Source organism: Labeo rohita, chromosome 23 (assembly GCF_022985175.1).
Source record: "Labeo rohita strain BAU-BD-2019 chromosome 23, IGBB_LRoh.1.0, whole genome shotgun sequence".
Taxonomy (NCBI): Eukaryota; Metazoa; Chordata; class Actinopteri; order Cypriniformes; family Cyprinidae; genus Labeo; species Labeo rohita.
Genome location: NC_066891.1, coordinates 30,574,623 through 30,718,801, shown reverse-complemented (window position 1 = coordinate 30,718,801; position 144,179 = coordinate 30,574,623). Strand labels below are relative to the sequence as shown.

At 37.4% G+C, this 144,179-nt stretch overlaps 6 protein-coding genes and 1 long non-coding RNA gene across 11 annotated transcripts; 4 read left to right on the top strand and 3 right to left on the bottom strand.

Annotated features, from left to right (window-relative positions):
- Window positions 1-22,899: 22,899 nt before the first annotated feature.
- LOC127154411 (alpha-2,8-sialyltransferase 8E) lies at window positions 22,900-38,246 on the bottom strand. The gene is made up of 6 exons (XM_051095903.1): window positions 38,065-38,246; window positions 37,468-38,010; window positions 26,224-26,365; window positions 25,806-25,921; window positions 24,201-24,284; window positions 22,900-23,535 (listed from the first exon to the last, which is right to left on the bottom strand). Exons 1-6 carry the CDS (start codon window positions 38,244-38,246, stop codon window positions 23,073-23,075), a joined length of 1,530 nt encoding a protein of 509 aa, XP_050951860.1. The 3' UTR covers window positions 22,900-23,072.
- Window positions 38,247-42,493: 4,247 nt separating this feature from the next.
- Window positions 42,494-43,640, top strand: LOC127154357 (uncharacterized). Its single transcript, XR_007825477.1, has 2 exons — window positions 42,494-42,531; window positions 42,927-43,640. It is a non-coding gene; the product is annotated as an uncharacterized LOC127154357 (long non-coding RNA).
- Window positions 43,641-46,020: 2,380 nt separating this feature from the next.
- hmga1a (high mobility group AT-hook 1a) lies at window positions 46,021-53,553 on the top strand. 2 transcript variants are annotated; one of them, XM_051097218.1, is made up of 5 exons: window positions 46,021-46,157; window positions 47,062-47,168; window positions 48,601-48,693; window positions 49,580-49,639; window positions 51,166-53,552. In XM_051097218.1, the coding sequence occupies exons 2-5, from the start codon at window positions 47,079-47,081 to the stop codon at window positions 51,226-51,228; spliced, it is 306 nt and encodes a 101-aa protein (XP_050953175.1). In that variant the 5' UTR covers window positions 46,021-46,157; window positions 47,062-47,078; the 3' UTR covers window positions 51,229-53,552. The 2 variants fall into 2 exon arrangements, with proteins under 2 accessions (XP_050953175.1, XP_050953176.1); XM_051097219.1 differs by lacking the exon at window positions 46,021-46,157 and adding an exon at window positions 46,648-46,774 and having other exon boundaries at window positions 51,166-53,553.
- Window positions 53,554-63,002: 9,449 nt separating this feature from the next.
- On the bottom strand, window positions 63,003-67,455 carry smim29 (small integral membrane protein 29). Its single transcript, XM_051097217.1, has 6 exons — window positions 67,285-67,455; window positions 66,104-66,296; window positions 65,757-65,782; window positions 64,724-64,829; window positions 63,376-63,452; window positions 63,003-63,276 (listed from the first exon to the last, which is right to left on the bottom strand). Exons 2-5 carry the CDS (start codon window positions 66,209-66,211, stop codon window positions 63,384-63,386), a joined length of 309 nt encoding a protein of 102 aa, XP_050953174.1. The 5' UTR covers window positions 66,212-66,296; window positions 67,285-67,455; the 3' UTR covers window positions 63,003-63,276; window positions 63,376-63,383.
- A 1,324-nt stretch (window positions 67,456-68,779) lies between these two features.
- On the top strand, window positions 68,780-76,079 carry nudt3a (nudix (nucleoside diphosphate linked moiety X)-type motif 3a). The gene is made up of 5 exons (XM_051097216.1): window positions 68,780-69,070; window positions 70,765-70,875; window positions 71,864-71,908; window positions 73,421-73,505; window positions 73,865-76,079. Exons 1-5 carry the CDS (start codon window positions 68,972-68,974, stop codon window positions 74,035-74,037), a joined length of 513 nt encoding a protein of 170 aa, XP_050953173.1. The 5' UTR covers window positions 68,780-68,971; the 3' UTR covers window positions 74,038-76,079.
- A 4,303-nt stretch (window positions 76,080-80,382) lies between these two features.
- Window positions 80,383-120,511, top strand: pacsin1a (protein kinase C and casein kinase substrate in neurons 1a). 4 transcript variants are annotated; one of them, XM_051097211.1, is made up of 10 exons: window positions 80,383-80,562; window positions 105,513-105,633; window positions 111,557-111,713; window positions 111,872-112,107; window positions 113,151-113,294; window positions 113,791-113,966; window positions 114,366-114,486; window positions 114,920-115,035; window positions 115,354-115,550; window positions 115,951-120,511. In XM_051097211.1, the coding sequence occupies exons 2-10, from the start codon at window positions 105,574-105,576 to the stop codon at window positions 116,058-116,060; spliced, it is 1,317 nt and encodes a 438-aa protein (XP_050953168.1). In that variant the 5' UTR covers window positions 80,383-80,562; window positions 105,513-105,573; the 3' UTR covers window positions 116,061-120,511. The 4 variants fall into 4 exon arrangements, with proteins under 4 accessions (XP_050953168.1, XP_050953170.1, XP_050953169.1 ...); XM_051097213.1 differs by lacking the exon at window positions 80,383-80,562 and adding an exon at window positions 84,236-84,278; XM_051097212.1 differs by lacking the exon at window positions 80,383-80,562 and adding an exon at window positions 99,453-99,634.
- Window positions 120,512-125,675: 5,164 nt separating this feature from the next.
- LOC127154409 (serine/threonine-protein kinase pim-2-like) lies at window positions 125,676-127,829 on the bottom strand. Its single transcript, XM_051095902.1, has 6 exons — window positions 127,616-127,829; window positions 127,066-127,160; window positions 126,829-126,879; window positions 126,342-126,726; window positions 126,030-126,200; window positions 125,676-125,812 (listed from the first exon to the last, which is right to left on the bottom strand). Exons 1-6 carry the CDS (start codon window positions 127,827-127,829, stop codon window positions 125,676-125,678), a joined length of 1,053 nt encoding a protein of 350 aa, XP_050951859.1.
- Window positions 127,830-144,179: the final 16,350 nt, after the last annotated feature.

The window sequence follows — 144,179 nt, the reverse complement described above, 5'->3', positions numbered from 1 at the left end:
TAATCTGCAACATTTGACAAGAAAAAATGCCAGTAAAAATGACTGTCACAAATATTACTGCTTAGGTCAATAGAAATATTGAGAAGCTCTTTTCATAGCTGTTAGGCTTCAGAATTGGTGCCCCTTTTCATTATACCTTCACTGGGGACCTGATATTGCTTAGCATCACACGCCAGTGGTATTAATATGCAGATCTCATTGACAAAATGTAGTTGGTCCATTTGTAGTCAGTGATTGCAGGGTTTACTCATTTTACTTGGTTTGGCCACCTACTGCTATCTCATTAGAGAAATCCTTTTGTCATAGGCATACCACTTTATGAGATGGGTGATAAGTCAGTGACTGATGGTCTCAGAGGATGTGCTTCTCTCATTCATGAGCCTCAGTAATGTCAGAAATGTGCGCTAACACCAGACTAGTCATAATTTACTAGCCATAATAAATATGTGGCTCCGCCTTGATCAGTCGTCAACTTTCTTCCACTACAGGATTCCACTTCTCTGGCTTTGCCAATTACATAATCAATCAATTCCAACATTCTTTACATTCTCCAAATGGAGAATGGACTAACAATCAAAATTTGCATTAAACAGGATAGACCTGAGGAGTTCACACCCTGCTGAGGAGCAGTGCACACCTCCTCACTGCATTCATGCAGAACATTGGATTTCGGCATATAACCATTTTGAGTAAACTGTGTAAAGGAACAGATGGGTAAATTAAAGGAAATGGGGAGTAGAAGTGTCATATCATGCATCTGACATCTGAATACAATGGAATTCGACTGCCTACCATATACATGTTAGTTCTCCTCTTGGTTTGCTTAATGATCGACAAAAAGTGCACATATCCCACCTCATAGGGTAGGCTGGGTACAGTTGGTACAGGGGTACATTTGAAACGCCTTAAATAACTTAACTAACTTGCATGTGCAACAAGTCTGATCTGTGATATTTGCTTCACATATGCGTATCAGCGTCCTCTTCAATCATGGGAAATTTGAAGTACATGCGCTTCTCCAGTCCGAAGATATAGGCGAAAGTTCTTTTTTAAGGTTTCTAAGTTTTTCAATTCACCAAGTCCTTTCCACATTGAATAGCTTCTCATCCTTAAATGACTGTTAAAGTTAACTTACATTTTTGTAAACCTTATTCTGTGCTCTAAAAAATGACATATTGCATGACTTTGTGTCATGCAAGTTCAGTGTAAAACCTAGAGAAATGTTCGAGGTGGTCATCGGGATACAGTTGAGACACAATGTATCGTTTATTTATTATGTTTATTGTTATTATATTTTTTAGGTTATTGTTTGCATTTGATCTGTTTTATTTTTGCTGTTTGTAATTGTTCAATGTTTTTTACTGTTTTACTGTTTACTGTACTCAACTTTTCAACTGTTAAATGATTAACTATTAAATGATGAACTGAAATTAAATATTGTATTGCTGTTTGCCATTACTGTACAATGTTTTACAAATGAACTACTTTTAACTAAACAAAAAATCAAATAAAATACTGAATGGAAATAAAAACTGTTGAATTCTCATTTTTAAAGGTATTTTACATGTGCAGTGAGTTGCACTGGCGTCCTGTCGGTTTATGATTAAAAATGAAAATGTGAACAAAAATAAAAGCAATTAATGTGTTATTCTAACTAAAATATAAAAATTATAATGACGGGTAATAATAGATTATGATGGAATTTTTACTACCCTGTCCGTCAAAATGACGGACGATGTTGAAGTCTAGCGCAACCTCTGGTCTAAGCCCTTATTAAACGCTGCTAACATTCCATGGAAGATGGTGCGCTCTGCATTGTGTAAGACAAGAGAATGCACCTGTCGTTGCCGCTCTAAGGCCCCTCATTACATTTGTGGCCAGAAAGTGTGGCTATCCACTCATAATCTACCCCTAAATTTATTTGCCCTTTTTCGACTGTCAAGGTTCTCAGTCCAGTGGCGGTGCATCCTAGACTACCACGCTTTCTACAGCGTGTGCACCCGGATTTCCATGTCTCGTGTATTAAACATTTTTACATAGTGGGCTATACAAATAATGCATCTTATTTTTTGGTTCGTTGACAAATGATGAACAAAAAGCAGAAGGCTACAGAGAAAAATATGTCATGTGGCACAAGTGTTTGTTGTTGTTGTTGTTGTTGTTGTTTTAACATTTAATTACAGTACAGTTTTATTTAACTTTTAGGTGCAACACATTTTAATTTAATCATTATTTAAGTTTATTTACCTGTTCGTAAGCACAGTGCGGTGTTAATGTTTAAACTGTGTATTTATAATGTTAAAGTGGCTGACAACAATAAATATTCTTACTAGAAATAAAACATCCTCGTTTTGGTGACGATAAATCTGAAAGACGCGTACTTTCACGTCTCCATCCTTCCTCAACACAGGAAGTTCCTGAGGTTCGCTTTCAGGGGCGAAGCTTACCAGTATCGGGTTCTTCCCTTCGGCCTAGCACTCTCACCCCGCACGTTTACGAAATGCATAGATGCTGCCCTGGTCCCTCTTCGGCTCCAGGGCATCCGCATACTGAATTACATCGACGGCTGGCTGATCCTAGCAGCATCAGAGAGTTTAGCGGCTCGGCATCGAGATGCCGTTCTTGCACACATGGAAACGTTGGGGTTAAGACTAAATGCCAAGAAAAGTGTCCTTTCTCCACTTCGGAGAACCACTTACCTAGGCGTGGTGTGGAATTCGACCGCGATGCAGGCATGTCTGTCCCCTGCTCGGATCGAGTCGATCCTCGCCGCAGTCACGAGAGTCAAAGAAGGTCGGTCACTCACTGTGAAACAGTTTCAACAACTGCTGGGTCTGATGGCAGCTGCGTCCAACGTGAAACTTTTTGGCCTGCTGTACATGAGACCCTTACAGTGGTGGCTCAAAACCAAGGGGTTCTTCCCGAGGGGAAAACCGCTTCACATGATCAAGGTCACGCGGAGGTGCCTACTTGCCTTAGACATGTGGAGGAATCCTTGGTTCCTAAATCAGGGCAACGTCTGTACGCTTTCCCCCGATCGCTCTGCTCCCGGGAGTTCTGGAGAGAGTCCGCCAGGACGGGGTCAGTTTACTGTAGCCCTGTACTGGCCGGGCCGAGTATAGTTCTCGGACCCAATATCTCTCCTCGACGGCTCTCAATGGGAGATTCCCATCAGGAGGGATCTCCTCTCACAGGCGGGGGGCACCATCCTCCACCCCCACCCGGAGCTGTGGAAGCTGTGGGTGTGGCCTCTGAGGGGGCACAGCTCATAGCTTCCGGTCTCTCAACCGAGGTTGTTGAGACCATCCTCCAGTCCAGAGCTCCCTCTACGAGGAAACTGTACACCCTGAAGTGGAAGCTTTTCACTTTATGGGGTGGAGAACGCCAGCAAGACCCAGCTAACTGCCCAGTCGGTACAGTACTGGAGTTCTTGCAGGCCCGCTTCTCCACAGGGTTATCCCACTCCACCCTGAAGGTCTACGTGGCGGCAATCTCGGCCTACCACGCCCCTCTTGGTGGCATGCCAGTGGGTAGAGACCCCCTGGTTGTACGTTTCCTCCACGGTGTGCTGAGGCTGAGACCTCCGACACGACCCCATGTCCCTACGTGGGACCTGGCTGTGGTGCTTGAAGCCCTCTGTAGGCCGCCATTCGAGCCTATAGAGGAGATACCTGTTCGATTCCTCACCATTAAGACAGCGCTGCTGCTAGCTCTAACTTCCCTCAAGTGGGTTGGGGACCTGCAGGCCCTTTCGGTGGCCCCTTCTCATTTAGAATTCGCTCCTGGTATGACCAAAGCTTTTCTGTACCCCAGGCCGGGGTACGTTCCCAAGGTCCCCACAAACACACCGCAGCCGGTCGTGCTCCAGGCTTTCTGTCCTCCTCCCTTTCGGGAGCCCGACCAGCAGAAGCAAAACTGTATGTGCCCAGTACGTGCCCTGGATGCCTATGTCCACAGAGCTGCCCTTTGGCGTAAAACAGACCAGCTGTTCGTCTGCTATGGCCCCCCTAAGAAGGGTTATCCTGCTACTAAGCAAACTCTGAGTAGATGGATTGTAGATGCCATATCTACTGCTTATGAGTCCTCTGACCTCCCCTCGCCGGCGGGGGTTAAGGCTCACTCAACCCGCGCTATGGCTGCCTCCAAAGCTCTTATGACAGGTGTCCCAATACAGGACATCTGTATGGCTGTGGGATGGTCCACGCCCCTCACCTTTGTAAGTTTCTATAACCTAGATGTCCGAGCCACTCCCGGCTCTTCTGTTCTCTTGCCCTAGCTCTTCCACCAGGCAGGGACTTGGAAGTCTGGGTACGTGGGCATCTCGTTCCCATAGCATTTTCGGACGCAGCTCGAGTTCCTGAAGGGGAACGTCCCAGGTTACGCATGTAACCATGGTTCCCCGAGGGAACGAGACGCTGCGTCTCGATCCATCCTTCCAGCATCCCTGCCGAGCGCTCGCTTCATCCCCAGAAACTGACGCCGGCAGCTTCGCACGTGCTTTTATGCTTCCTGGTCGATGACGTCATCCGCACGTGACGTATCGCCCTTCGATTGGCCAGATTACACATGCATTCAGAGCGTGGTTCCGCCAAAGGCGTTCCCATAGCGTTTTCGGACGCAGCGTCTCATTCCCTCGCGGAACCATGGTTACATGCGTAACCTGGGACGTTTTTAAACCCTTCTAATTAGAAATCTATTGTGAAATGCTGAAAAAAAATGTCGAAACAAAACCATGTTTCTTAGTGTGAAGAACATTTATTAATTAATGTAATGTAATTGTAATCAGTTACTGTTACTGAGAAAAAAAAAGTCTAATTAAATGACAGTTACTTAATAAAAGTTACTTATAAAAGTTTAGGACACAGAATGGGACACATGTTTGGGTTTATATACTTTATTTTTAAGATTTACATTTTTTTCCAAGGCATTGTTAGATGACAGTGTTTCTTGTCATAGCTATGCAAAGATTTGATTCCAAAAATAGTATCATAGCTATTAAACTATTTCTTGTTGTGATTGCCTGATCTATAATAATGTAACCTTATGTTGAATTCATTATTTTATTTTACTTTTTGTCCATTCATGGGTTAGAAAAAGAAGAAGAAGAAATGTAAATGAATATGTTTATAAAGGTTTTTCATGTATTTTCATATGTCTTATGCAAAGTTTTCTATATGTTAGTTCAAAAGATATTGTGTGCCCCTGCCCCTTTAAGGCAGTGCGTGCTTGGGTAAAGGAAGAGAAGTTGAAGCGAGTTGGGTGCGAGTTCAGCTGTTCATGCTGTAATGCCGATCCTTCTGATTAAAGAGAGAAACGAGAATTATCACCCTTGTAACCTGTGTTTTATTCACGTTATCCACTTGGAAGAGATTGGAGTGTTCGCAGCAGAAAATAAGGGTTACAATAATAAACAGGGCTGTTTCAGGGACTCTAGCTCCAAAAGTTTTTTTTTTTTTTTTTTTTCAAAAGCACCAAATTTTGGGTAGGAGAGGTATCCAAATCACATCAATTGGTCAACTTCCTCAGGGATAAGGTCTTGGACCCCTCCTCTTCTCTATATACACTACATCACTGAGACCCATCATTCAGGCACATGTTTTTTTTTTATGAATCTTTGCGATCGCCTTTCCCAATAACATGCTAGTAAGCAGCTAAATGCGGCTAAAATAAACAGGCTCATCATTCCACAGAGAAAAGAGAGGGGCAGGGCGAGCAGAGCTCATTAACATTCAAAGCAACCTCGACCAGAACAGGATGATTTTTGCAGAGCTGATTTTGGCGAGGTAAAAAAGGTGTTATTTACACTACCACTGAGAAATTTTAACCTAAGCATTTTATAGACTAGAAATCCTAAAAAAATCATATTAACTTGTGGAAAATGGGCATCCGATGACCCCTTTAAGGATCAGATGACCTTTAAAGATCATATTGCAAAAACAACACAATCATGCAGGTTTGCACTACACAACATTAGAAAGATCAGGCCCTTACAACAGAGCATGCAACACAGCTTCTTGTCCAGGTCCTCATCATTTCTATGCTGAACTATTGCAGTGCTCTTCTGGCTGGACATCCATCATGTGCAATCAGACCTCTGTAAATGATTTTGAATGCAGCAGCATGTCTTGTCTTCAATGAGCCCAAGAAATCTGGCCTCCAGTCGCAGCTCACGTCAAGTTTAAGACATTGGTGCTGACTTACAGAACAGCCACACTACATCCCCTCCAGAAGCCCGTGATCTGTAAATGGAAAACGCCTCGTGGTCCCATCGCAGAGAGGCACAAAATAACTGTCAAGAATGTTTTCTTTCACTGTTCCCTACCAAAAGCTTCACTCGATGCTGCGTTTCAATACGCTAATAAGAACATTCTTTGTTCGACCGGTTGTGAAGCATGTGTGTCAAACACACCAAGAATTGGCTTAAATAACCTAGACAGGTGATGTAATTTGATAGCATGCACCTGACTGTTATAAATAGATGTAAGACATATGCAAAATGCATGGATGCAGCTTTTGCATCGATGACTGCCTGGTTTTGGTGCAGTCTTAGGAGCGTGCCCGTCCTCGCTCATCTTGACTCTCTGGGGTGGAGACTCAGCGCCAAGGAAAGCGTTTCTCTATTGCCCAGGGGAAAATGTATTTAGGGGTTGTACAGGATTCAATCCTAATGTGGGTACAGCTGTCTCCTACACGTGTCGAATCCATTCTAAAGCTAATCTATAATACCTTCAAAAAGCTCTAGGTCTCATGGTGACTGCATCCACATAAACCTTTGGATGTCCTGCACATAAGACCACTGCAGTTGTGGCTTAGAGCCAGGGGATTTAATCTAAGGGCCAATCCCCAGAGGCATATAAGGGTTACACGCTATGGATTCGTACCCTTTCTATGTGGTTCAGACCCCAGTTTTTGACTTTGTGTCTCACTCTAGGCACATGTTGTCATCGCAAGATACTTACCACAGAAGCTTCCCTCATGGGCTGGGGTGCGGTCTTGGATGACCATCCAGCCCAAGGGATCTGGAGAGATCATCTTCTCGATTCGCACATCAGTTGGCTCGGAATGATGGCTTTATTTCAGGCCCTGAAATACATCGTCCAGCACAGGCTACCATGTCTTAGTGCGGGGGGGACTATACTGTGGTAGTCACTTACATAAGTCACCAGGGCAGACTGTATCTGTGCTGCTGGAACAGGCCAGGACAGCAGGTTCTATTGGGACACAGGGCAAGTTCTTGTCTGATGCAAAATCGAATCCACGTCAGATGGGTGGGTTGGAGAAGTTACAAATTTATTCAAAAGGTTTCAGCAATGTAAATGAGTAACAGAATTAATCATAACTTGAAAATGATAAAGTAAAGTTTCAATAAAAATGTTCAATCCAATCATTTCGCAAATAAACTGCATAACACAAACTCAATAAAAGTCATGTTTAATCAGCCCAAATCAAATTAAGTTAGTCTAAGAAATCTATAAATTGTATGAATTATATTAGTCTTACAAATCTGAAAAGATTAATTTTATAGAAGAAGGTCTAGACTCGCCTAGGAGCTTCAGATCAGAAAGGAGAAGAAGGTGAAGCTCTCTGTTCACAGGTGCAATTTATACCCTGTATACTCAAAAAAGGGGAGGTTCTCTGCTACGTGACCAACAAAGTATATATGAAAAGATCAGTAATGTCTATACTGACTCATGACTGTCTAAAGACTAGACTAATTGTATGCTGGGGTTTTCTCCCCTCAGGGCACATGCCAGACAAGATGCGCAAGTCTAAAGAGAGACGTCTAGAGATCTAGCATTTTCTACTTCTCATTCTGAAAATAATCATCCTACGCACAAGCAATGCTGATTAGAGTGAAGTTAAGAACTAAACATAGCTGACCACAAGGAACACAGGTACAGTACAGAATGTACGTGTCAAAAATCATAAAAAGCTGGGTACATAAGAGTTGATAATGCAAAATAATTATAATAATGTAAAGAATAATTCATGAAACATTTTCATAATCAGTTCATAATGCATAACTCCTTATATGAATATGTAAATTTCAAAATCCCAACACTTCACTATCCATCAAGGCGATTGTAGTGGACAGCACATTCCAGGGCCCAGTTTATGGCAGGGGCCCTCCCTGACCACAATACTGGACAGAGGTGTCCTACATCTTGATTGGATCTTGATGAACTAACATAAGCAAACTGTCCAACGCCATCAGATAAAGATGCCAGGACAACAGCCAGACATCTCTTAGAGCACAAGAAGACTACCTTTGGTACAAAGCCCGGGAAGGACAGAACTTCCTATTGGTCAAAATGCAGTTTGTGCCCTTCACCCACCTTGAGACTAATTCCTAATGGTTTGGCCTGTGACCGACCATAAAAATTCCTTAGGACCTCCAGACACAGCAGCAGTGAGTGAAACAAAGAGAGATCATGGAGATCCATCCAAATCCATTCATAACTAGGTTTTAAAACCTTAAAACTGATGCACGCTACAACACACACATCTTATACTTATTCAGAGAAATAAGTATTCCTTATGACAGCAACGTGTAGTGCAACATCTTACACAAACTTAGCTGTTAATGGACGAATGAATGCATGCATGACAGTTCAATCTTTTCCCATCATGTTTGGACTTAATGTGTTCGTTACATTGCCAAATGCATTCTGGTTATGGTTTGGAAATTGATAAATGCACCAGTAAAACTTTAGTGACACTTTTCTAACCCTGTGTTTGGACTATGCAAATAAATTCCACAGGAGGAAAGAAGGGTGGGCCACCCCATTGTCCCCCCACTCTGATGGAACCAGCCAATCACAGCACGGAAATAGAGAAGCGCCAAATTGCAATCTCCTCCTCATCGGAAAGGGATAAAGGTACCCTTCCAAAAGACACTCCTTGTTCTGAGTCTCCGGCATGTCTAAGAGACACAAACAGAGCAACAAAGTTCTGAGTCTGCTACCTGTGAAGGAAAAGACGCAAACAGAACAAACCTTCGTTCTGAGTCTCCGGCACGTCCAGGGGACGTTAACAGATACACAAAGTTCTGAGTCTCGGTTCTGTAAGGGATGAGACAGAAACAGATCACCTTCGTTCTGAGTCTCCCATCCGGTGAGACGATAGCAGATCAACCTTAGTTCTGAGTCTGAGTCCCATAGGGGAAAGACAGCAACAGATCAACCTCCGTTCTGAGTCTGCTATCCACAAAAGAAGGGACTATAGCAGGATACACAGTTCTGAGTCTGAGTCCCATAGGGGAAAGACACCAACAGAGCAACAAAGTTCTGAGTCTCTGGCCTGCAAAGGTGAGACAATAACAGATACCAAGTCCAAGTCTCCAGCTTTTGAGCCAGCAACAGATACGACCACGTTCTGAGCCTCCAGCCTGCGAGGAAAGAGATAATCTACGTTCAGAGTCTTCGTCCAGCGGGACAACAACAGATGCAGCGTCCTGAGTCTCCATCCTAGAGAGACAAAGCGGATTGACCAAGTTCTGAGTCTCTAGCCCAGAGAGGCAGAAGACACACAGACATTACTACAAGGTTAAGCTCCGGTGAGCAAACCGTCACTTCAGGTACTTTTGCTTGCATGTTCCAAGCTAAGGACCTTCAGCACCTACTCCAGGGCCACATCTGCGTGTTCCAGATCTTAGGACCCTTGGTGCTTCAGGAGATCAGCATCCTACAGCGCTTCATCTTCAAGGCTGTTGAAACGGATTCCTGCTCCTTTCCCCACTGTAGTGCCACCAGCGCAACCAGTGGAAGAAGTCGCTGCCACCGGACTGCTCACTCAACCTCAGCGAACGTAAATATCACTTCCAAACCTCTTCCAGAGACCTTGGCATTGTTGTATATTATCAGTATATGATTTTCTAATTTACATTAGGTATTATATAGCTGACTGCAGTTGATAACAAATCTTACAGGTATTTCTTTGATGCATAATAAGGTTGAAAGTTAAATTCACTACCTTAATTGACGTCCCTAGGTTGGCGAAAGTGAAATGTATTACATTAATTTGTGAAAGCAAAATTTATTACACGATTTATGTTCTGACTGTTTATGAAGCAGAGATGGGCCTCTTTGCTTCACAGAAAACAGCACAATGTCAACTCTCTGACTCCTCCAGCTCCCCTGGATCTGGGTGCAAAGACCTGTATGTGGTCCAGTCTACGTCGTTACGCATTGCCCTAATCATTCTGCTCCCAGGATTCCTGGCCATGGTTGTCAACAAGGGTCTTGCTGCTAACTAATAGTACCTTGTTGGCCAACCAAAGTGTGGTTCTCAGATGTATTATCCCTCCTTGATGGCTCAGTGTGGGCGATTCCGGTCAGGAGAGTTCTCTTTAGGGGGACCACAAGGGATGCTGGGTTTCCAGCAGATGCACTTCAGACTATTCTGATAGGACTCCTTCCACTAGAAGAAGTTATGCCTTCTGATGGTGCTTTTTTGATCATTGGTGTATGACACACCATGCAGACCCAGTTTACTGCCAGGGTGTTTCACTGCTGGAGTTCCTGCAAGAAAAATTGTCCTCAGGTACATGTCCTGGTACTTTCAGAGTCTATGTGGCTGCCAGTTTGGCCTGCCAAGCTCTGATTGACAGGGTTTCTGTAGAAAAGCACCCTCTATTCGTCGTCTTCATTCCTGAAGCTCAGCGGTTGAGGCCGCTCACTAGAGCGACAGTCCCTTTGTGTGACTTAGCCTTAAAGCTCAAAGGATCTGGTTGGGACCCCATTTTGAACCACTAGAGTCAGCGCCTGTCAGGTTTCTGACTCTGAAGATGTTTTTTCTCATGGCTAATACTTCTCTGAGGAGAACTGGGGATTTGCAGGCTCTGTCAGTCTCGTCATCCTGCTTAGGCTTTGCCCCTGAACTGGTCGCTTCTTTCGTGGAGCTAAGCAGTTGAGGTTGCCCACCGGAGTGACAGTCCCTTTGTGGGACTTAGCCTTAGTGCTCAAAGGGTCTGGCTGGGACCCCTTTTTGAACCACTAGAGTCAGCGCCTGTTTGGTCTCAGACTCTGAAGATGGTTTTTCTCATGGCTATTACAACTCTAAGAACAATTGGGGATTTGCAGGCTCTGTCAGTCTTGTCATCCTTCTTAGGCTTTGCCCTTGGGCTGGTCAAAGCTATTTTGCATCCTCACCCTATTATCTCCGAAAGTTCAATTCTTGACCATGCATCCAGACATTCTTGAAGCCTTCTGCCCTCCACCATTCACAACACCAGTACAAGAAGGACTTCACTTACTGTGTCCAGTACATGTTCTTCAGATTTACATCCACCACACTAGCCAGTGGCGTAAGTCAGAGCAGCTTTTCATATGCTATGGCTGCCATTAGACTAATGATGTCACTTTGGGTGAGGATGCTATTGCCCTAGCCTACAAGGAGCTTGGTCAAGCTTCCCCTCTAGGAGTTGGGCCCATTCAACCAGGTGGGTTGCATCCTATACTAAGGCTCTGGCAAGAGGTGTCCTCTTGCAGCAAGTGTGTCTGGTGTAGCAGGCTGGTCCTCTCTGCACACATTTCTCACACTCTATAATCTGGATGATACTCCAGGCTCTCATGTCCTTGTGTCAACATCCCAGAGTCATAACTGAGACCTCTTCAATGTTTGTGCACACACTACACAACCTACACCACACTTCCAGTGTGGCATTGTTGGTATTCTGGTCCCCATTAGCATATAGAAACGCAGCATCGAGTGACGTCTCAGGTTACTTGACTGTAACCCTATTCCCTTAAAAAGTGGGAACCGGATGCTGCACCACAATGCCGTACTGTAGGCGTGCCTGGACATCTCTTCAGACAAAGGTGTAACCTGAAGATGTGTACGTCTCACGTCTATTTATAACCCTCAGGTGCACGTAATCAAATGACGTCACCTGCCAAGGTTATTTAAGCCAATTCTTGGCATGTTTGACACACATGCTTCACAACTGGTCAAACAAAGAATATTCTCATTAGCGTATTGAAACGCAACATCTTGTTCCCACTTTTTAATGAAAACCGGGTTACAGTCAAGTAACCGAGATGTTCCTTGCTGGTGGAATGACCTACCTCCATCCTGACACCCAAATCCCTCACAAGTTTCAAGAAACAACTGAAAACTCATCTCTTCTGTGAGCATCTAAGGCCTGCTATTTATAAAAATGCTTTGCTATCACTTTTACTTTGCTCTAATTTTCCCTTAATATTTTCCTGTCCTATCTTTTAATGTTCTGAAGGATGACTGAAAACTTATGTAATGGGCACTTCTCATATTTGATTTGTATAATCGCTTGTTGATATCCTCAACTGTAAGTGGCTTTGGATAAAAGCATCTGCCAAATGAATAATGTAAACGTAAATGTAAAACTTTTAGGTTTTTGTCTATTGTTTCATTCTAAAAAAAACTGTCATGGAAGATATACAGGGCCATTTTTTTCCAGCATGACCTTTTGTTTTACATTCACACCAAATGATAGTTATATCACACAAGCAAAGATCCTGTTTTCCCTGAACATCAGCTATTTGAAAAAATGACTCTTCGTCTTCTTCTTCTTTTGATGATTTGTGGGGGCTGGCAAACCTGCTAAATGGTGCATTGCTACCAACAACTGGACAGGAGTATGAAGTGTATGAAACAGAGGTGAGAGAGAGGGGAAAAAACTTTTATCCAATTATAATATTAATTTAAATCCTTCCATCTAAGCCAGTTGTCTTATAATGTCCTGCATATTTTTGCTTGTGCGGGGGAACAAGTAGGTTGAGTAATTTAAGTCTATCACATTTATCCTTTAGTTTCTGTGCAAACTTTTCTCTGTCTTCACCATATTCCTTGCATTCCTGTCAACTTTCTCTGCTTGATCACAATATACACAAGTCCTGTTTAATATTTACCATTTCTATGAGTAATGATTGATTTAGGCCATATCTTCAGAGATGTGTGATTATAGTATCTTCTTTATTCTTTGTTAAATAAAATTCAGTTATACTGACTTGTTTTGAACACTATAAAACTTTCTACTCTTAGTTTTCTTAATGCTTATCTCCTGCCAATTTTTATTCACCAAAGTCTGCACTCATAAAAATAAAGGTGCTTTAAAATGGCGTCAGAGGTTGCCATTATATGGCCTCTCTAATATGAGGGGTTTTTTTTCCCACTGACTTCCCAGATTTCACCCTCACTGACTTTTATCGTTATGAACTAACTTGTCACTTATCCTTAATGGTCCTTGAGGTTCAATGCGTGAGTTCCTGGACTACGCCCTCCAAATAAGTGGATCCCACTTCACTGTGGATGAGGTAGAGTTGGACCCTTCATCTAAACACTTTTTTGGGGGGTGGCTATGTGCCTCAAGCTCTGTTGGTCACGGAACTTGACCCACCATGGATTCCAGTGTTTCAAAGACTGGTGATCTCAACTCTGGTGCTGGTGCACTGTGCTTCATGTAATGGTAGCCACCATCTTGTGTATTCGTGTTGCACACACTTTTCCAACTCCTCCTGAGGTGGTGGCATTCACTACAGCTACTCCTGCAGTGGCAGTGTTAACTACAGCTGCTCTGCCGTCTGCTCTGACATGGCCATAGAGGCCGTCCCTAAACTCTGTCAGCTCTGATACACCCATGTAGGGTCATCTCCGAACCCTCAGGCCCCTTAGCGTCCCCCTGTGCATGCCCCAGGTGTTCTGAATCTATCAATTTTACAGAGTTCTTGTAATTAATGAGAAATTATGGCATTATGAGTAGTGCAAGATGTACCGGATGACGAATTCTGCACTGTCAATCTCTCTTCCACAACTGCTGTTCTTGAGAATCTCCCCAATGCCCACCACAGCACATTGCCCCAGATGACCACAGCTACTCCATGGAAAATCCTAAAAAAAGTGAGCTTTAACAAGCTGTTTTCACAGTTATATGCAGAACTATCATAGTTACATGGTGGCGGCACCTGTCACAGTTAACAAAGGAACATTAGTTAATGAATAAACATGAACTATGAACAATAGCATATTTATGAATTTATATTAACCTAGATTAAAATGCTGTAAAAATTGCTAGTTCATGTTAACCTAATACTAATGTTAACAAAGCCTGTTTGCAAAGTGCTACAAAAAAGTTCTATCCCATCATATCATTTCATATATTAAGCACACATGGAAAGACAGACAGTCCGGAGGAAAGGACAGACCTCAGGTAGCATTTTGTGAAGTGTAGTTTCCACTTTGTACACTTTGAGGTCTCATATGTTATAGTTTGATTCACAGCTGTGTTCTTCTTTGTCAGATATAATAAACCTGTAGCATTGCAACATAATATGAAAACATAACATGCGGTTTTGATCTGAGGAAAGAGAAAGAATATTTTAGTTGATTCACAATTTGTAAATATGTTAATGTGACATCTGTGGTGGATAATTTCCCTGTTTTTATTGTCTGCATTTGATGATTTACTGCATGTCACCACACACACACTATACCAGAGGTGCTCAATCCTGCTTCTGGAGGCTTAGTTTAGCTCCATCTTGCCCCAACACACCTGCCTGGGCAGGAGCAGAATTGGACTCTATACTCTTATGCACCACCAACAGTCATATTTACTTTCATTATCTGTATCATAACACAAAAGCCAAGAAGATTATACGCAGACCTGATTAGCTCCTTTTGGGTTCTATTGGACACATGTAGACAGCTCATCAGTGGTGAGAGAAAGTCAGTGAAGTTCTTCACATCAATCTTCTTTACATCAGTACTGAGGGAAAGGTTCATTCTTTTGTGAAGCTTAACTGGTGATAGATTAGATAATGTTAGTTAAATATAATTATTACATGGCTTTCTGGAATAGTTGTTTGTGTTCAGTTTTCAGTTCTGTGCTAATTTCATGCCTTGTGTCACTCCAAACTATCTTCCTTTGACAATTGAATGAAATAAAATTTTCATGCCCATGTATTCAAAAAAGAAAGCAATCCTTTAAAGGCCACGACACACCAAGCCGACGGTCAGCCGTCGGGCAACGTCTGTTGGGTTAATTTGTTTAGTGTGTTCGGCTCTCGTCAGGCTCTCGTCTGCGGGAGTTTGCCCGACTGAACGTGTTGAATCGGCATCAGGACCGTCGGGGCTCTGATTGGATGGCTAGTTTCGTGAACGTGTTAGTGCCCGAGAATTAAAGCAAAAGTGATGAAAACGAGTAAGTTAATGAAGGCGGCACAAACAGAATGTTATGTGATCTTACTCAAGCATTCCAATATGTGAATATTATCATAACAACATGAGCCGCTTAAAATGAAAAAAAGTTATCACTATTAACTGATATTCAAAATGGTAAGCAAGCACTGCTTTTTTTACCTTTTATGTATCTGCTATGTTTATCTTGTATATCTTTGACATTGTTTAGTTTTTTTTTTTTTTGAATGATGAATATATACTACTAAAAATGCTGATATAGACAGCTAAGTCTTTTCACACAGGGGCAGAAGGCACAATTTAGTTTGCAGTCGGCTGTAGTCTGTGCGGTGTATTTGAGCTGCTAGTTCTTTGAAGTCGGCTTGGTGTGTCCTGGACTTAAGGCTGATACAAAACTTGATCATCATATATTATTTCTTAGATAAGATTATTTGCTCATATTCCCAACAATATGCTGATTTAAGTGGCATCACTCTCCCTGTTGTGAAATAATTTATTTTTTACTTAGCCTCTCACCACTTAGCTGGAGTGATGTTGGAAAACTTCTGACAGAGTTTCATGGAATTCAGTAATGTAAAGTAGTCTGTCGTTGGACTTCTGCAGAATAAGAGAACAAAAGATATCTAAATAAGGTTACTACAGGTGCAAGTAAAAATGACTGTCACAAATATCACTGCTTAGGCCAATAGAAATATTGAGAAGTTCTTTTCATTGCTGTTAGGCTTCAGCATTGGTTCCCCTAGTAAAATGATAATTTTGAAGCCTACACCACCACTTCATCCAAATGAGTGGCAAAACGGTCTTCTCAGCCCTGAAATACATGGTCCATGAACTGTTGGAAAGTAGCAGGAACTCCATGAAGGGCAAAGGGCATGGTTCAATGTATATCCTCAGGAAAAGCTGTGTACTTATGTGACAGAATTCTCAACACTTGCCAATTCTCCTTACACAAATCAATCCTCTCATCTATTCATGGCATAGGGTGGGCCATGAATTGAAAGACATCTTTGTTGTCTCTGCTTTGCCCCTTCCCCAAGGTATATCCCATGATATTCTGGTAATTGAACCTTGTTATTATACCTTCACTGGGGACCTGATATCGCTTAGTGCTAGACGCCAGTGGTATTAATATGCAGATCTCATTGAACAAAACACAAAATGTAGCTGGTCCATTTGTGGTCAGTGATTGCAGGGTTTACTCATTTCACTTGGTTTGGCCACCTACTGCTAGCTTATAACAGCTCAAAAGAAAATCCTTTTGCTTTGTCATAGACATACCACTTTATGAGATGGGTAATAATTCAGTGACTGACGGTCTCAGAGGATGTGCTTCTCTCATTGATGAGCCTCAGTAAAGTTCCTATCCTGGTCAGACAATTGCAGTAACACCAGACTTTGATAATAATTTAGTAGTTATAATGATGTCACAGAAAATCCAAGAAAAATCAAGTTCTTCTCCCAGTTTGCATAATGATTGGCAAAAAGTGCACTAATCACACCTCATACTGTTCAGACCACATGACTTGCTGTATGTTTTGAAGTCGTTGTGGTGTTCTATATGTGTTACTACGTATCTCAGTACCGGGGCCATTGCTTTTTACATGTTACCCTTGGGAGATATCATCAGGAAACATGGTGTTCCCTGGTGAAAAAAACAGCATATGCTGGTAGGAATGTTTTGATGCTGGTTTAAGCTGGTCCTTTGCTGGTTTATGCTGGTCATGTTGCTGGCCAAGAACCAGCATAAACCAGCAAAGGACCAGCTTAAACCAGCATCAAAACATTCCTACCAGCATCCCAGCATCAAAACATACCTACCAGCATATGCTGGCTTTTTCACCAGGGTTAGCTTTCACTGTTATACTGATAATACACAGCTCTCTATTTCGTCACAGCCCCGGAGAAACATACCAATTTGAAAAACTAACGGATTGTGTAGTTGAGAAAAAAAAGCTGGATGACGAGTAATTTCTTACTGCTAAATTCTGAAAAAAACAGAGGTGTTAATTATTGGACCTAAAACCTCTGCGTACAACAACGTAAAACGCTGTCTAAAACTTGATGGCTGCTCTGTCAATTCTTTGTCATGAGTTAGGAACCTAGGTGTGCTATTTGATAGCAATCTTTCCTACGAAAGCCACATCTCTAGCATTTGTAAAACCGCATTTTTCCATCTCAAAAATATATCTAAACTATGATTTATGCTAATGTCAAATGCTGAAACATTAATTAATGCGTTTATGAACTCAAGGTTAGATTATTGTAATGCTTTATTGGGTGGCTGTTCTGCTCCCTTAATAAACAAACTCCAGCTGGTCCAAAATGCAGCAGCTAGAGTTTTTACTAAAACCAAAAAAGTATAACCATCTTAGCAACATCGTATAGATTTTAAAATCTTACTAATTACTTATAAAGCCCTAAATGGTTAAGCTTCTCAGTACCTGCGCGAGCTCTTATCACATTATAGTCCCTCACATCCACTGCGTTCTCAAAACTCTGGCAATTTGATAACACCTAGAATATCAAAATCAACTGCGGGTGGCAGATCATTTTGTTATTTAGCGCCCAAACTCTGGAACAATCTACCTAACATTGTTCGGTAGGCAGACACACTCTGTCAGTTCAAATCTAAATTAAAGACCCATCTTATTAACTTGGCCTACACATAACTAATTTCTGTAATCCAAATCCGTTAAAGGATTGTTAGGCTGCATTAATTAGGTCAACCAGAACCGGGAACACTTCCCATCCAGTCTGTATCCAGATCAGAGGGTCACTGCAGTCCCCCGGATCCAGTCCGTACCCAGCACAGATGGTGGATCAGCACCTAGACGACCTTTACATCCGTGAATGTCAGCAGGAACCATGTCAACTAGATGAGCCCCAGAGACGGACCATCAATGAGGAATTTATTACCCAGATGGCCGTCGGCGCAAGAGCATGGGAACCAAATGAGTCCTCTGCAGTCTGACTTTGATGCGACATGGAACTTTTGCATTATTGACACACTATTGTCCTATTTAATACTGTAAAGTTGCTTTGACACAACCTGTTTTGTTAAAAAGTGCTGTATTAATAAACATGATACGTAAATGGTCTGCAACAAGGGCTCACACACTACAAGAGCTGACAACAACTCTGTCACCTAACCACTCTACACGGTCCCAAGCCACATTTTGTCACAAAAATACACATAAGAAGTGGAATGGGAATGAGGTGAAACAACACATAAAACAGCATTTGTTTATTTGAAAATTGACGTCAGGAAGAAACTGGCACAAGCTGTTTGTGTGATGATCTGTTCTGAAAAGTTTTGCTCCGTCTCTTGTGTCCACACTTTTCCTAAAGCCATGTTGCTGCTGCTTTTTTTCTTCCAGTGACCCCAACCCATGACTTGCTCTCTCAGTGGCTGTAGCTTGTCACAACACCTGATGCCACGTGATGGCTGAGTTGGCCAACCAGTCCAGATATTTAGCATGTTAGGTATTTGTTTGCCGTCAGCAAGCCTCTTTAATGTGTTGTTGAGTAGTTCACACCTAAAGATTGCTGAGCGCTGATCACCCACTGACTTGACCCAATCACAGCCCGACCTATCAACAAGCTTGTTGACTTGCAAATCGGGCTTAATTCGGGCTTAAAAAATTAATAATTATAATCTTAAGAGGCCTTAAATTTTGGGACGGAAAGACAAGAATCGCGTTATGGATTAAATATGCTAGTCATTTGAAGTGTGCCACACAGACCGTTTATCCACTGGGATCACAGTTCAAACAGTAGCGGAGAGCAAGTTTACTAGAGCAGATGCGTTTACTCGTGAGCACTAAACAGCGCTGTTTGCAGAATTGTGGGATATATTGAATTGTGTTATATTATTAATGTAGACATGAATTAAATGTATTAAAGGAGTAATGGAATATAATTACAATATTTTGTGATTCATAGCGTTTGTGCATTTAAACTAAGACCACTGTTCTTGATACAAATACCTAGAAACCATGTAGTTCATTTTTATACCATGGTATTAAGGTGAATAATTACATTTCACCACATAAAAAATAAGGTTGTTATAATTTTTACAGATGTTGCTGTTTTTGATAATGAACATCATCTGATCTGTAAAGCATGATATCAGTTTAATATGTTACTAGACATCTTGCTTATTCCATATTAATTCTATTTCTGCAGGTCTTAAAAAAGGTAACAAAAAGCCTTAAATGTGGCTTTCCTGCAGATATCGTGCATAAAATTTGTTTTGAAAAGGAGGAAAGACTGCACAGGGCTCAGGGGTTGAAAAGGGGCCCAGAAAACTCAGCGGAAGCATGGGTCAAGGAAGAACACAGTACATTCTGACCAGGGGCAGTTCTAGACCCTTTTTAGATTGTCATCAACTTTTTTGTTTGTTCAATTTGCACAATGAACATCGGTTGGATCTCTTATTTTTGAGCTCTTATGAGTACACCAAATGAATGAATTTCACTTTAAAATGTATACAATTTTCTCCTGGGGGGGGGCATGCCCCCAGACCCCCCTATAGGGACACACATCCACCCACCGTCTCACAAAATCTTAAAGTGACCGTGATGTGAGCCCCCACCCACCATCATTACCCCCTGATGTTTGGCGCAGGCTCAGATGTTTTCAAATCCTACAAACGCCCCTGATCATAAACAATCAAATAAAAATGTCACTCATTTAATTAAGTAACTTATTGCTTTAGGTATTTGTGTAATTTACTGAACAAGGCGATATCTTGGTAAGCAGTTTGATAACACTGTAGTAAATATTTTGGGTGAATCAAAAAATCATGCTTATTAAGAAACCAGCAGACATGATAATCCAGCACAAATTGGTGTATGATTAGTCACCAAAATGAAGCATTTGAAACTCATAGTTAAATACAAAATGGGTGGGAACTGAAAAAGGTCCACTTTTTGGAAAAACTTCATGAGTACAATAGGTTACTACCTATTGTACTCTATTTTATCACTTTCCAATCACATCTTCCAGCTAAGCTTTCCAATACCAGTGTCAAGTCTAACATTGAATACTTTTCCTGAGAAATATCAATTCTTGTACCACTTCCATCATTCATGCATACTAAACCTTCTGAATCTAGCATTTCTTCAATTAATGTGTTAGCACTCCCCCATAATGAACTGTATGCATTAAAATCACCACACCACACCATTTGATGACTACCATTTCCTCTAATATTTTCAAGTGTTTCCTTGCTTAACCTGTCACACAGATTATAGAAATTAATTATTCTAGTACCTTCCCAAACATCCACCACTACCACTTCTTGCTCCCTATTTGCCTCAACTGTTCTATATACGATACCTTGTTTTAAAAAAGTAGCAACCCCACCACCATTTCCTGCACTTCTATCCCTCCGAACTGAGATGTAACCATATATTAAAAATGAAAACTGAGGTTTAAGCCACGTCTCTTGAACACAAGTAATACATTTTTTTGAACTCCTGACCATTGGCAATTAAACTTATTGCATTCCAATGCAAGATTGATATTACCATTATGTACCACCACATGTAGTCTGACTATTGACTGTCTGACAGATTACCATTTGCATCTTGACCCTATCGTTTATCATATTTACGGAAACTCAGCAGCTCTGATAATAATTTTAATTCTCTCAGTTCTGCTTTCAGTTTGTGCAGAACAATTTACCACCTCTATAAATGTCACAAAAGATACTTCCTTCTCTTTATTTCGTTCTTCTAACACAGTTTTTGTGTCTGTTTAACTTTCTTCAGGGCCTCCACATAAGAAATTCCTTCATTCATTCTGACGTTTTGGACTTTAACTGCATTCTTCCTCACTAGACCATCCTCCATACCCTGCACTGTGATCTCCTCCTACAACACTTAGGGTTTACACCTTGCTCACATTTGCCGTACTCATGTTCTCCTCCACATCGTGCACACCTCTGTTTGCCTCTACACACTGCTGCTACGTGACCATATTCTTGGCATTTATAACATCTAAGCGGTGGGGGAACGTATGGTCTGACCGCACAACTTACAAATCCCAAGTATACTCTCTCTGGTAATTTGTTTGACAATACTGAGAGGCTGTCTGTCTTTTCATTATTCCTGACGCATTTGAGCCTTCTGACATCATTTCACCCCGTGTCCTAGTCGCAGCTACTCTTTTATAGGGGAACAAATCCATCTCTAATCCAGCATCCATCTCTCATTGTTAGTTCAGTTGGTTTAAACAGGGGTGTGGCTTGAGATACTGCTTACAAACAAAAGAAAAAATAATAATAATACACAGCAATCCATAGCAACACAAATCACAAAAATCCAAAGTGAACACATGCATAAATACACATATAAAATACATCATGCAACACCATTAATTCCCTCCTTATCGCATATATATCATAATAAAAGCCATGTCAAGCACCATGTGGAACACATTAGCCACCAAACTATATAGAGTGTTTTCACGTTACGTCATCAATCCAGAAATCGGTCATTGCGGCAGCATTGAGAGTAAACAATGCCATTGAACCGAATGGAACTCGTGAAATGGCTTGGTGAGAAAACGGAGAAACGAAAGTAATTCACTATGTCAGGATAAGAGATAGAAGGAAGAACTGTCGAGTCATCAGTCTGCGACAAAGGCGGCAGATCGTAGGGATGTTTACCACCTATTATAGGGCTGGACAATATGAACTGCCCTGTGGCCCGCACACGTCGTACATTCACTGCACTGCATTCATGTTCTAAAGTGTAATTTGGGTGGAAATATTACGGTATTATTATATTTAGTCTGCAAAAGGCCGTTAACAGCTGAAGATGGACATAAAGAGGAGAAAATACTGGGCAGATCAATCTGACAGTTCACAATGCATGAAATATTGAAAGAAACTATACAATGAATTGGGGGAAGGAGTTTATATGAATGTGTCTCTGAGGGGAACTGTCAGTTTTCAGAAAAGTTTACATGGTGTTTTCTTTCATCTAACATCTGTATAGGCTAACGCATTATAAAGCGTAGCGCATCTTCGTGTACAGCAGTAACCAAGGAAACACTATCGCTGCTTAGCGTTGTGCCCTGTATTAACTTTAGTTTGTCAAAATAAAACAACCTTTCCTGCTTACGTCCTTCTCTATATGATTTGGCAGCTCCCACACAGTTTCCGTGGTTTAGAAAGCAAAATTAGTAGAACAACATCTTCAGTGGTGCACTAACCATGCCATCAGTGCTTCCGTTTACATATGAGTATCGCCACAATGGCCGCGCATCCGGGTAACTGACGTCAGTGCAAACCCTCTATACTTTATACATGAGAAACAAAATCATGTGAAGACTTTGTGTTTTGTGACAGGTGCTGCTGGAATGAGAGACTGAGACTGACTGATCTCAAAAAATGAACTGCAAAAAAAAAATGTATATTTGAGCAATAAGATGCTTAAGGCCCTGCTTTCAGCATACACTCACACCAAAAGGACACTGTTAGACACAACTCATGAAGTAATTATAAAGAAGCTAGTGTCCTGCTGCTATTAAAACTGGTTATTTTTTTCATATTACAAATAGTAAGGACACGTTCTTTTTAAAATATTATTTTATTAATCAAACGTATTAAGTTACTTTCACTGTATTCAAACACCTTTTTCATTATTATGTAATAATGAAAAACTAATACATTAATTTAAACAAACTGAATTTTTAACCCTCTTCCTGGACATTAAGTGATTGTTTGGATAATATCTTTGCACGATGAAAACATTACTCTCTTTGTTATTGCCACCTGACCAGCACAACATGATCACATTGGCTCTTTAAAAATAAGCAAAACTTTTCAGGTAAAACATCAAACAAATGCAAAATCAGAAACATCAGAAAAGGTCGCCCTATGACAAGGTGTGTTATAAGCAGGGCTGTAGGTGCAGTGTTAGCGCCCCCTGGCTGTGAAGCTGTGACAAGTGGACAAATTCTTCTGGCATGGCGTGTACAAGTGGTTTGGGTGGTTTGTTGTCATAATAATGATGTTGAAGTGCCTGCTGCTTTAGATTAAAGTCAAACGGCCAGAATCCATATAAATGCACATCATCACACAGCTCTAGTGCTACATTAACTAACATGAAGCCTGTGGAGAGGCGTTCTTCTTTCAGGCCACGCCCCTTCCAGAAACGATCCAATGACTTGAGGTAGTAGGGACTAAAGAAAACCACGGGCTGCTGAGGTCTGATTGGCTGGAGCAACTGGAGGGTTTTAATTGACACTGCAGTGCAAACTGTGTATGCAAAGGCTGGAATGATCAGAGACGCATTTCCATACACACTCACACGCTGCACCAATGGACCTGGATTCACATCCATATTGCTGTAACTGCAGAGATATACACATAAACATATATGTATATATGCACATAAATAAACAGTTGCAACATGAATACATATAGTATATAAAAAATTTTAGATTACTTTCTTCACTTAAAAATGTTCATTTGAATCTTAGGGTGTGTTCACACTATGTTCACACTGTTAGTGCGGTTCATTCGAGTAAGTGTGTGAATGCTGCCATCCGAACCCTGGTGTGCACCAAACGAGCAACAGGGAAGTAAAGTGCCTTTTATCAGCTCTTTGTGAGTTCGCAGGTAGTGAACATAGTCATATAAACGCTATAATGAGTGCGCTTAGTCCAGCAGACAGCATTAGGTGTTTTCGACTTAAAGTGGCACTGAGCAGACCGATCAGTGAATGGGTACTTTGATGTCATATCTGCAGCGCCGATTTAAGTTAAACGCTTCTTTTGTGAGGAGTGCTCGGTGAGTTCCGTTAAAAAATATACATCATTCAACCTGACTAATCAGGTTGTGAACGTATCACTATGCCTTTAGGTTCGGTATATTTAGGTATGCTTTCAAAAATGTCAGTGTGAACGCTAAGCAGACCAGGACCAAATGTATCATTTTCCTTTTTAGTCCGGACTAAACAAACCAACTGAACTTAACTACAAGTGTGAACACATCCTTAATGTTAATATCATCTTACTCTGCAGAGAGCTGACTGGGATTGATGGTCACTAGATCAGCCTTTAGCCCAACATCACTGTCATTAATGGGTGCCAAGTTCAACCTGAAAAAAAAAAAAATATTTTAAAAAAACTGCTGAATTAAAAGTTCAACTGAAGGAAGAAAAATTCTGAAGTTATATAATTAGATAAGTAGGGCCAATCATGTATTCAAACAACAGCCTTTTTGGACGTTATATAACAGAACCTCACAATGTAAATGTGTTCATTGTGATTTCTGAATTTGATTTTGTATTTATTGTACTCCACTTTGCACATATTGTCTATGTGTTCAAAGACGTGCATAGAGGTGTAGCTGCAGGGTCGAGCTACTAATATAATTAATATTACACAGTACTTAACTATATAATTACACTGTAACAAGGACACAAGTATTAACAAAGCTTGAAAAGCTTCTGTTCGTCAGGTGTGGGTGAAAAATTGTGCGGACTCGCATGCAGAGATTCAATGGGCTTTCATTTGTAATGCAAATAGAAACAAAATAAAATACTCAATTCCAGACAAGCGCTAGGCAGACTGGGTGAAATTTGAAGTATGGTAACCCATACTCGGAATTAGTACTCTGCTTACAACCTCTGATGCAACCATGGAGGTCATCTCTGAACCCTCTGCCTGTTCTGTCACAGCCAAGATAGCTGTCTCTGAACCCTCTGTGCTCCCTTTTAGGGCTAAGAAAGCCATCTCTGAACTCTCTGTGCTTCTTGTCATGGCCACTGAGGCTGTTTCTGAACTCTCTGAGCTCACTGTCAAGCCCATTGAGGATGTCAATAAGCTCTCTGTGCAGAGTTCCGCTCCAGCTTCACCGGATCCACCATAGTCTCCTTGCAAGTCCCTCCATGGTCTCCAGCTCCATCGGTCCCACCGTGGTCTCTAGCTCCATCAGCTTTCTGCTCTGCCTTGGTAGTCTCCAATTCCATCTGCTCCGCTTTGATGGTTTTCAGCTCCTCCTAGTCCATCTTGGTGGGCTTCAGATCTGACTGCTCCACCTTGGTGGTCTCCAGCTTTGCTCTGGTTTCTAGTTCTGCTGACTCCACTGTGGCTTTCTGCTCTACATTGGTCACCTAAAGATCTCTCTGCTCCACCTTGGTGTTCTCAAGATCCTAATGGTCCCTTTGCATCTTTTCAGAAATTAATTGAAACTAAAACCATTGCTTCACCTGCACAGTTTTTTTTTTATTTAAACATACAGAGCAATATAGTACAGCATTATTGCATTGCTCAACAAGACTGCCATAGACAGCATCACCATTTTCTCTTTTCAATAATGAGCAGAAAAGAAAAACAATCAAAACAATCTCAAAAATACAAAATCAGACCATGAATTTCTGCAGATATACCATAGACGACCTCGTGATGAGCAACAGAATAATTCCAGAATGCTTTTTACACTAACTGATATCCATTCATCTCTGCTCTGCTTATGTTCAGTATTGTGCCTGCTAGAAGTTCACTAAGACCAATGATTCAGGCCCTTTAGCTACCCCCAGGTGTTCTGAATCCATCCATTTTACAGAATTGTTGTAATTAATGAGAAATTATGGCATTATGAGTAGTGCAAGTTGTACCTGATGATGAAGTCTGCACTGTCAATCTCTCTTCCACAACTGCTGTTCTTGAGAATCCCCCCATTGCCCACCACAGCACATCGGCCCAGATGACCACGGCTACTCCATGGAAAATCCTAACAAAAAGTGAGCTTTAACAAGGTGTTTTCACAGTTATATGCAGAACTATCATAGTTACATAGTGATGGCACTCTTAACAAATGAACATTAGTTAATGAATAAACATGAACTATGAACAATAGCATACTTATGAATTAATATTAACCTAGACTAAAAATTGCTGTAAAAAATGCTAGTTCATGTTATCCCAATACTAATGTTAACAAAGCCTGTTTGCAAAGTGCTACAAAAACATTCTATCACATTATATCATTTCATATGTTAACCACACATGGAAAGACCGGTGGAAAGGACAGACCTCAGGTAGCATTTTGTGAAGTGCAGCTCCCACTTTGTACACACTATTTGAGGTCTCATATGTTATAGTTTGATTCACAGCTGTGTTCTTCTTTGTCAGATATAATAAACCTGTGGCATTGCAACATAAATGCAGTTTTGATCTGAGGAAAATGATAGAAAATTTTAGTTGATTCACAATTTGTAAATATGTTAGTGTGACATCTGTGGTGGATAATTTCACTGTTTTTATTGTCTGCACTGGATGATTTTACTGCATGTCTCATGTCACCACACACACTATACTAGAGGTGCCCAATCCTGCTTCTGGAGGGTTAGTTTAGCTCCCTCTTGCCCCAACACACCTGCCTGGGCCTCCAGGAGCAGAATTGGACTCTATACTCTTATGCACCACCAACAGTCATATTTACTTTCATTATCTGTATCATAACACAAAAGCCAAGAAGATTATACGCAGACCTGATTAGCTCCTTTTGGGTTCTATTGGACACATGTGGACAGCTCATCAGTGGTGAGAGAGAGTCAGTGTAGTTCTTCATATCAATCCTGAGGGAAAGGAAGAGATGACATTGTTCATTCTTTTGTGAATCATAATTGGTTAGAGATCAGATAATGTCAGTTAAATATAATTATTACATGGCTTTCTAGAATAGTTGTCTGTGTTAAGTTTTCAGTTGTGTGCTAATTTCATGTCTCATGTCACTCCAAACAAGCTTTCTTTGACATTTTGAATCAAATATATGTTTCATGCCCATGTATAAAAAATAAAAAAAAAGGAATGACCCCGAGTGTCTGTATATATTATGTAAAGTTTAATTGTTGTTATGTTGTCTTATGTTGTACCAGAAAGCTACGTTGTTAGCTAGTTTTTAAGCTCTCCTTATAACTTCTTTCAGTAACATCCTTGTTGTTGCACATTGGTGATGTTTCACAGCGTGAATCTGCTGCTACAATGAATTGCACTGGGCCTCCTTCACTGGTAGTTGTGTGTGTGTGGGCGTCGTGAAATGCTGTAAACCACGAAAATGAAGTCCATTCAGGTGTCAAAATCCAAATGAACTGAATAAGATTGACTCGAGCAAGGCGTCAATAAATGCATGCGTCACCTGGTCCACAAATGCATGGACTCCTTTTTGCATGAACAATTTACAATATATTAAAGCAGAACATTTTTATTCACAAACATGCCTGTATTTGTACAAATCGCTGCACAATCTTTTAATCCCGAATTCCGCAGACTCAAATTGAAAGGCATTTGTTTGTGGTTTGTAAGAAACATGCATAAAATGTATGCAGTATGGATAATTGTGTGTGCATCTATTAGTCATTTTGAGTTTAATATTATCCCATAAAATTGGTCTATACACGATACAGAAAGCTAAATAAAGAATAGATGAACAATAACATGAGAACTTTATTAGGTCGGCTCTTAGGTCGGTAGCATTTCAGTGAGCTTTTATAATGTTTTTACGCATGCACCATAAAGTATTTTTTTTAGTATTTTCCTGTGTTTCAGTGTGGACAATAAACTTTTGGAAAGTGCTTGGAAACACTGGTGTGGATGAAAAGTATTTTGAAACGATAACACAATATTCAGATGTATCTGGATTAACGTATCTTGAGAAGTGTGGATGGTTTAAACATAAAAAATAAAAATGAAGACTGAATCTATTTTTTTACCTCATCATCTCATGTTTTCCGCAGGACAGATAAAGGCATGTAAAGATTACCAGGACAATTAGAAAACTGAAGATCCATTTAAGGAGATCCATCTGAAGGCTTTTGGCTTGTGAGAAAGCAAACAAATGTTAGCAATTTAATCCCGAAATCATGATAGAATGAGTCTAGAGAACTGCAAAATAATTCTTGTTCTTGTTCGCAAAGGTTTTGTATATTTGGCTTTGATGAAATTGAAAATTTGATCAGGTAACAGGCATGTTGTTACATGCATGTTTATATGCTAACTAAAAAAATTAATTAATAAGGATTATTAATTCTGTCTATGCGAATCAGCAATTCATAGATGTTGCCTAAGGGCTATAACAGCGGTGCAAATTTCACCTCTATGCACTACAGAGACGAAACCGACTGGGAACTTTTCGAGCTGAGATCATTCCACTTGGAGTTTGATTTAGTGAATGAACATTAGTGCACATAAATCCCTTTGTGTGTTTGTCTGTCTGACTTAGGGCAATCCACAGCTGCATGACATCCATCCCGGGCAACGTGATGAAATTTTCTTCTGATTAAAAATAACTTTGTACTTAACACTATGCTTTTAGAAAAAAATAAAAAAAAAGGAATCTGATATGTTCAGAAGTTCAGACAGATGTTTGAAAGTGCTCTTTAGTAGAGGAAAATTCCAATGCTTATGTTTTTTGACACATTCATACAGCTATTTTTTTTTTTTCTTTGTAGTTTTATGTTAATAAAAAAGAAGAGTTGACTTACCCGTGGTGTACATCAAGCAGAGTGTCGGTCAGTGTTCCCTTTCGGACAAGCCTCACCCTTAATCTTTAGTAGGCTATACAAATATTGCACCTCACTGGATGGTTCATGACAAGTGATGAACAAAAAGCAGAAGGATGCCGAGAAAAATACATCATGGGGCACAAGTGTTTAAACACAAAATGAACTGCTGCTGCTTCCAACTACTATAAATATACAGCAAATATCTGCATGCATAAAGTACACAAATATTAACATCTTAAATTTCTACTTTGAAACAATGCATACAAGCACATTTGAGCTGTTTAATTAGGGAGACATTTATATAAATGTGCACTGTCCAGCAACAGGTTTGAGCACCTCTGCACCAAAGCACATGGTATGAATACGTGTGTTTCTGTGAAGCATCTAATGTGGCAAGGACTTTTGCATAGTATGCCTATGTGCTGAAATATAGCACTGTAGTGGCTGTCTTTTTTATTCTGAGATCATTCTGAAGTTAAATACAGTTATAACAACAGCCTAATAGCTGTTTTTGAAATCAAATCTTTGCATAAACACTGGCATCTAACAATACCTTGGAAAAAATAGTTAATCTTAAAAAATAAAGCACATAACCACACAGGAAATTAAAAGAGTTATCAAATGAGCATGTGTCCCATTCTGTGTCCTAAACTCCTGAAACAGTGGTGTCTCACATTTTAGAGCAGTCAGTGTGATTTATGAAAGAAATTTGTGTGTGAAAAAAATCTGATGTAACCCCCTTTGTAATCGTTAACAGTTTCATAATTGTCATTTAATTAGACATTTTTCTCTGTAACTGTAAACAATTACATTTATTTTGTAATTAAATTACACAATTTGTGGTGCACATCATGCAGGGTGTCAGTTAGTATTTCCCATTCTGACAGACCTCACCCTTAAAGTTTAGTAGGCTATACAAATACTGCACCTGACACTGTCAACCCAGATAAGTTAACAGAGCTCCAATTGCCTTAACTTTTTTGAGTTAAAGGAGAAGTCCACTTCCAGGAACAACAATTTACAAACAATTTACTCACCCCCTTGTCATCAAAGATGTGCTGTGCTACACGAGCTTTTGTGCTTAAAAAGTATACAAATTATTATTTTTTGAAAACAATGACCAATCGTTTTGCTAGATAAGACCCTTCTTCATCGGCTGGGATCATTTAGAGCCCTTTGAATCTGCATTTAAACTACATTTTGGAAGTTCAAATTTAGGGCACCATATCAGTCCATTATATGGAGAAAAATCCTGAAATGTTTTCCTCAAAAAACAATTTCTTTACGACTCAAGACACAAAGACATGAACATCTTGGATGACAAGGGGGTGAGTACATTATATGTAAATTGTTGTTCTGGAAGTGGACTTCTCCTTTAATATACTTAAACATAATTTGTTTTCAGAAGTTAAAAATTTCTATTACTTGTAGTTTTTGATTATAGTTTAATTAAAATATTTTAAGTCATTATGACTTATTATGAGTTTTTAATTATTTGTGCCATTGTATTAAGTTAACAATAATTAATACTAAAACTAAAAGCTATATAAACTCAAAAATATGAGTATTACTTAACTAAATATTACTTAGTAGCAGTTACCTCAAATACTTTAATTACACAATACTCAAAATCATGTGGCTCAAAAATTAAATTTTGTGGCCATCGATCGCCTAAAGTTTTTTGAGTTACTTGTACTCAATGTTTTTAAGTAATGACTTTTATTGAAGAGAATTTTCTTAACCATTTAACACACTGAAAATGAATATTTCAAACACAACAATATATTATTTATTGTGGAAAATGTGAAGTAAAGGCAATGTGTGCAAGGATATCTGGCTTCAAATTGAAAAGGACAAGATAGCAGCAACAGTGAAATTACAAAATGTAAACATTTTACAAAATTATTTCTGTTTACAGGTTTTTACATTCAATAACCGTTATTAGTGATAAGGCTGGGTGCAAAAATAATGCCAAAAAATTAGAGCAGACAGTAACTGTGCAGATAAGTGTCAGAGAATCCCTGATGTCAGCTGTGTTGCAGTTCAGAGTGGTTATCCAAGCCCAGGTGCTGAGCCACCGTCTGGGCTGAGTATAGACTGGATCCGGGGGACTGCAGTGACCATCTGATTTGGATACGGACTGGATCTGGTGGCTACGGTGACCTCGGAATAAGAACGAAACAGACTAATATTAGCGTAGATGCCATTCTTTTTACAAAGCAACAAGTACATCAGGTGTTATGGGAAGTGCTACCAGTTCCAGTTGACCTAATTAATGCAGCCTAACAATCCTTTAACGGATTTGAATTATAGGAATATGTTGATGTGTTATGTGTAAGCCAGGTTAAAGAGATGGGTCTTTAATCTAGATTTAAACTGACAGAGTGTGTCTGTGTCCCGAACAGTGTTGGGTAGATTGTTTCAGAGTTTGGGCGCTAAATAACAAAATGATCTGTCGCCCGCAGTTGATTTTGATATTCTAGGTATCATCAAATTGCCAGAGTTTTGAGAACACAGCGGACGTGAGGGACTATAATGTGATAAGAGCTCACTCAAGTTAAATGAAGTAAATTTTTTAAACCCATTTTTATAATTCACTTCTGCTCAATCAAATACTGTTGGTTCAGCAGAAAGGTAAGTATATGCTAATCATTTGAAGATTGCAGAATTTGAAGATTTAGGAAATAAAAGATATTTCACTGTTAAAAGAGTAGTTCACTTTATATTGAAAAAAAAAAAAAAAAACCTCACCCCCATGTCATCCAAGAAGTTAATGTCTGTCTTTCCTCAGTCAAAAAGAAATTAAGGTTTTTGAGGAAAACATTCTGAGGAAACATTGAGGAAAACATGGATTTTTCTCCATACAGTGGACTTCAATGGTGGCCAATGGGTAGAAGGTCCAAACTGCACAGCTTCAAAGGTCTCTACACAATCCCAGCCGAGGAATAAGGGACTGAATAACACACTGCACGACGTTTCCTACATGTTAAGTAATGCGTAAAGTTGCGGACGAGCAAAATTAGCATTTGTGGTTTAAAAGTATATGATTTTTTTAATATGATTTTTGTGCTGCTTATTAATAGTTAGTAAGGTAGTTGTCAAGTTTAGGTATTGGGTAGGATTAGGCATGTTGAATAAGGTCATGTAGAATAAGGCATTAATATGTGTTTAATTAGTACTAATAAATGGCTAATATTATAGTAATGTGCATGCTAATAAGCAACTAGTTAAGAGACCATAAAAAAAAAATAATAATAATAAAAATAGTAATAAAATAAAATAAAAAACTGTTACCAATTGACATACCCCTTGCAGAATATGCTAAATGCTAATTTTAAAAAAATCATGAAATCTGTATCATGAAAACTGTATGCTATTTTTATTTGGTACTGTCCTGAATAAACAATTTAACACTACAGATGTTTATATACTCCATAAGACAAAATATCTTATTTAAATGACCCCATTCAAAAGTTTACATACCCTTGAAATCTTACACTGTGTGTTGTTTCCTGGATGATTCACGACTGTTTTTATCTTTTGTGATAGTTGTTCATGAGTTCCTTGTTTTTCCTGGGCAGTTCATCTGCCTGCTGTTCTTTAGAAAAATCCCCAAGCTCCTGCACATTATTTGGTTTTCCAGCATCTTCTACATATTTGAACACTTTCCAAATGTATGATTTTGAGATCCATCTATTTACAATGAGAACAGTTGAGGGACTCATACATAACTATTACAATAGGTGCAATGCATTAAGAGCCAGGGGGTGTAAACTTTTGAACAGGCATGTTTTGAACGTGTACATTTTTCTTGTTTACAGATTTTTTTTTTTCCATTTAGTATTGCACTTCAGCTGTGTTGCTTTCTTCAGGATCAGTAAATGTTTTCATCTTTTTTAATAGTTATGTATGAGTTCCTCAATTGTCCTGGATCTCAAAATCATACATTGACTTTTGAAAAGGGTTCAAATATGCAGATGCTGCTGGAAAACCAAATAATGTGCAGGAGCTGGAGAATTTTTCTGAAGAAGAGCAGGCAGCTGAACTGCTCAGGACAAACAAAGGACTCATAAACAACTATCACAAAACATAAAAACAGTCATAGATCATCCAGGAAACAACACACAGTATTAAGATACAAGGGTATGTAAACTTTTGAATGGAGTCATTTCTATAAATTCAGTCATTATTTGGTCCTGTGGAGTTTAAATGAACATCTGTTTTGTGAAATAGCTTATTCAGGTCAGTACTGAAAAAAATAACATGCAATTTTCATGATCCCTATTATTTTTATAAAATTTTATAAAACTATACATACATTTTTATAAAACTAACATTTTGCATATTCTGCAAGGGGCATGTAAACTTATGAGCACAACTGTACATGATCATTGTACATTAAACTTAAAGACCCGGAAACCAGAAATACAAACCCAAAGCCTAAAAAAGCCTAGTTCCTTAAATAAAAGTTAGAAACTTACTTTCTTTAGTAGAACACTAAAGACCCATGATCCCTTGGTGGTTCACTGGTGCTTGGTGATGTAGTGAGATCTTCTGAAACAAAACACTCAGTCTGTGTAAGAAACTAAACATTATTTACTAAATTACTCACATAATGACATACAGTACTTGTCTAGTTTTACAATTTGTAAATGTTCACAAAGAAGACTCTTCAGCTCACCGAGGCTGCATTTATGTGGTCAAAAATACAGTAAAAACATTCGTAGTGTCAATTTAAAATGTTATTTATTGCTGTGAAGCGAAGCTGAAAATTGAGCATTATTACTGAAAATGTGTATTAGAATGATTACTGAAAGATCATGTGACACAAACGACTGGAGTAATGATGCAGAAAACCCATCCACACATGGTGTCACATGATCTTTCAGTAATCATCACAGCAATCGATTACATTTTAACATATATTTAAGGAGAAAATAGTTCATCCAAATTGTAACACTTCACAATATTACTGTTGTACTGTATATTTGATCAAATAAATGCAGCCTTGGTGAACAGAAGACACTTATTAAAAACATAAAAAAATCATAATGTTTTGATAAGTACTGTAGAAAATCATGTGTGAACTGATGCCATTGGTGTATACAACCGCAAGAGAGGACACATGTGCAGAAGGCAGTATTAGGAAGTAAACAAAACTAAACACAACTTCATCATGCTGTTGCCTAACCTGAAAGAAAAGAAAATGTCAAAGTTTAATCCTCCATCAAAAACTTTCAATCTGTATTCCTGATTTCTAATTCATTACTATAGAGACCTGCCAACAATATCATATGGAAATATCCATTCTAATTTTACAACATGGATGGCTTTTTTTCTTTTTTTTTTTGAATGTGAGAGACTTCTGCTTCAATAGCTACTACAGGCAATCTAGGGTAAAACTATATCTGCACTACAAACCAGCGTGTTATAAATGGAATAATAAATTAATTCAACTAAGAAACAACGATTTACAGTATCAAACATCAAAAGACCGTTTTTAATTCAATTTACAAATGTATGTGCCACTTTTATGTGTCACTCCTGTTACTGTGAATGTACAGTAACGTTAATGCAGTACAGTACAGCAAAACTGCAACGCTCTAGTAACGGAACTCCCGCCTTCTAAATGACAGAGTAAATAGAAGAGAAGCTGCTGTTAAGTTGGTTATACGCTTCTGTTCTGGTAAACACGAGACAAAAAGACATTATACATTAAATGGCACAAACTAAAATGGATGTCATTTAAAGTTATTTGAGTATATGAAATGTTTCTTTTCTAGCAACTTCGCCTCAAACGACTCTTTCAAGTAAAGACTAACTTGTCGCTCATATTTATACACTTATAACACGACCATCAGGCGACTATATAGTATTTAAGTTTATTCGTTAGCACATTAATAGATGTTCAACCGCCGCCATGTAAGTTTAATTCATATTCCTCTTTAAAATGGTATAACTTCATAGCAGTATTCCTCCTTGCACCGAATATAACCGCGTTTACAGTATACCATGGCAAGTCTACAATTACTCCATAAAAAAGACTAGAAACGGCCATATTTTTTTCAAAAGCCCTCTTAAAACACATTTACTTTGAGACCCGTGATGATTATCGTCGAAAACTTAAGAGCACAGATGCAACTTGCTGCATATTCAGTCAGTGATTTCTTCAGTCAATCACCAAGCAGGGGCTTCTTCTGTAAAGTTTTGGCGCGTTTGGTAAACCAGCACGTAAAGCTTGTTAACGCAACCTGCTGCTTTAAAATTTCGTGGAGTAATATATTCTATCAATCCTGATAAACTCAAAACTCACATCAGTGGCTCGCGATAATGTTAAAATAATTTTAAAAAGTAAGTAGAGTAAAATTATACATTTACGTGGTGCCTCATTCATCAACAAGTAGTTCAGATTAAGTAAAACAAATAAGTTTATTAACTCAAAAACTCAATCAAGTCACAGGAACTAAAAAATCTAAGTTAGTAGAACTTTTTTTTTATTAAGTTTACTATACTTAATCTATTTAAGTATTTTGGACGTTTGGGTTTACAGTGTACAGGATGGTTTGTGACAAGTGATGAACAAAAGGCAAAAGAAAAATATGTCATGTGGCAGGTGTTTTAACCACAGGATGAACTGCTGCTGCTTCCAGCTACTATAAATGTACAGCAAATAACTGCATGCATAAAGTACACAAATATTAACATCTTGCATTTCTACTTTGAAACATGTATACTGTGAAAAATGCATACAAATGCATACAAACACATATGAGCTGTTTAATTAGGGAGACATTTATAAAAAAAAGTGCACTGTTGAATGGGCTCCAAGAACAGATTTGAGAGCCTCTGCACAAAAGCACATGATATGAATATGTGTTTCTGTGAAGCATCTAATGTGGCAAGGACTTTTGCACAGTATCTCTATTTGCTGTAGTAAAATACAGCACTGTAGTGGTTGTGGTGTGTCAGTGTCTCACACGTTTTGCCAGTGTCAAATCGCAGTGTTGCGACAGCAGAAGGCAAAATTACAAAACATAGCTGTTTTTAATTTGACAAGCTTCACAAAGTTTTGTGGTGTGTGTTTGTAATGAAGTCTGACCTTACAAACAGTTTTGGACTAATAAGGTTCACCCATTCTTCCAATCATATATTTGGTATTTGTCCAGTTTCAGAGTGCCCTCTGGTGGTAACATTTGGTTTGTCTCCTAATAGGAAGTGGAGCAAAGAAAAGTTCTACTGCACACATTAATAATGTGATGTGTGAATGTACATTAAAAAAAAGTTAAATTACAGATTGTAATCAGCCAAAACAGGTTATTTAATTATTTATTTTTAATCTATCATGTCAAATAGCCTAAACTTGTGATGCTCACAGACCACCAAACTTCCTGTCTATCAAAGTCTATCTATACAGTTGAAGTCAAAAGTTTACATACACCTTGCAGAATCTGCAAACTGTTAATTATTATTTTACCAAAATAAGAGGGATCATACAAAATTCATGTTTTTTATTTAGTACTGATCTGAATAAGATATTTCACATAAAAGACATTTACATATAGTCCACAAGAGAAAATAATAGATGAATTTATAAAAATGACCCCATTTAAAAGTTTACATACACTTGATTCTTAATACTGTTGTTACCTGAATGATCAGCTGTTTTTGTTTGTTTTTTGTTTTAGTTGTTCATGAGTCCCTTGTTTATCCTGAACAGTTAACTGGCCGCTGTTCTTCAGAAAAATAATTTACAGTCGAAAACTGTAAACTGATATTCCCAGAATTCCCTGCGTGACAATACCCATTTGAAAGTATTTTGTTTAAACAGTCATCTTTTTTTAATAGTTTGTGTTAACAGTTATGTATGTTTGGGCTTTATGTTACATCTTCTGTTGTTTAATGAATGTTTATTGCATTATTTAAGTGTTGTCACAATCAGAATCAGAATCAAAAGAGCTTTTATTGCCAAGTATGCTTGCGCATACTAGGAATTTGTTTTAGTGTCATTAGCTTCCAGTACACAGAGACAACAACAACATACAGACAATAAACATAAGATGAGAATAAAATACACATATGTAAATATAGACAAAACTTAGAAAAATAAGATAAGAATAAAATACACATATGTAAATATAAATAGACAAAAATCAGAAAAATAAATTGAGAAATAAATAAATAAGTGGTATGTACAGTTGTGCTATAGATGACAATAGAATCGAACAGAATAGAATAGAATAGAATAGAATAGAATAGAAAGAGGTAGAGATGCAGGGATGTGCGAGGATGGGGGTGGTAACTAATAAATAAAAAGTTATTGCACATTATATTGCACAATAGGGGGAACATTTAACTGTTCATAAGGAGAATTGCCCGGGGGAAAAAACTGTTCTTGTGCCTGGTTGTCCTGGTGTTTGGGGCTCTGTAGTGCCAGCCAGATGGTAAAAGTTCAAAGAGATGATGACTTGGATGTGAGGGGTCCAGAGTGATTTTTTTAGCTCTTTTCCTCTCTCTGGATGAATACAGGTCTTGAAGGGTGGGCAGGGGAGCACCAATAATCCTCTCGGCAATCCGAACTATTCTCATCTTCTGATATCTGATTTTGTAGCTGAGCCAAACCAGACAGTTACTGACGTGCAGAGAACAGACTCGGTGGTGGCTGAGTAGAACTGTTTTAGCAGCTCCTGTGTTAGGTTGAACTTTCTTAGTTGGCGAAGTAAGTACAACCTTTGTTGGGCCTTTTTTTACAGTGGAGTTGATGTGAGTGACCCACTTCAAGTCCTGGGAGATGACAGATCCCAGGAACTTGAATGTCTCCACTGTAGCTACAGTGCTGTCCATGATGCTGAGAGGGGGAAGTGCAGGGGGGTTTCTCCTGAAGTCTATGATCATCTCCACTGTTTTGAGCGTGTTGAACTCCAGGTTGTTATGACGGCACCATACAGCCAACTCTTCAACCTCCTGTCTGTAGACAGACTCTTCACCATCCTGAATGAGGCCGATGAGTGTGGTGTCATCTGCAAACTTCAGGAGCTTGACAGAGAGGTCTTTGGAGGTGCAGTCATTGGTGTAAAGGGAGAAGAGCAGTGGAGAGAGAACACATCCCTGAGGAGCGCCAGTGTTGGTGGTGCGGCTGCTTGACATCAATTTCCCCAGTCTCACCAGCTGTTGCCTATGTGTCAGAAAGCTGGTGATCCATTGACAGATAGAGCTAGGAACAGAGAGCTGGTTTAGTTTGGTCTGGAGGAGTGTAGGAATGATGGTGTTGAAGGCCAAACTGAACTCCACAAACAGGATCCTCACATAAGTCCCTGGTCTGTCCAGATGTTACAGGAAGTGCAGTCCCATGTTTACTGCGTCATCCACAGACCTGTTTGCTCGGTAGGCAAACTGCAGGGGGTCCAGTAAGGGTCCAGTGATGTTCTTCAGATAAGCCAGAACCACTTTTTTAAACGACTTCATGACCACAGACGTTAGCGCCACAGGTCTGTAGTCGTTAAGTTCTGTTAACTTGGTTTTGGGACGGGGATGATGATGGAGCGTTTGAAGCATGATGGAGCTTCACACAACTCCAGAGACCTGTTGAAGATCTGTGAAAAGATGGGGGCCAGCTGGTCAGCACAAGTTTTCAGACAGGCTGATGTCACACCGTCTGGGCCTGGTGCGTTAACATCTTGTGTGTTACCATGATGGTGTTTTGTGTTTGCGTGAATGACTCTGTGCACCTTTTATATACTAGCATTTACTTCTGCTTGTGGTCAGGCTACTTGTGATGAGCTTTGATTCTTCATGTGGCTTTCTCTTTAACCACCTGCATTATTATGGTGAATGTCAGTATGTTAAAGGTACAAAATAGATTTTAATAGCAGTGTGTGTTGATAAATTTACTGGTTTACATTTAAATTTTCTTGTTTGTAAATTACAGTTTTGTACAGTAAACATACAGTGTTTTTTTTTTTTTTTTTTTTTTTACAAAATTATTCTGGCAACCACAGCTGCCAAAATTATTTTGTAAAAACTACAGATTTTTTTTTTTTTTTTTTTGCATTAAGAGTCGAGGGTGAAAACTTTTGGAATTTGAATATCAGGGTGAATTTAACTCTTTTTTTTGTCTTTTGAGAAATATGTAAGTAGCTTCTGAAGGGCAGTACTGTATAAGAACATATGTGACATTTAGGCTGAAAATAAAAAATATAATCATGTAAAAACAATGAAATGGCATTGCATATAACATGGTCTCTTTATTTTCATAATTCACCCACAAGATGGCAGCATCGATCCTGGAGAGCCACAGCACTGCTTGAAGACCATGTTTTTTTAAACCCTTCTCAAATCTTTAGTCAAATGCTGAAAACATCTGTCCAAACAAAAATATTTTTCTTAGTGTAAAGAACATTAATGATCTAAAGAAGACCTTCCCACTATAAACAGTGTTGGGGAGTAACTAGTTAGCCTACATATGACGTATTATGTAATTTAATCACAAAATGAATGTAATTGTAATCAGTTATGGTTACTGAGAAAAAAACATGTCTGATTAAATGACAGTTACTTATGAAACTGCATTGACTGCTCTAAAATATGAGACACCAATGTTTCAGGAGGACACAGAATGGGAAACATTTGGGTTTATATGCTTTATTTTTTAAGATTAACTATTCTTTTTTTAAGGCATTGTTAGATGCCAGTGTTTCCTGTCTATGCAAAGATTTGATTTAAAAAAAAAAAAGTATCATAGCTATTAAAGTATTTCTTGTTGTGATTTTTAAAACTGTATTAAACTTCAGAACAATCTCAAACTAAAAAGAAGTACTTTGGTCTAGCCAGAAATTTAAACTCCCTTTGTGCAAATCAAACAGATACAAGAATTCCTTTGTACCTACTGCGATTATGCTTTTAAATGACTTATTTATGTTTTTATGTGTGATGTGTTGCTGCTGTATGTGCATATATACTGCCGTCTACATGAAGAATTGCCTTTTAAGGACAATAAAGATAAGTTAAGTTAAATTAACATTATTATAATCTCAACCAGGGGTGGCAAACTCCAGTCCTGGAAAGCCACAGCCCTGCAGAGTTCAGCTCCAACCCTAATAAAATCTCACCTGCCTGTAGCTTCCTAGTAACCCTTCAGACCTTGATTAGCTTGTTCAGGTGTGTTTGATTAGGGTTAAAGCAAAACTCTGCTGCTCTCCAGGACCGACGTTCACCACCCCTGATCTCAACTCAAGTGATGAAGGATTTTGAAATTCTGCCAGTAATCAATGTTGAGTACTACTCTACGGTTAACCCTGCCTGCTTTAAATGTTTGAATGTGACTTCCATGGATGTTAAAGGTTCTTCATGTAACCATCGATAACAATACAGAACCTGTGTTTTTATGGGAAGGTTCCTTGGAACTACGATGTTATTAAAGCACCTGTATCTTTTAAGAGTGTAGTGAGAGAGTGGACAGAGCTCCGTTATTACCTAAAAAAAATAAAAATAAAAACCCTGCAGAGTTCAGCGGTTGTGGCTAGAAGGCATACAGCTCAGACTGGAAACTAACAATGAAATGAATTGTTCAACCTATTGGATTGTGTTTTTTTTTAATGTATACACCTATGCCAACCCTAAAGTTAGCCCTTACTATAATACAAAAACAGTTTTAATGTTGTACAGTGTGACAAAAATAACATTAGACTGATGTGCGCATGTGCAGTAGCTAGAGCTGTATTCCTTGTAGTCTTAACCGAGTTTAGCTCCTACCCTGAACAAACACACCTGAACAAGCTAATTAATGTCCCCAGGATTACTATAAGGCTACAGACAGGTGAATTTTATCAGGGTTGGAGCTAAACTCTGCAGGGACACTGGCCCTCCAGGCCTGAGCTGCTTAAAAGCAGTTCATATGAAACTGCACCTTGATTTAGATCAGAGGTCTCAAACTCAATTTATGGAGGGCCGCAGCTCTGCAGAATTTAGCTCTAACCAACTCCGACTCACACCTGTTTGAAAGTTTCTAGTAATACTAAAGAACTTGATTACCTGGATCAGGTAGTTTGATTAGGGTTGGAGCTAAACTGTGCAGAGCTGTGGCCCTCCAGGAATTGCGTTTGAGACCAGTGATTTAGATTATCCATTTACAATGCTTAATAAAGATGAATCAGGACACATAACAACATTGATCAGTTTTATTTTTTCAATCCACTGAAGGACTAAAATAATGGCTACTAGTTCTGTAGTGAACACCGACAATTGTTTGTTGTTTTTGTCTTTATGCACCTTGAAATTTGAAAATATATGTAGCTGCTGCTGTTTGACCCCGAAATACAATCCAGTATTTCTATGTAGTTCTGATACATACTTGCTCTGTATACTAATCTGTATCTAAAAGCTTGTTTGTTTGTGTGTGTGTGTTTGTTTTGTGTTGAAAGTAGGCCTATGACTCATTAAGACAATTACTTGCCGCCACCTACTGGAGGTAAAAGTTAGTATACATGCTTTAATTTAATTTCTAATGTATTTGGAAATCAGCTCCCAGCTTCTGGAGAGTAAAGATGAAATTTGTTTTTCAGCTGAATTTGGCTGGTAACGGTCAATTGTTATTGCACTTGAATCTACTGGTTATATTTAACAAACTGATAAAAAATTATGCAATGTTAAAGGTTATTATATATAATTGTTATATAATTGTTTTGTGTATCTCTCTGCTGAGATCTTCCACTATATATTATTAGAATGTGTAGAATTAGAATGAGGCTGCACTATCACTCATTGTGAATTTCAGGATTCATAGTTCTGCATTTTCTGTGTATTTCCTTAGACGATTTGTTATATTTGGATCATGTTTAAAAAAGTTAAACAGCTGCTTTCTTTATGTCATTAAAATAACCGCACACCCTCAGGAAAAAAAAAAAAAAATGGAAAAAAATCTGTGTTGCAAAAGATTTAGCTACACTTAACCACACTTTTAAATATAGGCTACATGTGTCATTGTGTTCGGTTAAATGTTTATTATTATTATTATTATTTATAGAATCAAAATGATGACTCGTTATACTTAAAACTTAATACTTCCTATTTCTGCCACTAAAGTAGTAAATTATTCGACATTATAAACCAGTTTTGATGACTTGTATCTCAGGTAACACAAAATCCCGTCGTGTTTAACTTGACTGTCCTGAACAGACAGATGCGTGCCATATTATACATAATGTTCGAATCAGGTGAGCAATTACCGATGATAAATTTCAGTGAAATGATGGAGCAGCTTTAAGGTATTTATTTACATCGTTGTGCTTTGATTTACATCTGTGTACTATGATTCAGTATAAACATGTGCGTTCATTTGTTCTGCGAGAATCACACCGTTTCCTGTGTTTGCCTGACTCAGAGTTGACTCAGTAATAGTGAATCAGATTCGAAAAATGGCGGGGGATTGTTTCTGCGCTCCACTTCCTTCCTCTGCCTTCATTCAGAAAAATAAATGTTCGCGCTCCTCCGCTCGCCAGCCCACCGTGTTTGTGTACGAATGGTAATGTTCAAGTGTGTGACTCAAACTCCTGAGACGCGCGGGAGAAACCCACACAGAACCGGGGAGATGCGCTTCCGTCCTGCTAGCTGCTGCAGCCGCCGTCTGTCTGTGATTAGCACTGACTGCTAACATGAACAGGGAAAAGGCTTACACGTGATAAGAGAACATATCTGTGGTGTAAAAGTGTAAGAGCCGACTATGGAAAGGCGAGTAATTTTCTTATAGGAATTGTTCACCCAAATTACTGTTCTTTTGTTTACGCTCATGTACGATTTTCGTTTGCAGAATCTCAAGAGTGCGGTGTGTCAACACAAAGAAACGGTGACTGTGCCCGCCAAGCTCTGAAATGTTATAAAACGTCGTTAATTTGTGCAATAAATTTAAAGTCTTCTAAAAAACAAGATGGCAGTCAGTTTTCCCCCAAAATTGTTTGCAGAAAAAAACAATACAAGTTATGCATCTAACTAAATTCTTGCATGAAGGAGAGCAACAACAGATGCGTTTATCAGCTTTTGAAAAGAAAACACTGAAAAGTTTATTAGTGCCCAGTGTGCTAATGTGTTGATAAGAAATGTTATGTTTTGATTTTTCACAGGTCTTTTACCTGTTTTGAATTACACATTGCATTTTTGTTTTGTAGGTTTAAAATTATTAATACATTTTCTATTTTATTATTTATTTTTAGATGTTTATGTGTATTTATTTATTGTTTACAGTGAAGTAAAAATGTCTCCGGTGTTGTTCGCTGTGGACGTGAAAGAGCATGTCTCCAATCAGTCTGTATTTTGAAAAGTTATCTTTCAAAAAACAGCTAGATTTGGTAGATTCCTGATGGCACAAGTTGCCCTGGAAAACTGAAAGAAATGCATCTCAAACTACAGTCCAATAACATGGTGTGTGCCAACTACAGTATGTGATTTTTTTATATTTTATTGATAAATACACATTAAATGTATATAAATCTGTGCTAAGCCACAGCACCTTCATAAAGGATACATTATTACACATGCAGATTCATTATCATTCTACTGCATTGTTAAAACAAATTTAAGCATATTTAACACAATTATTTTTTTTTTTACCAACAGATATCTGATTTATTTCACAAACATATTTTCCTGTTTTCTATAAATAAAGACAAAACACCAAATATATACAGTATAGAAAATGTTTGTAATAACCTTTTATAAAGCATCAGAATGTGGGAGCTAGAAGCTTGTTGTTTTCCCAAATATTTTATCAGATCCCCACATTTTGTATTTATTTTTTAATTTCACTAATTTTATTTTATAAATTGTTTGAGTTTATTTTTATTAATTCTACCTATACCTTATTTAGTAAATGTCATGTAAGTAAAAAGTTAAGTCGCTTTAAGTTAAAATTATTTGTTGTTATTCTTCTTACGTAAGTGTTGCCATATGGTGATTTAAGGCGTAATGCAAGAGGGTGAATATTTGTGAATTGGCCGTGCGTCGTGTGAGTGTGGCGTGGGGGATGGAAGACACGGTAGGAAAAGCAGGAAGTGCATGGAGAAAATAAGCGAGTAGTTGGAGTGCCAGAAGAGCACATGCTGAGCAGAAAAAAAACATTACAGCTGTTCATTCATACTTCTTCCTCTGAGTATTGCTCGAGGAATATATGTGAACATGACAAATGCCTCAGACAGAACAGCCTCAGTGCCCATGAAAAACAACCTCAAACAAGTTTAATAGTTAGTTCGACAGGAAGCTGATGGCAAACAGCATAAATGTTTTCTCTGTTTGTCATCAAGACTTTCCCTCTTTAACTTACAAAATTCTTTCAGTTTCAAATTCCAGAACAACCCCTTTTTAATTGATACTCAGAAAAAATATATATAATTTGATTAGTGGATACTCACTGACTCACAATGACTCGTCTGTAAACAACAAGAATGGGGGAATTAGTCATGTTATTTGCATGCTATATAAGTGGCATGGTTTTGCATTTAAAAGATGTCTCAGTAGACCAAATGGCCCATTGTGAAAACACAGGTCAGTAAAATGCGCCAGAGGCTGTGCTAAATGGTGCTGTGCTTTTACTCGCATTTGCAACACAATATGCATATAGACCAAAGCAGGGTGCTGATAGCTGCAGCATCACACCTTGCTTTGTGTTGTTAATGTAAAGAAATTTTAGCCTACAGCCTTCAACAGGAAAAGACCAGCCTTTCACAAGTCACAGGGCTTCATCTCTTGAAAGCTTCTCTTTAAATGCATGCAGTGATGTTTGCTATCAGACCAGAGTGTATGAAAATGCTATTTCTATGTAGATTAGTAACTTATAAACATGATGCTGAGAACTGAATTTGCATCTTTCAGCAAAAGGTTATGATTTAGATGGGACCAACGTAACTTTAATTGGACAAATACCATAGTGTATGGTGAAATACTGTACTTCTTCACAAAGAAAAAAGTCTTTAGTCATTTAAGGGGCGAAGGAGATGCAAATCAACATAGTCGTTTGTGTCCCAGGGTATTCAGAGATGTTTCAAATGATCTGCTGTGTCAATGCTTTTATGCTCATGCCTATTTATCTGCTGCTCTGATATTAAATGTATATGTACTGCATGTATGTGAAAGTGGTTTTAAGTGCATCATGTGAGTAATGGTCTTGATGATGAATATGTTCTTTGGCTGGTTCTCACATCTGACCAGTGACATGGTTTCAATGACTTCCATTCGTTTGTGATTACCAAGAATTAAGGGTTAGTTCACCCAGTGGGTTTGTTCTAAACCATTAAATCTCATTGTTTTGTGGAACACCGGTACTTACATTTGTTTTCTCCATACAATAAAAGCCAGTTGGGTCTAATGTCTTCTGGAACTAGATGCTAGTTGCAAACTGCTTAGACTAGTATCATAGTCATCTATCTATCTATCTATCTATCTATCTATCTATCTATCTATCTTTCTATCTATCTATTTTCATACTTTTACCAGTAACATTAAAAAAGTTACATTGTTTTTTTTTTGTTTTGTTTTTTTTCAAAATAAATAGTAGCTTAAGCTTGATTACCACTTGGTTAACTACTAGTTGGTCAAACTAGTTCTTAAGACAATCTTCTTTAAAATTTTGTACATTAAGAAATGTTTGAAAGAACATGTGGGCAACTTAAAATATTACAGATTTTTACTTTAAATAATGATATTGCACTCACAAAGAGCAAATTCTAGTCAATGAAATACTGCAGAGAACTAAAGGATGATTCATTAAACCAATATAACTTGATGACTAATTTTTTGAGCTTGTTACATTGGCCACTGCCTTTGTGGCTTTGTGAAATTCAAATAGAGAATCTTGGTCTTAGACACATTTGTTTAAATAAAAAAAAAGTTATTTTGCAACAATAAAAACGCGTTAAATACTACAAGAAAGAAAAGCTGCACCGAGGCATACATAAATGGAAAATAATCCATCCAGATATCAAGGGAGACTTGGAAACACTTTTTTGTTGTATGCAAAACATTTTTTTTCTTTTCATTATTTAATAGTGTTCATAATTAATGTTTTCAAACTCTACACATAAAAATCGTAACTTAAATGTGTCATTTTTTGCGTGCGGTTCTAAAGCTGAGCTAAAATAAAGAGTGTAACAATACATTTAAAACCATTCTTTAAAAAAAGAAGAGGGGGTCGGTAACAACAAAAACCTGTAACAACATTACAACAACGGTTGGTTGTGTCTGGCGCCGACGCGATCATGATTGGCAGGCCACTACCACCGATGCAGCTTATTGGTTCGTGACAATTCAAACGTACGTCCTCCCCAACTGTCTCCGCCTCCTCCATCTATTTCCCGTGTGGAAGACCCCGTGAAATGCCCCTGAAACTCCCGAAGGCGATTGTTGTCTTTCATTCATTCGCAGCTCACAGACCGCGCTGGTTTCCACGCTTTGGACGTCGTCCCGACCGCTCCTTTTAAAAGGGTACGTTTTAAATCTCTCTTATTTATTTCGAAGTTAGCTTTAGTGATCGTGGTTCTCTGCAAAAACAAAAATCAGAAAACAGAAATAGGAGTAAGTTGTTCGGTTTAAGGCACATTTGAACAGGATTAACAAACACTAAACAGATTGGCGGGCTCCTGTGGCGCGTTTTTCGTTGTAACTTGTTACTTATGCAAAGTTATATTAAGTTTGTGCAGTCCACACCCTTCTCAAAGAAACTTTGTTTTGGTACACAGCAAATCTCGCAATTCTTTTAAAACACGATTTTTTTGGGGGGTTTCAAACAAAGAGCCAAAATTGATTATTTAAAATAGTTCCAACGGTATTTTGAACAAAGCCACGATCTTTCGCTTCGTTTTTGTTTGCTATTCAACGTTTTTTAATCGATTAAAGCTCTACGCGGTGTAAACAACTGAATGGTGTTTTCACGCTCTCGGGGATTTAAAAGGGCGCGAATCCCGCGCTGTGTGTTCGTGTTCCGGTTCGCACTGGAACTGCGGGGTATCCGTAGAAACCGCCGTTCGCCTTTTAGCTTTCTCTTTAAAAGCTCCGCCGCAGCACAGCGAACTTCCGACGAATTTCCCATCTACCATTTTAAGGTATCAAAATCCAATTGTTTAAACGGACACGCCGCGTTGTAAATATTTTTTGTTTGTAACCGACATTGTGTTGGGTTTGAATTCGCGCGAACTCAGGCCTAGCGCGTGTTGTAAACAAACGGGAAGCCGGTCGTTCCGCACGCTCTTTCATTACGCTCCCTGTAAAGTTAATTTCTACTTAATTTTCACCAGACGAGCGCCTAGTAATTTATTAAAAGTTTCTGTACTTTCAGCAGATATCTTGTTTGTTGATCGATTGTTTGTCGGCCGACTCTCTTTGCATGCAGTTTTCCAGTAAGGCAAAATGAGTGATTCTGGCAAGGACACAGTGGCTCCTAAAGAGAAAGACGGAGCAGAGAAGAGAGGACGTGGAAGACCACGAAAACACCCACAGGTATTGCAGTGCTTTATATGGGGCGTTGTGGGTTTTAAACGGGCTGGTGCATTTCATATTGTTGAGACCGAAACCCTGCCCTTAGTTTGTATTTTGGCCAAAATTACGCTTGCATGTGTTTTGTATTTTTTTTTGAGGTCTTGCACATGGGCTGAGGACATCCGAATCGTTTTTTATTTATTTATTTATTTTTTTGAGTGGGCTACTTAATCTTTTTAAGCCCTTAATTTATAGGCTATATTAAGCTCTTTGTTTTGGTGCATCTTCAACTCAATTGCACACGCTTAACATGTGCAATGGTCATCTGTAGTGGCAGAATGACCAAGGCCTGTAACATGATCTCTTTAAACCAGCAGTAACCCACTTACTGTTTCAGCTGCTCACTGATTGGCCGCTGGGAAATGCCAGCATCTGATTGGCTCAGCCCGCTGCCAATCATTGGGCTTCAAGAGTGCATTGGGTTTAAAGTTTCTATTACTCACCCATGTAATCAGAGCCTTTGAGTAGTAATCCATGGCCACCATCATACAAGATGGATTACTTATTGCACACCACTATCTTAGCTTCTTTAGCATATATTTAAAAATATAAATAAAATGTATAATTACAAGTATCCTCATTTAACAATATGCTACATAAAAGGCATTCAGCAGTTATTTGCAAGGTAGTTTTTCTTTCTGAGTGCACAACATCCATATGCAACATGCTTAAAAATAGTTTACTTTCAGTATATTTCAGGCCTTCTTCTGAATATGCAAAAGGCAGTAGCTCTAGCAGCTATTCAGTTTTTGCTTTTGCAGGAGGTAGTTTCAGAAATTGATAGGATCCAGCTGCTTTTTCAATGGGTATTAATAGTATTTATCTATTTATCTTTTTTGTATTTTATTTATTTATTTATTTATTTTTAAAATCTAAATCTCAATTTTTCCATCCTTCGTGTAGTTGTAAAACAATCAAATGACTAAGATTATAAATGTTAACGAGTGTGCTGTTCTTTCACACACTTCTCTTTAAATCAAATGATGTAGATGTTAGTCTACATTGACGTAAACATGGTTTCCTGTCCTTGAGGAGACGAGCAGACTTGATAAGCATTTGCAGTTGGCTCACACAGTTCACTTGCTATATATATATATATATATATATATATATATATATATATATAAGGAAATATTCTTTACCCTGACCCTGAGCAGCTTATTAAACTGGTACAACACTGATAGTTGGGCTATGGTGGTCTGCGGTGTATTTGATTCACTTTTGGCAACCAATGACTGCATGCCACCTGTTAGTCTTAAAGTAGCAACCAGCAGTGTTAACTATGAACAGCATATGCTTTACAAGTTATCCACCAGTATATGGAAACCCACAGTTGATTCATGTTTATGTACAGAGGTAATGTTTTTGGTGGTCTGTCCTTTTCAATCTCCAGCAGGAGGCAAGTGGATCTCCCACACCGAAGAGACCCAGAGGAAGACCAAAGGGCAGCAAGAACAAGCCAAGCTCCACAGCATCTAGGGGCAAAGTGAGTAGAAACATTTCAGTGGTTTCATGCACAACTACCTCCTCAACAATATTGCCATCAAAGACAAACCGACAAACCTGCGTCTTCCGGCCCTTTAAGTTTACACGCTAGCAAATAAAACGTCTTATTGGCTTGTATGGTTTCATAAAGAACTTTTAACATCCACATGATCCAAGGGTTTTTTTTTTTCGGTCATCACATAAAGCCAGAAAAAACTCCTGTACTTCTAAGAACGGTCTACTGAAAGCTTCTTTGGCGAACCCAAAAGGTTGGTTCTGTGGAATCACTGCAAAACCCCATTTTTGGCACCTTTTAATTATAAGAGTGTAATTCTGTCTAACTTGGTTTTTGCGTAAATCGATAATCAATTTCTTTGTTTTTGGTACTTTTTAATTGTGCGAACAGTCTTGTTTTTTCGTTTAGAGCCTGCAGATAAAACCAGTTGCTCAATTCCGGTTGAATCTCTTGACTTCCTGCTAGCTTCCTGTGGCGTAGCAAGCGCTGTGCGTTGCAGGTGCACGGGCAGCAGAGCAGCCTCTGCGACGATAACCCCACCCCCCCGCTTCTACCCTTCCTTCCCCTATCTATTGTCATGACGACAGCTGACCCACCAACCCTTCCCCCCGCGTGCACGCTGCCTCTTCCTTTTGTTTGTGTGCGAGTGTGCGCGTGTCGCCGTTTCTCTCGCCCGCTTGTACCAGCTGTCTCTCAGCTCCGGACCAGGTGGCTGGCGAACTGAAGTGCACTGCGTGCTGTTCATGTCCGTTTCCAATATAATAGCCAATGAACTCACTGCCCCGGGCCGCCTGCCAGCACGAGTCCAGCGGCGCCCTCTAGTGCTCGACTGCATGCGTAGCACCATGTTTATTCTCTCTTTCTCTTTCAGAAAACAGCAACTGCTTCGGCACCTGCAGGGACGAAACGCCGAGGACGGCCCAAGAAAGCAGTGAGTTTTCATTTGTTTTCCGTTTGGTGCATTTTGTGTTCCGTTATAGCAGAAACCACAAGGCTAAACGGGTGTTTGTGTGGTGGGAAGTTGCCATGGGCAACAACGAAAATATTTGGCTGCTTCTCACAGGGGATTTCTTGCAGCGCTTTCTCCCCCTTCGTTTCTCCTGTAGGTCTTGTTTATAAGAACAGATCAAATATCTTGAAACCTTTTATTTTGCTGTTAAGTCAGTTTGGCATGTAATCAGGCAGAACCCAGTGCCGCCCCCCGTTTCCTCGACAGCTCACACTGTAGTCATCAGCCCTGTGTCTTTGTACTGCATTCCTCGCTCATGAGGCACGGTTCTGGCGCTGGAGTTTAGTTTTCCTCATTCAAACATGTCCGCAGGAATCCAGCGAGTTGAGTCACAGAAACCTCTGGCTTTGAGTCACACTATTAGCTATCGTGGCCGTGCCGGGACGTTTCCTCCACTTAATCATTTGAACTTAGAAAACTCTGGTTTGATTTTAGTAGAGTGGATGAGACATGCAAAATGTTTAAAAACCCCTTTTTGACTGACTTTTAATGTCTTCGTAGTGGAGTGTTATTACACGTCCCCTTTAAGCATTTCTGCAGTGTTGAAGTTAGCAGCAGCCTCACTGTGACCAATAGAGGACTGTTTTAATTTAATGGTGTAAGATCTGAATCAGCATTTCAGTGACTGTCTGATAGTGTTCAGTTTAAAAAAAAAAAAAAAAAAAAATGAAAAGATTTTATTAATTTTGTGATTAGTTGTCACACATGAGCCCAAAACTTTTATAAATAATAATTATAAATATAAATTAATAATTAAAATAAATAAATAAATAAAAAATATATATTTATTTTATTATATTTGTAACCCTGGGCCACCATACCAGTCATAAGGGTGTTTTGTTGTGTGTGTGTTTTTTTTTTTTTTTTTTTTTTTTTTTTTTTTTAATTCATTTTAAATTTCATCATCTGAAATCTAAATAAGTAAGATTTCCATTTGTGTATGGTTTGTCAGTATTGGACAAAATGTGGCTGAGAAACTATTAAAAATAGTTAGGAAAATATTTGGAATCTGAGGGTGCAAAAAAAAACCTCAAAATATTGAGAGAATCGCCTTTAAAGTTGTCTAAATGAAGTTCTTAGCAATGCGTATCAGTCAATTAAGTTTTTATATTTTGGGTAGGAAATTTACAAAATATCTTTATGGAACATGCTCTTTGCTTAATATCCTAATGGTGTTTGGCATAAGAGACATTTTGAACCATACAGTGCATTTATGGCCATTGCTACAAATATACCCATGCTACTTATGACTGGTTTTGTGGTCCAGGGACACGTTTTTGGGTCAGTGGAACTCCCAGAACTAGCAAATGACATGATCTAGTACCTTGTGAAGACTAAATATGTCCCTTACAGCCTGTGTTAAATCTGATTAAAAGGCTGTTGTGTTTTGCATGCTGCAATGCAAATGTTACTCCCTCACCTGACTGTTTTGCCATCTGTCTTTTCAGGAGAAGGAGGAGCAGCCATCTAAGTCCTCTGAGGAAGAAGAGGAGGAGGAAGAGGAACAGTAACTAGCGACTCGTGCTACCTCACAATCCAACGTTATTTCTTCCTGTTGACCAGAGCTGGACTGACCCTCCCCCCTCCCCTCGTCCTCCCCCCGTCCCCCTCTTCCCCTTACACTAGTGCCACCCTCACCCTCCAATTCACCTTTATGCTCTAGCGCCCCCTAGTGTCAGGGAGGCTTGCACACTTCATGCGCCTTCTCTGTGTAACACCACTGGAAAAAGACTCAAAATACTGTATGTCCATTCATGGATGCATGCACACGTGTATGCGTGTATGTATATGTCTCGCACTCAATGGGTAATTGGTCGAAAGTGTCTGTCATTATACTGGACAAAGATATGCTCTGATGGCGGCTTGACACAAAGCGATTTGCAAAATACTGAAGTTTTTTTTTTTTTTTTTTTTTTTTTTTTTTTTCTCTTTGCGCAAACAACAGTTTCAGGCCTTGAGAAATTCAACTTTATTTTTACAAGTCGAAATCTAAAATATGGTAGGTTGTGTGAAAAAATTCATGTCGTTGTGTACTGGACAAAGGTGAATTGACCTACTCGTTTGTTTTTACTTGGGTTGTGTGTGCGTGTGTGGTAACTCGATGTCTCCAGTTATTCTTTTTAGCTACTCCGTGATTCAAGCTAGAAATAAAATGAGCGTATTTTTCGAGTGAGCATAATCTAGAGGACTTTTAACGTGTAATCAACATATCATTGAATGCTTTGTCGTGAAACCTTTTTGACTTTTCTTTTCCTCTTTTTAATGCCCTCCGCCGACTTGCCACCATCATGATTTCACCGATTCCACTGCGATAAGTTTACTGTCGCTACAGAACTACGTAGTCAGTTTCCGCCCGTTCTCAGTGTGGTTCAGCTTACTGGTTATGTGCTAAGGAGCAGTTTGCTTGTCTGGCTGTGTTCGAAATGATTGGTTTTAATTTCGGAAATGACTAAACGTACCACCAACTGGTCCTTGATCCGAAAAAGGCACCGCGACTGATTTGACACCTGCAGTGCTTTTCATTTTATCGGCCCCCAAATCTGTGAATTAAACTCCTTTTTCTTTTTAACCTAGAAAGTGCTAGATCATTCCATTTGCTCTCAGATTCCTTGTGAACCTCCCAGTCGTGTCACTTCTGTCCCATTACAGTCCACTCAGACAACTTTTGCTTGATGTGTTTGGGTTTTTGTTTTGTTCATGCTTTATTTTTATTTTTTTTTTTTTTTTTATTTTTTTTTTATTTTATTTTTTTATTTTGACGTGTTAAATTCCATGTCAGGGAACGCTGATCGGTCCAGTGACTGGGTCTCCTCTCAGAACTTAATGCTGCTACAAACATGGTTAATTAAACCCGGAATACTGCAACCAGGTCAGTTCTACTCTGGACTTGACCGTCACGTTCATACCTCACTTTACAACAGCCTATGACGGATTACTCTTCTCTTTCCTGACGATGTTCAACTGGTCTCAGTGCAGCCTTTGGCAGGTGTGTTTGTTTCTTTCCAAGTGCAGTGTCTGATCCATTTACAACTGTCTCCGGTGTGGGTTTTTGTTGCTCTTTTTTTGTTTTATTTTAGTTTTGATCTGATTTTGCTTACAGCAGTGTGCATCAATGAACAGAATTTTTTTTTTTTCCTTTTTTTTTTCCCTCTTCATATGTAAACATCTGGACACACCACAGGAATTACTGCATTGAGATGCAAAACATGTTCACAGACTGTGGTAGAGATATAGGTTTGTGTGTTTTTAGTTTTTTTTTTTTTTTTTTTTTTTTTTTTTTTTTTTTTTTTCTATTCATACTCGTTTGGTGCACTGAATTGACTTTTTGATTTGTTATATCATGGACAAAATGATTTAGTGTGGCACCTGAAGGTTAGGGCTCTTGGGTTTTTTTTTTTTTGTATTTTTTTTTTTTTTTTTTTTTTTTTTTTTTTTTTTTTTTTTTTTTTTTTCTCTCTTCTTTCTCTTTGTAATAAACTACATCCTGCTAGTTGCTTAGCTCTGAGCCCCCCGTTTAGTAGATCATGATGGTACTATGGCTGTTTGACGGTTTTTAACATGCCCCCTCAATACTGATGTCTTGTTTTTATGTGCCCGTGCACACAACTGGTTTGGGATCAGTCTTTTCAATGTATACACTCTGCATTTTCTATTGTGGACTGCAGGAATTTATATTCAAAATGGTAATAAAGTTAAGGATTCGTACATATCTTTGTGTGGCTGTTACTTTTAATTATTTAAAAGTATTACTCTGTCTGAACTAATAATTCACTATTGTAAGATCCTTTGTAACTACACTTAAAACTACTACTTAAAAATAAAGGTGTTTTGATGCCATAGAAGAACCTTTTTTGTTCCGCTTCACAGAAGGTGGTTTGTGGTGACAAGTTTCTTCAGATTATAAAAGGGTTAGAAAAAGATGGTTCTTTTACTGAATGGTTCTTTGTGGAACCAGAAATGGTTCTTCTGTGGCATCGCTGTGAAGAACCTTTTAAAAGCACCTTTATTTTTAAGAGAGAGAAATTGCACTTGATCTTAACCTTTCACTTCCTAATTGGCCATAATGACATTTTGTTCTTTACTTGGTTCCCTTTTTAGACCTGACCACAGACTGGTCCAAAGTCTCCATCTATATGGACTCTTCAGAGATTGACGCATTTCTGCTTACAACTTAATATTGCAAGTGTTTTCGTATTTAAGTGAAATGTTTTAACATCAGTTTGGTATAATTCTGTAACATGATAGATTTGCTTGTTGTAATATTATTATTTTTTTTTTTTTTGTCTTGTTTCCAGCCAAAATCCCTAAAACTTAAATCAAGAAGTATTTTATAGACAAGCAAAAAATGATTTTCTTGATTTCATAAAAGGTCAAAATTAAGTGCGTTTCTGCTTAGAACAAGCAAAATAATCTGCCAATGGGGTAAGCAAAATCTTAACTACTATTGTTTTGCAGATTATTTTGCTTGTTTCAAGCAAAAACTCAATTTTGACTTTTTTCTAAAAATAAGAATTTTTGTTTGTCTAGAAAATCTTTGATTTAAGAATGTTTAGAGATTTTGGCTAGAGACAAAAAAAAAAATCTAAGAAAAGCATTTGTGCAGTGTCAAAAATATTCAATATATTTAACAGTATACTGCTAGAATGGGCTGATTGTAAACCTGACATTTTCCTTGGTACATGATGCAGAGCAGATGGGTGGAGCTTGATGTCCAGCCTCCACTCTCTGGACATAATGGGTGGAGCTTGAGATGAACCACACCTTCCCCATAAGGTTAAACTAGGCAAAAATATGTACTCGTCTATAAATATGTAAGTAGGAATCAGATTAATATTAAACATGTTACTGGTTGTTTTGAAGATTAAGTTTTTTCTTCTTTCATGAACAAACGGTTTGATGCAGTTGCGATTGAAATTATTCAACCCCCTTTACCTGTAAGACATTTTGCTTCAGAGAACAAAATTTTATGAAAACAATTCAACAAAGGCTAATACACTGTTAGGAAAAGTTTATTAATACACATTTGAGGAATTCTGAGTTGATGAATAATGAAAAAAAAATAAAATAAATCTAATTGGCTCTAATCGTTCATGTTCAAAATGATTCAACCTGCAAAAGTCAAATTTGGTGCAGAATATTTTATTTTTTAAAACCACCAATAAACACTGCTTGGGAGTGCTTAGAAGATTCTGTCACCTCTCTACTGCAATCTTGGCCCCTTCCTTGCCAGATCACTGATTATCTATGGTTTTCACATTGCCAATGCTTTCTTCAAATTCAACCAAATATTTTCAATTACATCTGGAGACTGAGTTGGATCCTTGAACCAAGCATAAGTACATTTGGAAGTATACTTTGGGATGATTGCCCTGCAGGAAAGTCCATTGATCATCAGCTTCAGACAGGCATCAAAGTTCTTGCCAAAATGGCCTGATATTTCAAAGAATCCATGAAATCCTCATACAGTCATGATTTCCACTTCCTGCTGCAGTAAAACAACCCCATAATAGGACTGACCCACCTCCATGTTGGATGATGGAGATGGTGTTCTTCTGCTTATAAGCTTTGTCTTTTTCCCACCGCTGATCCATAGGTCTAAGGAGTTTTATCCAAATGAATTTTAGCAGGTTCAAGTCAGCCATTTGTCCAGATGCCTCAACATGAAGGCCATACTTGTCTTGTGTTGTTCTTATACACTGTATTGAAGTGGTTTTCCTTTTCCTCCTTTCGTCTGGTCATCTTGAAAGTCATTGGGTGTACCTTGTAGGTTTTTTAGTTGCTTTGATAAAACATTTTATGATACTGTGTTTTTTTTTTTGTTTGTTTAATACCCTCAAAGGTTTTCTGGTACAACACATTTTAAACTACGGAATAAGGCTGTGTCTCTAGGAACTGAATGTCTTGGAAATCTTCATGTAGCATTAGACTTTCTAATATAATTCTCTATAGCTTATGCGAGAGCTCAGCTGACTTTACCATATTTGCTACTCAACTTCAGCACATGCATGGGCTAAATGTATGTGTAACAGCCCAATTCTCTGTGTGTGTGTGTGTGTGTGTGTGTGTGTGTGTGTTTTAATAGGGATTCTAGGCTTAACTGTGTTTTAAGACAATTTTGTTCCCTACCATCAGTGTTGGGGTAATGCTTTACAAGTAATGCAAGCTATGTAATCAGATTACTTTTTTCGAATAACTAGTAAAGTAACACATTACTTTTTAATTCATCTGAGTTACTTTCTTCCTCATTTTTTGACTGACTAGTCTCCTGTCCCCATGTTAATCGGAAGTACAGAGGCGTTGTGTGCACCGTATATGGTTACTGTAGTTCTAGACTAAATGTGAACAAGCATTTACTCATCTCACTTTCAAAAAAATAAATTAAGAGTGAAATGCAAACCCCCAGAATATGACGCAAACCTGCAATTATTAAATGTCAAACAACACAAATATCCTTTATGTATTTAATCCCATCTTATTAACCAATGTCTTTGCTACTGACATTTGATGATTCAGTTCAACCATGCTAATAAGAAACATGACTTCACATAAACTAACATTTGTGCTTCATTGTTTTTTTTTTTTGTTTGTTTGTTTGTTTTTATTGCTGAAGAGTGTTGAACTTTCTTCTTCTGCATTCTACTGTACAGACGTGAATTTACTTTTCCTTCAGTCTGAGGCTTATTCATTTCACTTTGGTGTGAAAAAACTTTTACATTTGATAAAAACAGAACTTTTTTTATGAAAAACAAACAAGGAAGCCCTGTCCAGATTTAAAAAGTAACGCAAAAGTAATGCATTACTTTCCGTAAAAAGTAATGCATTACTTTTAAACGTAACTTTCCCCAACACTGCCTACCATAAAAATAAATGACTCAACAACAGCAGTGTTGAGTAGGGGTTGAATAATTGTGACATAGCTGCATTACTAAAAAAACTTGGAACTCAAAAACATTACATTATTGACATTATCACTTTTAATATGCCAATCAACTGTTGTATATACCATTTTTATAAAGTCCTGGATCTTCAGTGCGCTTAGTACTGCGCATGCGCACTGGCTGATCTCGCCTTTTTTAACGCTAATGGAGCACAAGGAACGATATTTATGAGGCAGTTTGTTGTCAGATTATATTGGTGATTTCAAATGTGAAATTTAACCGTAAGCCTGCTGAACAGTTTTGGAGAATTTGATGTTTCCCCATTCAAAGAGATATGAGCTGCACTTGGCGTTTCAAAGATGGCGGCTGAGTGAAATGACTTGCCTTAAAGGGACTTTTGTTGTACAATAACTGTACTGTTACAGCTACTTTTCATTTTGCAGCTATTAATTGCCATCACCCACTGATAATCACAGTTTTGTCACTGCTCATTTGCAAAAAGTTAAACCACTTCACTTCAAAGCCTGGCCAATGGATGGTGTCATTAAAATATCCTCAACTTTATTTGAAGTTAAATGAACGACAGGTCACATCAGTTCACACAACCCTTCAGGCTATAGTGAATTAAAGCTGATGATATCACACAGCAGCAGATTTAATAGAAATTCAACAAAAATACTCAAAATGAATGTATAATCAGCATGCAGCTTAAATTATTAAAACAGTCTAACCAGTCAGTTTTGGTCACCACTGACTTCCACTGTGTGAACAATGTGTTAAAAAGCTGGAAATATCAGGGAATTGTCTACAATCATGAAAATATTTTGATTGTTTAGCTGCCCGATATGAATGACTTGCAGTTCGCCAAGCTGGTCTGCTAAAATGTGGTAGACCTGGTTCTGCATTGTATTCTACAAACCAGGAATCATTTCACACCTATTCCCGCACCTATATTCATTCACTTTTCCTTAACATAAAGTCAACAAGATCAATCTGAGATGTTTCACAATATAAGAACAACTGATTCATGGAAGAACCACAAATGTTCTATGATTAACAAACAAACACCAGACTGCTATCTCCTCAATAACATCAGTTCATTACAGAGGGACCAGCCAGAATTCTTTCAGGAAAACATCACCTTGCTGAAAACCTCACATATGAAGATGGTATTAAATCAAAATGTTGTGGCTTTTGCTCCAAGTCTCTATACTAGTTTATTTACAAAAGTTATAAAATAAACATTCAGCAAATATATTTTGCCAAGTTAAACAGTGTGTGTACAGTATTGCACATTTGCCTTTCACAGTTTTTCTTTTCCAGCAAAACTGGCAAAAAAATATTGATGGCTCATCTTGCACTATATATACATTTTTGTCCAAATGCTCTCTAGAATGAGAACGTTTCCTACCATAATTTTATAAATGTTGCCTGCTTCGGACTAGCAAGAGCATGTAGTATTTTGCTAGTTGTAATACATGAATTCGCTGGGCTAACTAAGGGCTACTGGCCATTTAAAGTGATAGTGCACCCAAAAATTCAAATCTTTCACTCACTACAACCAAACCATTCTGGTTACCATTGAATGCCATTTTTCAAACTAAGTATCTTGTATGTTTCACACAAGTGGAAAGTCATACTGCTTTGGAACAGCATGAGTGTGAATGATTTTCATTTTTGGTGAACTCTCCTTTTAATTTTTAATTTTTGATTTCTAAAAGCAGAATGTATTTTCAGCTTTGCTGACCTAGGAAATCTAACTACTGTTGTGGGCTTCACTTTCACAAAAAGTAACAAGAAGTTCTGCCATGCCATAAAACAGTGAATAAATAATGCATGTTAGCACAAGCGGGTCTGTAATACCTGGAGAAAGCTTTGCATTTGCTTTACCATTCATCTCAATGACAGCCCTGCAGTCCCACAAATGATGATTGAGCGAATAATCTAAGCTGAATGCCATGTGACTAATGACATCCTGACACTGATTGGCTGACAGCAGCACCAGAACACACAGTTTTGAACACTTCACCAGCGACTATCCTGTAGCGTCAGCAGCAGACAGGACAAAATAGGGCAAAAAATTTAGTAGTCAGGGTAAATAGGGCAAAAACATAATAATTGTCCAAAGCAAACAAAGGTTTTTAATGTTAGATAAGGAATCATTTTTGGTACTGTGCATCCAGCTTTTCTTGCAGTGCAGATGTAAGCTATTTTCTGTAAATGTGTGAGACTGATTCAGTATCTGCTATGAAGAACTAGAAAAACAACCAAGTGCAGTTAATGCTTTAAAATGTAACATAACTTAAAAGATATAATTCACCCAAAAATGGAAATTTGCTTTTTACAAGATGATATCTGATGCACTGGAGTGGTGTGGATTACTTGTGGATTGTTGTGATGTTTTTATCAGCCGTTTGCACTCTCATTATGACGGCACCCATTCACTGTCACTAGTGAGCAAGTGATGCAATGCTACATTTCCCCAAACTCATCTACATCTTAGATGGCCTGAGGGTGCATACATGAGGGTGAGTACATTTTGGGTACTCCATTAGCTCCAAACTATGCAAACTTGTTTATGGGGAAATTTGAGGCAGAATTTGTTTATCACAATAATCCTTTTTTGAAAAATGTAAAATCATGGTTATGTTATATTGACGACTGTTTTTTTATTAGGACAGGAATGGAAGAAGAGTTGACAGAGTTCGGTAATTTTCTTAATTCCACATTGACATCTGTTTAGTTTTCAATGGAGCGAGACCAAAATACTGTCCATTAAGGTAAAGGAGCACAAAAAAATTAAGAACTACTGTCTTCCGGAAACCAACAGATAGAAACACAATTCTGGCTGCGGATAGTTTTCACCCTCATTCACTGCCATTGAGTCAATTTCATCGACTTCGTAGAATTTGTGATCCGGAGGAAAGTTTTGACGAGCAATCTCACATATTGTTTAGTCAATTTAAAGCAAGACATTTTCATGATTGTAGTCATAATATCAAGGATTTAAACTGTATAGGTATCAAAAAAGTAACAATTTCTAGAAGAGGTGGCAACATGGAAGAAAAACATTTGCAAAGAGAAGCTTATTGGATGTACAGACTAAAAAGTTGGTCTCCCTTGGGTTTAAATGAGGATTTCGATCTTTCGTGTTTTCTTTAAGTTTGAAAAAGTTGTTTATTCCTCGATTGCTTGGTTATAGTGGTTGGTTATACGGTAGGGACTTGTGGCCTGATGTGTCGGCTCGTTCCCCCTTCTTTTATTTATGTTGATTTTTTTGTCATGTTGATCTTTTGAATTTTTTGTACTCATGATGGATTATTTGTGATGTCTCTTTTTGTGTTTGTGTTGTTTTTTTTTTCTGATGTGTTGAATTTTTTTGAAGTTGGGGTGTTTGTCTTTGCTTGATTGATTGGTCAATTACGTTCACGATAAGTAAAACCTGTGATGCGGCTTTTTATGTGTGATCTTTGGACTTCACCTCTCTTTTTAAAAACTGGGTGGGAAATGTTATATGATTCACTGAAGAAGGCTTGTTGCCGAAACGTTTGAATGCTCTGTTGCTAGATAATAAAATTGTAAATCATCAAGAAGATTGCGCGAGTGTGGATCCTTTACTTAAATACATGTTGAGTACATTTTTAACAAATTTTCATTTTTGGGTAAACTATTCCTTTAATGTGACATGATACCAAATGCACGTTTGCAGTATAATGCAGCATAAACAGTCTGTTTTTCCACAGCGTAAACTACTGGAAGTGAAATTACACTGGAAGCCTCACATATTCAAGTTAAAGGAGAAGTCCACTTCCAGAATAAAAATTTACAGATAATGTACTCACCCCCTTGTCATCCAAGATGTTCATGTCTTTCTTTCTTCATCCGTAAAGAAGGATCTGATCTACCAAAACGATCAGTTATTTTCATTTTAAAAAATACAATTTAAACACTTTTTAATCTCAAACGCACGTTTTGCCTTTCTCTTCCTGAACTCTGTGTATTCTGGTCCAAGACAGTTAGGGTATGTCGAAAAACTACAATCATATTTTCTCCCTCAACTTCAAAAATCATTTCAAAATCATCCTACATCGCTGCAGAAGTACGGACACAGTCTTTGTAAAGTGAACATGCAAAGAAAATGAAACACCCTTAACAAAAAAGATAAAACAGTGATATGGGACGATTTTGAAGTTGAGGGAGAACATGAGATGGGAGTTTTTCGACATACACTAACTGTCATGAACCGGAACAAAAACAGTCCAGGCAGAGTGAGACAAGACGAGCGTTTGACATTAAAAAGTATATAAATTGAAAAAAGTATTTTAATGAAAATAAGCAATCGTTTCACTAGATAAGACCCTTCTCGACCCTTTCTCGGCTGGGATCGTTTACAATCGCATTTGTGATCGTTTGAAGCCGCATTTAATCTGTATTTTGGAAGTTCAAACTCGGGGCACCATATCAGTCCATTATATGGAGAAAAATGCTAAAATGTTTTCCTCAAAAAACATAATTTCTTTATTGATGAAGAAAGAAAGACATGAACATCTTGGATGACAAGGGGCTGAGTACATTATCTGTCATTTTTTGTTCTGGAAGTGGACTTCTCCTTTAAATGGTTACAACCTGAAAGTTCCCTGAAAGTCACACTGAAATCAAAACAGTGACAGATCTTTCATCCATATTGTAATGTACATCCAAGTGTAACAGATTACAGAAAAAAATAAAATGCAGGACAGGGACTTTGTTCGACGTATTTGTCGCACTCAAATGTGGAAGCAGATGAACGTGAGCTTGCAGGGACGAGTTTAAGCACACTAAATAATTGGAGAGGTCCTACATACGTCACCAGAGAGTTGTTCTGACTGGAAGATCCAGTTATGACATTTTGGTAGTGACATTATGCCCCCACAAAACAAAACCTCCCACATATCCACCTTATTTTTCCTTCCAGTTATTTTCAGTTGTACAAAACAGCTCATTTTGCTGCTTGATATTGCAAACTGCTGTTACTTATTATATTAGTTTAATGTATTATCTCAAAGGAGAAATTCACTTCCAGAGCAAAAATTTGCAGATAATGTACTCACCTCCTTGTCATCCAAGATGTTCATGTCTTTCTTTCTTCAGTCATAAAGAAATTATGTTTTTTGAGGAAAACATTTCAGCATTTTTTCTCCATATAATGGACTGGTATGGTGCCCCGAGTTTGAACTTCCAAAATGCAGTTTAAATGCGGCTTCAAACGATCACAAATGCGGTTGTAAACGATCCCAGTCCAGGAAGAAGGGTCTTATCTAACGAAACGATCGGTTATTTTCATTTAAAGAATACATTTTAAATACATTTTAATCTCAATCTCACTGTCATGAGCCAGAACAAAAACAGAGTTCAGGGAGAGCAAGACAAGACGAGGATTTGAGATTAAAAAGTATTTAAATTGAATGATTTTTTATGAAAATAACCAATCGTTTCGCTAGCTAAGACCCTTCTTCCTCAGCTGGGATCGTTTACAACCGCATTTGTGATCGTTTGAAGCTGCATTTAAACTGCATTTTGGAAGTTCAAACTCAGGGCACCAGATCAGTCCATTATATGGAGAAAAATGCTGAAATGTTTTCCTCAAAAAACATAATTACTTTACAACTGAAGAAAGAAAGACATGAACATCTTGGATGACAAGGGGGTGAGTACATTATCTGTAAATTGTTGTTCTGGAAGTGAACTTCTCCTTTAATTATAAACACACTGGTTTGTAGTGCAACAGTTTATTTCGCTTTGTTATTCTTGTCATTGTTTCCCTATAGGGCTAATGAATCAGAAGTCTCACACATTTACAGAAAACAGCTTACTTTTGCACTGAAAAATAAGGAGGATACATCTTTCACAGTAAGATCTGTGACATGCTTTTAGAAAACACACGAGGTGAATTTTCATTTCATGCTGATTTTAAAGGGACAGTTCACCCCAAAATGAAAATTCTCATTATTTACTCACAACCATGTTGTCCAAACCTACATGAGTTTCCTTCTTCTGCAGAACATAAAAGATATTTTGACAAATGCATTTTGTCTGTACTATTAAATTCATTGGCTTCCAATGTTGTTTGGACTCCACTGTATCTACTCTTCTAATGCACAGAAGATATAGATAGATATAGATTTGGAACAACATGAGGCTCAGTAAATTCTGGTTTTATTTGGTGGTATCTCTTTAACATCTTAAAAACATTCCCAGTGCATGAGTGTGTCCGACGCTGAGGAAATGAATGGCAGCAGCATGCTTTGAATAAGCGAGTCACCTGACAAACTAGTTTTCATGCAGAACGAAAAATAAAACAGGCTCTTGAGTGTTTGAGTGACGGTTTAGCACATGGAGCAGACCACATTCATGCACACTCAGTCAAATGAACAGCTCTCATGAGGATTTAATAGTACAGAACATCAGCAGAATACATACAGCTAAAATAAATAAAAAACACAGTGGCGAATTAACATCCTTCTTAAGTCTTACTATTCAGACAGCAAAGCTGCGCTTCAGCTGGACCATATCTGCGAAAAGAGACCTGAGGTGAACAATATGATCCAATCGCTCGAGTCTTCAGTGTCTTGTAAATTTCTCATGTCACTAAAGCTCTTCTTCAAACAGTAGCTTATTGCTCAAAATGTCCATCTGGTGAATCTGCAATACAGGATGATGAGACAGTATATGGAGTGATGAGTTATTGACCATGTTCACAGGTTGGGTGCAGAATCACCAAAAGCAGGCTTTGCAGCAAACCTTGATTTTCATGCATCAGGATCTTTTGAAAGCAGGGGTCTGCGCTGCTGATACGTCCTCATCCAACCCTGGACCACCTGCAAACGCAAAAAAAAAGAAAAACATCTCACATTTTGACATGCTTTATTGCAATGATGAAAGGGTTTACTACACAGGCTTATTACAACATACCCTCAAGAGGTTGTAAATAAGTGGAAACGTGTAAATCCACTCTGGTTATCTTATGGTTTTAACATTTGATATTCCCCTTTATTCAAATACACCAAAATTTAAATGGTCCCATCATCACACCAGGGAGTTTCTCTCACATGCTAGAACAAAGCACATGAATATTTAATGATGTAAGTCTGGTTTAGTTTACCACTGGTTTACTGTTGCTAAACAACTTACTGTAAAATACAGCACTGTTATTTGCAATGCAGATAAGAAAAGACTTTCTAGAGTTCATCTGTACATCTTACTGTAAGAAATCTCAGCCATTCATTGGGGAATCTGTTGAGTGACAATCACAAATATCTCAGTGCTATGATTTCGGTGTTATGACCAGATACATATATTTTAACTCTATTTTCAATGGACCCAAACAGGAGTAAAAATGTCACATGGTTTATGAGTCTTTGCTGTTTACGTGAAGGAAAATAAGGTTAAATGTTTACAAGAGTTTCCGTTCACATGCTGGACATTTTATCATTTTGGATCATATAATCATTGCTGTTAATTCTGTTCGCCGTTTCTGTTTCACTTGTCATTTACTAACAGTATGATTTTTTTACTATCCTAGAATTGTATATTTCTGCCATATGGACATAGTCACTACTGATAAACTACTCCTAAATATAATGTAGAATCGGTCATTTTCTGTGAAGCTGCTTTGCAGTGATGTGTATCACGAACAGCCATGATTTTTCCCATTGTTTTGTTCCTTTTTATTTTACTTACTAGTTGTCCAGATCAAGTGAAGGCTTTTTTTAGGGTTTCATTAGAGCCAAAGTTTTTGTATTTTTGTATATAGTTGACCACATGTTGACAATTAGATGCCAGGTTTTGTAAAGGATATTTTCTGTAGGGCAGTTTGTTTATTGCTAAGAAACTCTTGAATGCATTTCTTGTTTTATTCAGTTTCTCATTATTCAGAGAACATTCAAAAGAACATCACTTATTTGAAATAGATTTGTTGTTGTGGTAACATTATAAATGCCTTTATTGTCTCTTTTGATCAGTTTAATGTGTCTCTGCTGAATAAAAGTATTAATATCGGTACAGTACATAATCACTTTTGCTGTCAGTATTTGCAGTAGGAGTCAGCATTAGACATCAGCGATTTTCATTTCAAAACAGGATAAATTACCTTTGTGTCTTCCTCTTTCCAAAGGATTTCCTGTTCTGCCTCGTTCAGCTCTTCAGTTGGGTCATAAGTGTAAACTGGAAGCAGCTGATGCCGCAACCTATCAATCCTTAAAATGTGCACAGACACACAAGCAGCAAAAACAGAAAGAAAGAAAGAAAGAAAGAAAAGTCATTTTAACCCTGTATTATTTACTTCATCATCCACTTACCTTGTATAGCAAACAAAGGCCCAGACATTCTTCCTAATATCTACTTCTGTGTTTCAAAGAAGAAAACATTATGGGTTTTTCATTTGTGAGTAAACTAAACTATCAGTCAAAGGTTTGGGATAATTATGATTTCTAATGTATTGGGGAAAAAAAGTCTATTATGCTCACCAAGACTGCATTTAATAAAAACAGATATATTGTAAATTACTATTATAATTTATCATGTTCAACTGTTTGCCAATACAATTTATTCCTGAAATTGTCAGTGCCATTACTCCAGTCTTCAGTTTCAGATGATCCTTCAGAAATCATTCTAATATGCTGATTCGTCAGTGAGGAAAACAAAAAAAAACTTTTTTTTTTTTTTCTCTTCAGAGAGGATGCATTCATTAATAAACTGATCAAAAGTAAGAGACGATGTTACAAAAAGATTCTTTTGAACATTTTTTATCAAAGAAAACATCACAGTTTCCACAAAAATATTGGGCGGCACAAATGTTTTCAACATTGCTAATAATCAGAAATGTTTCTGGAGCAGCAAATCTGCATATTAGAATGATTTCTGAAGAATCATGTGACACTGAAGACTGGAGTAATGTTGCTGAAAATTCAGCTTTGATCACAGAAATAAATTACATTTTAACATATATTCACATAGAAAACAGTTCTTTTAAACTCTAGTAATATTTCAAAATACTACTGCTTTACTGTATTTTTGATTAAATAAATGCAGTCCTGGTAAGCAAAAGAGACTTCTTTCCAAATAATCTTAATTATTCCAAACATTTGTTGTCTTGAGAAGAGTGCTGGAGTGTGTTTATTTACCTCCGTTTCCTCCTTATGTACAACACCTATAAAACAGAAGATAAATTAGCATTTTACTGTAGTAACATACTGCCTAAAACACACAAAAGCCTGTTACACCACTTAATGTTGTCGAAATAAGCAAAGATGCAGCTGACGAGCATTTGTGCACGCAGTAAGACACATTCATAAAAGAATAAAGGCTTTTTGTTTTTCTGAATGTACTGCCCAATTAAATTACTCCATCATGCGACTCCACATTCTTCCCCTGCTCTAGAACACAGTCGGACACTGTTAGAAATATCCTGAAGAGACATGCATGCTATCTAACAAACACTGCTGGTTTGCTTTTATATGCTGGCACCTACCACTGCTGCAACAATCCCAATGGCAGTGATGAGGAAGAAGGGGACCAGCACGTAGCTGACGGCCACGTCTCCGTTGATGGTGTGAGGGGGCTGTGTGGTGATGTTCATAGTGTAACACGCTCAGACATGGGCTGTGCTCCTGGCTTCTGTTTACTGCTCATCTTCCGCACGCATGTGACTCCCACATGGTCTCCTGCCCTCACCGATGACCGTCAAATACAAGAGAATACAGTTATTTATGGATGAGGACGCACACAGGAATGCTGAAAAAAAGCGCTAGGGAGTGTTAATCATTTTATTTCAGACTTGTTTGCACTCTACTAGAATAGATCTGTCCTTTTCTTGGATAGAAAAAACAAAGTTCTTAACACTCTCGTTTACCACACTTTTTCACTGCTGGATGAATCTCACAACATTTTAGGCTACAGTTTACTCCAAATTCAAAAGGAAAAAAGTTTATTCAGCAAGATAATGCCTTAGTACCATCATGTTTTTCATTGCGCCAACTTTATAAGGACACTTTCTTTAATCTTTATTATCATAATTTTTTGATGATTTATTTATTTAGTTTTGTTTTGCAACAAAATTGCATTCATAAAAGCAGTACAAAAATCTACCATAGTTTAGCAATGTTAAGTAATAAATGATTGCAATAATAAGAGTTTTTTTTTTTTTTTTTAGCATTTAATGACAGTTTCGAATATACTGTGTTTGCATATACCGTGGTATTGTTTAACGTACGCTACTATGTAAATACCGCGGTTTAGAAATATCATATTCATAATTTGTACCATTATACATCAAAACAGCATATGTTTTCTAAAGCTGTTGACATGGCACAATAGATCAGTCATCAGTCATTTAATACAGAAGCTGCAAAACGCACAGCTCATATTTAAATTACAGAAATATACCACTGTGATTTAATATCAAATGTCCAAATGGCTAATAACGAAAGCGTTTATGTTGCAAATGACTCTGCGGAAAAAAACAAACAAACAACGCATGCAGTGACATTGTCTGCTGCCATTTGTTTATGTTGCTTGCATTACTACGGTGACCACCAATGATAGCATCCATGTCATAATAATTATGAGCGCTAACAACACTGTGTCTGCTGACTCACGTGAAAGCATCATGACCAGCCAAACTTCACCATCGAGCCATTAAAGCAAACCCACCTGATTCAGCCAAAAGAGTAGGACGAGTGTCACTTCACTACAAGGAGACTCCAAATCCAGTTATTGTAACACAAGTCATGAGTTTGTCTGACATTAAACAGCTCCACAGTCAGTGTTTACGGAAAGCAAGTCCTGCAATGAAAACGAAACGATGATGGTGGTGCTGGAGGGAGGAGTTACGCCATTCACAATCAACGGTACGGACAGCAGATGGCGCCAATGTATGACATAATGCTACTGTATTATCGTATCATATATCATATATCATATCAGATCATATCATATATCACATAATCATAACGCAGGTTAATACAGGTAAAATAAACTCAAGAATGAGTGAAAATATTATATAAAAAACATACTTTCATGGATTTTATTTGCAAATTAAAAGTTTTTATACGTCTAAAAGCTGAATAAATACAATTTCCATTGATGTATGGTTTGTTAGGACAGGACAATATTTGGTCGAACTATTTGAAAATCTGGAATCTGAGAATGCAAATAATAATAAATAAATAAATAACATAAAAAAATTGAGAAAATCGATTTTAAAGTTGTCAGAAGTTCTTAGCAATGCATATTACAAGTCAAAAAAAAAAAAAAAGTTGTAATATATTTACGGTAGGAAATTTACAAAATATCTTTACTTAATATTCAAGTGATTTTCGGCATAAAAGAAAAATCGTTCATTTTGACCCATACAACAGTCTATTGATACAAATGTATCCGTGCTACTTAAGGTTTTGTGGTCCAGGGTCACATATTTGCATTTGAATTCGCATGAGTATGGGATTTTGCAATCAAGTTTTATTACTAAGATTAATAGATTTATATATATATATATATATATATATATATATATATATATGATAGAAATTATTGGAAGTTATATAAAATGTTATATAATATTATATAATTTTATATTAAATATGAAATATAAATACACACACGCACACGCGATTTATTTCTACTTTTAAACGTTTCAAAAGACACATCTTTAGAATAGTTAAAAACCACGCCTTGTAAAAGTCATGCCAGCCAATCAGATGTCACTAATTCCAAGCTTCCAAAGTGATTGACAAGCAGAGCCCGATCTCTGATTGGCTAAAAAGCGCGGGCCGTCCCCCCGACTCTTCGTTTCTAGTCTAGACTCTAGAGATTTCACAGAGGGAGGTTTCTGTGACACCTGTCAAAATATAAAGCCGCTATATATTAATGTCACAATAACAGTTACTTTAATAAATAATATTAATAGGCCTAGATTTTTTTGTAATTTAGCAGTCGCTTTTAATAATTAATAATAATAATAATAATAATAATAATAATAATAATAATAATAATAATAAAACACAAACTTTTTTTATACCGAAAAGAAAAAAAAAGAACCAATGCGGTTAACACGTCGGAGTGAATTCATCGCAAGCGCTTTAAACCAGTTCCACCTCTACTGCGCAACGTCATATTCACAAAAAGCAAACGCGTTTCGGGGTTGTCCATAATGCAACGCAATTTACGCAGAGCTCACAGTAATGGCGTCTGTGCGACACAAGCTCACAAGACCCACAAAATGAAGCGACGGAGGGAATATTTGTGTTAGCCAAGGGCCTTAAGAAGGGTTTGTAGGCGCAGAATTGCAGTGAGAGGCGCAAACTTGACAGGAGTTGAGGACTTTCATCTGTTCAGCGCGATGATAAAGCTGAAGTCCAACCAGACGCGCACGTATGACAGAGACGGCTATAAAAAGCGCGCGGCCTGCCTGTGCTTCAGGAGCGAGCGCGAGGAGGAGGTGACACAATCAATCACTGCTGTCTTTATTTACTTCACCAAATACATTGACTCCGAATATATCAAATACTTCAGTAATATGTACAGTTAGAAGTACAGCTGTACGTGTGTATATGAGGGATACGGGTGTTGTGAGGCCACTGAACGATGTCTGCTCACATCTGATTTGTTGTCGATGGAGTAATCACCTAACGTTGTTTAGTGATCGTGGTAACTAGAATTTACAACAGTATGTCACTGTTATTGTTACTACTGTAAAAACAGAAGTGATTTTGGAATCTCGTTCTAATTTTTGGACGTTACATGTGTAAATCGCATGATTTTATCATGTCAATATCAAGTTACGTGGCTATCATCAGTACAGTGGTGTTGAATTTGTTATCTAAATCTGATAACCTCACTGTACCATAGTACCTCTGCAGTAACGTTAGTGTTTTATAAGTTGTGTGAGAAACTTTTTAAGTCATCATGGCTAATACCAGGCTACTGTAACATTCACACAAGTAGCTATAGTATTGGCATTTAATAGAAGTGAATATACTTGTTGAACATATACTGTATGTTATAGCATTCAAACACACTGGTTGTCTCTATCAGTTTAATTTATTTACATGTTTGGTTCCTTTAATCAGGATTCTCCCTCATTGTGTACTGTTTGTTGGTAATATTGCAGTCACAGAATTTTCTCAAGAGTTTGTTACTCGTTCTGTTATATTTGAATACGTAATTAGCTGGCTACTAACAATTGGATGTTTCCCAGATCATGTAGGTGGGTTATAACCTGTGCACATCCTCAAAGGTTTTTTCTAGCAGTAGCATAGTAACAAGTCAAATGTTTATGTAGAACTTAAACCAAAAGATAATTGTTCAGTTCAAATTTAAACCAGTGTTCAATATAGTCAGTGATAAATGATTTTAGTACCACACTGGGTGGCCACATGTAAAATCTGGGTCATGAAGAAAAAGAATTTGAAAAACATTGACTTGGAGCACTTTTACTCTCTGAAACAGCAGATTTTAGGAGTAAAAGAGTTAGGAATTGTTCCATCTTGACTTTAACGTTGCCTTTGCACATTAAACCAGGATAACAAGAAGTATTGCAATATCTAAAAATGACTCAGTTTATTATGCGAGTTTATTATGCTAGTGGCTAATTATTACTCATTATGATGAGCGTGTGCCATTGGATGCTCTGTCACATTTGATTGATTGGTAGAACAATCATTAACATGTCTTGTAATCGAATAGGGCAGGGTTGCCAGATCTGCAAAACAAAACCAGCATAATTTGCTGTTGAAAACTAGCCCAATCACGTTTTTTCCATAGCTGGCCCCCTCCGTCGGGGTCAATTCCAGGGGGGTGGGGAAGAGATGCTTTAACCTGCAGACGAAAAAACCAGCGCCGAATCCAAATGGCAGCCCTGGAGCAGGGTTGTCCAAACCTGTTCTAGGAGGCCCACTGCCCACAGAGTTTAGTGCTAATCCTAATTAAACATGCTTGAACCTGCTAAGCAGGGTCTTCAGGCTCACTAGAAACTGTAAGGCAAGTGTGCTGAACTAAAGGCTGGAGCTAAACTCTGCAGGACGTTGGTCCTCCAGGAGCAGGATTTGACACCGCCGTAAAAGAGATTCACCCCATCCTCAACATATCTGTGATGTGTGCTGTTCTGATGGCAGTGTGTTGTGTCTGTGTCAGGTGCTGTTGGTGAGCAGCAGCAGTCATCCTGATAGATGGATTGTTCCTGGAGGAGGGATGGAGCCGGAGGAGGAGCCCAGTGTTGCTGCTGTCAGGGAGGTGTGTGAGGAGGTAGGCATTCCTCAGGAAGACTTATTACGTGCTGGGTCTGCACATTTCATCTCTGTAAATTGCATTCCTCTGAGGGTTTCCTGAGTTCCTGATTTGCAGTCTGCTACACTGGAGAATTCAGAATTGTGTAGAATATCAACAAGCCTAACACTTTACAATAAGATTTAATTTATTAACATTAATACCAGTAAGTATTAATGTCTTTTTTTCTTTTTTATGTTTGGTTAGTGTTAATTAGTAATTATGCTGTTGTTTATTGTTAATTCATGTCTGTTCATAATGCATGAACTAATTTGTACAGGTGAAAAAAATATATATTAGTGTATGTAAAATTAACATGGGCCAAGGTTAAAAAAAGTTGTAAAAGTATTGCTTCCTCTGCCTATTATTGCCCAGTGCATTAACTAATGTTGACAAATTTAACCTTATTGTAAGTGTTACCATTTTGAAGGAAGCTACCGATTTGTTTTTATTTATTTTTTTGCTTTTTACAGTCATACAATCTTTACCCAACTCTTACGTCTGCAGACACTCACATGATGGCAAGTCTGTAAATCTTTAGCAGTGCGGTTCTTACATTTCCAAGCTCAGTCTAATAAAAACACAAATTTGCCAATAGTCTTTGGTTGACAAGTACTTTTGTCAGGATGGTTTGTTCGCTGCAGTATATGCAGAACCTGTAGGACAGGACTGTTCAACTGGTGGCCTGTGGGCCAAATCCATTCTGTTGGATAGTTTTATCTATTTACAGCACTCAGCAATACCAAACATGACAGAATAAAAGAAAATGATAAAGAAGCTTTCCCACACAGACCGTTGTTGTGTTCTCTCCATCTCCTGCACTCCAGAGATTTCTGTGCCAACTTAATCATTTTCATACTTATCTGCAGAGAGCTGACATGTGCTGCAATAAGAGGTTTCAAGATGCTTTAAATGTCACAGGAAATGTCCTGAATTCAGTGTTTCACTCTATTTTTTATTCTCACAGGCTGGAGTAAAAGGTACATTAGGAAGATTGGTAGGCGTTTTTGAGGTAAGTGTTTTCTAATGTTAAACGACAAAGTCAAAAAGAAATTATCACCACAAAAATGTATGACAGTGGTGCTTTAGTTCCAAGTTGGGGGGAAAAAAAAGTAAAAAAAAAAAAAATTCATGTTTTGAGAATAAAATTTATAATAGACCTCTATCAAGAATAGTCAAAGTTTCAAGATAAATAGTAATATTTAGTTAAAAATTGAGAATAAAATACGTAAATAGGGTAAAGTAAGGAAATAAGGTTGCCACATTATAGTTTTATTATTATTATTATTATTTTTTTTTTTTATTTTATTTTTTTTGTTTTGTTGGGGTTACAACTAATCAACAGTAATCAATGAAAATAATGTTAAAATAATGTTAAAATAACTGAGTGTATAACATCTGAAATGTAGCAGATAAGACAGAGTTGCTCTGAACATGAGAATGCTTTATATTAAGCACTTCAAACTAGTGCTGGGTGATTTTTCCTGATTTTATCGATTAATTTTATTTTATTTTTTGCCACGATTTTATTTTTTTTAGAAATTTAGAATCGTGACTTTGAATAGAAATAATACCAAATGTTAGAAGAATTAGACAGTTTGACAATATGCCAATAAAAACAGTAAAGAGAAAAGACTGATCCAATTGCACCATTTACACAGAATGCACTTTTGTTTTGACGCAGAAAAACATACAAGAAGATGGGAGTGAACTTAATTTAACTTGAGTTCCGCATTTTTATAATGATGTTTCATGCATTAGACGCTGCAAGAGATGCAAATGCAACAGTTAAATGCGTCCATGTTTACATAGAAAGAAACAATGGAAAAGCAGTGCAGTCAAATAAAAAGCCTGTAAAGAACTACTACTGTATGTCTGATATTCCTGTTTGCATCATGGTGACAGGCTAAAAGCTGCTGTTCATGTTTTACAGAACATTATTGTTAATAATAGTCAACTGGTGTTATACAAGTCATTTTGAAGAACTACCTTGACTTCTGAGATTTTTTTAAAAAGCATTTTCCTAGTATTATTTTTGAACATTATAATATGTATAAGACAAGTTTGTACAAGATGTAGTTGCAGTTCATGCATCTTTTCTGCAAAGATAATTAACAAGTGATTTGATTAACATTTACACCATGTTGACCACTCCATGTGGTGCACTTGGAATAGAGTTTTCTTTAACTAGAGGTTTAATAAAGAAAAAGTTACTGTTAGTTACATTTTCAGATTGACTAGTGAAAAATCATAAAAAATCGAATTTTTTTTTTTTTTGGTCATATCGCCCAGCCCTACTTCGAACAAATGCTGTTTAATGTGTTTGAGACTGTTTTTTGTTTTTAATAATTTTTTTTTTTTTTTTAAACGGTAAGTAATCAGCAACTGATTTTTTTTAGAATTGTTTAAAATGTAATATTTACATTTAACCCCCCCTTATTTGTTCAAAATGATTAACATAGCCTATATGTGTACATGATTTAGTATTTCCTGTGAAGCTGTTAAAAAGTTGTTTCCTTTACAGAACAGAGACAGAAAGCATAGAACGTATGTCTATGTTCTCATCGTCACTGAAGTTCTGGAGGACTGGGAGGATTCAGTAAACATTGGTGAGAATATGATTTTAAAAAAGAGCTGTGTTGCTGCCTTTACTCAAACCCCTAATTATGGAATTTATTTAGAAAGTGGCAGCAACCTCATTAGCTGAATTAGATGTGCTTGTTTCTGCAATTTTGTTTTAGACAATTGCACTTGGTGCACTTGATTTCTTCTTTTTTCCTCCTAAGATCAATGTCAATTGGTCAATATTTTACTTTTACAAGCATTGCCGTAAGAGCCAACAAATAGGAGCAGCTCAGAGCTCGATCTCAAAATCCTCACCTAATTACAGGATTTCTGATGCTACATGAATACAGCGTTTGTGCATTTGTGCCATTGTATTTACTGGTGTGTCTCTTGTTGTTCTCAGGTAGGAAGAGAGAATGGTTTAAGATAGAAGATGCCCGGCGTGTGCTGCAGTGTCACAAACCTGTGCAAGCATCTTACTTTGAAGCCCTTCAGCAGGACTGTATGACCAGCAATGGCACATCTCTAGTGGCCACTTATAACATTAATCAAAACTCTCTCTCCAGCATCAGATAACTATCACAACAAACACAGAAGCCTCTGCAAAATTCTCCATGATTTTCTACCTTTTCCTTCCCGACTGAACTCTTATTGCAACTATCTCCATCACGTTTTTTTTTTTTTCTTCTTCAGCACGTTAATGGCTACATCAAATGAAAGCTGATTGCCTTACCAGCCTTTTTTAGCGATCACAGTCTGTGAGATAAAAGTCATAGAATACTTTGCAAATGACAGTTTGTCTGTTTCTTCTTACGTTTTAATGAATACTTGCATGAGATTCTCTTTTCCTAATGCCAGGTTTACTGAATGCAACCACACTTTTGTGTCTTGAAATAAGTAGTGTTTAAAGAGAAAGCTGTCAGAAGTGTTTGTAATGATGTTGTGGTAAACGTTTGGCCCTTTCATTCTGCAGTGTTTGCCTTTAGCCTCTATGGATATGCTGTTATATAGAGTCGGTTGAGTTTTTGCATGAATCGCATATTCATAGTCTTAGTTCTTTAAACCGCTAAACTAAAGAGAAATGACGTCTTAAATTGATCAAAGTAGTTGAACTCTTAGTCTTATCGCCAATATTACATACTCATGTTGGGGGGATTTCTCTCAAACGCAGCTACTGTCAGGTTACTCTTCAGGAGCACATTTGCAAAATGTTCTAATGTCAATGTGGTTTAGTGGTTTGGTAGTTTGATCATTCAGGGTGGTTTTGATTGAGATTGTGGAAATGTCTTTGCTGTCTGGATATGGTGGTTTTACTGGGTTTGCAATCCCAGATGTCCCAATGAGAAAGGCGTGGCTTAGTGGCTAAATGTGATGCTGGTCGCTGAAGTTTCTGAGTGCACTGGTTTTGTTATGGTACAGGATTTGATTTATGACAGAAGGGAGGTGTGGAAGGACATTCTGAACTTGTTCAAGTGAAATGAGCCTGTGTAGGACACCAGTATCATAAATCTCCCGGTCAGTGGTCAAACACACGACCGTCTCAGCAGCTGTTGATGTCAGATTCTTCCTCATTCTTACAGTTTTTTTTTTTTTTTTTTTTTTTTTCCTGAAGGGTTTGTGCACCAGTATTCATAGCACAATAGCAACAATGTACACATTTCTCAGTTTTAGTTGTGATCATTTCAGTTAATTGTCTGTCCGCTCATAAACTGTAACCATAAATCGTGTGTATGTGCGTGTACAGTACGTGGGTTTGTACGTGTGAACTAATGTGAATAATCAAAGGACTTGATGCCAAGGTTAGCTGTCTGCCTAATAAATTGCCTCTCGTGCAAGAGGATCGATTTTGTTTGAAATGTTTACAACTTGATTGTAGTTTCTGTTCAGACACTGGATATTCACTGACCTCTTTTCATTTGTTATAGATGACTGTTAATGGTGCCGTTTCTTTTTTTTGAAATGCACTTTTCTAGGTCTTAATTTAGTTTGTCCTAATTATAAATTGTTTCCTTTTTTTTATTTGTTTATGATTTATAAAATTGTCACAAGCATGTACTTCAAATGAGAATTGTTTAGCTCTTGAGTAAATATGTCTTATCAGTATTTCAATGTTTTTCTCTTTAATCAGAAAGCACAAAAGTTAGTGTATTATGGGTAACTTCAAAATTACCAACTCTAAGATGTTCTCCATGGGCTAAAAACAGGACAAATGTCCTATTGTAATAAGATTAGTTTGCTAAACCCAATCCAAAGCAGGTATAAAACCATTCTTTTTCAGTAGGAACTCAAAACCTGTGACCCTGTGACACAACAACAGCACGTGTAACAAGTCGTGGCAGAGAATGCGGATTCATATGATCAATCTCTGCACATTTATTGCAATCATTAGTGGAATGTGAGTAAGCAATGATCAGATCACTCTGCGTATCATTTCTCTGCAGGTCTTTGTAATGAAATAATGCCAGGCTTGTCCTTGAATTGTAATTCCTGCTTTATTTGAAAAAGAAAAGAATCAGTTTTTACACTTACTAAATTGTTTGTGTTGTACAAAGAGATGTTTTGGTGTAAAGTATTCAGCATTTCTTGAGTAAACTGAAAACATTTTAAGAATCTCAAAATCTTTCCTCAGTTGTTTCCTTTTTTTAACATTTCAAGCACATCGTGTATCACCCTGCTGTATCTGATACTGGGAAAAGAAAAGAAAATTTGACTCCAGATTGTGTAACAGTTGTCAACATTCTAAAAATAAAAACAAAAAATGCTACGTGCATGTCATGAATTGCAGATGCAGTTTTTGTCAGTTCGGTAGAATCGGTAGCAGGCCAAAGAAACTCCCACTAACAGTGGTGAAAGAAGAAAGTTGTGCTCAGAGTAAAGAGGTGTGCCCCCCAGTTTGGGAACCACTGACTTAACAAACGTAGTCCAGTACTGGTTCCAAATTACATGATGAAAACTGTAGTTAGTAATGTAATCCATTACATTACACATACATACATTACACATTTTAGGTAATATAATCAGACTACTTTTTGATTACTTTTCAATGACTTTTTAATCACTCATTAATTGCTTTAATTTAAGTAGGAAAATGTTGTACCATAATGATGAAAAAAAAAAAAAAATACAAAGAGTAAGAAAATGCGTTCCATTTCGGTTCATAAAAGGTGCTTAAAGTACTTGAATTTGACTTTTTGAAATTTAAGGCATGAAAAACTCTTGAAAATAGTAATATTCCTGAAGAGGCTTTGAAAAGTGCTTAAATTATTGAAAGACAATGTATCTATGAAATAAGTGTTTAATTTATTTTGCAGCTCTGAATCAGTTAAACCATTGCATCACAAAGGATCACATATAGCAAATCATTTGTTTCAGATTGGGACTTCAAATCGTGTACTGTGAATCATTTGCTTTAGAATAGAATGGGTTTGTAAATCATTTTGCAAATTGAATGACTGAAATTAAATGATTCTCGATCTGCACTACGAGTCCTGATGGTTCGTGAATCATTCAGATCGGGACTTCAGATTGTGGATAACAAATCATTTGATTAAGATTGGAACTGCGGTGCACAGATCACAAATCATTTGATTCAGATAAGGACTTCTGAGCGATTTCTTGAATCTTTTTTCTAGATTTATTTTTTCTTAAACAGTAGACAACATTAAACCATTAAGGCAGTACAGTTCAAACAAAACAAGGAAGGAAAGTATACACAAACACAAATCCCTTAAGAAAATTAACTGTGGTTTTATGATGTTATACGTGTAGTATACTTTGTAATACATTAGTAGTAATATTTCACATGTGCTTCACCTTAATTCTGCCATTTTTTATTATATTTTTATTTATTTCTCTTTTTAGAATTTGAAAAAGAAGACATTGTTCGATAAGTGAGATCTCTGATTGAAGTCCTTGAAAATGAAAAAGTATTGCTTGAAAAGTCCTTAAAAGTCTTGGAATTTCATTTTACGAACCCTGAATAAACAAAATGAAATGCATTAAACATCACATTACATAAAGTATTCCCAAACTGAGATTTGTGAATGAATACTTATTTTTTGGAATCTGATTATGTAATCCAGATTACATGTAATCAGTTACTAGAATTACTTGTAAAACAGCAAGTGAAGTTCCCTAAAGAAGGCAGTTGTTCTTGTAAACATGAAAAATAGCTTTGTTAGGCCACATTGGTCATTGTTAAATGTTTGGCACAGGAAGTTCTCAGGTTGGTATAGAAATAATGAGCAAGCTGTAGGTGGTGTGCTGAGTGCCAGTTTAAAGAGATCAGCTCTGAACCGAGCTCAGACACACTGCTTGCGGTGGATAATATGGTTGGGCTGTCATGGACTAACAATGCTTGTGAGTGCCCCTCAAACACATTTCCCCAGATAGAGGAGATGAAATGTGGACTTAGACATTTCTACAACATTCATATCAAGGTGAAACAGATGACAGGAATCTGCTGTAGTGGAAAAGGGGAACTCCAGCTGACCTAACTATGATGGCCTACCTAAGAGCGAGAGGCAGATGGCATTTTCAGTACAATGACAAAATTCGCTGCTTGACTTCCATATTGGGAAACTGACTAGTATTGAAACTGCAATAACATTATCACACCTCCATCATTTGAATCACATTGATTTAACAATACAGAATTGATGTTTTGGCATCATGTACAATGAAGTAATAACTTATGTCACAAATTCAGTTTATTTACATGAAACAACATAAGTTTATGTTAAATCATGTTTCTGTGCATGTTTGCCTGTAGGATATGTGGTTCTTTCGGTCAGCAGCTTTTTCCACAACATCAGTTCTACAAAATGCTGCTGTGATGAACATAGCATTTGAGGACTACTTCACTATTTTGAAGTAGTCCTTGTGCTTTTTTTTCATTTTTTTTTTAATTTTTATATTTGACATTTGATTCATCATGGTTCCCTCTTATATAATACATCATTTATGCAAATGTGCAATCTTCAAAAAAAAACAAAAAAAAAACAGCTAAATGTCACTAATATAAAAATGAAAAAAAAAAAAAAAAAAAAATGTACACATCTTCATTCTGTTCAAAATATTGCACACCCCAGCTCTTAAGTATCAGTGAACCTTCTGTAATAGTTGCATATGAGTCCCTCAGTTGTCCTCAGTGTGAAAAGATGGATCTCAAACTCATACAGTCATTGTTGGAAAGGGTTCAAATACACAAAAAAAGCTGAAAAACCAAATAATTTGTGGAACCTTAAGGAACTGTTGAGGACAAAAAAGGGAATCATAAACAACTATCACTAAACAAAAAAAACAAAAAAAAAGAAACACAGCTGTGGATCATTCAGGTAACAACACCGTATTAAGAATCAAGTGTATGTAAACTTTTGAACAGCCTCATTTTTATAAATTCATCTATTATTTTTTTCTTGTGGACTATATGTAAACGTGTTTTATGTGAAATATCTTATTCAGGTCAGTACTAAATAAAAAAATAACATGCATTTTGTATAATCCCTCATATTTTGGTAAAATAACGTTTTGGAGATTCTTCAAGGTGTATGTAAACTTATGACTTCAACTGTGAATACGTCAACTTGTCATACTAACAGGAAACATGAAAAATAGTTTCAACCACACAAGTTTACGATGTATGTGAATGCTTGTTTAAACTATGGTTTCTGGAAACACTGAATCACCAACTATGTTGTAACTAACCATAGTACATGGGTTAAAACACCCGAGATTTCTTGGTTAGATGCAAGAACCGGTTACTGACAACTTTCAACATTTTATAGACTATAGCAGTAGGTTAAGGAACTAATATTACCCAAAATGTGTTTCTTCTTTGGCAATTGTAGCATTTCATCACTTGCTCACCAATCCTCTGCAGTGAATGGGTGCCATCAGAATGAGAGCTGTTAAAAACATCACAATAATCTACAAGTAATCCACAATACCCCAGTCCATCAATTAAAGCCTTGCAAAGCAAAAAGCTGCTTGTTTGCAAGAAACAAACCCACCACTAAGACATTTTTAACCCGAATCCTTTGGTTATGGCTACAATCTGCATCCAGAATCCATAATAATGCTTAATTCCTCCAGTTAACAAATCGTCTGGTCTGAATCAGGAGCAAAATCTGCACCTATCAAGCACAGTTGACAAGCCTAAACAGCTTTGGATTTTGTTTATGTGAGACTTTTTCACTGGAGGAAGCGTTATTATAGATTATGCATGAATGTTGTGGTCAGAAGTGATGGTTTTAACTATTCTTTTGATTAAACGTCCTCTGGTCAGTGTATAAGGGAACAGTGAACAACGTGACTTGTAACAGCTTCAGAGAAATATTCAATGCGTCACCTGACTACACTCCCACACAGACATTTGAGGGATATTAAATTGAAATCAGGTGATGGAGATTCATTTAATGCTTTATAAGTAACACTAACACCACATTTCATGTGTTTTACATAATATTTATATCATCTGAACAAAGATTATATAACTGTTGAATGTTTGGCTAACCTGAAGGGCAGGCATGGGTGTATCATTATGCATAAATATTCACAGCCATCTACACAAAAACCTCCACGCTCTTGAATCACACTCTCAAGTAGGCCTATTACACTGAAACCTAAAGACTCCATAAGAAGACAATAATATATACAGAGGATATATAATCGTTGAGCTTATAGTAACCTAATAATCTAATGAATGCATACTGTACTGTTTGTTTGAGAGCTTAAAAGAATTATCAATCAAAAATCATGAATTATAAATCATGATACAGAGGATGTAGCATTTAAACAATTGATAAGTAATAATTTTCTTCTAAAATACGGACTGGATTGTAGAGATCACAAAGGGAAAAATATCAGACGCGTGTTTTTCTCACATCCTTGAAAAAGGCGTCATGGTTGGCGGTGGTTCCCTGTCGTTGGGCATCACGCATGTGAATGACAGCTCGTGCTGAACCATCCCCCATCGGCGGAGAGTGCGCGGGCACAACGCTGCGTACATCGTGATCTGGTGGATGCGGAGGGACACGGGCGCGGGGTCACCTTCTATCACTGCGAACGAGAAAACCGCACAGCGCTCATACGTCATTCTCGGTAGGAAACAATCATATTTTCATGTTACGGCTTATGGTGAATATATTTGTATGCTGCGTATATTACATGTGTATTGCTTTGTGTAAAACCGTTTCTGTTCAGATCTCTCTCTCTCATTTTATATCCTAAATAGTCGCTTTTCTCGCGGTGTATTTAGTGCACATCATGGCATCATGTTAAACACCGACGTGTCCATACGAAGAAAATACAATAAATATAGCGAGCGACTCAGTCGCGTTAGCAGTGCGTCGTTGTGCTTTGCCGACCTTACTTCTTGCTATTATATTTATAAATATTGAATCAACGCTATCCGTCCAGCCATTAAATAGCTGTTTTAATTTAAACGTCACTGTTGTTAATAAAATGTCACGTTGAATAGCCAGCAGCGCAACTGAATCATTTTAGCGAAGAAAAATCTGAGCAAGGCCATGATGATAATCAGAATCGCCTTACTGTTATTACAAACCTTATGAACACCAGACATGACATATATCACCTATGCTTTCACCGATATAGATGTTTGTTTGTTTGTTTTTTTCTTCAAGAGCACTTGCTTTTAGTCAGATGGCGAGGAGTGATAAACAAAACATGAAAATATCACTAGAGGAATCGCATCTGAACCATAGAAATATGAATTATTTGACCAAATATATGATGAAAATGTAAAGGCATCGGGCGTGTTTTGCAAAAAAAAAAAAAAAAAAAACCCTGTCGGAAAATATAACGAGTGCGATTCAATGAAGGCATCCCGACTGGTCGTTACGTAACAGCTAGCAACAACAACACTTGACAGTCATCGATGAAGAAAAGCCCGAACCATCACAGAAACACAGCGCTGCTGAGATATTTACCACACAGTGGGCGATGTGAATGGATTTGTGCTTTCATTTCGTGAAATAGTATGCTGTGGTGATAATTCATACTTTAGATCGGTATGTTTCCTCCTTTAATACGCGAAACCCTTATTGCTTTACTATTCCTATGCGTGGCAAAAGCTTATCGTGCGTAACGTTCAGATCCTCCTCAAAAAGAGAGATTGCAAATCTACAGAAGACTTTGATGGACTTGAGGATTTGACGCGCCCCCCGTGCGTCATCCAATGAATGCTTATACAGATCATGTTTTTGTAGCCAATCAAACTGCTACATTAATTCAGCCCACATCTATCAGGCAGCTCTTTCATGGTTGTAAATATCAGCCTTTTATTAAACACATGTATCATTTTGATATACAGACAAGCCCTCAAGCTGTTTGGTCACTGGATAAATAACCATTTGTTTTCTTGTGTGTTGAATTGGCTGTTGTGCTGGAGCTGTCCGCGGTGCTGAAGCCAGATGTGCCTTCTGATGCATCCACGTCTAATGACATTAAGAGTTTAGAAAACGTCTTTTGCTAGCATTTCCTTTCACGAATGTTGTTGCATCTACAATGACAGCCGCATGGGTTTGAACATTACAAGGCACTGCCAATAAGAAGTTGTCAGAAATGTGTGAAATAGAGGTTTAAGTTTTCTCAGACATTTCAAAAGTTGGTAGTTTGAGACTCATCAGGTTGGTGCGTCCTGTTTTCCTGCATTTGTAATTGAATTGAAATGGATATACCACAACACAGCAGAGAGGAAATCAGCTTTTCCCATTTAGGGTTTGTGTTTTGTGTTCTGTTGGAAGATAATTAATTTACAGAATATGCCATTAAAAGGATCTGATATCGTAGATACATTGAGATCACACAGCGAACACTGTCTAAATGGGTATTAAAGACTACTGAATGATCATATGTAGAAACTTCAAGCTAATACAAGGTATCATCTTTCACTTCAAAAGTCTAATTTAAGACAAGACGAGCTGGGAATCTCGAAACCTTAATTCATCAGGGTGGGTGGAGTTTTTCCATGACTTTCATGAGCTCACAGCTTCAGTCCCCCTGGAGTAAGCTGGGGTTATGTGTCTCGCTCAAGGGCAAAATGGCTCATCTCTTGCAGGGATCTTCCGGTTGCAAGTCTGAAGCTTTAACCATTACACCACATCACCCTAACTACAATAGAATGAAGGTTACCTACATAACACATCTGTCTGCTTTTGCAGACAATTGTTGTAGCCACTGAACAAGTAGTATAGACTGTACTTTGTAACCTCTTGATCACTCTCTTCTGTTTTTAATATGTTTGTTGTCTTCTTAGGTTTAACATCAACATCATTTCTTGTAATGTGTGTCTTACTGGATCAGTTAATTAAGCAGTTCTCTGTAAAATTCATGTTTAACCCTCAGTGGTGTGGTGTTTTCTTCTTCAACATAACCAGACTAACTGCAGCGAAGTACATCCTCTGTATTGCCCTTTATAGTATATGTTAGAGAGAAACTGATGGGAATTTGAATCCCGTAATGTTATTATGTTACAAGTTAGCTGTGATTTTCTAGTTTATTATTATAGTATATTCCAGATAAGATGCTTAAACCCTTTTGGAGTGGAGAAGCGTCCAGTAAAGTTGTGCTGCAGAGCTCTGAGTTTGTGCCCTTCTGAGTGTATATATTGCATCATTTCTAAGCTAATTAATTCCTTATGAATTGCTTGTCTTGTGCTTCCATTATGTATGTTGCCTTGAACAGAACTTTCTGTAAAATGAGCACATATAAATATAAATCAAAATGCCAAAATATGTGTGATCTTTCACACTGCTGCAGGTTTGCTGTCATTTCAAATAGAGTTTTAAATGTCACATCCTACAGTAATAGCCTCTTTGTAAAGCTGCATTGCATAGTTATGCTTCATAAAACAATATGTGCTGAAATGTATTGCACAAACTGTAATGATCACACTGAAATATCTTGTAAAAAACGTCAGACCATTTTTGGGGTCTGAATGTTGATTAAACCGCATTTCCACATCAGTTTTTATTTTACATGAGGATCACACATTTGTTTGCACTGAAAAAATTAAATCCTTTCTACCATTATCTGCTTTGTCACTTATGAATCATGCTGGAGGAAAAAAAAAAGCTGAATAAACCAACCAAAGAATAGACTAAATGCCAGGACAGTCTGCTTACTGCAAACTAGTGTAAAATAAAACAAGAAAAAATATCTGCCACTGGGGCAAGAAAAATGATCTTGTTTTCATCTTGAATTATTTTTATTACCCCATTGGCAGCTACGTTTTGCAGTGTAGGCATATGTCTTCTTTATATGAACTTTCTACAGAGTTGACTGACAAAAAGTTGTCACAGATGTCTCTGTAGGGTGTATAAAAAGATTGGATTTGTTCTTGGGTGGAGGTGCTACTGCTTCCGCTTTTACATGAACCACATTCATGTGTCTCGAGTGTTGAGCGCATCCCTTAGGCAGCTGTCAGTTCCTTTTCTTCAGTGGCAGGACTGTGGTTCCCAGCATGCACTGCAGCACGAATGACTCATGCAAACTACTGTGCTGTGCTACTGTTTACTGTGCTGTTTGCGCCAATGTTGTGCTTGTTGCACCTTTAAGGCACTTGTCATGTACTGTAGTGTAAGCTGCAAAAATGTATGATTGACTGTGAGTTTATCGATTTTTTCACACAAAAGTGAAATTCTGAAGACTTTGTTGGTTGCTCTATTTCATACATTAACAATGAATGGGTGATAATTTACAGTTTTCCTCATGTTTCTGTTACACATACAGTTTGAAATCAGCCTGAATGTACCAGTGGCACGCTGGGAGGAAATACTTGTTTAATTCACAGGGTGAGTCTTATATATGAACTTGTGTCTGGTAATGGTTTCTTTGCATGTCGCTAGCTGTGCTTTTAGGAGTTGTAGTACCACACAAGGCCTCTGAAATGTCTGCTGAATGGCACTTAAATTAAATATGCTTTATGAATAATCAGTTACTTTAATTAAACTTACATGGTAGTCATAAAATAGTTCTGGCTTTTATAGCACTAGCTTGCTTAGCAAAGTCTGCACTAAAAGCATCAAAGCTGACGGTTCAAGGCAACAGCCATTTATTTGTTTTCAGCTGAAATTCTTTGATGTGATAAATATTACTATAATGCTTTAAAGCAGTGTAGAAACTAGAATGAGAAGATGCTTTAAATGAGTAGACCAGAAACATCACAACCTGGAATAGATATGACAGTCAGATTGGTTTTGAAATGTGTAACAAATAAAAATTGACGCATAATATTTATAAAATCATTTTATTTCACAGACAAGTGGCTAGCACTGAATCCTGCAACAGATGCTTCTGTTTGTTATAATGGGATCTATTTACTTTTGCTGGTTTATTTGCACTGGAGAATATTACATTATACTTTACCTTAGTTTCAAAACATAAGACAAATAGGAATATATGCCTCTTTTGGGGCTCTGTAAAAAAATGTAATTACTTGCATTTTTGTACCCAGAAGGTGAGTGATCTTTTTATAAATAGATCAAAAAGCAAAAGCCATCTGCTATCCCACCTTAATAGAAGCAACAGTGTTTTGCAATACAATATGACCACAATAAGTACATTGTACTTATTTTTTAAATGCAAGAACATAGAAGTTAAGGCCACCTAATATAAAGTGTGACCAATTATTTTATTAATAAAATCACCAGTTAGCTCAAAACTTGCAAAATGTGTGCAGTATTTCTGCACAAGTGCTATCTTAATAAACCCTAAATTTGCGGTTACTCAGAGCTAACAAGCCTGAACAAAAGTTTGTTGAGTTGTCTAACACGGTTCACTTGGCGCTGTAATGATTTGTTTTGCTAGATACAATAAAATCAATGATTTGATTAGGAATAGCTTTAACCGCAACAACACATATTAACGACTGCTAAATGTCTATTTAATGGCTGAATTAACTGGTTACAGACTTCACTAAAGACCTGATCTTTTTTTGTTTAGTTTTAATATTGTTTAATTAAAAGGTAGTTTTAGGTAGAGAAGTCACTGATGCAGCGTTTAGCTGTGATTATAAAGGTAGGGGGCGCCAGCACAACCACTGCATTTGCATTGCTTGACCTACAGTAAGTATTTGCTGTTGCCATTTATCACGTTCATGTTATTTCAGGATGCTCTTGTTGTCTTCATGAAGAAAATGGCTGTTATTGTCTGTGTGTGTGATGTCATGTGACTCTGCTGTGAGCGGCTGCTGATTGGGCTTTTCGATTATGTGCAGTTGGGCTTTCATACAGTCAGCATTGTGTGTGAGTCACTCAGCATATTGGGAAGGAACAGCAATGTTAAGAAGTTATTTATAGTTTAACTGGAATTTGTCTTGACTAAGAAATGCAAAACTGGTAAGGAGAAATTGATATTCTGCTACTAAAGTCAGAATTAAAGAATGAGCTGACAGCTCCAAAACTCTACAGCTCTACAGTCAGAGGTTCAGATGTTCTATTGTGCTCATATTATTTGTCCAGGGTGCTGCCTATATGCAGATCATGCCGTTTACATAGGGCACCGACCCCCAAAGAGGGACTCCATCTTATGCTTCGATGGCCACCAAAAATTATTATTATTTATTATTTAAGGACCAAATGACAGTTGTGAAACCATCAGACAATCACCTCACTTCGACCCCTAGCCACCTGGTCAGAATATTGTCCTGCTCCCCCTCTAACCTGTTCAGGAAGGCTACAGATTTTTGTAGTGTACCAATTTGTCCAACAGTGGTCCGATATATTCAGCGATTGTAATCATGTAATCAGCGATTGTAATCAATTTCTGAGTTTTAAAAATTCAACTAAGCAATTAAGTGCATCTTATCCCCAACTTGAAGCTCATCATTCAGTGCCTGGCCGTAACATTAATGAATATGAAGTAGTTCTCCGTTGACTTCGTATTGTCATTTCTGACTTATAACAAAAAACAGAACCATGTCTAAAAGCTGCTATGTGAAAAGGTGTACAGTTAACAAGCTAAAAAAACCAGAACTACGTTTTTATAAGCTCTCGACCCAAAAAAATGAGCGTTTAAGGACAAAAGTAGAGCTCAACGTGTCATATTACATTAAGACCTATGCCCACTGGAGGGAAACTTAAACGCGACAGGAAACAATCATTACTTTTAACCATTTCAAAGGATTATTTCACCACCCTATGTAAACCTGAGAGGAGGAGATATATTGAGAAACAAAATTTTATTGGTCTATATCAGTGCTCCTTTTCCTTACCTTTCTTTTGCTGGAGAAATTATCCGACTGAATGGCCCAACATGAAATCCCTGGCAGTCACAACTATTTGTGTTCTTGAACGCTCGTTTTTTGGGGTCGACAGCTTATAAAACGTAGTTCTGTTTTTTTAGGCATTGTTTAATGTACACTTTGTCACATAGCAGCTTTCAGACATCATTGTGTATTTTATTATAAGTCAGAAGTAAGTCGTAAGTCGTAAGTCATAAGTTGTTATAAGTCAGTGAAGAGCGTTGGATTGTTCCCAGCTCCCTTTTAATAAGAGGGCGGAGCTTCAAGAGGCGGCAAAAACAAAAATGTCAGAAACTCTCATTAGTGGTGTTCAGCCTTATATGTTCGAACCGGAATCGGTTTAAAAGTCAGTCATCTGATTGTACTATGCATAATAAATGCATGTTTATGAATTGCACAGCATGCCGCGATTTAAAAATAATAACATATTTAGTCTCACCATCACGTGCTATCACAAAGTTTATAAGTCCCACATGCGATTATGAGCTTGACAATGCGGTTGAGGTCACATTGCTTCAATCAGTTTTTAACTGCCACATTCCTACGATCATTCGGGCAGCACGTGAAGGCAGCATTAGTGAAAACCGGCAGAGACAATGGTAGCTTTAGCAACATTAGCCTCACAGAGTGCCAAGAAGCGCTTTCAGAAAGGCAATTTGGAAAAGAATCGCAATACTTACTTTGTCTGGAGCTATTGATCCCTAAACATATAGGGGGGGCTTTACCGATTTTTTCCAGGACATTTCCTTTAAAAATAAAAGTTAACCACAGTGTCCTCAGCGTCTCAGATGGAGAGAGTCTATGGAGACTTATTTGTTCGTTGGTGCATCCCAACACACAATTCTCAATGCCTCTTTGGCGCTGACATTGTATATCTCCAGCAGCTACAGCAAGAAAACAGTAATTGCCGAATGCTGCTTCTCACTCAGGAGGGCTGTGTCTATGCTTATAGGGCTGTTGTCGTAGGGAGAAACCTGGAATGGAATGTTCTGAGAGACTGTATGATTTATTGGAATTCTAAAAAAAAAATGACTGGGTGGATTTTTTACAAAACTGTTGTTCAAACACCTTATGAAAGTGAATTTTTGCACATGGTGAGGACATTGAAGGACTCCAAATAAATTTTGATCATAACCTGTCAAACAAGAACAGCAGCATCCTATGGTCTGGAGATAACTGAATGAAGCAGCTATAACTGAGCAACACAATGGAGATGCAGACTGGAACTAGGCCAATTATAAACAGATCTGACTCCTAGTCCTAGTCTTACCCAAAATGCCAACATGTTTTTCCCTCACATCCCCCTCTTCAACTCATCTAGTAGGCTACTCCTGAGTGTAACTACTCTCGTACTGCCTTTTAAAACTGTCAATATCTGGGAGAGCTTGGGAAATTGGAGCTTGACAACTTGACAGAATCAGTCTTGGTGCCAGTGATTGGCATCCAGTTCTGACGGGTCCTACAGTATCAGGTTTTCTCTTCCAGTACCTGAAGAATGTGTCCCAGTCCTTGAAAAGATTTGAGCCACAGATGAGGAACATCAGTAGTCATCCTTGGCCTACATATTTCAAGGACAAGTTGCTCTCTCTTCATGCATCATGAAGACCTTTGAGAGGCTTGTCCAGAAACATGCCTGAACACTGATCTAACATCAAGAGCAGAGGAAATCACACACACACATGTTTGTTTTTGTGTATTGTGGGGACTTTCCATAGACTTTTATAGATTTTATACTGACCAAGCGATATTGTCTATCCCCTAACCCAACCCTAAACCTACCCCTTACAGAAAACATGTTTGCATCGTTACACTTTCAGATAAACACCATTTACTATTTTTAATAATTTTTTAACATTGTCAAAAATTTCAGGTTTTACTATCCTTGTGGGGACATTCGGCCCTCACTAAGATAGCTGTACAAGTGCACACACACACACACACACACACACACATTAACAAAGACCTGGAAAAGACCCCCTGGCCATTTAAAGACACTGCAAAATATCTACCATGCACAGATTATTAATTTGGATAACTCTGAGTTATATGCTTCACAGAGACAAGGCAAGCAGCACTGTACTTGTACTTGTAGATGACAATCTTTAATTTATTTTTGTGTTCAGCACAATATCATTCTGGCTGAAGGCCAGGCCAGGGTGGGTAGTAGTGACTGGTGACTGACCAGTGATGCGACGACTTGGTGACTAATTGTTTTATGTTGAGTTCTTGTGAGGGATGAAAATAGATTTGATGCATATTAATATTGTCAAATAGGTCTTAAAAAATACTGAAATAAAACCATTAAAATTTGCAATCAAATATTCTATTTGCCATATGTTGTCTAAGAGAAAATGCCATCTGTATTGTTCAGATCAGATGTAATTTGTTGAGGGAACCATATCAAGAAACAAGTGGACTTCACAGCCAATATAAAAAGCCAAAGCGCCCAAACTCATCCTGTTTCTAATATAAGTACTGGAACTGATGCTTGGATAAGATGTTCAACACCACAGGGTCATTAAAAAGCAGCAAGATCTGCTGAAAAAATCAGTTCTAAAAGGAAAACTGCTGCTTCAGTTACAGATGCTGAAAGTGCTCCACAGAGAGCAAATAAAACAAACTGACATACAGACTCAACAGAGTGTGTCTCTCAGCAAAATAGCTAGAACAGTGACTGCTCAGAGTCTTGAGACTGTGATATTTGTAATGGGGAGGATGGGGTGCAATTCACAACCCACAGGTGGAGATGACAGTCATTTTAGGGTAGTAACATACCCAACACAAACTGTGTATGCATAGACAAGACAATGAACCATAATGATGGCTTTCCATGCTACACAAGCTCTTGGACTAGAGGTTAGGATGATAGCAATGAACTTAAAGGAGAAGTCCACTTTCTCCATATAATGGACTGATATGGTGCCCCAAGTTTGAACTTCCAAAATGCAGTTTAAGTGTGACTTCAAACGATCACAAATGCGGTTGTAAATGATCCCAGCCGAGGAAGAAGCGTCTTATCTAACGTAACGATCGGTTATTTTCATAAAAATAATACAATTTATATACTTTTCAATGTCAAACGCTCTTCTTGTTTTACTCTGCCTGGACTGTTTTTGTTCCAGTTCATGACGGTTAGGGTATGTCGAAAACTCATGTTCTCCCTCAACTTCAAAATCGTCCTATATCACTGTTTTACCTTTTTTGTTAAGGGTGTTTGATCTTCTTTGCATATTCACATTGCAAATACTGGGTCGGTTCTTCAGCATCGACGTAGGGTGATTTTGAAATGATTTTTGAAGTTGAGGGAGAAAATACAAATACGGTCTGATTTTTTTCCACATACCCTAACTGTCTTAAACCAGAATACTCAGAGTTCAGGCAGAGTAAGACAAGACGAGCGTTTGAGATTAAAAAGTATTTAAATTGTACATTTTAAATGAAAATAACTGATCGTTTCGCTAGATAAGACCCTTCTTCCTTGGCTGAGATCGTTTAAAACCACATTTTGGATCGTTTGAAGCCGCATTTAAACTGCATTTTGGAAGTTCGGGGCACTATATCAGTCCATTATATGGAGAAAAATCCTGAAATGTTTTCCTCAAAAAACTTAATTTCTTTACGACTGAAGAAAGAAAGACTTGAACATCTTGGATGAAAAGGGGGTGAGTACATTATCTGTAAATTGTTTTTCTGGAAGTGGACTTCTCCTTTAACATGCTGCACAAATGGTAAAACAGCAAATCCCCCAAACTTGTCTGTGTGTTTGGAAAGGTAAATTATGCATACATTATTGTTCTTGTTCACAGCCATTTTCTTTCTCAGTTTTCAGTTAATGAAACAAAGGAAATATTTATCTTTGTTGAGCTGCTTAGAAAGTTAAGTCTTATAAATAAATAAATACATATACCATACTTTGGCCCAAATAATTAGGTTTTAACACATTTTTTATTGAAAAACTCTATTTAAGCATTTGACAGATGCCTTTGTTTAAAGTGACTTGCAGTGCATTGATGTTTTATCAATGTGCAGCTTTAATATTGCAGCAGAATGTGATGAGGAAATTAAATTAATCCATTTTGCTCAACTAATTGTTTTGAGTTAAAATGAAAGATTATGTGATTTCTCTAAATTACAGAAAGCCCTGCATTGACAGTATTTGCCATAGTGAAGTGAATGGACATTCGGTGTCAGAATTCATGTGATTTTATTCTCCAGTGAAGATCACCTCCACTATTATCAACTATTATAAGCAACCACTGCTCAATATTCTTTTGATGTCAAGAACACCCACATGATTTCAGCTTCACCTGATCTTCAATGTGCAGTCAGAAAGCACTGCCTATTCACTGAACTGTAAGAATTTCTGTGCCTGATTCAGTTTGGGTTCTACTTACAAACCGCTTTTATACTGATCAATTTCTCCAGATGCTGCTGATATAGAAATGTAAGCAAGTGGGAAATAGAGAAATACACAGTTTTGTTTCTCACATGCATGATTTGCAGACATTCTCCATCTCTTTATTAACATAGCGCTGGAAAGCTGAGGACTGTGGACTGAGTAGTCTTTTCTGCTACATCCATGAATCCTTCCTTTCAGTATATCTGCTAAAAAAAAGTGTGTTTTTACATTATTGCTGAAAACACTAGTTTAATTTGTGCTTAGTCCCGGAACATAACCTTTCAATATTGAGCCCTTTAGCAAGACACACAGCCTCTATATTAAATCAACAGTAAATCTCATTGGATAAAATAAGGTCTGTTTAATGACAGGTAACCAAACCGCAGTCATACTCCAGATCAAAAGAAAGGTGCCTTTTGCCCACAGAATAGTGTAGTTACCACATCTAGAGGTGCTATCTGGACCATACTAACCTGCCAAACCTTGACCACTTTGTTAGAATTAACTTAAACTCTTTCAGTCTCTTGAGTGGCTTTTCCTGTCCACTCTTTTAAAAATGCGGTAATGGTAATATTATAGACCATTTGGGAACACTTTAGTATAGGGACCAATTCACACTGTTAACTAGCTACTTATTAGCATGCATATTACTAGCATATTGGCTGTTTATTAGTGCTTATAAAGCACACATTATGCATCCCTAATGCTACCGAATACCTTAGCTTAACAACTACCTTACTAACTATTAGTAAGCAGCAAATTAGGAGTTTATTGAGGCAAAATGATTTGCTAATAGCGAGAGCTGGACTTAAAATTAAGTGTGACCGACCATTTCCATACCATGATATTTATATTGTTCTCCATTGTACTCCAAAACATACACAAACACATATATAAACGAGGGTATTACCATAATACCATGTCTAAAATGTTCAATATTTTGGTACTTATACTAACAATTAGCTATAGACAATAATGGTTCTTGTCCAACAAGTCACACAGTCCTGTTTCACTTCTATGATTCTTGTATGAGCTTGGCAAGTTTGCGTGACAGATTTGTCCATTACAGAGAACAACAGGTTGACATGTGTAGATAATATATTTTCTATATGTATAGTTACTATCTCTTTAAATGTTTCTAAAGCACGCCCAAACACAAATGATGAGTTGGCTCAATTTAATAACAGCACCTGCTTCAGGGAATAGTTTCTCCAGTAGCACACACAACATCTGTTCAACAAACGAGCTTGTTGTTTTTATGCATTGTTGTATGGCAGATTATTCCTATAGTAACATGTGCTCAGTGTCTTTCTCTTTTAAATGAAAGCTATATTGTCTTTGCTAGATCTTGATGGCAGGCGTGTGTTTGGGAAATTACAATCTGGGCCTCATTCATTTCTTAGTTTTACTGCTTTCTTCCGCTTTTGTTTAGTAAATGAGTAAATTCCATGAAATGGCCATCATCTTGGGATGATAATTTGACAAATGTAATTTTGTTTTACAAATTATTTATAAACAGTATATGGTCACACTTTATTTTTAAGGTCCAGTTTATTTTAACAAACCATTAACCGCAGCTTTTGCATCAGTAAATTCCCAATTTGCTGTGTATTAATAGTTATTAAGGTAGTTGTTAAGTTTAGGTATTGGGTAGGATTAGGGATGTACAATATGGTTATGCAGAATAGGTGCTAATAAACAGTCAATATGTTAATAATAGGCATGCTAATAACTAACTAGTTAATTGTGAGAATTGTTCCCTATACTGAAGTGTTACCCAGTATATAAACATAAATAGTGTATATATTATAAATAGTATATATAAAAGTGTTTTACTTCAGCTAGTTGCCAAGGAAACCTTTCTCATTTAAATTTTTGTGCTTGAAGAATAATAAAAGATCAATGCATTTTTAAATTGAATGAGCAAAAGCAATCATGAGTATATACAGATACAGTGGTTTGAGGGCCTCAGAACTGATTATTGTGATAAAATGTAATGTCAAAATATGTAATAATTTGAAAAAGTTGTACATTTTTAACAAAGATTTTACAGTGCAAAGTTTTGCAGTGACAATGTACAAATACAAAGTAATTGGTCTCGTCACTGTGTCGGTGACTGTACTCTCATAAAAGTAAGGCGTGATGACACTGATAAAACTGCATTAAAAAGAAACCAAGAAAGACTGTAGCCTTGAAAGTCGTCCATCTACTGCTCTCATCCTTCTCTTGTTTCTCTTTCCATTTCTGGTGTCTTGATTTTGGCCACTTCTTCTCTTGCCAACATCCTGTTGGGAGCAGCGTTACGAGTGTGTGACGTGCAGAGTTTGGGATAAACCACCGAACATCTTAAGGGGGAGTCTATCCACCAGATCGCCTCACATTATCAGGCCAAAAGCAGTCTTCATGTTAGCTTGCTTGTGCTTAGCAATTTACAAAATCAGCCCGGAAACTAGATGTTGCTAACAATCACCGTGTTTCCAGAGGATCACACATACACACACACACTCTGATGATTAATCTCTTAATGGCCGTTCTTCCACATTACATCAGACCCCCTGAACCTCCAGTCACATGACTTGCTTAATCACGGTTCAGCCTATCAGGCTGCTTCTGATGAAAGCTCTATCTGAGGGAGCACTGTCTCCTGGCAACTCCCAGCATGCTTTTCTTACATGCTGTAAGCTCCTCAGATATTAGCTGTGGCGTCTCTGCTCTGAGCTGCTTAGATAATGGACTGTAGCCAGAACTCACCTGCGGGATCGGCCTCTTACTCTCCTCCCTCTCCATATCACTTCACAGCACTTGCTACACCTCACATAAAACTGCACTTTCATCTCTCTCTTTTTGTACTCAGCCCCTTGTAAGAAAAAATCTGCAGAAAGATATTTGCAGACCATATTTTAGATCTCTTCATCATGCCCCATACCTAAACTTAACAACTACCCTACTAACTATTAATATGCAGCAAATTAAGAGTTTACTGAGGCATAAATCATAGTAAATAGTTTATAGAGAGAACTGGTTCCCAAACTAAAGTGTGACCAGACTGTTTATACTCATATCTTCATATCCCCTTGAATGAAGAAAGACAGAAACCTTGTCAAGATTGTTTTAATATTATGTTAAATAAATGCAAAATTATGTTTTCTCTGCATTGTGCCATTTAAATTAAGTCCCCTTTTTATGTAAATGAGGCTTATTATAGATTGTGCTTCATTTGTCTGCCACTATTAGCAGTGCGCTATTACCACCTGTGCAAAGCAAACAGATTTTTATTTAAAAGAGACTTTATCTAGCAATCATGGCAGTAGTAATTTATCAAATGATGGAGTGGACCATTATATGAGCTTTTAATGATAGAGAGGAGCGGGGATGTATCCAGTAAAGGACACCTTTAGCATTTTAATAAACAGAAATGACTGTTTTGAATGCAGTGAGTCAGGGTAGGCAGTGCAAATCATAACACAATGCTGTGAGTGATTTTTGCACAAAAGTAATCTAATTAACTTATTCCAAAAATGAACTGTTAATTCCATTTTCAGTTGTTTCACATTCTTTGTGCATTTCTGTAATTAATTCTGTATAGAAATGAATTTTGCATGTAATAAACAGGAGTTTGCATGCAATGCAATGAGTGTTAGCATATAAAAAGAGAGAGCATGCATTATGAATGCACTTATTGCTTTTGCATTTATGCTCTAACGCAGTCTATTTTACATATAAAAAGTTTCAAAGGGGGGATAATAAATAGCTCTTCAATATCTAATAGTCTCTTATGGTTCAGACAGTGCATTTGAGTAAATGCATAAGACTTGTCTGCACAAAACCCTCCAAACACAGTTGCTACAGGTAGATGTGTGTGATATATTTAGCAGCAGTCTCTGAAATCTGCTTACTATAATAGGTTTACATGTATGTGCAGTAGTTTTCATTCACTAGGCATCTGTTAACACTTCACCTAGTCCCTTTTTTCAAAGAAAACCATCCTAATGACCTCACTCCAAGAAACAGTGATAATATGTACTAGTTCTTGTAACAAAAGTGGTGCAGCATTAAGCATATCTGCTGCAGAAATGAATTATGGCTCTCATGTGGACAGCACAAGTCAGAGTCCCAATTATTATGTGTCCTGATCCCATTTCCCCCTCTGTCCCTACAGAACGTCCTTTAGCATTTAACGCTAATTTCTTTGGTATTCCTGTAGCTGGTGGACCACAATGCTAGTGATGACAAGGCTGCAGGCCTGTTTAACAGGGAACTCACATAGTGACAAAAACATATAGTTTGAATGCACTACAAATTGCAGTGGATAGAAGTAGCTGGTAAACATAAATACTATGGACAAATCAAGTTGGAAATATTAAAACATATTTTTGTGAATCTGCATGTCAGCCTAACACATATTGCAAACCAGTCCAACTGCAGTCCAACAGTTACATAGCAATTATATATAATGACTTAAATGAAGAGTATTTGAATTAATGTATGTTTATATATTGATATATTTACTGATACATTCATTCATTCATTGTGATTATTGCTTATTATTTAATTAATTTAGGTAACACAACACTTTAGATTAGGGAATACTATTCATTATTAAATAGGTGCTTATTAGCATGCATATTACTAGCATATTGGCTGTTTATTAATACTTATAAAGCACATATTAATCCTACCCAATACCAGAATATAATTTGTACATCAACTACTGTCATTAAGCACTGAATTAGGAGTTTACTGGGGGAAAACACTTAGTTAATAGTGCATATGCGTTCCCTAATATAAATGTTACCTTAATTGGATTCAAATATGTAATAGATTGGCAGTCCTAGTAAATAAAGGAAAGACTGACAGATGACAGTAAACAAAGTCATGTTAAATATCTGAAATGAATTCTGAAGAGTGGCAAATCAACAGGCTGTCTTTGTCACGTATGGCATGCGTTCTCATTGTTGTCAATGTGATTGTGTTGCGTTAATAATGACATGAAAGTGTCTTTCTGCACTCCATCAGACACTGTCTCTCTCTCCGTCTGTCTGTGTCAATTCATGTCAAACAGACCATTGTCCCTTCAGTTCACTTGACTATTCCCTCATTTCATTACTGGATTGATTTAAGTTGTCACCTCTGTTAGAGTCCAAGCCTGTGGAGGTTTCGCTTCAGGAACCTGGTGTTATTTCTCTGGCTGCTTGCAGGTTTAATTAAGCAGTGAGAGACATTAGACACATTAGACATGCTGTGAATGAAGCATCTCTGATGATAGTTAAACCATCTTGTTTGTACTGTTACCTTATGTTAACTTGGGTGCAGATTTTTCAGGCAATTAGGAAATACAGTGATTTTCACGCCATTGCACGTTAACAGCATTGTGATGCATTGTAAGCATTGTATGGATTGAGATCTGGGTAACACTTTAGTATAGAGAACAATTCTCACTGTTAACTAGTTGCTTATTAACATGCTTATTATTAACATATTGGCTGTTTATTAGTACTTATAAAGCACCTATTCTGCGTGAACGTATTCTACATCCCTAATCATACCCAGTACCTGAACTTAACAACTATCTTACTAACTATTAATAAGCAGCAAATTAGGAGTTTATTGAGGCAAAAGTCATAGTTAATAGTGAGTAAGTGTTCTCTATTCTAAAGTATTATTGTCATTTCATTTTTGGCATGTATTTAAATATATTTGTATTTAAGTATTTGGTTTAGTTTAGGGAACCATTCTTGGTAACACTTTAGAACAGGGAACACTTATTCACTATTAACTATGACTTTTCCCTCAATAAATTCCTAATTTGCTGCTTATTAATAATTAGTAATGTAGTTGTTAAGTTTAGGTATTGGGTAGGATTAGAAATGTAGAATAAGGTCATGTAGAATAAGGCATTAATATGTGCTTAATTAGTACTAATAAACGGCTAATATTCTAGTAATATGCATGCTAATAAGCAACTAGTTATGAAACCGTAAAATAAAGTGTTACCCAATTCTTACTATTAACTAGTTGCTTGTTAGCATGCATATTACTAGCATAATGGATGCACTAGCATGATTATATTTTAGATCCCTTAATCCAAAGCAGCATCTAAACTTAAAGGAGAAGTCCACTTCCAGAATACAATTTACAGATAATGTACTCACCCCCTTGTCATCCAAAATATTCATGTCTTTCTTTCTTCAGTCGTAAAGAAATTATGTTTTTTGAGGAAAACATTTTGGCATTTTTCTCCATATAATGGACTGATATGGTGCCCCGAGTTTGAACTTCCAAAATGCAGTTTAAATGCGGCTTCAAACGATCACAAATGCGGTTGTAAATGATCCCAGCCGAAGAAGAAGGGTTTTATCTAGTGAAACCATCGGTTATTTTAATAAAAATAATACAATTTATATACTTTTTAATGTCAAACACTCGTCTTCTCTTGCTCTGCCTGAACTGTTTGTGTTCCGGTTCATGACAGTTAGTGTATGTCGAAAAACTCCCATCTCATGTTCTCCCTCAACTTCAAAATCGTCCTATATCACTGTTTTACCTTTTTTGTTAAGGATGTTTGATGTAGTGATGGGAAGTTCGGATCATTTTACCAACTCGGTCCTTTGAGTCTCGTTCAGCAAAATGAACGAATCTTTTTCCGAGTCATTTCGTTCATTTTAGCAAAATATAATTAAAATGTTACGTTTTACTTCCCTAACACATCTACTGCTTACACAAACGTTGATCACACTACAAACAAAACAAAACTATAATGCTATAAGAAACAGAAAATATTAATTCATTGTTTACCTGGGTCTTTAGTCTATGATTCGCTCACCTCACCTCTTATCTGACAAGTTTTCAGGTTTGAGTCGTTCGTTCATCACGTGACAGCCCAATTAGCTAACCAACGCAGTCTGAGCCGGAAAGAGAATTGATTAGTTCGTCTCTCGAGTCTTCGGGTTCGAGTCGTTCGTTCATCACGTGACATCCCCGTAATGTTAACCTATGCAGTCTGAGCCGGAAAGAGAATTGATTAGTTCATTTCTCGAGTCCTCGGGTTTGAGTCGTTCGTTCATCACGTGACAGCCCCATAAGGTGAACGAACGACTCTAAAACAGTTGAACTAATTCCAGTACAGAACCTAATAGGATGTTGCGCATGCGCGACTGAACGAATCACTCCCCGAGACGACTCGTTCTTCCTGAGTCACATTAAAGATTCGTTCAAAATGAACGAATCGTTCAAGAACAACCCATCACTAGTTTGATGATCTTTGCATGTTCACTTTACAAAGACTGGGTCGGTACTTCTGCAGTGATGTAGGATGATTTTGAAATGATTTTTGAAGTTGAGGGAGAAAATACAATTGGAGTTTTTCGACATACCCTAACTGTCTTGAGCCAGAATACACAGAGTTCAGGGAGAGTAAGACAAAACAAGTTTTTGAGATTAAAAAGTATTTAAATTGTATTTTTTTAATGAAAATAACCGATCGTTTCGCTAGATAAGACCCTTCTTCCTCGACTGGGATCGTTTATAACTGCATTTGGGATCGTTTGAAGCCGCATTTAAACTGCATTTTGGAAGTTCAAAATCGGGGCACCATATCAGTTCATTATATGGAGAAAAAATGCTGAAATGTTTTCCTCAAAAAACATGATTTCTTTACGACTGAAGAAAGAAAGACATAAACATCTTGGATGAGAATGGGGTGAGTACATTATCTGTAATTTTTTCTTCTGGAAGTGGCCTTCTCCTTAAAAATGCAATTTAAAACTTTTAATTTGACATTTTTACAAAGTGCACAGTGTGTTAAGAAACCGTCAGTTTATGAAAACAGTCTATTTAAGTTCACTTAAGTAGCCTTTCATTAACATATTTTCGGCAAGTACATTTTTTTAGTGCACATTCAGTACAATTACTTTTTCACAAGAGTGGATACTATTTTCCTGATGTATCCAGATGACTGTAGTACTGCTAAAGCAGTGATGTTGTTATTGTCATTTATCTTTGAAGGTTGGCTGTTTGAGAGCATCCTTTCTGTTGTTTGTCATTTGGACTGCTTTGGTGAGATTGTTTGTGATTGTTGAGTTTAATTTTACAAAATGTGATGGGTGCCACAGCTTCATCTTAAAAACACAAAGCAAGTGCACAAATTTCCCCTCACCAGAGCAACGCAGCAGCTTTCCATCACAATGTTCCCCAGTGTGCTGGTGTGATCACAGCCTCTCCCAGCCCGACCCGCTCCCCTCTCTCTCTCTCTTTCTCTCTGTGTTTCGTTCTCTCGCTCCTCCCCGTAACCCCTCGCCTCATGCTGTCTAAGCCATTCAAGTGGAACACTGCAGGATTATCCTGTGCATGAGCTCCAGACGCACTCCACAACCAAGAACGCATAAGAATCAAGTACTGAACTAAAGCAATAAAGGCCGATAATATCACGGGCCAGACCTGTGTAATGATATCTGGATTATTTTACTCTTAAAAGCTCCTGCCTTTGTTTATGAATGGGTTCACCGGTGGTAAGTTCATAGTTTGTTTCATCAAAACAAAGAGCTGGATACTTGAACAGAAGTGTTTTTTCCTTGTGGTTGGTTCTGCTATGGGACTTTTGTCATTTGGAGTAGATCTGTTATTTAAAACCACTGCATATTTGGAAAGTCTACAACTCAAATGTTTGATCACACTTCACTGACATGTTATGCTCTTTTTGATCTGAAAGTGTTTGATTAAATGCTTAAAATTAGCTTTGTTAATATTATTTGTGACTGCGTATGAATTCTATTGTATTTCCCTTGTTTTAAATGGGTGATACGGAGTGGATGGAAAAGGAAAAAAAACACTTTAACACTTTTGTAACACTTTAGTTTAGGGGCCAGTTCTTAACAGCTACCTTATTAACTGATAATAACCAGCCATTTAGGAGTTTATTGAGGTTGAAGTCACAGTTAAAAGTAAGTTAATGGTGAGAACTCGTTCCTAAACTAAGGTGTGACTGGAAAAAAGTTAAAAGTATGCAGGATATGTGTGAAGTCCTTCAGTACTGTTGAAAAATCCTCCTGTGCGTCTCATGAAGGTGGTTGAGAGTGAGCAGAGCTGTAATCTACACAGAGGGTGGAGACTTTCTCCATAGTCTATATCGGACACTATTCTACATGTCTCAATATCAGTATACAACTAACAAAAAAAAAAACCTTGTGTTAGTACACTTACAGAGCTAAATGGATAATCCAAAACTCATCATTACAAAACAATAACAGATACAGCAGTAGATTCAGCATGCTTTGCAGTAAGCAATTCAGGTTACTGCACAGTCTTGTCTTATGATAATATATAATTATGATAATAGTTTATCATATGCTGGCAACAATTTATGTCAGTGTTTTCCTGACTCCCTGACAGGTTACACTGGGTCTAATCACTGTAATTAGTCAGTTTGTAAAATGTTCTAATAAAATGTCAAAGTTTACAGGCAGCAATTATTTTTCAGACAACACTTGTGTAAATTCACTACACCGTTGTGTCACTCAATTCAATTCAGTTCAATTCAGTTCAGTTCAGTTCAGTTCGGTTCAATTCATATTGCTTTATTAGCATGACATTTTGGTTAACTTTTTATATATCGCTTTTAACAATACAGATCGTGTCAAAGCTGCTTTACAGTATTAAATAGGAAAATAGTGTCAATAATGGAAAAGGACAATAGTAAAAACTCAATTTTCAGTTAAAGGAAGTTCATTATTGAATTCTGCAAAACAAAATAGCAAAACAAAAACATAAATCACTTATGCACGCAATATCAGTGCACAAACCTTATTGTCTTATTTACTAACTACTTACAATTATTCACCATCCTCTTGCGACACTTTCATTATCTTTTTTTTCATTTTCTTTTTCCATGCTTTAAAGAAGTTTGCTTGTTCTGGTGTGTTAACATACATATTTCAATAAAAAATTGTAAAAAGTGTAAGTTTACCATAAGTGCTTGTCAGTACATTTGGCAGCACACATTAACCAATAATTCAAAGATAACAGAAGTAATTATGAAATTGCATACGTTTGTAATATAAATTACAGATTAAGTCCTACATATGTGGGTCAGGAACACTCTAAAAGTTCATCCATTGGCATTTAAAGGGCAGCTATTATGCATGATTCACTTTTACATGTTGTTTGAACATGAATGTGTGTTGGCAGTTTGTGTACACAAACACCCTATAATGACACAAATCCACCCACTCAAATAACTCAAGAAATATCTTCATATCACAGCTATAGATGTTATTTAGTCCAGAGCAGTGAGTGATTCTGCATTTATTTTATTGTTTGGGTCATATTAACAGTGTAGACTGTATATTACGCTGCTGTCACTTAATATCTAATATAAACATGCAATTTATTTCCCAGCTGTTTAATTTCACAGAGATAACCTACTGTGTTTTTATAACTTATACATGTTTTTAACATAAACTTGTGTGTGAAAGAGAACGTAGTGTGTGTGCTTCCGATGTGTGTGTTTAGCATGATTTCAGCATGATAGAACCGATAGTCAAAACTACTCAGATAGAGTATCTGAGTTATGAGATGTAAAGGCACAGCCCTGTTCTGGAAAAGGGGGTGGGGAGAAATTATCTGTAGGGTATTTTGAGCTGAAACTTCACAGACACATTCAGGGGACACATGAGATTTATATTACATCTTGTAAAAAGGGGCATAATAAGTGTCCTTTAATAGAAATGTATTACATTTAATGCACATAGTGATCTGTTCTGGTATGACATTGTGACATTCATATGTAAATAAAGTAACTGTTTATCTTTTCAGCACCAACACACGTCTTTATCTGTGCATATTTGTCACTTTAAAGATTTTGCCTTATTCACAGTGAACAACACTTTATCTGCTGCATTTAACCTTGTGCAAGTTTGAAAAGAGATGTTTGTTTGCACGCTCTGTTTATCATAGCAGCAATAATTCATCAAAGTAAGGTTATTTACCCAGGCATATATCCAGATATATATCTAATTTAGACTAGCACACTCTCAACATATTACAGAGCAAATTGAGGTGTCTGGATCAAAATGCAGTCTGGTAAATCTCACGCAACCAAGAGCTCACCTGCAAGATGGGAAACTGTGCCATGCTTTCAGCATAGATTTTGCTTAATTTTCTTAGTATGAAGGCCTGCACCAGGTGAAATAACTGTCATGGTAATTATATTAGCATAATGTTCTGTTTATTTTATGCTTCAGCTTTAAATACTCTAGATCATTAAAGTCAATACCTGAACTTAACAGTTATATTACTAACTTCTAATAAGCAGCAAATTGGGAGTTTATTGAAGCAAAAGCCGTAGTTAATGGTTTGTTAATAGCAAGAACTGGACCTTAAAATAAAATGTGACCATCGATATCTTTATTATTATCATCCTTAGTATAAATGGCCCTGTATTCTTATTGAATTTCTCTCAAAGGCGTCTCTAGCAGAGACACAACATCCTTTCACTTTGTTCCTGATAATCTGAATGAATGACAGCTGAATATGGACTGTCTCACTGTTGAAATCATTAAATATTAATATTAGTATTATTACATGTACTAAAACAGAGCTGTTGTCCTGACACTGAAAACAATGCTATTGCTGATATCATCGTCTCTATGTTTTTATTATATAATATAATAATGGTGACTGTGTGATCATAAATGAGATATGTAATGAATGAGTCAGTCATCATCATGTCTGCTGTGTAACATGGGGGCTCATCCAAATTTCCTTGGCAGGGGTTTTGAATGTGCTGAAGCATATACCACACATCAGACATAATATTTGTGAAATGGATATGGATTCATGACATGTAATGATGGTAATTCTATTTCAAGTCAGTGAGACTTTTAAGAGTGGTTGTGTTGATTTTCATGCTTGCCGTGAGAATAAATATGTGTTAAAGTGAAATAACTAGGTAATTTGACATTAGGTTGAGCAAAATAAAGTTAATTTATTCAGTTTAAACACTTGTAATTGTCTAATACAGTTTGTTTTTTGTATAGTACAACTTTTTCAGAAATTAGTGTAGACATTCCCAATTATTTACTTGAGGAGCGATCTCTTACAAGATGGCTGTCTGTGTCACTACGGGTCCTCTGTTGTGCCTAATGTGTGTCATCAGACATTGTGGGCTTAAGGAATTTGGGTTTTAGAAACTGGGTTAAAGACTCATTAAACCATATTCACTTTTCCATTGCTCAGGGGTCCAGGTTTACTGTGATATCAATCTATGGATATTTGTCTCAGATATACTTCTAGGTTTGTGAAGCCTGTGTGTTTTTTTTTTGTTTTTTTTTGGGGGGGGGGTAGATTGGGTCACACAGGATCTGGTTTATTTTTATTTTTATTGATTTATTAAAAAAAAAAAAATATATATATATATATATATATATATATATATATATATATATAATAAAAATATATAATATATATATAATTGTTTTATTTTTATTTTATTTTTAACAATATATGCCACAATGGTTTGTTTTCTTTTGACAAGTAATATTTGGACTGCGGAGTTGCTTTGGATTTACACCTGGCTGATATGACTCATTTGCTAAACCCTTGTGAAAAAGAAGTGAACTTTTGAAAAGAGTACTTAGGAATAATTTTCTTTGAAAGAAAGCAAAATTCAGATTTACTTTATATGAAATACAAATCCCAAGCTTTTAAATGGTAGTGTTACAAAAGCTTTTTATTTTAGACAAATACTGATCTTTGGATCTTTCTATTCATCAAAGAATCTTGAATAAATGGACTCAACTGTTTTAAATATTAATAATATTAAAAAAAAAAATGTTTTTGAACAGCAAATAAACATAAGAATGATTTCTAAAGGATCATGTGACACTGAAGACTGGAGTAGTGATGTTGAAAATTTAGCTTTGATCACTGGAATAAATTACATTTTAACATAAACATTTTAACATTTCAAATAGAAAGCATTTGTTTTAAATAGTAAAAATATTTAACAATATTACTGTTTTTGCTGTATTTTGGATCAAACAATTGCAGGCTTGGTGAGCAGAAGAGACTTCTTTAAAAAACTTTAAAAATCCTACTGTTCAAGAACTTCACTGGTAGTGTACTTTAAAGTAATTTCTACTGCAACTTATATATCATGTATACATATATTTGTAATTAGATTTTTGTAGCAATTTAATACTTTTAATATATATTAACTGTCAGTGTGATATCAAATACAGTTAAACCCATAACCCATATCTGTGCTTTAGTATGTTAGTCAACACATCAAATAAGTGTACTACTTTAAAGCATGACAAAAGATTTTTAAAACAATGTAATGTACTTTAAAATTAAAATGCAATTTAATTTATATGATATATTGTATCTGAAGTACACTACAAGTGCATTACAGTGACACACTTCTTTTTCACAAGGGAATGCAAAAATGTAAAATAATTACCTCATGATACTCTCAGGATAAATGCTGCCTGATTTCTAAAAGTACTTGTTGTCTGATTTGTCTACAAACACAAAATGAACACTGTTGAAGCTCATGAAGTATTCTCCATCTTGAACTCTGACTGAGCATCATCACATGATAATGTTATGTAGTTTTGCACTGCATTGTTCATTCTGCTGCTAACCAGAGTAATGTAGTGCTGGCACAAAATGTATAAAGATCAGGGTGGCGACCTGTGGCAATGTGATTCTTTGCATAGCTCTGTCACCCAATTAATGCTGTTTAATCCACTGGAAACAGTGGTGGGACCTACTAATTGGCAGATTTGCAGTGCAGCAACTGAATAACCACGAACAGTGCTTAACACGCTAGACTTAACACAATTCATTTCAGTCGAATAGCAGACAAAAATAGTTTGCTGTAATTTGATTGAACTTTATTTATCATTATTTATAGTCAACACCTCTCTTTTTTGTATACCATCTTTGAGTATCTTTGAGTGCATTTTTGTTTTGCTTTATGCATGCATTCATATAATTTCCTACCGTTAAACTGATGAAGAAGCAGGTTGCCTAAGTAAGGACAGGCTCTGAAACCAGCATGTCTACCAGAGTATCAGATGTACTCAAATACTTCTTTCAGAATGAACTTTTCTGAATCATTTTTGACCTTAAATCAACTAATCTATTGGTTATTTCAGTGGATGGGTGAAGTCAGTTCTCCTCGAGTGTAAACATTGTTGTGGAGCTAAACAAAGTTTCAAAGCTTTTTTTCTTGATTTTAAATTCATTTAGTGTTTTATCAGTTCAAACTAATGTTTTGTGAAATGTTTTGCTTTTTTTACAATCAATTTGCCAACTGTTTTCATCTTTTGTTCTGTAATGCAATGGCATTCACACATTAAGTCTTCTCTGTCTCTTTCTCTGTAGTGCTTGAGGAAGTCCGCTTTTCTGCAGACGTGTTCAGTCTTGCTTCACATCACCCAGCACCATGTCTGGCTCTTACGATGAATCCGCTATCTCTGATGAGGCCATGGACAGCTTTTGGGAGGTACAAAGAGCACCATTTCCTTCCTTCAAATGCTACACTGCTAAGTTATTCAGCCGGTCATCAATAGTTGTGTTGTGTTTGCGCCAGCTATGGTTGGAAAACAGGAGGATGCTGTGTTCACAGTATCAGAATCTGCCAGATCGCTCACAATGCGCTCCATTTAGACGACACTGTCGGCCCCTGTGATGTTGCCAGAGCCCTTCACATCACCCTTTGTGAGGCTCTGGCAGCCATTACAAACTTAACATCATGTCAGTATTATGTCAAAGTAATCGCATATTCAATCAGCGCTCAGACAGCGATGCAGACCTAGTGTTTTGTGTGTGTTTTTGTTTGTAGATTTTGTTTGTAGCAGTTTTTAAGTAGATACTCCAGCACACGGTCTGTTGAGTTCCAGAACAGCACCTGCATTGAGCAGCACCTGCATCCTGACTGCAGCCTGAAAGTGGTGGATGTGCCAGTTTCGTGTGTCTGACTTATTGATGGTGAATAAAAAAGCCCCATCAGCGTGTGCTACTATGAGTTTTTATTTACAGGCTGATATGACTCATCTGAGCTTGTGTGAAGGTCAGTGTAGCTGAATATGAGATAAAGCGCTGTAGTAAAACCTGCCTAGAAGGAGAACTGCGCTATAAAGGTTGTTCAGAATGAAATACTACACTGTGAAATGTAATAAATTGACTTTGCTAAGAAAAACTAAAGAAATCGTTTGCCTTAAAATATTCAAGTAAAGTAGTTCATTGTTATTGAGATGATACAGCTTATAGGGTTAGTTCACCCAAAAATGAAAATTACCCCATGATTTACTCACTCTCAAGGCATCCTAGATCCTAGATTACTTTCTTCTTTCAGACAAATCCAATTGGAGTTATTTTAAAAATGGTCCTGCCTCTTCCAAGCTTTATTATGGCAGTTGGCTGGTGTTTCTGTTCGGCAGTCCAAAAGAAGTCCAATAAAGTGAATCCATAAAAAAGTGCCTTACACGACTCCAGTGGGTGAATAAAGGTCTTCTGTAGTGAATCGATGCGTTTTTGTAAGAAAAACATCCACATTTACAACATATGCATTGTGTATGTGCCGGTGAGAAGTGATGAATGTGGAAGCACAAAGGAAAGGGCAAAACAAAACAACAGTTATGAATTAGAAATGTCAGAGGATTTCGATATAAGCCAAGAGGAGAGTGGTTTTCCTTTGCTAAAGGAAACTTTGCTTCCTTCGCTCCTGTAAACAAATGTTGATTTTCACAAGATCAGCGGTGCCATGCGCAACGCCGACATCCGCCCGGAATGGCTTCCATTTACAGCAGTCAGCGGAAGCTAGAGAAAAGTGATTATTACATTTTAAATATGGACATTTTTCTTACAAAAATGTGTCGATTCACTATAGGAGGCCTTTATTCACCCCCCCCGAGCCATGAGGCACTTTTTATTATAGATGGATGCACTTTATTGGACTTGTTTTGGATTGATGAACAGAAACACCAGCCCACTGCCATTATAAAGCTTGGAAGAGCCAGGACAATTTTTTAATATAACTCCAATTGGATTCGTCTGAAAGAAGAAAGTCATATACACCTAGGATTCCTTGAGGGTGAGTAAATAACGGGCTAGTTTTCATTTTTCGGTGAACTAACCCTTTAATAAAACTTTGTACAGGTAGGTAACCAGAATATATGAGTATCTGACAAGTTTGCATTTGTTTAGCCATATGAGCGACACTTAGGTGTGTTTCACTAAATAAATCAAGTTAAATAGAAATCTCAGGTACTAAAAACTTGAGTGCTAAGTGTTGTCAGAAACAAGCACTATGCTGACTCCCAGAGTGCATTGCAGCAGTAAAATATTATGCTGTTGCTTTGTTTTAATATTTTCTGACTTTCTGACTCGCCGTTTTACACACTGAAGGTCACTTGCAAGATGGGGGATTATATTAACCCCATGAATAGTGTGATGTTTGTACAATTATTGTGTGTATGTGTGACCATGGACCAGTCATAAGGGTCAGTTTTTTGAAACTGAGTTTTATACATCATCTGAAAGCTGAAGCTTTCCATTGATGCATGGTTTGTTAGGATAAGACAATATTTGGCCGAGATACAACTATTTGAAAATCTGTAATCTGAGGGTGCAAAAAAATCGAAATATTGAGAAAATCACCCTTATAGTTGTCCAAATGAAGTTCTTAGTAATGCATATTACTAATCAAAAATTAAGTTGATATATTGATATTGATTTCCTACCGTATATTTACAAAATATCTTCATATAACATGATCTTTATGTAATATCCTAATGACTTTTGGCATAAAAGAAAAATCTATAATTTTGGCTATTGCTACTTAAGACTTTCTGGTCCAGGGTCATATATATCAATAGCAGCTTTCTTATTCTATAACTTAATTTTACTACAACAGCTAACAGCTAATGATCTGTGTAACTTTCTAGTGATCCTGAATACCTCGACTAGCTTGTTCAGGTGTGTTTGATTAGGGTTGGACATAAACTCTGCAGGAAAGTGAACCTTGAGAGCCAGAGTTGAGAAACCATAAACTAGTTTGAAGCCAGATCATTTTAAAAAGCAGCCCATTTATATTAGGCCAGTGCTCCTCCGTTGAAAGCATAGACCAATTCAGTGTTTGCAAACAGTGATGACGTTTTTTGTGGGCGGAGCTTATCTGGTTGCAGAAAATGACGGTTTTCAAGTAGCAGTCTATGGAGCCATGGAATAAAAGAATACAAAAAGGTAAATTTGAGTTTACATTTCAAAATTCTGACTTTATTCTCACAATTCAAAGATTAAATCTCTGTCATTCTCTCTTTTCCCCTCGGCTCTGGCTTTTTTTCCCGAGAATGGACAAAATAACAATTGAGTTAAATCTTTATAAAAAGTTATAAAGCTTGAACTAGCAGATATAAGCTTGCATTTGTGAGAAAAAAGTCAGAATTGTAAGATAAAATAAACAAATGTTATGCAAAATGTTAATAGTAATAGATTTAAATATTATGTCATGCTGTAACTGTAGGGGTAATACAATGCGTCCCCTACGAACAGCATATGTGAATATTATGTAGACATATTGTTTAAATCAAATTTATGCTTTAAAAGCAGAGTAATCATAGCAGTTTTCATCCATAGTCTGTCCGTTTAAACATTTGCGTTTAACTTCAAATGGCATCTTTGACGACAGTATGCTATAAAAATGATCTGCATTCCGATTCTGGCATCAAAAAGCACTTTTTTTTTCTCTTATTCCATGGATTTTACCCGTTTACCTCCACTTGTTACCAGTGTTTTTCTGCCACCACTATGCATGCACAGCCGCAAGTGACGTAACTGTGACGTCTACTCCAAACTCGTCTATAGATAACTGGGATTTCTTATAACCCCAGTGTACTGATTGGAGAATAATTATTATACATTTATTTATAGAAAGTTCCAAGATCCCAACCAATGGTAGCAATAATCTCTTCAAAAATCAGTTGTTTTGACGTTTCAACAACATTCTGACATTTGAAAAGGAATAAGTGAAAATAAAGAGAATGACAAAATGGTTTCTCGTATAAAGAAACATAACATGTAGCTAAGTATTTCACTTCACCCATCCAAGTGCACATACAAAGCAGTGATTAACAAACACACACACAGAGCAATAGGCAGCCATTTTTACTGCGCCACCTGGGGAGCAACTGGGGGTTCGGTGCTTTACTCAAGGGCACCTCAGTTGTGGGTTTTGAGGGAGGATGAGAACACTTTTCACTCACTCCCTTCACTCACATTTCTTAGTGGTACTGAGACTCCAACCCACAATCTTCAGGTTACTAGGACCAGCTCTCTAACCAATAGACCAGAACTGTCCCGCTCATACAAGTCAATGTATCTTAACAGGTTTACAGAGTAGCAGTGCACAAACAGTATAGATAACTGAGATTTTACAACTAAGCTAAACAAACTGATGAATATTAAGTAAAGATTGTACAGTGAGCTAACCGCTTACTGCACCATAAGCAATATATACTATATAATACCCTATGGAGCTATATGTGTATATTTTTTTAGCATTTTAACAATATTCAATCACTTAAAAAGCATTCAGAAAAGCTGTGTTGTTTATATATTCCAGCTGATATTGCAACTGCAGTGAGGCTATTGTGTTTTTTCATCCATTTAAACCCATCTCTTTAAAACTCAAAGCCTCACTGAGCTTTCCTGGAGCTGTGTGTGGTTATGATGTCATTGTTAGTGCAGTGATGCGCAGGATTAGCGCTCTAGGAGCACATGGACACAAAGCTGTGGCAGTCATTGCATAACTTCACATGCACAAGAATGAGTCCCATCCCCCTCCTATCACCCGCACTCATTCCTCTCCACTTCCTTATGCCACCTGCAGGCACCAGAGAGAATAGTACACTGTATAGTCTTTCCAGTATGAGTAACTCAAACATTTTGGGGGATTTTTTTTTTTTTTCTTTTCTTTTCTTTTCTTTTCTTTTCTTTTCTTTTCTTTTCTTTTCTTTTCTTTTCTTTTCTTTCTTCTCTATTATTTGTGTATATTCAGTTATTATTTTTGTCTTGTGAAATAGATGTACATACACCTGTTAAGAAATTAATACTTTTATTCAGCAAGGATCAAAAGTCAGAGTAAAGATATTACAATGTTACAAATATTTCCATTTCAAATAAGTAACATTCTCAGAATACTAAAAAATGCATCCACATGGTTTTCACAAAAATATTGGGCAGCGTAATTGTATTCATTGATAATAATCAGAAATGTTTCTTGAGCAACAAATCAGCATATTAGAATGATTTCTGAAGGACACTGAAGACTGGAGTAATGATGCTGAAAATGCAGCATAGAGATAAATTACTATTGAATATATAGAAAACAGTTATTTTAAGTTGTAATATTTCACAGTATTGCCGTTTACTGTATTTTACATCAAATAAATGCATTCTTGGTGAGCAGAAGAGAACATATATGCATATCTGTTGTCAAATGACTTCATCAGGCCAGTCTTAAAAGCAATTTTTTATAATATCATCTTGCAAATAACATGGCTTATGTAAACCTTTCAGCAGAATTATAGGCAACACTTTACAATACAGGTGCACTAACATGCATTAAATAATGCTTAGCTAATTCACAGATAATAAGAACTAAGCCATTTATTAATGATTACTGCATAAGCAACTAATGCACATTCTATATGATTCATTGATCAAACAATCAATAAATTGTTATTAGTTAAATGTGTTATAATGTATTTATTTCCTAATAACATATTATATTAACTAATGATTTAAATATATATGTTAATTACCACAATGGCCAAAGCTATGTACTTCATCTTCCAGTTGTCTGTTTTAATTAATAATCAGCTAATGATTTGCAAAGGTATCATTATGTTATGACTTGGCACAGGACTATTAACTAATTCTTAAGTAATAGGTCATTGTGATTATGGATTTTGAATTAGTCATGTGCCTCAATAAGTAAAGTCATAACATAATGATACCTTTGTAAATCATTAGCTTATGATTAATTAATGCAGACAACTGGAAGCTGAAATACATAACTTTGACCCATTATGGTTATTAACACATGCATTTACTATTAATCCTATTAGCTAATACTATATGTTATTAGAGAATTAATGCATAATGGCACATTTAACAAATAACAATTTATTGATTACTTAATCTATGAATCATATAGAATGTGCATTTGTTGCTGATGCAGTAATCATTAATAAATGGCTTAGTTCTTCATGAGATATACATTAACTCATGATTATCTGTGCATTAGTTAAGCATGAATTAACGCATATTAGTGCCACTGTATTGTAAAGTGTTACCTAATTATATATATCAAGTTATATGTAATATGGTGTGATATGTGTTATGATTTCTTCCATTTTTCTTAGGTGGGAAATTATAAGCGTGCCGTCAAGAGAATTGATGACGGCCATCGACTCTGCAATGATCTTATGAACTGCCTTCAGGAACGTGCCAAGATCGAGAAGTCCTACAGCCAGCAGCTCACTGAATGGTCCAAAAGGTGGAGGCAACTGATTGAGAAAGGTCAGTTTCATTTCTTCATCCTCTCAAGATATTTTAAAGCAGTTATTTTACAATTTCAGAATTGTCAGCCAGCTGTGACATAAACCATGCCAATAAAGCAGTCGTCTCTAAAGTATATTATTCTTTGCATTTCTGGTTGTATGTTTGTGTGTGGCCAGGGCCTCAGTATGGTTCTGTGGAGCGGGCCTGGTTAGCTATGATGACAGAGGCCGACAAGGTGAGTGAACTTCATCAAGAGGTGAAGAACGGTCTGATGAACGAGGATATCGAAAAAGTGAAGAACTGGCAGAAAGACTCGTACCACAGACAGATGATTGGTGGCTTCAAGGAAACCAAAGAGGCAGAAGAGGGCTTCAAGAAAGCCCAGAAACCCTGGGCAAAGAAACTCAAAGAGGTATAAATAAAAGGATTTAATTATGTCAGTTCTGTGTAAACATATCTTTATGGCATTATTCCATTAATATGCAGATAAATTATACATATCAGTAATTTACATGCATATTAAAAATGCATGCAGTCTAAAACACAGCTGATGTATTATGCTTACAATGTGTTTACACATTACTCTAATGTGATCTTATATTGTTTATTCACTTACTTTCAATCCTGTATGACATTATCTTCTGTGAAAAAAGGAGGAACACTAAAGCTTCAAAGAAAAAGGCACAAATCACCACTATACTATACCATATTCACTATATTCCATGTCTTCTGAAGTCATATGTGACCCTGGACCACAAAACCAGTCTTTAGTAGCACGGATATATTTATAGCAATAGCCAAAAATACATTGTATGGGTGAAAATTATTGATTTCTCTTTGATGCCAAAAATCATATCAAAACTTAATTAGTAATATGCATTGCTAAGAACTTCATTTCCACAACTTTAAAGGCAGTTTCATTAATATTTAGATTTTTTTTCCACCCTCAGATTCCAGATTTTCAAATAGTTGCATCTCAGCCAAATATTATCCTTTCCTAACAAACCATACATTAGTGAATCAGAGCTATTTTAGTCAGCTTTCAGATGTACAAATCTCAATTTAAAAAAATTGACCCTTATGACTGGTTTTGTGGTCCAGGGTCGAATATGTAATAGTTGCATGAAAAGGACCCAAATGTCATAATTAACTGATAATCTTCCTACTAATTGAGCTGTTAACTGCTGCAATTGGATAACTGAATCAGTTACTTAAACCAGACAAATCATCCAGTCCAGTTTTGTTAACTGGATCAACTGATCAGTTGAAAACATTCGACTCAAAAGAACTTTGTTTTTAAACAACATCACTTGAACATGACAAGCAGAGCTAGGTGGATAGCTAGATTTTCAGTAAATTGGGCTGTTCCTCACACAAAACTGTTGTGTGGTTTTTGGAAGACTTGGGTGTTGCACAGTACTGCACTTAGTTAAAGTGTTGCATGTCTGGCTGCAGATGGAGACAGCAAAGAAGAACTATCACATGGCATGTAAAGAGGAGAAAATGGCTGCAGCCCGTGAGGCAGATGCATCCGTCACTCCTGACCAGCAGAAGAAACTCCATGAGAAGACAGAGAAATGCAAACAGGACGTGCAGAAGGTGCGGCAAAAATAAAGAAACATATTCAAGTACTATTCACTTTTAAGTGCGCTGGGTCGTCTGTGTTCCACATCAGTGATGTGACTTTCATCTTGTTTTCATTTTGGAAAGAAGTGCTGGATCTGGAGCACATCTCAGCTGAGAGGCATTAACCTTCAGTATCTTATATCACTCTTACGTCTAGAAGCCATTAAAATGAGCAAAGACTTTTATCTGGTGTTATTACATTTAAAGATATAACAATCAATCTCTCCCTCTATTGAATACATTACTCTACTAAATTATTAGATTTTAGTCCGGGAGGATGACAGTCGGAAATCTAATGGTCTTAAATTATTAATGTTTGGATACGTAAAGATATTTTTAAATGGATTTTGATTAGGCTTGTTGTAAGCACACAAGTAGCATATTCAGAGGTACCTTTGTGCGGCCTAGCTTAGTATTCTTTAGAAATGGAGGCTGTGTTTAATGCTGTGCATTTTTGTGTGTGCTGCAGGCAAAGGAGAAGTATGAGAAGTCTCTGGACGAGCTGTCGAAGTGCACACCACAGTACATGGAGTGCATGGAGCAGGTGTTTGACCAATGCCAGCAGCACGAGGTCAAGCGACTGACCTTCCTCAAAGAGGTTCTTCTGGACATCAAACGGCACCTAAACCTCACCGAGAACCAAAAGTCAGTGTAAATCCCAAACTAATGTGTCTGTACTCATTCACAAAGATATTAGTATGTGCTTCAGCTGAGATACCAAGCAAATCGCTCAAATCATTTGTTCTTTGAATAATTTAACATTTTTTTTCAATTTTGTACAGACTGGAATATAAGTCATTATACACTGACATGGTGCATTCATGAATGTAGTCTCTATGTCTAATTCATGAACATTTCATTTCCTTAAGTCTTAAATTAATCGATTCATTTTTGGATCTCAACTGGTCGCAGTGATTATAAAAAAAACTTGTGAAACTTGTGAAATTATTACAGTCATTTAGTTTACTTTATTCTATATTAGATGTGTTTGTCGGAGCCTACTGATAAACTGTTTATTTGCGCTTGTGTTTTTTTATGCTTTAGCTATGCAGCAGTGTACCGTGACTTTGAACGCACCATTCTGGCTGCCAACACACAAGAGGATCTCAAGTGGTTCAGTAATAATCACGGTCCTGGCATGCACATGAACTGGCCCCAGTTTGAGGTACACCGCTTTCAACAAACAAATAAACATTAGAGGTTTTAATAGTTTTGTGCCCTTTTCAGGTTTCTAGATTTATTAAAAAGCTACAGAAGCCCAGGGCTAGTTGACACATATCAAAGTTGACACAAGCTTTAACATTCCAGTAGGACTGTATGGGTTAATTGCATAAATGTTTCTCTCTAGAATTAGTTTTTCTTAAACCTTGTTTAAAACAGACCCCAACACACCCCGGCTATAGATTATATCATATTTATATAGTAGTTTTAGGTAACCAACACAAATTCAGGGAGAACTAGAATAATATCTTCTTTAGTGTGACAATATGCTCTTCTATATTTGCAGGTGTTTTCCTGGGAAGCAGTGAAACATGGAAATGTTCAGTTGCTGTTTGTAGCAAAATACTGATTTTCTGTTCTGAACCTGTTCCTCTCAGGAATATAACCCAGAAGCCACCAATGCTGTTGCTAAGAGAGAAAAGAAGAAGCCAGATGGAGTCGCTCCAGCCACTCCCAGCACAGAGCATGCAGGTCAACCAGGTGACCGTGGCAGGTCAGACATCATCTCTGCTTTCCCCATTTGTTTCCAGTGTCCTTTCTTTCATCTAGGTTGATTGCTGTCCTTTTCACTCTTTAAATAAATTCTTCAGAAGTTCAACAGAAAAATCATATCTGCCTGTCCAACTAAAAAGCACCGAAAATTATGGCAGTGTTCACAGTATTGCTTAATTTGAAATCTCTAAAATCATCATGCATATATATTATGTTCTCTTGGCATCTGACTGTAAAAGCTTTACAAGTGCCCAGACTGTGGTGGAATCAGTTGTTTCCGTGTTCATATTAACAGCACATATCTCCTGTCTTTGTCTAGTGTGAGCAGCTATGATAAGAACCAGGCGTACTCCACAGAATGGTCAGATGACGAGCAGCCCACCGGATACTCGGGGAACGAGACGAACGGCGGGGCAAACTCTTTCGAGGATGACTCGGGCAGCAGAGGAGGCGTGCGAGTGCGAGCACTCTATGACTATGAAGGGCAAGAGCAGGATGAGCTAACCTTCAAAGCAGGTAAAGCACAAAGCCAAATTAATGATGTTAGATCATTGCAGCAGCTGCCATCATTGATATTGTTAAGACAGACCAGAGCCAAAAATAATTTAGTTTTTGCTTAAAGGATTAGTTCACTTCCAGAACAAAAAAAAAATATACAGATAATGTACTCACCCCCTTGTTATCCAAGATGTTCATGTCTTTCTTTCTTCAGTTGTAAATAAATAGTTTTTTGAGGAAAACATTTCAGGATTTCTCTCCATATAATGGATTTCTATGGTGCCCCTGAGTTTGAATTTCCAAAATGCAGTTTAAAAGCAGCTTCAAAGGGCTTTATATTGAATGTCATCTATATACCACATGATTTTTTGACTATACATATGGCAAATATTTGAGTTATAATCTGTATCGCTCACAGGTGATGAATTAACAAAGATCGAAGAGGAAGATGACCAAGGGTGGTGCAGAGGACGTCTGGACAGCGGCCGGACAGGCTTATACCCGGCCAATTACGTTGAGGAAATCTGATCACCTGACTGGAGGACAACACACCTTTGGAGGCAGCTCTGATTGTCCGATCTATTAACATGGCAAAAACGCCAGAGACTTAATATAGAACGACTTTCCCTGAAGATGTGCAATGCAGTCTTGTTTAAAATCAAAAAAATCTTAGTAAAGATAGCCACACCATGTATATATTGATTTTACCGGGGAGGCGGGGAAGAGCTTGCTCACTACTAATATCTATTTGCAAATATTTAAAAAGCATATACATACGTACAAACAAACAGATATGAACAAATAAATGACCCATCAGTTATGCAAGTACAGGCTACATGTTATTGGTGCAGATTACATGTTATTTGAAATTATATTACAGATGTTAGCATAATATCCAACTGAACAGATATTTATGTGGCCACTCTGCTGTATCTTAGGACACGGTTCAATGTGCAATTATTGGGTACTCATTCATTGTCACGTGTTAAACAGAAAACGGCTCGCAACAGGCTATTCGGTTTTCCTCTTACTCTCACCACCAGTCCATGCCTCGTGGCGCTGATTATTATATTAGGTATCGTTCTCTTGATGTCTGTGTCTTTATGCATAGCAGCATGTGCTATGGAGCATGTAGCCCTTGATTCCTCAGGCCATCTGTACCGTATGCAATTCCCACAGTGACCACAGAGGGCAGCAGACTCATGTCAACCTCACACCAGGAAGTGGTGGAAAATCTCAGGCTATGTTCAGAACAGAATACTACTTTAGCAGTGGTATGGATACTACATACTATTTTTAAAGATAGTATGTGAAACATTATGCATTATGAATCAAGAACAGTGGTTGGGGTGGCACCATATTTCATTTGTGATAGGAATGAATTTGAGGCTTTGAGGGACTGAAGCACAGCACATTCAATGGATTGAACTGCTGTTTAACAACATATACAGTTGAAGTCAAAAGTTTACATACACCTTGCAGAATTTGCAAAATGTTAATTATTTTACCAAAATAAGAGGAATCATACAAAATGCATGTTGTTTTTCATTTAGTATTGACCTGAATAAGATATTTCACATAAACAATGTTTACATATAGTCCACAAGAGAAAATAATAGTTTACATACACTTGATTCTTAATACTGTATTGTTACCTGAATGTTTTTTTTTTTTGCGATAGTTGTTCATGAATCCCTTGTTTGTCCTGAACAGTTAAACTGCTCGCTGTTCTTCAGAAAAATCCTTCAGGTCCCACAGATTATTTGTTTTTTTCAGCATTTTTGTGCATTTGAACCCTTTCCAGTGTGCAGGGAAATTTTTCTAAATTCAACTATTATTTTCTCTTGTGGACTATATGTAAACATATTTTATGTGAAATATCTTATTCAGGTCTGTACTAAATAAAAACAACACCATGCATTTTGTATGACCCCTCTTATTTTGGTAAAATAATTAACATTTTGCAGATTATGCAAGGTGTATGTAAACTTTTGACTTCAAGTGTAGATTCCTCAGCTGAGGAAACATCTTTACAAAAAACATTCAGTAGAAAAAAAAATGGAAAAAGTTGTGATTCGGCGAAAATGACATCATGTAGGACCTTTATACAGTGCATGCCATTGTAAAGACTGTAAGTCTGTCCATCGCAGCTTCGTTTTCATCCGTGTTAAATTCAACGTGGTGTCTAACCTGGCTAAGATCTATTATTGCATGCAAGTGGCATCCATGTATCATGACATAATAGAATCAGTCTTGTATTTTAATAGAGTTTTGTATAAAATGTCTCATTATTGGATGATACTGACAAAATCAAAAGAGATGTTAAACCAGAATTATTTAAAGCCGTGATTTTTATTCATCAAGCTTCACAGCTATGTTTTTAAGAAACAACATCATCTGGGTAATTTCATGCACTGTACCCAGTATACTGCATAGTATGTAAGCACAATGTTCTGAACATAGCCACAGTTGTCCAACTGCTTGATCGTTGCACAGTGTCATCTCGTTTGTCGTGTGTTGTTCTTAGTTACTCCAAGAAGGTCTTGTATCAGCTTCGTCTCTATCTATTCATGGTCACCTCTTGATACCAAATCAAGGTTCTTCAGATGGACATGAATGTTTCCTGTGCATGATTTGGGCTACTTATGCACAGCACATTGAACAGACAAAATCCATGAGTGAATTTCACACCTGGACCACCACATGCATCACAAGTTACAAAACTGACAAACTGATTCCCGGTAGTTTCATTGCCTGTTAACTAACACACTCTGGTTTCGCATCAAGACTATGGCTTAAAACAAGTTCAATTTTGAAATCTAATCAATTTTTAAATACTAACTCAAATAAAAGTTAAAACATGGTGCCAAACTATGATTTGCAGGCAATATATTGTACAGTGGGCCAAAAAGTATTTAGACACTTAAAGGCATGGTTCACCCAAAAATTAAAAGTCTGTCATCATTTACTCTTACCTAAGTTGTTCCAAAACTGTATATGTTTCTTTCTTCTATTGAATGCAAAACATATTTTAAAGAATTTTGGTAACCAAAGAGTTGCCAGTAGTTATTGACTTCCATAGTGGGGAATTCAGTGTGAAATTCAATGGCTACTGCCAAGTGGTTACACAGATTCTTCAAAATATTTTCTTTAGTGCTCAATATAAGAAGAACAAAACTTCTGAACAAACTGAGGGAGAGTAAATAATGACAAATTTCATTTTTGAGTGAACTATCCCTTTGAGCAACATAACAATTTAAATAAAAGTTCAAATAGATTGCTAAAATCATGTGCAGGATTTGACATTTTTATTGTCGAACCCATTCATACATTTTCAAGGACTCAAGTGTCTGAACACTTTTTGGGAGCACTTTATTTTTACTCCTCTCACTGCTGAACCCTGTACAACGATAAGCCACGATTTTGATAATGCAAGCAGCGCTCCTCACATGCTTGTTTTTTCCAGATTGCAGTACTAAAACATATAAATATGTGGAGTTGTGCATCGTTCATGAAGTTTCAGTGTGGGAGTGAAAAAAAAAAAAATTTAAACAGGATGTGACAAAATACATTCAGAGGAAAGACCCCCCCAGCAGCTTCATGATTTGTCTAAAACTGTTCAGTCTAGAAAAAAAAAATGAACTTGCATTGTTAAAATATTCTGTAACACGTACACAAAAAGAAGTACGGAAGGGAACACGTGTCGGGGTTGTCGTATTGGGGAGTATCCTCTTTATTATATTCAGTGTGTATGAGTTGTGTTTATGTATAGAAAATACAAATGTAGTGTTATAACTGTAAATGTTGGGTAACAAAAGAACAACGCTTTGAAAAAAAAATAACACTGTAATGCTCTATAGGTACCATATTGTATTAATTTGATTTTGACTGCAATGAAATCACTATGTACCATACCTGTATAAATGCGTGTGGGTCCACGCCGTCATATTTGTATATGATGATGTAATTTATTAAGATTATATTCTACTGTAACTGTACAACTGTGTTGAGTAGAAACAAACACCTACGTTGAGACAGTAAAGAGCCGTGTAATGTAAATGCTATTTTTCATGTTGATTTGTACTTTATGCAAATGAAGGGACGAAGGTTTATGTCGTGAACGTTTCTCTTGCAGTGTAGAGGACGTGTGTATGTTCATAGTTAGTTGATGTAAATCGACCTCCTTGCTGGTGTAGTGCCTCCTCATCCGTAACATAACGTTCATTTATATATGCATAAAGTTAATGATGATGAACTTGATGATCAAAATAATGTCGAAAACCTGATTTGAAGTTTTTGTGCTGATGTCAATATTGCAATATTAGTTTGGAAGGAGAAAACATGTTCGTTGAGAAAAACTGTGTGCTCCGTTTTTTTTTTTTCATTGAGAATGTTACCAAAACACTTGACATGCTTTTCAGTTGTTTGCCAGTTCATTTGGAAAGGTTCACACTAGTGTAAGGCACCTAATTAGAAAATATTGTACAGCATTTGCCCTTTTCACAATGCATATTGTCCCAAGGCAGCTTTACATAGAATAGTATTTGTTAGGAGGAAGACGACAGACTAGGAGGAACCAAGACTGTCCCCTCAGGTTGTTGCACAGTGGATTATATTTGAGATATTTCATCAGGACTTGTTTCTTAGGAGTCAAATACACACCAGCTGAGCTTAACACAAAAAAAAGGCCACAGAACACTTAAAATAAATACTTGAAAAGCCTAAATACATGAAAGCCATCATGAGGCACCAGCAGGGATGCACTTAGTGATCAGGAAGCATCTTACATTTGTCTAAAGTGATAATGGGTTGGATCTGAATCCCGGATTAGTGAACCTCTGGCGGGATGTCCCAAAGTGTGGATAAAAAAGGGATGGATGCTGTGAAACCTCCTCTTGTTGATGCTTGTGTAATCAAATTATTTTGCTGAAATTCTTCACTCTGCGGCTACATTCACATCCGTCAGTGGTTATAACAAATCAATCACCTTTCCAACCACAATTTCAGAAAAGTTGGGATGTTTCATGAAATAACATAAAATCAAAAATATGTTAACCTTTCATTCTCTTTAACCTTTATTTAACTGACTAAAGTACAAAGAGAAAATGTCCAGTGTTTTCAGTGGCCAACTTTTAATTTTATTTTGTAAATGTAACCAAATTTTGATTTTCATGGCTGCAACACACTCCTCCAAAACAGTTGGGACAGAGGCAAAATTAAAGTGAAAAGGTTATAGAATATCCAAATTAAACTATTTTTTAAATATTATTATTATTATTTTATTATATATTATTATTAAATAACTATGTGGTAATAATGGCTATTCAGTGGATAATTTAGTGAATTAAATAATTTACAAATAATGAGTTGCATTTGAAAAAGTCACACATCCATGGTAACATATCAGCTGAAGTATATACAGTATTGGGGAGTAACTAGTTACATGTAACGGAATTACGTAATTTAATTACAAAATAAATGTAATTGTAATTAGTTACAGTTACTGAGAAAAAATATGTAATTAAATTACAGTTACTTTTGAAAAATGTTAATGATTACAAAGGGGGTTGCATCTGAGTTTTCACACACACACACACACACACACACACACACACACACACACACACACACACACACACACACACACACATCTCTGGTTTATTATCTTTGTGGGGACTCTCCATAGGCGCAATGGTTTTTATACTGTCCACACTGTATTTTCTATCCCCTTACCCTAACCCTACCCCTAAACCTAACCCTTACAGAAAACTTTCTGCATTTTTACTTTCTCAAAAAAACTAATTCCTGTATGATTTATAAGCTTTTGTACCCATGGGGACCTCAAGCCAGTCCCCACAATGTCAAAAATTTCAGGTTTTACTATCCTTGTGGAGACATTTGGTCCCCACAATGTAGCAAAAACAAGTACACACATACACACACACACATATACAGATTTATAAATTGCATTGACTGCTCTAAAATGAGACACCAATGTTTCAGGACTTTAGGACACAGAATAGAACACATGCTTATTCGATAACTGTTTTATTTCCTATTTGTGTTTATGCATATACTTTGTACTCCTGTCATAACTATGCAAACATTTGATTTCAATACCAGTCATAGCTATTAAACTATTTCTTATGATTTTAAATCTGTATTTAACCCCTGAATGATCTCAAAGTAAAAAGAGCTGTTACGTCTGAATTTGTGGAGGCTGTGCTTTAAATTCAATTATTACAGGGCTCTGTGGAATACTTGATTCTGATTGGTCAGTCATGACATTCCAATGTATGTTAGTTCCCAATGACAGCTGGTAAAAGCTAATAACACAGACTCATCCAGGCAACTTAAGTCGGCCCTATACGCTTGATAGTTCTTCTTGGTGGAAGCTTTGCGTTTGGTTAGCTAATAAAATATTAAAGCTCAATTCAATATTATGTGGCCAATTTCTTAATTATGTCAGCCTGCTGCTTGCTAGCAACTGATTTCTTCATGGAAGCTTTGCATTCAAATATTTCAACTCAGATCAGTGTTTCATGTCTAATTATTTACTTTTGTGGCAAGCAGCTGTGTAATAAGTGGGATAATGTACATTCAGCCAGTTGTTACTGCAAAATAAAAACTGATATTATCCTCTACTTATTATAATCTAAATCAAGTGATAAAGGATTTTGAAAAAAAAACAAACAAACAAAAAAGTAACAAATAAATCCTAATCTCATCATGACAAACTATATATCGTTGGAAAGGTCTAAGACTCCTAAATAGATATTTTACCATATTTTTGTAGGAAAAGTAATAGATCAGTATATATCAAGAGTGAACCTCAAAAGTCTATATGATATCAGGAGTTCTGACCTTTGTCACAAAAGACTTTCTTCGTTGGCTATTTCCCTTCTCACTTTAGAAATCATAAGTAATTATACATCAGTTGAAAACTTCAAATCTCAAAATTCATCCCTTGAAAGCCATTTTAAAATCAGACATTGCATCACCATGGAAAATGTACATCAAATTCATATTACAAAATGTTTTCATTTATGAATTATAAAAATGTAAATTTGGATAGTGCATTTTTATGTCTGTGTTCAAAAATGGGAGTAACAGTTAAAGGGTTCATTTAATTATGCTTAATTTCTGGCAAAATTGTTGACTTGTTTGCACAGATACTATATGAACTGAGCTGGATGATGACATTACTGAATCAATGATGAACTGACTTGGACTGAAAATTAAGTGTTTACTATTGTCCTCTTGCAGTATCGACACACTATTTACCTGTTTAACACCGTAAAGCTGCTTTGACACAGTCTGTATTGCATAAAGTGCTATAAAGGTGACTTGACTTGATGTATGGGATTCAAGCATCTGCCAACTTGATGGATGGGAGAAAAACTGAGCTAGTTTTCATTCCTTTTTCTTTTGGGTTTTAAGTTGCTTTAAGTTGTATTTTTGGATTTTTTTATGCAAAAATCAGTGACAGGAAGTGATGGGAGAAGGACAGAGCTGAAAGGTAACACGTAGACCATGCACACTTCCAACTAAGGGAACTTTCTGCAAAGACAAAGCTGACAAATCTAAAAATGTGGCTGTTGGTCTACAACCCTATTCATGAGGAAAATCTAAATCCTTTCTTCGTAAATGTTCTTCTCCAACAGAGAGAAATGGTTTAAAGTTTGCTTTAGATAACTATAAAATGGATTCAGAGTTAAAAATTTGAATGACCATCCAGAAGGAAAATACCTTCTTTAGTGTTTCTAAAGATTCCTTCTCCAGTGAGCCATATATCATATGTCACTTCATAAACAAGAGATTATGTGAGTTACACCCACATCAGGCATTTTAAGGCAGGTTAATTGATTTTAGCACTGTAGATGAATTGATGCTAATGTGTAGACACAACATTAGTGTTTCTAAATGTCCCTTCTCTAGTGAGTCATATGCCAACATCAACCGTGTGTATTTCAATACACACATGATTCCTGATTTGAGAATGAGAACGTACAGCTACTAACTAAAGCATATAGGTTTATTGTCTCTGACTAGCAAATACATTAAATGTATTGATTTATTACGCCAACTGTCCGTACACTCTTAAAAATAAAGGTGCTTCACGATGCCACAGAAGTACCTTTAACATCTGAAGAACCTTTCTATTTCACAAAAAGTTCTTTGGGGCAAAAGAAGGTTCTTCAGATTGTTAAAAAAAGGTAAGAAAGAGATGGTTCCTTAAAGAACCTTTGATTGAAGGTTTTTTTTTTTTTTTGTGGAACCAAAAATGGTTCTTTTATGGCATCGCTGTGAAGAACCTTTTAAAGCACCTTTATTTTTAAGAGTTTAGAAATGGGCCCCACCCAATTCATTATAACTATTATAGTGGGTCCCACACCGTATTAAGACATAAGCTGTTTCTCAATTCCAGGAACGGACTTGCATTTTTGTGGACATTTGACTTGCCAGATTACCTTAAAAGAACAAACTCGGAAGGACACATGGACACAGAACACATCTTCGTGAGAACTGAGATGTGCTAATGTTGCTCAACTGACCATCCGAGCACATTATAAAGAAGTGAGAAAGAACCACATAATGCACAATAAATAACACACAACATCAAAAACAAATGGCATAACCTATTAAAACATTTATTTTATATTATTATAAATGTTTTTTTTTTTTTTTGTATTATTTTATATATTTTTATTTCACCATCTATATTGTGAAAGCGATTATGCATGTTTAATGTTACCTATATGTTGTTAAAATAATTTTTTATATGTCAGTACAAATACTGGAGGCTTTAATGAAGATGATGCCGTATAATAAGTGTTATGATTCCTGTCTGGTCTGCCCGCCACCAGAAGTCGCTTGTGCTTCCCACAAACAGTTCACATCACACAGACTGTTGCACTACACCCCGAACTACGTCTCCCATCACTCATTGCGCTGATTACGCTAACACCTGTAGCCAATCAGACGCTCTATATAAGCCTTGGACTTCCCCTCGTATCTTACCAAGTATTGTGGTGTTTTGGATGGTTGTTTCACCTGAGTTCCCTTGTTACCCAGTTCCCGAGTTACCAGTGTTTAGCTTTCTCGCCTTTCTTGTTTCGTCTGTCTCGCCGCCTGCCTTCTGGACTTCTCGCTCGTTTCACGGATACCCCTTTCCTTTCCCCCCTGGATTACATTCGCCGTTCATCGACCCACGCCTGCTGCACGGACTATCCCCACGTCTTGCCTTCACTATACCTGTTTGCTATTGTTCCGACCCTGCCTGTTTTCGCTTTTCACATGTCTCTGTCTCGTCACAATAAAAGCTTGCATTTGGATCCGCTCAGACACTAGTGGTGGGTCCAGCATGCTGGCCATCATGATAGGTCGTGACCTTGGGGTGTCAGGCGAGACATGGCGAGGCTCTGGGTGGTCAGATGAGACGTGACGAGGCTCTGGGCGGTCAAACGAGACGTGACGAGGCTTTGGGTGGTCAGACGAGATGTGACGAGGCTCTGGGTGGTCAGACGAGACGTGACTTGACTTAGGAACAACAGCAGTAACTTGACTTGGCTCATGAAGATCGGCTGTGACTTGTCTTGACTCGGGAACAACAGCTTTGACTTTGCTTGACTCGGGAACAACAGCTTTGACTTTGCTTGATAAAAACAAGTTAATTTGCTTTACGTTTATGAAGCAGATCAAATGCCTATAATTTATCATTATAATTCATATTACTTATTATAAATCAGCTCCACAGAGGAAACGGCGGTGGAGTGCAGCCTATGAGGAGCACTTACTGTGTTCATGCAGCATAGGGTTACTTGAGTACTTCTTTTTTTTTTTTTACTATGTTGTGCTACTTTTTGTGCAATAAATTGACTCCTCTTCTTTGTACGCTAAGTTTGTGTCTCTATTTTTTGCATTAAGTTTGTACCTCCTTAATTTTGTGCACCAAGTTTGCTCCTCCTTTGTTTTGTTCACTAAATTGTCTCCTCCTCTGACAATACACAACGTTTGCTCCTCTGGATTTTCAGACTGTCTGAATCACATCTGGATCATCTGTCTAATTAATAAATGTTTTAAAAAATTAAAGCTGTGATGAATAACTATTCTGAATGTAGTTTCTTACAATCTTCCTCACTCCTACGTCACACAACCTGACTCCGGAGCTACTGCTGGATGACCTTCCTGTTGAAACCATTTGTGATCTAAGAGCTGCTCTAACGTCACTCTTTTGTCTGGATCACGTATCAGGCACTGGTTTATCACATCCTGGCATTCTGTAAGTTTTCATAAGAGCGCTGGTTAGTCACATATGTTCTTTATGTCCATGTGTCACTTCTAATGTACGGAAGAGATTCCACAATATTCAGCAAGCGGCATGTTGAAGGAATAATTTGTCATTTGTTCCTTTCCTCTCTGCCACTTTTAGGGATTTTGTGAGAACTCCCTGAGAGTGCTGATGCTTATGTGTTATTGGTAGTGTTGTTCTCTCACCTCTGGATAAACTGGAGTCAAACGTCAGATCGCCAGCTATAATGTCCTCTTCTGTACGAAAAGCAGGACGTCCAGTTACCATTTGGAACAGCATAAAGCCCAGAGTCCAGACTGTTGTTGGGCCGGCGTGATATTTGCGTTTCGTGTAGAATTCAGGTGGGCGATGTCGTCCTATTCATGAAAGCAAGAGATTTTCAGACTAAGCAATTTCACTCATAAAAGTCAATTCTCTTTTGTCTATTTTCACACATACAGTGTATCATGATCAATCAATACACCACCACAAGATTAACATATAAAAAGCCAACTCACCTCTGAATTCATATTGGTAGCCAGATTTTTGGACAAGGTCACCAGAGCCAAAGTCTATTAACTTGACTTCCATCGTCTCTGTATTGACCAGGATGTTACTTGGCTTGATGTCACGGTGGAAGACACCCTGATCAATACAGTGCTTTGCTGCGAGCACGGCTTGGAACATCAAGCCACGTGCCTGAGTTTCATTCAGGGTTCTGCACTCGCAGTCAAGCCGCATTCCAAGCAAGGTCAGGCAGGGTCGCGGATACTCCAAGATGAGGATGTGCTGATCTTCCTCCTCAAACCACTCCAGCATATATACGATGTTGGGGCTTGATGGAGCTTTTTTCAACAGGAGATTTAGAGCTACTTCCATCAGCAGTGGCTTGGAATAGCCAGGCTAGAGAAAAGTGTGACATACGGTTAGCTAAATACTTAACTAAATATCACTTTTACGTATATGTTGTATGTGTGTTTAGAAATATTCATTTTGCCAACTTACAAAATTAATATACTTGTCGATTTTCCTCTTCGGGATAAATTTGATGGCGACCTGCAAAGAGCAAAAAATAAGTCTGGGTCAATTAATCATTAAATTATGTAATGCTAGAAAATAACATTAAGCTTTGTGCATTGTCATGAACAACATTTTTTCATTAATACTGGATCAAAACACTGATCCATATGTCATGTTCACAAAAATAATAAGTGAAAAGCAAACAAGAGGAAAAATATTTACCTGTTGGCCATCAGATTTTTGAGTCCCCTGAAACACGCTGCCGAACATTCCTGCTGAAATCTTATTTCCCACTTCATAAAGGGAGAGAAATGGTCCTGAAAAAAAAAGATATACTTATCTTATATATCATATTATATAGATATATATATTGGGAATACATACATATGAGAAAATCTGAGATTACTAGAGATGAGCTAGAATAGCGGATAATGGCTTAGACACACAGTAAGAGCATAAATACATTTAGTACAGAGCTAGATACATGTTTAAAACAATCAAAAGAGAAATAAGAAATGGTTGATGAGGAAAAATATAGCAAAATATAAAGAAAATAACACGAACCAGAGTTATAATTACAGTTAGGGTTAGACTTTCTGTGATAAGGCTTTGGTAAGAGTTAAAGATTACAAGTCAAATATTGAAGCAAGTAGAACATAATTAACATAAATAACTAAAAGGTGAATACAAAGGATCAGACAAACACACAGAACTAATATGATTAAGAACAGGACAGAATTAGGTGAAACAGAATAATAATAAATAGACCTACTTTCAGCCGGCTCAGGACCAGCTAAATCTATGTCAGAGGTCGGCTTGAGACCAGATTCACCTGGAATTGGATTCAGACCGGTCAGGTCAGAATCACGGTGTGCTGGTGGCTCAAGGCCGGACGGTCCTGGCTGTGGATCAGCTGGATCCTGGAGAGCCGTCGACTTAAGGAGGCTCAGAGGATCAGCTGGATCTGTCTCTGGCTGAAAAGGCATTACTTTGTTGCCTCTGCGGCGACAGAGGTCAATGCATTTTACAGCCTTCCAGGTTCTCTTGAAGAAAGCACAGGTGCCACTCTTCTTCTTGTTGGTATTCTTTTATAAAAAAAAAAAAAAAAAGAGAGAGAAAAAAACTATATGTCAAATATTTAAGAGCGAAAGGAAGAAACTAAAACTGGTGACAGAATCATCACAGAACACAGCATGCCTTGAAAATAGCACTCAAATCAGGATTAGCTCATGATAAAAGGACATTTCAATGTTTATGTAATATACATGCAAAAACTCTTACTGATCTTATAAATGACGCAAAGGGGAACAGCAGACAAGTCTGTACAAGAATCACTGACACATTCTCATCCTACTATCTGAGTCCCACAGGGACCGGTTTTTGAATTATTTAGTTTACATATTAAAAACCTGCCTATGGTTTGTACAGAGGTCCAGGTTTAGGCATATACAGATTATACAGCTGTTTATCCTTGTGTGCTATCAAACTTACTGCAGCTTTGAATCAAGTGTTAGAAACTGTGGGAATGTATTTTTTACAATAGTATAAGCTAGAGCAGGAAGGGATTAATGAATAGTGAAAGTATAGAATTTTTTTGTAGAATACAAGGAATCATACAAATATAAAGATTAGTAGGCACAGGTGTGAAAGAACAGGACAGAATTAAAAGTAATAATAAGTAGACCAACCTTCAGCTGGATCTTTATCAGATGCTGATTTGAGCATCACCTGTACATCACCTGGAACTGGATTCTGATCTGTCAAGTAAGAATCAAGATGAGGTGGTGGCTCAAGGCCGGACGGGCCTGGCTGTGGATCAGCTGGATCCTGGAGAGCCGTTGACTCAAGGGGGCTCAGAGGATCAGCTGGATCTGTCTCTGGCCGAAAAGGCACTATTTTGTTGCCTCTGCGACGACAGCGGTCATGCTTCTTGCTCTTTGTTTGGTTTTCTAAAAAGAAAAAAGGCATTCATTAAACATGAAATGCCATACAACTGTACACAACCTAAACATAAACACCTGTTTCTTCACTCTATTTATAGCTTCAAATCTGTTTTTGTTTTGTTTATATTTTTCCAAACAAAAAAAAGGATTTTTAGTTATTGATAAGAAAACATATTTATCAGCCACAAAATATTCACACACACTTTTGTTTCTAGTGAACACTTCCACTGATTTTATATCAGGTTACTTGGTTTTTCTATCACCTAACCCTACCCCTAAATCTACCCTCAAAGAAACATGCAGAACACTAGATAAAAACAGGTTTTGTTCGATTTAAGCCCGATTTGCTTGATTTAACACGTAAGCCATTTACAGGCCATTATTCTCCTAACGTGACTTTGGCATTGCTGTTCCTTTTTCACCAGATGGCAGGAGTGTCAAATTTGCTTAAACAAAATAATGGTGAAAAAGAGACATTTACACATTAATAAGATGAAAATAATACCTAAATGATCTAGAATCTAAAATAAGCGCATCATTTTACTGTCAGAAATTAGTTTTATTTTATTCTTACTGTTCCCGGTAAAAATTTACCATGAACGGCCTGATACTTTAAAGAAATCGCAATGTCCTTCATACAGTCAAATTTTCCACTTAATGCAACAGTAAAACACCCCTATAACAGGTCTGGTCGGCCTCTACGTTTGTCCGTGGAGATGGTGTTTTTCTGCTTTTAAGCTTAGTCTTTTTTGCACCAGACATACAGCTGATCCGCTGATCCATGGGTTCCAGTTTGGTCACATCACTTCATAAAACATTCTTCCAGAACTCCACAGGTCTATCCGAATGATTTATTTTATAGAGTTTCTAAAGGCTCAGTTGTGTTTTAAGACAATTTTGACCCTTCGTGTTTTTGTCTGATTTTCATTTATTATTTGCTTTAAATAAAAGTTTGTAATGTCGTGCGTGTCTGTTAAGTTCACAAGAGTGTAGGATGTTCCATTTGTCATTTTAGGTTACAGTAGAGGTGGTCGTGATGCATCCTTCTGCCTGACAGGTGAAGTGCCATCACATCATGAACAAAAGTTTCAATTATCATCCACGAATCCTTAGCAAAACAAAGTGTAAAGAGGGTCGCACACTCGATGAGACTAATAAATCGATTTACTCGATTTACTAATAAATACATTTAAATCTAAGCACTTCTTGTAATCATCTGTGGTTGGTTGCATACACTGGTTAGAAGTTAGTCATCTTCTTAGTCATCTATTTTTTTTTTCTTCAAGCCTGGTTATGACTTTAAGCCACTTTAAGCCAAAGTAAAACTGATACTGTGGTACTGTTGTTGTCAAATAGTAAGTTTAATTTATACAATTTAAATACGAAATATATAAAATTAATATATAAAATTTCATATTATTATCATCCCTCATAATACAGTACATACGAAGTGTAATGTGTGGTACCGAATAGCACAGCAGACCTATTCATGCCATAGCATGTTATCTTATGCTATTTCATGCTGTCAATATATATTCTTGATAAGAGAATGAGAACATAAAATGTAAACATGAGAATCTATGTAAATAAAGCATAGGTTTATAATACTGACAAATGACTAAATATAATAAATAAGTTTATTTTAAATTTAAATTAAAATTTTTGAGCAGCAGAGATTTTTGATTAAAAATCTTTTTTTTTTTTTTTTTTTTTTTTGTGCACTGAATTTGCTCCTCTTTCCAGTAAGTGTGCTCCTGTTTGGTTTTGTGCACTTAGTCTACTCCTTTTCTACACTGAACATGCTCCTCTGGATTTTCAGACTGTCTGATAATTTCTGCTCTCCCTCACTGGAGCAGATTTAATTCATCTGCTTATTAAGCTTGTGACAGCACTGCTTCAGCTTTAGCACTGCTTCATCACAATAACTATTTTGAATGTAGTTTCTTATAATCTGTTTTCTTCACTCCTACGTCACACTACCTGACTCCTGAGCTACTGCTGGATGATCCTGTTGAAACCATTTGTGATCTAAGAGCTGCTCTAACGTCATTCTGTTGTCTGGATCACGTATCAGGCACTGGCTTATCACATCCTGGCATTCTGTAAGTTTTCATAAGAGCGCTGGTTAGTCACATATGTTCTTTATGTCCATGTGTCACACTAATGTTGTCATGTACGGAAAAGATTCCACAATATGCAGCATGTTGCATGTTAAAGGAATAATTTGTAATTTGTTCCCTGGATTCTGCACATCCTCTAATCATTTTAAGTGTCCTCTCTCCCACTTTGCACACTGATATTTAGGGATTTGGTGAGAACTCCCTGAGAGTACTGATGCTTATGTGTTATTGGTAGTGTTGTTCTCTCACCTCCGGATAAACTGGAGTCAAACGTCAGATCGCCAGCTATAATGTCCTCTTTGGCTGGAAAAGCAGGACGTCCAGATACCATTTGGAACAGCATGAGGCCCAAAGTCCAGACTGTTGTTGGGCCCGCATGATATTTGTGTTTCATGTAGAACTCAGGTGGGCGATGTCGTCCTGTTCACGAAAGACATTTTCAGCTCATTTCACTGATGACTTTTACAAATGTCCATTTGTCTTCACATTTCTGTTCTAATATTTACACTGTGTAATCAATAAATAAATCACTAGTAACAGGAAAAGCCAACTCACCTCTGAATTCATATTGATAGCCAGAGCCTTTGACAAGGTCACCGCAGCCAAAATCTATTAATTTGACTTCCATCGTATGTGTGTTGAGAACCAGGTTATTTAGCTTCAGGTCGCGATGGAAGATACCCTGACTCATACAGTGCTTTGCTGCACGTACTGCTTGGACCAGCAAGCCGCGTGCCTGTTTTTCAGTCAGTTTATCGTTGTTGTATCTGAGTAGTGTCTTTAAGTTCAGGCAGGGTCGTGGATACTCCAAGATGAGGATGTGCTGATCTTTCTCCTCAAACCATTCCAGCATATATACGATGTTGGAGCATAGAGGAGCTTTTTTCAACAGGAGATTTAGAGCTACTTCCATCAGCAGTGGCTTGGAATAGCCATCCTAGAGAAAAAAAAGAAGGTAACATAAGGTTAGCTTGCTAAGAGCATGTTTGATTTCTCTTACACTTTAATTAATAATACACTTGTATTTAGATATGTTCATTAAGGTTGGCCAACTTACCACAGCAATATACTGGTCTGTGCTCCTCTTAGGGATACATTTGATCGCAACCTGAAAATGATCAGATTTCCGAATCCCTCTGTATACAGTGCCGAATCCTCCCGATGAAATCTTCTTTCCCACTTCGTAAAGGGAGGTAAATGAAACTGCAAAACATACAAAAGGACATGTTAATATATGCAATTGCTAGTTTCTTTGTTTGTCTCACAATAACTACAGTAGCAGTGCTGCATGGTCGTCATGACTTATCAGAGGAAATCAGCTACCTGCTAAACTAAAGGTGCTGATGCTTAGAGGTTAAGTAAATGTTAAACAGCAGGAAAATCAGTTTCCTAATAATCAAATTTCTTTAAACAGGAAATCAGGAAAATACTACTTCTTTGGCCAAGATTACTACAGTGACATCTATATAGCAGATAAGGGCTTAAGCAGCACAAACAATCAGAGGAGAAACAAGATACAAAATAAAAACAGGACAGAATTAACATGAACCTGGATCCTGGTCAGAGCCAGACTGGCCTGGGCTCTGCAGATCAGCTGATTCACCACCAGGTGAACTAGTCTGATGTTCAGCTGGAGGATCAGCTGGATCATCCAAGGCCGCTGCTTCAGATGGATCTGCTTGTGGCTCAGGTAAATCAGTGTTGGGCTGTGGTGCAACAGGGTCTACTTTGCTCTTTTTGTTTCGCTTCTTTGCACATTTCACAACCCGTAGTGTTCTTCTGACAAATGTAAAGATGCCTTTGTTATTCACTTTTGGTTGTGGTTCTGAAAAAAGAAAAGACATAGAAACATAAAAGAGTTAGAAATTAACTCTACATATATGAAATCAAATAATGAAGAGAGAAAAACATAGTGTTCATGATTTGACAGCATCCGGGTTTTTTAACTTGTTCATCATCAGTAGATCAATCGCAGAACTTTTCGCTCCCATCTGCGCTTTTATAAGATTGCGTTCTTAAATTAAGATTGTGACATTAAATTTGTCCTGTTTAGTAAGTCTGGCCCTGCATAGGGTTACTAGACACAGGTGTGAAAGAACATTCATTTAAATCGTCTTGAAATGAACTAGAGTAATAATAACCTTTAGTCGGCTCAGGACCAGCTGGATCTGTGTCAGAGGTCGGCTTGCGACCACATGCACTTGGAACTGGCCCTGGTTGTGGATCAACTGGATCCCCGACGGCCATCGACTCGAGGCCTGATGAGCCCGGCTGTTGATCAGCTGGATCCCGGACAGCCGTCGACTGTGGATCAGCTGGATCCGTCTCTGGCTGAAGAGGTGCCACTTTGTTGCCTCTGTGGCGAGAGCGGTCAATGCATTTTACAGCCTGCCATGCTCTCCTGAAGAAAGCACAGATGCCACTCTTCTTGTTTTTTCTTTGTTTTTCTAAAAAGAATAGAAAAAAGATATTCATTATTTATGCCACATGACTATCTGTACAAACCTAAACATAAACACTCCATTAATTTTAATAAAAAAGAAAGAAAAAACAAAAATGCACACACATATCCATAACACTCACACACACCCAGTGCGGTCAGGGCAAAATAAATATATACATTTTCAGAATTTTTCAGGATTTAGGAATTTCTGGAATTTTCGAATTTTGAAACTTTCTATTGGAATTAAGAGGAATATATGGGAAATAATGGGAATAAACTGGAAAACAGAGAAACTTAACAGGGAACTTAAATGTAGTAAATAAATAAATAAATACATACATACATACCTAATCTTGCCCCTTTGCAAGATTAATAATGTTTTTTAACTAGCAATATAATTTTTTAATTATTTTGATAACATACAATGTTTCTTTCATTCATGTGTGTCTTACAGCAGCCTTTTATTTTAGAAAGCCAGTCCTTTGCAGGGGGATCATTATATATGGGGTGCCCTGACATCAAACAGTTTGAAAACTTGTATTTTTGCACTTTGTGTACGTACACACAGCTTTATCTAGATGTCTGTTTAAGGATTTGTTTGTTTCTATTCAGTTTCGATTCAGACCATGTGCTTCATCTTAGCGTACTAGTTACTCGTACAATTAACTGAGCTGAAGAAACTTCTCGGTCTCAACAGAAACGCGTTAGGCTGCATGTATTCTTGTCATTCCCAAAAAGTGAACACTGCACATAGACTATATCCCGCTACATTTATATGGGGATCTCGCTGGATCTGTGTGTAATACTGTCACGGACCTGTCGGGCTGTTCTCCATAGCGGCTGCGGCTGCTGCAGCAGGAGAAGCCCGGTGATTTGCTCCTGACGGGTCGGTGGCGTTTCTTCCTGCTGTCAGAGCGCCATCTGCTGACACTGGACAGCTGCTGTTGAGCGCCATTAACTCCAGCAGTGCAAGGACAAACTCTAGTGCTTATAATGAAGCGCTGTCAAACTTTCAGTCTCTATCTAAACACAACACACTGCGAATCGACAACAATCTGACTGTCTTCGCGTAAGCTCGGAAAATCACTCAACTGGAAAGAATGCGAGCACGTGACCTGATACAGTCTATCAGGTACTGTGACGTCACATGTTTCTATTCCAGATTCTAATTCTCGCGTCATGTGTAAAGGGCAAGGGAGTGCAATGGCTATCTTTACGTATTATTTTATTTAAATGTTTTATTATTATTATTATCATTTTAATTAATTAATTAATTAATAATATTTCGTATTTGTTATTAGTGTTTTACACTGTTTTCTTTTCCTTAACTTAATTAATAACATATATTTCTATTGGTCTTTTAGGGGAAAACAATAAACAACTCTGCCTTTTAAATTACTGTTGGTATTATTATTATTATTATTATTATTATTATTATTATTATTATTATTATTATTATACAATCGCTAGGACCAATTTCTCAATACTTAGGTAATTTTTTCAAAACTCAGCACAACATCAGTCTATCTGAACTGTGGATCATTTATCACTGCTTTGGCACAAAATGCGAAATCTTTCAATTTCAATGAATTCTTTTCTTACTTAGGCACAAACACACCAAAACAGTGGCACCATATTGAAATATATTCAGAATCTAAGAAATAAAAGAAAAAATAAAGAAGAAGAAGAAGAAGAAGAAGAAACAAACACTTAAAGCAATTAGATGTAACTGATTGATGTTGCACCTACACAAGTGTTAGTATTTCAATTTCATTTTCCACCATCTCTACAAAATGTAGGAATAATTGTGTACTGTAATGTAAATATGGACTGTGTAACATATACTGCAGTACATTCTAAACAGTATAGAGTGTCTTTCTTGTTTGTAGAGGAATTTTACAAAAGAAAGCATTGTTCTACCTGTTGCAATTTTTAGGTCATTGTTGTATGAGTCACAAAGTGTGTTTTGAAAGCCTTTTCTAGTGTTATGGAAGAATGAGTTGATCTGAGACACTGTGGAGTGTTTTTTGTGTTTTTTGAATGTGAAAAAAACTGCTGTGCCATGTTGAAAGTTGGTTAGGAGAACTTTGTTTTTGAGTTTTGAGTTTTTGAAAAAAAAGATTGATTGATTGATTGATTGAACGATTTTACTACGTTACATTATTTGTAGTTGTAGATCATGTTTAGTGATGTTCTTACCAGGGAGTGGACTTATGACATATTGAGTAACTGTCAATTGAGTAACGGATTTTCAATGTTTTTTTTTTTGTTTGTTTGTTTTTAATCTAAATAATTATGTCAGTATTTGCTGAAAAAAATCTAAATGTCCCAAATAAACTATTAAAATATTAGTTATCATTTTCAACAGTGGTGTTGAATAGAAGCACAAAAAGTGGCCTTTGAAAAAGTTAATATTGTTTTAATTGCCACTCCTCATTAATTCAACACACGTTCCTGTATCCTGTCTGGAATGTGTTTCTGGCCTCTGCATCACATTTGTTTCATTAAAGTTATAATCCACCCAAAATTAAAATACTCTCATCATTTTCCCACCCTCATGTGGTCCCAGATGTTCATGACGTTCTTCAGCTGAAGATTTTTAGTCTTTATGATGCAAGTCAATTTTAAAATAGTAGTATTTGTATTTTTCTTACACATCATTTTGGTTAAGAGGACATTGATTCATCGGCAGGGGTTGTATGGGTTACTGTGATCTTCACTTTATGCAGTTTTTCAAGCATCTTTGCACATCCCGAATTATATACAGATAAAGGGATTTTTTTCTACAACTCTTTGTGTTCATCTAAAGAAAGAAAGTCATATACATATGGAATGCAATGAGGGTGTAAAGGATGGGGTTTCCCTTTGCTGTACTTTTTATGTTGCACTGTGCTGCACGCATTTTAAATGTTATTGTTACACTAGATGTTTTTAGAGCTTTGCCACTGCGCATATTTTTAAGCAATTTCACTTTGCTTTTAGAAGATGAATTATTACGATGAAACATGAATCTACTTTGCTTTTTTTTTTTAGGTTACTTCTACTTTTTTAATACTTGAGTACAATTTAAATTCAAATTCAAACACTTTTTTATGTTTAGTTAAGTACAATGTACGTTTACGTTAAGTATGTTTTTGGCCAGATACTTGTACTTTTAACTGGGTAAAATTGTCACTTGGTATCTGTACTTTCACTTTATTTTATTTATTTATTTATTTTTATTTTTACCAATTCATATTTATTCTCACTTCCTGCGAGCTAAAGAAGCTGTTGGCTTGCAGCCATGGAATTTCATGCATCCTGTTTACTTGAATGGGAAAATACTAAAATCACTAAACTCTTTGACAAACACACATTTGAATAACATTTTCCAAATTGTTTGGTGCATTACAAAGAAGACGAAGAAGAAGAAAAAGAAGATGCATATCTGAGGTTGGTCCAGCAATGCTCGTGGGGTCCTAGGCACAAGTCTTAGGTTTCTGTGGAGACCAGGATGAAAACAGTATGTAACACATGGTCCAGGATGTGCAGGATGTGCACTCATACCTGACATGAAATTTAAATCCAGATATGTTAATGCCAAAGTTCATTCATCTAAGTGTCACTGCAAGAGTGAGAATGTTATGCTTTAAAAAATAAAATAATTGTCATTTATTATACAAATTGAGTGCATCAGCTATGCTTAATATGTCCCTAGCTGGTGGTTGCTGTGTTTTTCGGATCAAATTGCAATGTTATGGTCTATTTGTTAACTACATGCACAGTGCACACATAGCTTTTTAGAGGTCATTAGATAAATTTAGATTATACACGTCTATTAATGTGGCAACTTGTTTTACGTACTCTCAGAAGTATAACTTGTATTATTTTTTATTTTGTGCCCGGAGTGCAATGGCACTGTATGTCGGCGTGCTGCCCGCAAGGCTATCGGCGCTGACCCAAGGCTACGTTTTAAGATCGAACTTCTCCACTGTTTTAACTCTTTCCCACCACTATCACAATTTGAACTCTAAATCAACTCTGTAACTAAGCGTTCAAATCGTTGTTTAATAGCCATCTGAGTTATTTAATAACATTAAAAATCACATGTACAAAACCAAAACATAATTTCAATGCTAACAAGGTTTATTCAAGGTATTGTTTCATGAACAATAACAAATACAATAACAAATTTTAGTCCAGTTTACAGTCATAAAAGCCCAACCCTCAAAATATATAGTTTTAGTTATAGTTTTAAATAACATTTTTTCAGTAGTGACAAAATGATCTTTCTGATGTCATCCATCTTTCATCCAGCAGGGTTATTTAGCTCTTTTTTAAGCCCATGGTGATCGCTGCTGAGTGATAGAAGGCCAAAGATCTGCGCCTTCTGCGTCTGTGTCCAGGGTTGCATGACTGAAGATGAGAGATACTTAACATTAGTTACACAATTTATACTGTTCAATTGTTGTTTAATTTTCTTTGTGTTGTCTTTCAAATCAGTATTTATTCTGTACTTTACTGTCACTGAGGTTACTGTCAAAGCAATGCAAGAAGGGAAAATCATTAAAAAAAAAACATTTTGAATTTGTTACCTGTGCACATCTGCCATTCTGCACCAGGCAGAGGTGCATCTGACAGTGCAAAAAGATTTGATCAGAAGGTCTCGTGAAGGTGAACACCCTGAAGGAGAAACGACTTGTTGTGTCAATACCATTCTGTAGAACCTCCACTGTACCATCTTCAGGGTTGGGACATCTAGAAGGCAGAAAGGAGGTGAATAAAGACTTCTATAAGTCGTGATGCTTGCAATGCTCCAGCACACAATTAATAGACTGAAAAACGGTCTAAGCAGAATGGTTTGCTTATTTTTTTAACATCTGTGCATGAGAATCAACTTTAAAGCAAGTGATGCATTGTTTACTGCAAATGTAATACATTTATCACCTACTGTATGTGTCAAAAAGTACCATTTTATAGCATAAAATGTGCCTTATGTGTTGCCTTTGCAGTTTAAGATACCATAACAATATGGGATGTTTTACTCACTTCCCAGATGTATTGTCAAATTATTACACAGTATTTCCTTTCTGAGCTGTCAACAAATGCTGTCAGTTAACTAGAAAAATCAAGTCAGTTACTCACTCTCTAATAATCAGATTCCAGCGAATTTGATAGTCAATATCATTAACCGGTGTGGCCCAGCAGTTATCCAAAACTGTTGCAATCTGACTTCTATCCACTCCTTCCACCTCAACTGCCACATACATCTGCTGATTCACTTGAACTTCCACATCCCCCTCATATGGGCAGGTAAAATGGGCATCATGGTAAGGAATCATTCGGATCTGATATGTGCCCCGGCCAGGAAGGTCTATGCTTAACACACTGACATAAAAGAAAGTGAAATGAACAACAATCGTCATGACCAAGACAGAGAAAATTAGCACTAAACACTTAACCATTTCCTGAGTAGTTTAGGATACACAGCAAGGCTATTATCTGTGCATGTGTAGCTGTTACCTCACTGGACACTACAATCTTTGCTTAAATATTTATAGCCCATGCAGGGAAAAAACAACAACAACAACAACAAAAACAATATATTGCCTATGCAGAGAAAAACAACGACAACAACATTGCCTCGACATTGCAATATCACTTACCCAACGGTTCCTTGAGGGTGGCCAAAGCAGCCAACAGGCATTATACAAATGCATTACATGGTGACCTAGCTAATGCTGTCCCATTTACCTCGGAAGTTGAATGTCGGTCACATGTTGGTGATCCAGTACATGAGTTCACTGATATCAATACCAATCGATAAAAACAACACATCTGTATTTTGCACAGATAACGCCGAAATATGAGCTATTAAACAATATATTACTACTGTTTCACTTCTATTGATGCACTGATCAGTCATATTGAATTCTGAAGTTGGGGTTGTTGTAGTTTCTCATGGATTCTGTGTTGGAAACTCAGGGTTGTTCCAGTGAAAAGTTCCTACTTGGAACTCAGAGTACAAATGGAATTATTTCTGTTATTTTTTTGAAAACTTTTTTCTCTCTCTATTAGGCAGAGCGTACCCCAACTACAGTAAGGCTATAGCCTAAGTAACCTTATGTTAGTGTAATCTGTTATATACCTGTCTTTTTAGGCAAGTACCAGATAATGAGTGTCATGTCATGAAATGTTTTTAATACAACGGAAACTGTGTCTAACATGATCACAATTTGATAAAAACATTGTAAGTTAGGCCTATTAATTGTCATGATTTCAATAACGAATTATATAGAGAAAGCGAACAAAGAACACAGTATCAGTGGAGCTTTTTGAAACTCCGAACCAGTAAACCACTGCGTCCCAAAATGATTCACTGTTTCGAAGCGCTCCAATCGGAGCAAAATCATTTAATTCAGAATGGGACTTAAAAGTGCATATGGCGAATCATTTGATTTAAATTGAGACTTAGGAGCGGGTTCGTGGGATGTTTTTATCCCCACCGAGGATAAAAATAATTCAGCAGAGGCAGGGATGCATAGACCAGAGCGGGGGAAATCCCCCCCATCCCCCCCGGCACCCTGGTCGTAACGATGAGTGCTCTTAGAAATAAGTAAAGGCAGGAACCATATGCAGGTGAACTTTATTTAAATAATAACAGTAACCAACCCAAATAAACCATATAGGAAAACCAGAGAGCAGAACTGAAAACAATCAAAGAAACACCCAACAAAAGACAATACCAGACAAATAAACACAAGACACTAGTAAAAATTAACAAACAATACACTGGAAAAATCAGACCAATGACAAGTGGAAACAGGAATCAAGCAAAACTACAAACTAAAAGTCCACATGCAAAACCAGGCCATAAGAAATGGAAGAGCATGACATAACCCCCCACCTAATAAGTGACTTCCAGATGTTCCACACAACATAAAACAAAAAGAACAGGTGGGTGATAGAGTGGAGATGGCAGAACTGGAGATCAGGGCAGAGCCGGCAGAGCCGGAGTCTGAGCCAGAGTCGGAGACCACAGCGAAGCCGGCAGAGCTGGAATCCAGGGCAGAGTTGGAGACTAGGGCTGTTGCAGTGGAACTGGAGATCAGGATGGAGCTGGCAGAGCTGGAGTCCAGGCCAGATTTAGAGACCAGGGCAGAGCCAGTGGAACTGGAGACCATGGCGGAGCCAGAGTCCGGGGTGGAGTTGGAGACCAGGGCTGAACTGGTGGAATCGGAGCCCACGGCAGAGTCAGCAGAGTGTGATTCCAGGGTGGATTTGGAGACCACGGCTGAGACAGTGGAACTGGAGACCAGCACGGAGCTGGTGGAACTGGAGACCAGCGCAGAGCCAGCAGAATGGGAGTCCATGGTGGAGTTGGAGACCAGGGCTGAGGCAGTGGAACTGGAGACCATGGAAGAGCCAGAGTCTGGGGTAGAGTTGGAGACCAGTGCTGAGCCGGTGGAACCAGAGCCCAAGGCAGAGCCAGCAGTGCGTGAGTCCAGGGTGGAGTTGGAGACCAGGGCTGAGGCAGTAGAACTGGAGATCAGCATGGAGCTGGTGGAACTGGAGACTAGTGCAAAGCCAGCAGAGCGTGAGTCCAGGGTGGAGTTGGAGACCAGGGCTGAGGCAGTAGAACTAGAGATCAGCATGGAGCTGGTGGAACTGGAGACCACCGCAGAGCCAGCAGAGTGGGAGCCCAGGGTGGAGTTGGAGACCAGGGTGGAGCCGGCAGAGCCAGAGTCCAGAGTGGAGTTGGAGACCAGAGCTAAGGCCATGGAACTGGAGACCAGGGTAGAGCCAGAGACCACAGCAGAGCTGGAACAGAGAGCACAAAGAGTTGGCCTCAATGGCCGTGACAGAAAGAGAGTTCAGAGTTAGCCTTTGTGGCCACAATAGAGCTGACAGGGAGCACAGACAGTTCAGAAATGGCCTCTGTGGCCATGACAGAAAATATAGAGATTTCAGAGGGTTCAGATGCAGCCTCCTTGATCATGACCGGACAGTAAGAGGATTGAGAGATGGCCTCCTTGGCCAAGACAGGAGAGACAGAGGGTTCAGGAGTGGATGCAGCTGCCTTGGTAGGAGCCGTACCAGACGCCGTTGCTTTGGGAGCAGCTGTCAACTTGTGTGAGGCCCAAACACATAAGATTACAGTAGCCATCATTGGCAGCACTGATGATAGTGGATAGACCACTGGGACAGACAGATTTGGGACTATCTGGACCACCAGACTTGAGACCTCTGGGACCACTGGAATTGAGAGAGTTGGAATTGTCTGCAAGATCTGATGAATGGAATCCAGTAGATCCAGCTCACAGTCCAGTGGGACAACCTCCCTCACAGAATCCTTGAGTCCCATCTAAAAAAAAGTTTGAAGGGAATGCTCTTCCTAGTGAGTCCTTGAGGCAATCTCCCAAAACTCCAGAGAGTAGTCTAGCATGGTTAATTGCCCTTTCCCTTGCTGGATCCATAGTGTGTGGTCTGGTATTCTGTAAAAGCTCTCAGAGATGAGTGAAGGAAGGATCCATGTGCAGGTGAACTTTTTTTTCTGTTAACACGCAATGATCGCCGGCGGCCTCAGATAATCATTGTACAACATTTACGGCAAGTTAAAACATCACACTTTTACTTGATCTGGAAACACGGTGCATCATTAGAAAGATTTAAGACTCCAGCTTCAATATTTGACCACTTTTAATGATAAAACTTGTTTGCAGTGACAGTCATTTCTTAATTTAAGACAGGAAAAAGGAAAAAAAAATCAATCTGTTATTCAAACTGTTTTGAATAGAATAAGAATATGCATTCATACTCAGTCACATCTGCTGCATTTTATTTGTGTTCACATAACTTCACATAACATTATACATTAGGGCTTTTAAGTCCTATGTGTGCATACTTGAGAAATATTGACTTCATGAGTTCGCCATTACATATAATCAAATTGAGCAAATAGTAAGCATATTTGGCACTCTGTTCTGAGGGAGGGCTCCAAGCTTGGAATATAGGCAGAACCCAGAGAACTCCCTCATCCCTAAGAATAGGTAAGAGTGAGGAGTTTGGGTGGAGGAGGAATATGTATATATATATATATATATATATATATGTATATTATCTAAACAAGCTTCACCTGTGCTGAATGCTTAATTACCTAAACGTGCTCCTCCCGAACTGTATTACTCATCATATATTTACACGTTTACTTCACTTAAACATAGACAGAATCATCATTTCTGTTCTTTGAATTATGCAATCTGACTAGCATTAGCTGTTTCTAGCACTGTCTCACCATGTTTTCTCTTCCACAAAAACTCTTATGACTCACAGGAAGCTCATTCAGTGCTTATATGTCACCGTATTACGTGTTCATACTTTCATTACACAACAATGCATTACACAGTACGCAACAAACCCAGAGAAATGTTTCAGTAACACTTTATTTTACAGTTTCTTAACTAGTTGCTGATTAGCATGCATATTACTAGAATATTAGCCATTAGTACTAATTAAGCACATATTAATGCCTTATTCTGCATGACCTTATTCTACATCCCTAATCCTACCCAATACCTAAACTTAACACCTACATTACTAATTAAAGCTGCAAGCAGCGATGAAAGGGCCCTCGCACCCGGGCTCACCGCCGACCGGTGGCTTTAGGAAAACAGCAAACGGCGTGCCATATGCTTTTAATATAGTAAATATAGGAGGAATATGTCAAAGTCATTTAGATGTGCCAAACTTCCAGCTGCCAGCTGGGGCCGCTATGCCTGTTAACTGAATATTGGCATGTAGATGTGTTCAGGCCAGCACTTTTATCAAACATATGAAGTTGGGTGCAGATTGAACATGGCATGCTTGAGTTAGTGTAAGACATGACATATCCTGTTGCTAACAGATGGCACTATGATTATAACGGAATATTGGCCTTTAGGTGTCTTTAGGCCAGGACTCTTACCAAACATGTGAAGTTTGGGGCAGACTGGACACTGCATGCATGAGTAATTCGTCTTTCATGCATTAATAGCATGCATTAGCATTTAGTAAGTGCTGCTAGCATGTTTAGCACAAAATGGCATATTTTGCTGTGCTTTTAATAGTCCATCACAGTGTTATACATGTCAACAGGTGGCGCTATGACTATAACTGAATATGGGCCTGTAGATATCTTCAGGCCAGGACTCTTATCAAACATGTGAAGTTTGGGGCAGATTGGATGTTGTTTGCATGAATTACAACAACTTCCTATTTCATGGCTTTAACAACATGCTTTAGCACGTGTTGCTAGCATGTTTGAGCATGTTTTTAGCAAGTTTAGCACTCAATGGCTCATTTTAGTGTGTTGCTAATAGTGTATCACAGTGTTAAACATGTTACTTCCCGCTGACAGTAGGTGGCACTATGACTATAACTGAATATTGGCACGTAAATGTGTTCAGGCCAGGACTCTTATCAAACATGTTAAGTTTGGGGCAGATTGGACATTGCATGCCTGAGTTACAGTAACTTCCTGTTTCATTGCATTAATAGCATGCTTTAACACTTAGCTAAGTGTTGCTAACATGTTTTATCATATTTCTAGCATGTTGCTACCCTATTTAACATTTGTTGATACTTTTTAATATGTTGCTAGGCATACACTAAATATGTCACTTCCTGTTGCCAGCAGGTGGCGCTATGACTATAACTGCATGTGTTCAGGCCAGGACTCTTATCAAACATGTGAAGTTTGGGACAGACTGGACATGGCATGCCTGAGTTATAGCAAGTTCCTTTGATGTTCAAGAAATCAGCATATCAGATATGTCTGTGATTGGCTGCATTGCTCAGTGCTACGAAAACATG

What these genes read in the sequence shown, in the direction of transcription:
- LOC127154409 (XM_051095902.1), bottom strand. Translation starts at nt 127,829, where the DNA reads ATGCCTTTTCAGCCAGAGACAGATCCAGCTGATCCTCTGAGCCTCCTT. An exon ending in TGGTCCTGAGCCGGCTGAAA is followed by an intron (nt 127,161 to 127,615) that starts GTAGGTCTATTT and finishes TTTTTTTTTCAG; the next exon opens with GACCATTTCTCTCCCTTTAT. An exon ending in TGACTCCAGTTTATCCAGAG is followed by an intron (nt 125,813 to 126,029) that starts GTGAGAGAACAA and finishes GAAAACTTACAG; the next exon opens with AATGCCAGGATGTGATAAAC.
- LOC127154411 (XM_051095903.1), bottom strand. Translation starts at nt 38,246, where the DNA reads ATGCTTCAAACGCTCCATCATCATCCCCGTCCCAAAACCAAGTTAACA. An exon ending in TTCACAAAATGCTACCTGAG is followed by an intron (nt 25,922 to 26,223) that starts GTCTGTCCTTTC and finishes ACTTTTTGTTAG; the next exon opens with GATTTTCCATGGAGTAGCCG. An exon ending in AGTGCAGACTTCATCATCAG is followed by an intron (nt 24,285 to 25,805) that starts GTACAACTTGCA and finishes TTTTTTTTTCAG; the next exon opens with GTTGAACTTGGCACCCATTA.
- nudt3a (XM_051097216.1), top strand. Translation starts at nt 68,972, where the DNA reads ATGATAAAGCTGAAGTCCAACCAGACGCGCACGTATGACAGAGACGGC. An exon ending in GATTGGTAGGCGTTTTTGAG is followed by an intron (nt 71,909 to 73,420) that starts GTAAGTGTTTTC and finishes TTTCCTTTACAG; the next exon opens with AACAGAGACAGAAAGCATAG. An exon ending in GGAGGATTCAGTAAACATTG is followed by an intron (nt 73,506 to 73,864) that starts GTGAGAATATGA and finishes TGTTGTTCTCAG; the next exon opens with GTAGGAAGAGAGAATGGTTT.
- pacsin1a (XM_051097211.1), top strand. Translation starts at nt 105,574, where the DNA reads ATGTCTGGCTCTTACGATGAATCCGCTATCTCTGATGAGGCCATGGAC. An exon ending in GAGGCAACTGATTGAGAAAG is followed by an intron (nt 111,714 to 111,871) that starts GTCAGTTTCATT and finishes GTGTGTGGCCAG; the next exon opens with GGCCTCAGTATGGTTCTGTG. An exon ending in AACCTCACCGAGAACCAAAA is followed by an intron (nt 113,967 to 114,365) that starts GTCAGTGTAAAT and finishes TTTATGCTTTAG; the next exon opens with CTATGCAGCAGTGTACCGTG.
- hmga1a (XM_051097219.1), top strand. Translation starts at nt 47,079, where the DNA reads ATGAGTGATTCTGGCAAGGACACAGTGGCTCCTAAAGAGAAAGACGGA. An exon ending in CCACAGCATCTAGGGGCAAA is followed by an intron (nt 48,694 to 49,579) that starts GTGAGTAGAAAC and finishes TTTCTCTTTCAG; the next exon opens with AAAACAGCAACTGCTTCGGC. An exon ending in GAGGACGGCCCAAGAAAGCA is followed by an intron (nt 49,640 to 51,165) that starts GTGAGTTTTCAT and finishes CTGTCTTTTCAG; the next exon opens with GAGAAGGAGGAGCAGCCATC.
- smim29 (XM_051097217.1), bottom strand. Translation starts at nt 66,211, where the DNA reads ATGAACATCACCACACAGCCCCCTCACACCATCAACGGAGACGTGGCC. An exon ending in TACATAAGGAGGAAACGGAG is followed by an intron (nt 64,830 to 65,756) that starts GTAAATAAACAC and finishes GCACATTTTAAG; the next exon opens with GATTGATAGGTTGCGGCATC. An exon ending in GGAAAGAGGAAGACACAAAG is followed by an intron (nt 63,453 to 64,723) that starts GTAATTTATCCT and finishes TTGCGTTTGCAG; the next exon opens with GTGGTCCAGGGTTGGATGAG.